At 34.3% G+C, this 112832-nt stretch overlaps 2 protein-coding genes and 1 long non-coding RNA gene across 4 annotated transcripts; 2 read left to right on the forward strand and 1 right to left on the reverse strand.

Moving 5' to 3' along the window:
- The first annotated feature begins 16935 nt into the window (after positions 1-16935).
- Positions 16936-41605, forward strand: LOC126975089 (general odorant-binding protein 68-like). Of its 2 annotated transcripts, XM_050822899.1 has the most exons (8): positions 16936-17039; positions 20450-20500; positions 22277-22363; positions 23896-24129; positions 36171-36221; positions 39199-39306; positions 40648-40875; positions 41457-41605. In XM_050822899.1, exons 1-8 carry the CDS (start codon positions 17004-17006, stop codon positions 41541-41543), a joined length of 882 nt encoding a protein of 293 aa, XP_050678856.1. In that variant the 5' UTR covers positions 16936-17003; the 3' UTR covers positions 41544-41605. The 2 variants fall into 2 exon arrangements, with proteins under 2 accessions (XP_050678856.1, XP_050678857.1); XM_050822900.1 differs by lacking the exons at positions 16936-17039; positions 20450-20500; positions 22277-22363; positions 23896-24129 and adding an exon at positions 32534-32719.
- Positions 41606-41615: 10 nt separating this feature from the next.
- LOC126975126 (uncharacterized) lies at positions 41616-45228 on the forward strand. Its single transcript, XR_007731636.1, has 5 exons — positions 41616-41788; positions 41862-41927; positions 42535-42666; positions 43300-43530; positions 45080-45228. It is a non-coding gene; the product is annotated as an uncharacterized LOC126975126 (long non-coding RNA).
- On the reverse strand, positions 44914-108936 carry LOC126975039 (probable serine/threonine-protein kinase DDB_G0282963). Its single transcript, XM_050822823.1, has 4 exons — positions 108788-108936; positions 54459-54551; positions 50093-53054; positions 44914-47021 (listed from the first exon to the last, which is right to left on the reverse strand). Exons 2-4 carry the CDS (start codon positions 54521-54523, stop codon positions 46191-46193), a joined length of 3858 nt encoding a protein of 1285 aa, XP_050678780.1. The 5' UTR covers positions 54524-54551; positions 108788-108936; the 3' UTR covers positions 44914-46190.
- Positions 108937-112832: the final 3896 nt, after the last annotated feature.

A 112832-nucleotide genomic window follows, 5' to 3' on the forward strand; every position in this document is an offset into this window, starting at 1 on the left:
TAATTAGGAAACGTCCACTTTGAAAAGGGAATGGTTTTGTTTTTGAAGTTTTTTTTCAGCCAATTCTTAAAAGAAGGTTACCGAATATAAAGTTTTTATGTACAAAATTAAATTCTCTTTGGAGTCCTTTTTATTTCGAAAGTATATCTTGTGAACTTAAACGTTATCCCAATTTTAAAAGTGTGATACTTACTATTGAAGGCCAGTGTAGCTTGGGACATTCCATATCTGGGTCGTTCAGGGTGGTAGGAATGTTTAATTAATAAATTCCGGCGGGGTCAACGAACGACGATTGACGAGAAGTCTGTTGATTTTATGACAATAAAATATCTTTGACCTTGAAGCCACAACCTGAGGTACCGCAAAGGCGCCTATTTCTGTCTTGAAGCAGTAATGTGTAAGCTTTACTGAGTTTCGGTCTGAAGGGCGCCGTAGCTAGTGAAATGGGCAAATTTAACTTAACATCTTATGTCTCAAGGTGACGAGCGCAGCTGTTGTACGCTGGAAGAGCGCTCGCACGGGACGCGATAGGTCGTGGTTTCGAGTCCCGCATCCTGCATTGTTCATAATTTTGTTTTTTTTTTTTAATTCGTGTAAAATTAATAAAAAGGTATTAGCGAGTAAGTAGACAGTAAGTGGTAAGTGATATATTATATTTACAAAATATCAGAAACAAGAAAACAAACCTAACAATATTTCTGTTATATGCTTTTCTAATAGCGCATTAAAAAAATGATTTGATCAAGTGACCGATGTTAGGTGAGCACTTCACCTACAGCATTATAATGATAATGCGTTATAAGCCTCAATCATCATCAGCCGGAAGACGTCCACGGCTGGGCAAAAGCCACCCCCAAAGATTTCCACGACGATCGGTCCTGCGCTGCCCTCATCCAACATATTCCGACGATCTTAACCAAATCGTCAGTCCGTCTTGTGGGGGGTCTACCAACACTTCGTCTTCCGGTACTTGGTCGTCATTCGAGGATTTTACTGCCCCAACGGCCATCTGTCCGTCGAACTAAGTGCCCTGCCCACTGCCATTTCAGTTTCGCAATCATTTGGACTATGTCGGTAACTTTGGTTCTCCTACGGATCTCCTCATTTCTGATTCGATCTCGCAGGGAAACTTTAGCCCTCTCCATTGCCCTTTGAGCGACGATGAGCTATCTCATCAGGCCCATACGACGAACACGTTTGCGTACCGTTTGTTATCACTGGCAACACACACTGGTTGAAAGTCTTAATACCTATTAGTAATTCCTAAATACTCCCAACGTACCAAACGAGAAGTATATTCAAATTCAAATATCTTTATTCAAAATAGGATTTCAAATCAATTTTTGAACGTCAAAAACTACCGTCATTTAAAAATGTGCGCCTTAGACCTGAGAAGAACGGGTGCAAAAAATTTAGCGGGCTTCTTATTTTTTTAGTAAAATTTAGTTTCAATATAATTTCGAAGTTTTAGTATGTTATAGCGTGAGGGTGGTCGCTCCATGTGTCATTTACGTTCCTTTATCACATAAACGTGTTTGAACAATTCTTTTGTATTTCGTAACACATTTATTTTGTACATTTTGTGAGATCAAGTTGTAAAACCATATACATCGCCTAACAAAAGACTTACTAACTCGACTTAGCTGAATAGTAGGCATAACAAATTTGTTTGTTCGTGGTGTTAACATTATTATTATCACAGTTTCTAGCAAATTTGTTAATTTACTTATGAACATATATATATTCTCTAACATAATATGGTAATTATTATTCGAAATATTAAAAAAGGGTTAAAAAAACTCGACTTAATTTCACGTAGTTAGTTTAAAGTCATAAAATCGCTCGTTGAGCAGTGCTTGGCGCCAGAAAGTTAAGTTTAAGAATTATTTTCAATTCAAAAAGACAGCCGTCCTATCCTTTTCTCGAATTATTCAGAGCACGTTCGAACCCTATGTAACTTCGTTGTGGATTAAGAAAGAAGTCTGAATTTTTGTAAGAACCTAAAGCACATCCTAACTAGCTATATTAAACCAAGTTACCTAATGAAGTACGAATTATTAACAGTCACAGTTCTTTTCATCACAATTCTAAGGTATTGTTACAAACACAGACGTCAATAATAAGGAAGAAGATTTTATAATCAATTATCACAGAAAAATAAAAATGTAGACATACATATTTAGTCTAATTTTGGCAAACTTTAATTGCAATTATCGGTTAGTTGGAATTAGTTTAAGTTATAATGCTTATTGTAATTAGTTTTTTTTATGATCTTAATTTTTTATGTTTAATCCTTATGAGGTTTTGGTGTTAAAATTTTGTTAGATACCTATGTAAAAACATCCTTTGCCCGCTAAATTAGACAAAAATACATTACAGATATGTATAAATATTGCAAAACTATGAGGAGCGCAGCGGAGACCAATCTTTAATATGTGAGTATTACTTTAAAACATAATTTATTGTTATTTGTTTGTATGCCTAAATAAATATTTTTTTTAGGATTTTTGGGTGCGTACATAAGTACAAACACTTTTTACTAAAAAATAAATTAAACTAGACATGAAGGGAAAGAGCAAAACAAAAATTCAAGTGAATCGTTCATATGTCCCATGTATATATTTAAAAATAGACAACTAATATATTTAAAAAAACTGGTTGCACTCCGGGAGTGCCGGCAGAAGTGAAAACTTGAATATTAACGTTGTGCATTTTTTAATATTTTGGAATGGTTTGGGAGCTAACATTTATGTGGTTAAATACAATATTCATTTATGGCGCTATCGCACACAAAAATAACAATTAATATTAAATAAAAAACTTAACACTTCAGAACTATTACAATTATTTTACATTAAAAAGTTTATCTCTCAGAAAAATAAACTTTCATCCGTAATAAACTGTAAAAAAAATTCACGGCTGATCGGCACAATGATTCAACCACTGGTCCAATGACCGTATAATGATTAAGTTGAAATAGTAAGAAGTATAAATGTTTCATCCATAATTCCAACAACTGTCTTACGAATTTCCGATCAGGCCACTTGTCTGACGCGAGTTCATACCCATCCCGAAAAAAGTGCTCAACGCCGATAAAGAAGTTTTTTTAAGACCTATTAGTTTCGTTTTTAGAAGGCCTATTTAGACAAATTAATAGATAAGAGAGACTTAAAGACGTATGACATTACTTTCAAGAAGTACGGTTTTTTTTATCTATTTATGAAATTTACCAACAGGTTTAAAGCTTAGTAATGCTCAGAAATCACATTGATATTAAAATTGGAATGCAGACCTAATTACAGGCAAACAATAAACAGCTTGTGCTTAAAACAATAACGTTCAGTGCGGATACGGATTAATAAAAATATGGAAGCCTAATTATTTGGAAAATTTTGAATACAAATTACTTTTGAATTTAGTTAAATAATCTCAAAAATATCTCTACTAGTAGCTAGTACAAGAAGCAAGCCGTTTTAACCCAAATTGATCCTGGTATTCATTACATAAAAGGGCTTATAATTACATAATCTATGATTTTGTCTGGGTATACATCTGTGCAAGCAAGAAAGGGCAATCCATTTAATTCTATTTTATTATAAATTCAGTTTTACCAGTGGAAGGCTCCTTTTGCACAGGTTGCCGGAGTATATGTGTACCACAACAGCGCCTATATCTGCTGTGAAGCAGTAATGTGTAAACATTATTGTGTTTCAGTAAGAAGGGCGCCGTAGCTAGTGAAATTACTGGGCAAATGAGACAACATCTTACGTCTGAAGGTGCAATTGAAGTGCCGCTCAGAATGAGTGCCCTTTTTCAAGAATCCTGAGCGGTACTGCATTGTATTGGGCAAGGCGTATCAATTACCATCAGCTAAATGTACTGCTCGTCTCGTTCCTTATCCCTCGGCCAAAATGAAAGAAGATTATTTTCTTAATTAAATGAATGCTGCGTATTCAAACATCTCAACCGTGATATGCCCCGGAGATCGTGACTGAGAAGTAAACGGCGATACTGCTAACAATCCACTCTTTGTATTGTTTGCAAAGCTCCAGACTTTTAAACACGAGCCACGGTTATGGCTCCTTAGAAATAAATGCCAATAGAATCGTTGGCTTAGGATCCAAATACGGTGGAACATGATAAGAAGCACGTACATTTTAATCCAATATACATTTTTAAATTTCTTGGTTTATAAAATGTAAATGGTAACAAAAATTGTAAAAATAATATGAATTGTCGGGGACCCAGTACTCTGATAACGGCTGGATTACTTGGCGTTGCGTAGAGATGTCGCTTCGTTATGTGTCTTCTACCGCATATATGATGGGGGGTGTTCCGTAGAACTGTTTCATCTGATTCCTGTCGCCGAATTCCACCTTCGCATGACACGCCACAAATTAGGATATCATCCCCACCATCTGGATGTGTGGTCGTCCTCCACAGTGCGCTTTTCAAGGAGCTTTCTTTCAGATATTAAAAATCGCACAAGGACACTCATTCCACAGGGAATGAGTGTCCTTGTGCGATTTTTCCGAGACGATACGACGTAGACCTTCAAAATAGCGAGTACACCTTGATTAAAGGCCGGCAACGCACCTGTGATTCCTCTGGTGTTGCAAGAGAATGTGGGCGGCGGTGATCACGTTACACCAGGTGAACCGACGTAACACCTGCTGCCCGGACAGACTTCGCTCTGTTAAAAGTAATTAATAAAAATTTAATAAACTTAATTTAGGTATTTCCGAGGGATCCTGTTATTTATGTCTCCAATTCAAGATTATTTATACCAAACAAGATTCTTTTGCCATTAAGTTTATTAATGAAAATTGTCAAAGGCCATGAGGAGTTCTTTCTGCAAACAATAGTTGGCGACTCTGCGGAGACATCGTTCAAACAATGGGAAATATGATTGGATCTGTATGGGCCATATATGCCCACATCTTATGATATCATATTTGGTTCATTGGTATTTTCTCTTGTAAAATCTTTGTATCTTCCCTCAGAACCTTTATAAAGTTCAACGAATAGTTTATTGAATTTGCGTATGATATTTAAAATCCAATTTATCCAACATGGAAATGCTGCCAGCATTCTTGGTACGCTCCCACGTAATGATAGTTTTAATTTTATGTAGTCATAGTATTGTTAATATAGTTATATGATTTGTTTTGCCTGAAATTAATTTATTCTGACAAGAGTTGTAAAACATTTTTGTAGTTGAAAGAAATATGTACTCGGGAAATTAACCTGAAGTAATTGTATTTATTGATGAAAGAGTAAAGTGTGTCTAGGACTCTAAAAAGTCTTATTTAATAATTAATTAATAAGGTCCATTATTACATTAAATAAAATAAATTTCAATAATTATTTTCTAATTTGTAATGTTCAAAAAAATGTACAATATAAGCTTGTTATCTTTGATTAAAGATTGGTCTCCGCTGCGCTCCAACTAGATTCCGCACTACCTAAGCAATAGATTTTTTATTACGGCAACTATTACTTGTGGGCGAGGAATCTTGACACTCAATGCCGTCTTTCAAATTTTGTTTTCGCTTCGTGTTATTTTACATTGAAATTAATAAAATACAAAATACTTACTAATGATATGTGATCCCAGTGTCTTTTATATTTGTAGTATTATTTTTACAAAGTTTAACCCAGCATTTTAGTTTCAATTATTAGCAAAGTTTAACCGAGTACGCCCACTTGGGCGTAGTATTAGTTACTACAAGAGTGGTATCTAGTTGTAGCGCAGCGGAGACCAATCCTTAATATAAGCTTGTTATTGAATGTACTCTATGTATCTCATATACTGACAAAAGTCTATGGTTATTATCTGTTTTTTGAGCAAATTACGTCAACAGTAAAAAGAGGATTTAAGACATTTTTTCACAGTCAAAATCCTGCTACATTTTCGTTAGCAAATAAATAGGTTAACGACGTTCGAAAGTGTCCTTTCACTTCGATGTTAGCTTAATTAAAAGCCCAGATTATGTTGATTAAAAGGATTATCACGTTGCCGATAATTTGCAGAAATTAAGACCTTCGTAAAATCAGCTGTGTCCTGTTATCAGACAGTAAATTGACTAATTCTTTTAATTGGAACTCAACATAAATTATCGAATTATCTGTTATAGTATGAATACTAGGCTTTGCATAGTGAAGAAGCTTCTTGTGTGCCTTCAACTGTATCTATCAAAAGAACTACATCGTAGCAACAAACGTCACAACCGCAATACAATCTTTACCCACTAGATGTGTGACAATCAACTACAGAGTGGTGCACAGAATACTTTATTTGGCGTTGCATAGTGATGTCGCTTCTTCTGCGCCTCCTACCGTATCTATCAAGGGAAGAGCTATTTATCCTGGCACTGAACTGCAGCATATCACCACATATCACAACCGCAACACTATCTTTACAAACTGGATGTGTGACGATCAATCACACAGTGGTTCATGGGAAACTTTATTTGGCATTTCACAGTAACGTCGCTTCTTGTGCGCCTCCTACCGTATCTATTAAAGGGAATAAGCATGCTACTGAACTACAGCAACGTACCACAGGCCACAACCTCATAGACCTTCTTCATTAACTGGATGTTCGGCGCTAAGCCACAGTATCGTCAGTACTCGTATATACTTTTCCACGTAAAAACCAATAAAAATAATCATTTAACTTGTCTAGCCATAAAATACAACTCATCTGCTTCTTGAATACGTTTATTAAATTCGCCATTCAAATGGCACTTTGTTTATTTATAGACATTACGTATTATTGTATTAACAATAATAATGCATTTTTCACCTTTCCTGTTTTTCACTACTCACATAAACATTGACTATTCTTAGAGCTCTTTTCTTCTCCTGTATTTCTTAGAACCAAATTTGTCGAATCACCGCTCTTCGAAAACACTTCTCTTAAAGCCTGGCATAGTATTGGAATACTTGAGCGATTACCTGGAGGGTAAAGTCAAATTACAAATGGAGTATTGCTGTCATCTCTGGTCTGGCGCACCCCATTATCAGCTCGACCCATTTGACCGCGTGTAACTCAGAGCAGCTTGAATTGTCAGGGACTCATTGATCCATGAACGGCTGGACCACTTGGCATTGCGTAGAGACGTCACTTCATTGTGTGTATTCTCCCGCATTTATCAAGGGAAGTGTTCCGAAAAGCTGTTTCACCTGATTCCTGCCGGCGAATTCCACCGTCACATGACACGCCACAAATTAGGATATTATCCCCACCATAGGATGTGTGGCCGTCCTCCACAGTGCGGTTTTCAAGGAGCCTTCTTCCACGTACTACAAAGCTATGAAATGAGCTTCCTTGTGTGGTGGATACGACCTTCAAAAACGCGTATACATTACTTAAAGACCGGCAACGCTCTTGTGATTCCTATGGTGTTGCAAGAGAATATGGGTGGCGGTGATCATTCATTGATATTTTCTATTTGTAATATATTAATATTGTTAGAAATTAATATTAAGTTTTATTTTATATTTTTTTTATATTCAAATTCAAATTAAAATAGCGTACAATATATTCAAATTAATATAAATAGCATTATTAATTATTAAGTCATATGTAAATAATTTGAAATAAAATGTAAATAAAAAAAAATATAATAAGTTTCAAATTATTGTTGAAACTTCATATGTAAGTAATGTATAGTTACTTACCCTACTGTGTGGAAACCAAATTAAGGAAATGCTATTAAAAATATTAAATGGGAGTTTAATTGCCAAGCCGCAACTTACTAAGATGAAATTTATTGGTTATCTGTAAATGGATTGGCTGACAAACTGTCGTTATGTTTACAATGTACTTGGCTTGCTTTAACTTTGTCTACAACCCACAAGTCTGTTGATATTGGTAGTTCAATTGAGAATTTGAAAACACTTCAATTATAGTTCACAAAGCTCAAGTGTATAAATTAAACATTGTTTAGAGGATAAAGCTTTGTACTTATAGCTTGCTGTTTTTCCAATGTGTCATCTAAAAAAATTATAAAAAACATACTTTAATCTCTTCGTTATTTATGAGTTCAAGGGAAAATCGCAAATTAAACTAGGTACGTTATGTATGTACGTTCTGAACGGTATGTTTTTAAATAAAGAACATATTTTAATAATACTAATAACAATTAATAGAGAGCCTTTAGTTTATATTTGTTTGTGGTTACTTGTGCGGATCCTATTTTTTATTAACTTAGAAATACCTATATATTCGCAATACAAATGATTCAGTCTATGACAGATATTTCGTTACCTATACATTTTCCAGTGGGAGGCATATTTGCACAGGATGCCAGCTAGATTATGGGTACCACAACGGTGCCTATTACTGCCGTGACGCAGAAATGTATTACTGTGTTTCGGTTTGTAGGGCTGGGCAAATGAGACTTAACATCATATGTCTCAAGGTGACGAGCGCAGTCGTAATTTTGAGGATTTTCAAGAATCATGAGCGGCACTGCATTGAAATGGGCAGGGCGTATCAATTACTATCAGCTGAACGTCCTGCTCGACTTGTCTCTTATTTTCATTAAAGAAAAAATATTTGTTTGTTGTTGGTTACTTATTCGGATGCCATATTTTTTCTCCTACAAATACCTATATGATCGCAATACAAATGATTCAGTCATTGACATTTCATTACACATGACAATTCATACTGCTGCTGGCGCGGGGTACTTAAATTATTTGGCTAAACAACGCTTGCCGGGTCAGCACTTGTGTTTTAATAAGAGGGGCGAATAGACATTCGCAATACCACAGATTAAGAGAATCTATGTCTCATTTTAAGCTGTTTGAAGCAGTTGAAGGTCCCTAAGCCGTGACGGTTCAGGAAAATTGAAGCTGGTATATGAACTCCACACGAAAAAACGAATGAAAAAACGTGCGGTTGTGAAAAGCCAGACATCAATAGGACACTATTGGAATTTCGTATTTTGACGACCGGTGGTGGCATATGGCTGCTGGTATTAACCCAAACAATTCGTTTGAGAACTCCCCGTGATAACTGAGATAGAACATGAAGAGAGAACACACATCTCTACGCAATGCTAAACAGTCAAGCCGATCGGAGATGACTTGTCTGTCGATGGTTCGAGCTGCTAGTTATGGTGTGTGGTCAAATGAAATGAGCTGGTACTTGGGAGTGCCCCGAGGTGAGATTAAGTGCACTTTATCGGTCTTACAAATAAACTTGGTATAAAGTTATACCTGAGATTAATGAACCCAAGAATATGCAACATATTTACCAATAGACATTTTGCTTATGATTGGTTTATTCGGAAGAAGGCTGCCTGACATTCGGAAAACTTCAGAATTATCATTGTATTGACAGTGTTGTCAGCCATTCAACATTTTGCATTTGATGGCTTGAAGTTAAGTACTGTCTCACCTTACTGATTACACGAAGCGGTCTAGAGTCCTTCTCTTAGCTAGACTCATCATCCTTTATTATTATATTTTTATGGAAATGGAGGGCAAATGAACATTTGAGTCAAACCTGGTGTTAAGTGATCACCGCCGCCCACATTATCTTACAACACCAGAGGAGAAACATCAAAGGAGCGTTGCCGGCCTTTAATGAAGGTGTGCGCGCTTTTTTGAAGGTACCCATGTCGTAACGTCCCGGAAACAACGCTAGGAAGTTCATTCCACAGCTTTGTAGTACGTGGAAGAAAGTTCCTTGAAAACCACACTGTGGAGAACCGCCACACATTATAAAGGACAAATTATAAATGTTTTATTTGTTATTATTTCCAGCGTTTTCGGATCCTGGGGCAAAATATACAAATTATATTAGTATAACAAAATTTGAAAGTTGTATATCTATAAATTTATACTTATATAAGTTAATTCAGAAAATATTTGTTTAGTCAATATTTTAATTTGTTTTATGTTTGGTAAATAATGCTAGTATAACTAGTTATGCCTACTACTCGGTTGGGTCGAGTTAGTAAGTCTTTTGTTGGGCGATGTATATGCTTCTACAATATGATCCCAGAAAATGTACAAAATGAATGTGTTATGAAATTTAAAAGAATTGTTAAAAAAACGTTTGTGTGGGAAAGGTTATTATAGCATAAACGATTTTCTTAATGACACCACGGACTGGGAATAAAGCGAACACCCTCAGGCTCTTTAATTATAAATGTTTATTGTACGATATTACATTGTAATCCATATTTTATATTAAAAAAAGGCCTGCTGAGTTTCTTGCGCGCATTCTTCTCAGGTCTGAGGCAGTCTCTTTTGAATGGGTGGTAGATTTTGACGTTCAATAAGTGATTTTAAATCCTATTTTGAATAAAAATATTTGAATTTGAATGTTTATATCATACGATTAGTCGTAAAATAAGGCATTATTCTGCATGTATAAAAAATTATATCATTATTTATGCTACAATTTAGTTGGTTATACTGCCAACAGATTGTACTGTACTGTATTTTTTTTTGTAATATACATGATTTCAATACTTTTGCCTATTTGCGGGCAAACAAAAGTTCTAAAATGGTGTTTGATTTATTAAATTTAGTTAAGAATTATGGAAGCTATACCGTTCCCGCAAAATCAACTTTGAGAAATATTTTATAGAGATAAATATACATAAGTTTAGTTTACATAAGTTCATAAAAATTAGTACAAAGTAAAGTTTTCAAGACAGCCAAAGTCGAGGCTCACGACTAGTTTAATAATAAATGTAGTAAAAAATTTCGCCTTAGATATTAACACGATAAATTAGGTAAATATGTCATAAAATAATAATTGTATTCACGGAATGATGTGACGTCACCTACGTCGCGTCATTAGTCTCTGTGGAATCCAATTGCGGGGATCCATTCGGTTTACGGCACATAAAGCCTATCTCCCAATATAAGTGATCACTTTAATCCTAAGTACGCATAAAACTTGTGTAAATGTCGCTGGGGTCATGTTCACATGTATATTTTACTAGATGTCACATTTCTGAAATTGTTTTTGTTATATTGTTAAAAATTAATTAGCACTAGCTTTTACCCGCAACTTTGTCCGCGTTAAATAGTTACTTTGGGCATTTTTTTGGATATTTTTCAAATAATACACATACTAACTGTTTTTTCCGCTGCTGGCACCGCTCTTCTATGATACAGCAGATATCCCTTGTCATTGTGGATAGTCTCTTTAATAGTATTTCCCTGTGAAATTTAATCTACAATTTCATCCCCATGTAGGTCAAAGTCTGAAAATGCTAGAACAAATGTTTATAAATTATTTCTTATCAAGTCCCTACATACAAAGGATTCATGGTTTCATTTTCGATGATTACGAATTTCCATACAAACTGCCATTCCCTATTTCACCCCTTCCATTTTTTTTTTTACAATTAAAGCTATGTCCTTTTTCAAGCTCTAGTCTATCTCTATAACAAATTTTATCAAAATCGGTTAGGCGAGAAAGCGTAACAAACAAACTTACATTCAGATTTATAATATAAGTAGGGATTACAATATATTGCTGACTCCGATTTCAATCAGGTTGTCGGTTTTAGCAGTGGGAGGTTTTATATGGAATGCCGGCTAGATAAAAAGCTACTAAATGCAGAAGGGTCCCGTTTTCATCCGTGAAGCAGTAACGTCCAAGAATTGTTGGGTTATGGTTTGAAGGGCGCAATAGTTAGTGATAGTAATTTTAAAGTTAAGTTTTACAGGAAGCTTCAGCGCCACTCCAGTGGTCAGAAAAAGTTAGGGTGTATCACTTTCCCTTACCTGAAGGTCCTGCTCTTTTCGTAGCTTTCCCTCATAAAAAAAAGACGTGCGGCACTCGGGGACTGCCACGGTAAAGCTATTATATTATTTACATAGCATTTTTTATCAACTTATGCAATTATAATTATTTATTTATGCAGTATTTTTTTTGATAAAATTAATTTTAAAAAAGGCAAACGGGAAGTGAGTAAAATTCAACTTGCAAGATTTGATTACAGACAGACAACGGGATAGGTGAAACTTAATAGAAATGCTTGTTATAATAATAAAAATTAAAAAAAAAACGGGATAAAAAAAATTAAAAAAATCAAGATGTACCCCAGGCTCGAACCTGGTACCTTCTGCACAAAAAGCATACGTGATAACCGCTGTTCCACGGCAACTGTAATGACCGTGCCGATATATCTATATACATCTAGTAAGTAAGTGTTAGGTTATTTTCGTTACGGAATTTCTAGATTCGGTCTCCACGCTCAAGGCCCGCGATAGAAGCTATGCAATAGCTTAAAAACTATCGTATCAAAAGTTAAACAGTAACCCTTAGCTCTTTTTAACAGCAAAGTGTTGCCAACCAAGTAACTGCACTACTAAATCTACCTGTGTTACTAAATCTACTATATGTTCGGAAAAAGTAGAGCTCGTGAGAAGAACATACAAAAAACTCAACGGCCACTCTTTTCAATCAAATAGAGTATTTTACAATGGCTGTAATATACAGGTGCTGCATCAAATATATGAAAAAGTCTTTTAATAATATCAAATATTTAATAAAAAGTAATTATAAATAAGCTGTATAAGTATAAATTTTCGTATATTGGATGCGTCAACTTTTATAGCTTGAATTCATTATTCGTGAACATGATGGTCGTGATTACTGTCATAATTAGTAATCTTATCCAACAAATTCAATGATTAATTAACTATAACAGGTAGACCTGGCACCACAAGCAGCACCCGTTCACGAGTTGACGCATGAACCAGCCATCGTTCCCTTCGCATATGAGTGAAGAAGACGACCCGTCACACGACACCGCAAGCATGATTCGACAGAATACTCTGACCTAGACTACTTTTATTTTAGGGTTTCAAAAAAATACTAATAAGTCTTAACAAAATACAATTGCCACCAAAATCCAAGTGAAGTCGCGTTATCCTCTAGTATTATAATAATACAATAGAGCTCCTAGGATGAAAAGTAAACATCTTGTGTCAGTGTTTGTCTTGCGTTAACTTTAAAAATTTTATCTTAAAGGATACTCTCAGCTTTGCCGTGAGCTTTCAAGAGATAAACTTGAATAAAATTATTATATTTAAGTTTATTGAAGCGAGAGTTGTTAATGGCACCAATTGATCGCATGTACACTGCCTGTTATTTGTATATTTAGGTGTGAGAGCATTGGTTGAATCTTAAACAATTTTGCCTTAGAAACGTCCAGTTCTAGCGTATACATTTTTACTAAAATGTATGCAGTTGCGTTAGTAACAGCTAAATCTACTGAGGTATATATCTGCATTAAAAGCAGGTGAACAAAATACGTCAGTAGATTTATTGAAGTTCTTTTGGTGCGGTGGAGAAAAATGATGAGAGTGAATTTTTAAGATGCGCGCGCACACCGACACCTGAATTCTACTTCGTAAAGTTAGTTCTAGGTGGCATGAAAGAAAAAAGTAACAGAGTGAAGTTGGTTCCTAAAATTTTCTGACGTTTGCGTCATTCGTTATTTTTTTTTCTTCGTCCATTATTAGGACAGGCAAAGGGTTCAAGACCATACAGCCGTATCCATTATTTAATAATTAATTGTCAAAGCCATCTTTGCAAGATTTTTACAAAATTCTCTTTCTAAAAACGTAGAATAGCCTGAGGAAGATATCATTTTAATGATTTTTGATTCGATAGGCCAAAGAAGTATAACTTCTTGCGTGCATACATAAGTACACACACACTTTTTATTTTCAAATATTCTTTATTACAGAAATGGTTTATATCAGACTTAATAGTGTAACCTAATTAATAAATCTATATATATCAGAGATTTTCTATACATTGGACTCATCAAGATATCTCTGGAACCATAAGGCGAGGAGATTTGAAACTTAGTAGGAATATTCCTCTCGCCGAGTAGAGATCAGCTAAGAAATTTTAACGGATTTTACGAAATTCCACCCGCAAGAGTTTTTTATTATTATTATTATAAACAGAATAACATCTGTCGGCTTAGCTAGTATAAAAATATTTCTATAAATACATATTTTTTCATGTGTCAAGATTTTTTTCAAAACTATAAAAGGAAATTATTACCAGTTATTACCAGTGGGCTCCTTTGCGTAGTGATACCGGCTCGATTATGAGTATAACAACGGCGTAAAGCAGTAATGTGTTAGTATTACTGGAAATGAGACTTAGCATCTTATGCCTTAAGGTAACGAGTAGTGTCTGTAAAAATTGTTATAATAAAATATGTCAGTAGAGAAGCTCAAATATTGCACAATTTTGCTTTTCACTAAAATTCCCATTACACGGTAAAATACGAGTAGATGTAGATATCTAAACATGTTTGATTTAAAAGAATGGCACAGAGTTTAGTACCACTTCTTCTAATTAGCTCAACCCTTTACGAAGTGGCGGTAAACTAAAAAAAAAAATGTTTTTTTGACATTCATTAGTCTGAATGTAGTAATTTGGTTTAATTTGTATCTCACTAGTCGCAAATACGATTGTGGGTGGGATGTAGGCTGCGGTTAGACAGCATTTGATGAATGACTTACACCTGCTTATTTCCCAAATAGCAATGAAAGTGTGAAAATTATTACTCTATCTGTACAGGTACGATGTGATAAACACAACCTCTAAGGGCTATATTTAACCGGGACACCATTGTAGCGCAACCACTCACCGCTACCAACAAAATGTATACAGCTCTATAGATAGTTACTCACCTGGTGTCTGTTTGCGCAATCAATTTGGTGGCGCGTCCAGCTCGAACGCCCGTCATGACTGTGTTGTCTGTATGGTGTCTAGTTTGATAGCTTACGGACACTACGGTGGCGACACCAGTCTCCGCTACCCGCAAAATATATACAGCTCTATAGTGCGTTACTCACCAGGTGTCCGTTTGGTTGCTCAACCAATTTGGTGGCGCAGCCAGCTCGGACGTGACATTACACTGGTGTCTAGTTTAGTAGCTTACGAACCAACCATACGCACCACCGTGATGTCCCGGTGAAATATAGCCCTAACACCAGCCAGCTTGCCCGTATAATGAATGAAATAAATATTCGGGCGACCGAGCCTTGCTCGGATTTTTAGAATGTAAAAAACTTGAACAAAAAAAAAACTAATAGGACATCTGGATTCAAACCAGCGTCTTCTGCGCTCCGGATCACCCAATGTCCCATCTGAGCTATTATAGTCTTGTATATTATAGTGTCGAAATTTTCCTTTGTATTCTAATGTTATTGTAGCTGTTTCTCATTAAAACACGAATAAAACATTTTTTTTTTAATTTAAACCTAGCTAGATCGATTTATCACCCTTGTATGAAATTTAATAACTTTATGAAAATCGTGAAACAAGAATTGCTCATTTAAAGATATAAGATATATCTTTGAACTGACCTACCTGAAATTCTCTTGAAAATAATGCCAGCTCTTAGACAACTAGTAATAACCATAACACAATTGGATTTGATACGGCCAAACCAAAATGGTATCTCACATTGTCCATCGCTCAAAATTATTATTATTACCGTCCGGACCAAATGCGACGATGTGTTTAGACTATAACGAGTAGTATTACGTATCTACATGATGATACAAAGTTAAAAAGTTTTTCAGCTTTGACATTATAAAGTGCAGTTTTTGACCTACAAAAATAAAAACCTTGTTAATTGAATCCGTTACCGGGGTGATTGCAGACAGTAAGGAAAAAGTTGTAAATAATATTTTTGACTAATAAAATATCTTCTGCACAACATTCGTCTCATGATGAATGAAACCAATGAGTCCAAGCACGGCTAAGGAGACATACTAAGACGTATATATATATGGACTTATTGAGGAGTTCCGATGCCTGCGTTTCACATTTTTTCTTCTTGAAGATGTCCCATATTTTATCATCTACCGCGCAAAGAAGCTCATCCCATAGATTAGTTGTACGTGGTAGAAAGTTCCTTCTAAACCGCACTGTAGTGGAACGTCACACATTTAGATGATGAGGATGATATCCAAGTTTGTGGCGTATCTTGCGAAGGGGGAATTCGGCGGCAGGAATCAGGTCAAACAGCTCTTCGAAACACTCACTGTGATATATTCAGAAGCAGACACACAATGAATGAAGCGAAGTCTCTACGCAACGCCAAGTGATCAAAGCCGTTCACAGAGCAGTGGATTCCCGACAAGTCTAGCAGCTCTGCGTTACACGTAACTCGAAGCGTACTCGAGCTAAATACTGGGGTGCACCAGATCAGATATGAGAGCAATAATTTGTAGAGCACTAGAATGTCGGCCAAAATGAATTATCGCCTTACTCTATTTATGACTCACAATCTTCGAGACCAAGTTGGCTTTGCCTTCCAAATGAACCCGGAATTAACCACTCGAAATTTCAAGACTACGATGATAATTGCAGTACAGATTTTTATGGAAAAGGGGGACAAAAAAGCGTACGGGTCATCTGGTGTATAGTGATCACCGTCGCCCACATTCTCTTGCCAGAGGAATCACATGGTGCCGGCCTTTAAAACACAGCACAAGGAAGCTCTTTCCACAGCTTTGTAGTATGTGGAAGAAAATTCCTTGAAAACCATATTGAGATGGATACATAATATCCTAATTTGTGGCGTGTCGTGCAAAGGTAGAATTGAGCGGCAGGAATCAGGTGAAACAACTCTTCGAATAAATCTTCTTCCCCGTGATAAATGTGATAGTAGACACAATGAAGTGACGTATCCACGCAACACTAAGTGATCGAGCCTTTCACAGAGCTAAAATGGGCCATCTTGAAGTATTGTATAGTTTATAATATATGTTTACAACTTACAACCAGGTCATCCATAATTATCCTACTTCTTACCACGTGATTGTAAAAGAAAGTACAACTCTCCGCAATAAATCTCTGAGTAATTTAACCTACGACCCAAAGATAACTTTATTTGTTCCAATAGCGATACAATTTATATATCATTGCAGATAAGTTTTTCTGTTTATTCGCAAGGGACTATTGATACAGGACACATTGTACAATGTTTCACGTAATCACGGTGTTTTTGTTTGTTCTGGTAAGTGGATTTATGTTTTCTTATTGTATTACTTGGTTAGCGGGACGACATTTGATAAGACTAGTTTTTCAAAATAATTAAATATTATTTTATCTTTTTTGTGGCAGATGTTATTTTAAGCATATAAGCAATAAATACAATTGTAAATTGCTGGTAGAATATCCCTACCATTTGGATATGTGGCACTACAATTGCTTTCTTTACCTTGAGACAACAGATGTTAAGTCTCATTTGCCCAGTAATTTCACTAGCTACGGCGCCCTTCCTATCGAATCTCAATAATGCTTACACATTACTGCTTCACTACAAAAATAGGCACCTTTGTGGTACCCATAATCTAGCCGGCATCCTGTGAAAAGGAGCCTCCCACTGGTGATTAAGAAATTAGGCTCCTTAACATACGAGTGTCTTGTGTTTGAGTGACAGAAGATTTCCTGAAACCTAGTGGTTAGTGATGATCGTCCAGCTCTCTTGCGATACCAGAGTAATTATTGATGCGATGATTTTTATTTACCTTGCCTTAAAATATTTGTGTTAACTTTGCAGCCCTCAGGTTAAGTCGCCTGAGTGTAAAATTTAAATGAGTATGGTGCAATAAAATAAATCGTTTTTGAAGCATGTAAAACACGCACCAGAACACCAGTCAATAGATCACTCATATAACACCCAGACGTGAAAAAATGTGCAATGTTGCTAGTAATTTCTAGGAACTATTACATTTTCTATTTTCTAGGAACATCTTTTTCTCTCTCGTCGTTCCCTCATGACTGAGGAACCTGGTCATCAACAAGTGGTCCACATTTGGAGTGAACTATTTGTTTCCATCGGCTTCTGTCCGTCGCGGCCCTGACGACGGAGCTAAACCTCGGGGACCTGAAGTCTTTTATTTTGTCGGTCCATCGATCGGCCTCGGGCTAGCTTGCCATTTGTGTTCCCAACTACGATCAATTTCTCCAGGCTCCGATTACCCCTTCGCATTATGTGGCCAAAATACGAAAGAATTTGTTGAAGGCATATCGTGGACAGACAGGTTTTTATCTTGAGCTGTGAGAGGATCGACACATTTGTTCGCTTGGCCGTCCAAGGTATCCTTAACATACGCCTCCAGCACCACATCTCCAAGGCATCAATCCTCTGCCTCTCTCGAGCCCGTATCGTCCACAACTCCCACCATACAGAATAATGGGGAATATCAAGGCACGTACTAACTGGATCTTGGTGTTAATAGTGATTCCCTTCTTTTTCCATGTTTTATTCAGGTCATAGCATCCTTGGTCTTACCAATACGTCTTTTCATTTCCGGCACACAGCTGCCGTTACTGTTAGCCTGTGTGTCCAAGTAGATGTAATGCTCTACTATGTCCACTCCTGGAACGATGTCTACCGTGTCAGCCAAGTGACCAGCATGATCCACCACCATAATCTTGGTCTTGCTGCTGTTCACTGCGGAAGGAAGGAAGCGGAACATATTCGATGCTATTTCGCAATGTCCATTTCACAAAATACCGTCCGGACCGTCCGACCGAGCACGACGCCGGACCCATTGGTGCGAGACGCCGACCGCACCAAGACCGGACCAAGTCCGATCATGTGTTTAGGCTATTATACATTATAGTGGCAGAAGTAAAACACACTCATCAACACACTCATTAGTTGTTCAGTATTAATTAAAATTTTATCTGTCTTACGACTGTTCCCAATATTCAGTCTATCTCTTAATTGAAATAAAAATCGTTACTATCGTTGACTTTTCTGTCCCAATAAACTTATCGACGACGGTAACTTACCTTATCCGTACAAGCTGTCTGTTAATGGGACGACGTATAGTTACCAGTGATAGAAGTTTGTATGGAAATTTCAATTCACGCGTCTTATCGGGTATATTGGGACAGCTACAGATTATTGACAGCTGATTACTGACAGTAGAAGGTAGTAATTTATCTCTATCTGTAGATAGTATATTGGGAACGGCCGTTACTAAAACGAGATATCTATCGACTTAAACGGGAGACATACCGCTGACAATTAGACAGACAGACGGTCAGAAATCGGGGTCTTACTAATAGGGTTCCGGTTCGTTACCCTTCGGGTACGGAACCCATGTATCGTACAAGATCCCGTTAAAGTGTATGTCAATAAAAAATAATTAATGCATCTTTGTAATCAATTAATAATAATAATTCAAAATACATAAATCCATAAATGAATACAAAATGTGTTATCGTAACCGTTTTATCGAAATTAATTAAATCCCAAACATTCTCATGCGCGACCTATCACAATAAAGTGCTATTTTAAGCATCTAAGCGATAATTGCGAAGTAAACGTACTGATAATATAATATTATTCATAAATTATTTATTCAAAACAAAACAATGCTTTTTAACTATATTAACAATACTTTCATTTTATTACAAGACAAGCTTAAACTATCACTACGGGGAAGTGTACCGATAACAGCATTTCCGCGTAATAATCTTAATACCTATATATAAATTACGTGACACGTTGTTTGTCCGCGATGGACTCCTAAGCTAATGAACGGATTTTAATGGACATTACTTCATGGAATGCAGTTGGGTCCAAGTTGAGAGATAGGATAGTTTTTATTTCGATTTGGGACACATAAGTATTTTTATTTTCAATATTAGTTTTGTATGGACATAATATCTATGGGATAATTTAGTGACGCACGATTTGACAGTTCCGCTGTGAAACAATTTCATTATAACAACAGGGAGTATTTTTTACGAAATAATTCTTGATGTTTTGAAATATTATTGACAAATTCCTATAAAACAGTATTTTTTTAGTATCTATAGAACAACGTCTGTCGGGTCAGCTAGTAATTCATAAAATACTATTATTTTTTTACCATACGACTTATATTAGGGAACGAAGCCGGCAACACATCTCTTGATACCTGAGTGCCAAATGTGAGATAAATAGGAGGGACTGCCTATCTAAAAAAATTAATCATAGTATAGTACGAAACATGCAGTAATTTGACATAAGCTTGAAATAGTAATATTACACTATTTCGTTTGGCGACGAAGTATAATCCGGCTTAGTTTGAAAGCGAATAACGCAGTGGATTTCGGCTATCTCCGTTTTTCACAAGATTATAGCCGTCATCTGTCAATCTATCAATAACTACACGTTTTATACAATCGGCTGAATCGGTTTTTCTCGCTATCAACGCGAAATGCTGCCATTATTTCTGGTACACTTCCCCGTAATGTTTGTTTGTGTTTCATATAATAATATTAAGTATTATTAGTCATACGCATACATAAATATTTATAATCTTCCATGACTCGGAAATAAACTTTAATATTCATCATACAATTGTACGCACCTACTAAGTTGTTACTTATGATCGAACTACATTTTCTGATTTATTGTCATAGGTGGTCAAAGCTGATATTACATCAGAAGTACGCAGCCGTGGACCAACACTAGTAAGTATAGCGTAATATTTTATCTTTACAACATAAATTCTATTGGATTGAGATGAACAGATAAAACCCGTGCCAATAAAGAAACAAATCTAAAATGACAGCCACTAATGAATAGCACATGTAATATCACGTATCTGCCATCCCTACCAGTGGGAGGCTCCTTTGCACAGGATGCCGGCTAGATTATGGGTACCACAACGCTGCCTATTTCTGCCGTGAAGCAGTAATCCGTAAGTATTACTGTGTTTCGGTCTGAAGGGCGCCGTAGCTAGTGAAATTAATGGGCAAATGAGACTTAACATCTTATGTTTCAAGATGACGAGCGCAGCTGTAATGCCGCTCAGAATTTTTAGCGATTTTCAAGAATCCTGAGCGGCACTGCATTGTAATGGGCAGGGCGTATCAATTACCATCAGCTGAACGTCCTGCTCGTCTCGTCCCTTATTTTCATAAAAAAAAACCTATTTCGCTGTAAGATAGACCAGTATCACCGCTATTTTAGATTCATTTCATTATTGGCACGAGGTATACAAGATTTTCTTGTCAATAACCAATGTGAAGATTTCAAAGTTTCTGTTAGTATAAACGAATTTAGTATCAAATAAAAGTTTAAAGCTGGTTTAAGTTAAATCTACTAATTTTGGAATTGCCATAAACTTAACAAAACGGAAAAAAGCATAAAAGTCTTATTTTCTCAAAATTGAATCCTTTAGAATTATTTTTGATCTCACATCAAATACTACGACCGCTTCGGAAACAAATGGCGTTCTGAGAGAGAAGAAACGGTGCAAGAAACTCTCCCTGCATTCTTTTTTGCGCTCTTTTTATTAAATATTATAATATCATTGTTATTGCTATAAAATAATCATAATCTAGTCCCAGGTCGTCCGATATCTTAGATATTCAGCTGTGAAGTAGGATTTACAACAAAGCCATTTTTAAATAACAAATTAAAATTTATTTATACATAATGCCTTAACAGCGACTAGGACTCTATTATTAAAGTGTATACATTTACCTAGCTACATGCTATCTTATTTAAAATGATCCAATACTTCTTGTGTCCATTTTGTTTATCGGTTCCTAAAGAAAACAGAAATGCACGAACACAAAAAGGCAAACTAAGATCGCACTCTCTTTTGAAATAGAATTAATGATGAACGTAAAATGCTTTATGAAGGATCAATCAATAATCTTATCAATAGATTTATATTTTCTCGATATAATTATGGATATTTTATTTAATATTAATATCTAACATATAAAATTCTCCTGTCACGGTGTTGTTATCAAACTCCTCCGAAATGGCTAAACCGGATCGGATAGGTCTGAGAATCGGCCAACATGTATTTTTCATATCCCTAAATGATAAGGGTGACCCCACCCCTATATCATTTTTACTTTTTTACAATTTTTATTTATTTTTATTTTGATTCAGCATTGAAAATACACATAACTTAAAATTTTCACCCGTCTATGATCAATACCTATTTTTGTATCGCGATTTTTATATTATTATTCTGTTCCATCCACAAATCCGCAATAGGGTTGCAAGATGGCAATCGATTATAATGATTTTTGTAGTAGTACGATAAATTTTATGCACGATATATTTAGATAGTCTGAGAATCTGTGATCATCTTTCATAACTTTAATTTTTGGCAATAAACCTTTTGCTGGGTCAACTAGCTTAATATAATATTTAGAAAACTATGCGAAATAAGCCGTAAGTTTCTGTTAAATGCGATGTTGTAACAGTAATGATATATTTTTCAGAAACCAATATCAACTTGCTGCGACATACCCGAGCTCGGCGATCCCAAACCCTTGTCAGAATGTTCCACGCCGAAATTAACTGGACCTGTAAGTTGTTAACATGTTACAATATACGTCTCCATTTTGTAAAACAATCCTGTTATTTCATTTTTAATTAACGTTTTATCATAGATATCATCCCGACCACCTGGATGTGTGTCTCCAAATGTTAATTTCATACCACAGCCTACAACAATATAAGACACAAATTTAGCCTCATATTCAGTACTGCCAGCCTATCATGAACTGTAATTGGGATTCAGTTGACGACCTAAAATGAACTGCTTTGCTATTTCATATCACGACGTTATTAGAGCTATCCAATTTAGGTTGAGGTCAAATCAAGTGTTTTAACTGTTTTAATTCGTTCATTCATTTGTACCATGAGGTCATACTTCACTCTAAACTGGATTGACACATATGTCAAAGTTCAAAAACAGTTACGAGTACTAGTTAGCGGAAAGTGAATCGGGTTGTCAATAACTTTAAAAAATAGTGAAAATATACACAAAAGGAAAATAAAAGATGCGATAAGAATACTTTATTGGACTAATTTGTAAAACAAATTACTGAAAATAAATACCGAAATTAATGGTTTATAATTTGACACTATAAAGCGCAATCTTAAATGTATTTGTAGTAATTTCTACTCAAAAAACCGCTAAAATCATATCATTATATATATCGGAACGAAACGGATATCGTTCGAGTAAGAGAGACAGACTTATGCAACGTGAACGACTGTACAGCGTCATCTCTTTCTCACACCGCGGACCACAGAAAAATTTCTTTACTTCATTCATCCATAAGCGATCTAAACGCCATTCAGTTATAGGCACTTCATGATACGAATCTTAGCGACACAGGTTAGGTACCTAAACTGAACTGCATCGGAATTGAATCGCTAATTAAACGTTGATGGTAGGCCTTCTGTTCCCACTTCGGAAAAAATGGAGATAGCCGAAATCCACTACGTTTTAAGCAACCGTTAACTTTCAAACTTAACCGGATTATACTTCGTCGTCAATCGGAATACTGTAATTACTACTATTTCAAACTTATGTCAAATCACTGCACGTTTCATACTAAACTTAATAACAATTTTTACTTAGGCAGTCCCGCCTCTTATTACGTAGTATTTACATCCTCTTCTATCGGCGACAGTTTTCCCGAACCGATATGACACAAATACCTTTAAGCATAGAGTATGAGTATGTATGAATATCAAACCATTAACATTGAAAAAAATGGTCGACGCATTAGACCTGCCAAAATTTTGTTAAAACACATTTAGTTTTTTAAACAAAACAAATCTTGTAACTATATTTACAATACTATGACTACATAAAAGTAAAACTATAATTAAATGTAAGCGTACCAAGAATACTGGCATTTCCGCGTTGAAAAGCTAGGCTGATCCGTTGACCGAAGTAGCTGACAGCGCTTGGGTTTCCAGTAGCCTTATTGAGGCGCGAAGATAGTATTTTGAACATTCTACGTTTTTAAAACTATAACAATAACATTTAGTTGTTAAAATAGATTACAAAGATTGTAAAAAATAATCGAAGTTTTTTTTCTAGTGCAATGACGTCCAATGCGTATTCGAAAAGTCAGGCTTTCTAATAGATAAAAACAGACTAAATAAAGACATATACCGGGGCCATCTGTTGAAGTGGCTTGAATCTCACGAGGAGTGGCGTGATGCTGTCCACAAGGCTATCAGAGACTGTGTGGACAGGGATCTGAGGCAGTATTTGGACTACCCGTGCAAATCCTATGACGTTTTCACTTGCACAGGAATCGCCATGCTGAAGGTACGGTTCTTAAAGTTATTATAATTATTGGTTAAGCACTTCTGCGCTTTGTAATCCAACGTGTCTGTTTAATACATTTTGACTGCCCACTAGTCCTATTCTCGTAACAAAACGAGAATAGGATCGAAGCGACCTTATGTGAAAAAGGTACCAGTGGGAGGCTCCTTTGCACAGGATGCCGGCTAGATTATGAGTACCATAACGGCGCCTATTTCTGCCGTGAAGCAGTTATGGGTAAGCATTAATGTGTTTCGGTCTGAAGGGCGCCGAAACTAGTGAAATTACTAGGCAAACGAGACTTAACATCTTATGTCTCTAGGAGACAATTGCGGTGCCGATCAGAATTTTTGGGATTCTCAAGAATCCTGAGCGGTACTACATTGCAATGGACAGGGCGTATTAATTACCATCAGATGAACGTCCCTTCTGCTTGTCTCGTCCCTTATTATCATAATAAAAAGTAAATTTTCGTATTCTTGTAACACAAATTGACGGTTCAGTTCCGATCGTACTTAAGGTACGTTCCGATTTAGGGAAATCGTATGATGCGCATACTCGTAACCATATCGAACGTCAATTGTAGGGAGTGTGTCTTGTGCACAATTTTGACGTTTGACTGGCTGACAACGTAAAACATTACATAAGTAATCGAGTTTAGTTAACCTATTATAAATAATTTAATAGTTGTAGAAATGACAGAGATGCTTATTTGGAAGGCCGTAAGAATATTTTATTGATATTATTTCTTGTCGCATTGTGTAGCAAAAATAATTTTGCTTCATACTATACATAATAATATACATATTTCGGCTTAATGATATTCAAATCGAAGAGAAATTCCAAATTGCATTTCAACTATAAGTGTATAGCCGGTCTTGATCAGACTTTATCAAGTTAAAGTTTCAAAGGAACATTCTCGAATGCACGTGGAACTATAAATTTCAAAGACATTTTTATTAACTTTTGTGAACTAGAATGAGTTTTATTCTTATGCATGGTCTGCTCGTGAAAAAATTATTGCCCACTTTTGTCGCCAACTACGGGCTTGTTATTTATTAGCATATTTCACGTTTTTTTTAGCTCAGTATAAAAAAAAACAATAAAGCGCAATTTATGTTTCGTATATTTGTGCAAGCTAATAAATACTCTTTAGATTTAAATACATTTGGAAACATATTTCGAAGTGAAAGCTTCTTCAGGCGTACCACATACTTTATATTGTAAGCCGTCACGTTGAAGTGCGTAACGCTTGCTAAAGTCGGCTCAAGACCACTACAGGATCGTCTAACTTTATCGAATTATTTCATTATTTGTATTAATAAAGGTTTCAAATCTGACAATATAAAAATCGCTTACATATTACTTTTTATTTCATAATTTTTTTACTATTTTTAAATAACAGCTAAATTATGTTTTTTTAACTTATAAGTTGTACGTTACCACAACAATTAATAATACTTAAGTAGTCTTTTAAATATATTTTTGTTTGGTTCCCGTCGGATGTCCTCTGCCAAACTGTTAAGCAGATATGATATTCTTTTATTTAAAGTTCTACCGCCAAAGTAATTGTTTACTCTAGGTACTTCAAGTATACCTGATGTCATCGAACGGGTGCCATGATTATGACTAATTAAGGATGGCCTATGATCTTGAGAGCCATAGTTATTTAAGGCATTAAGATATTTGTGCTTTTAGCTTCATCATCATAATCATCATCAGCCGGAAGGCGTCCACTGCTGTACAAGGACCTCCCCCAAAGATTGCCACGACGATAGGTCCTGCGCTGCCCTCATCCAAAGTAATCCGGCGATCTTGACCAGATCGTACTTATGTAACTTATTGGGAGTATATTAAAAAACTTAAATAACTTTAAGTAATTACCTTTAGAATTAGCTTTTATTTTGTTAACAATTTTAAATACCTTAGTTTGTCTATAAATATACGTTTTAAGGATTCGAAGGCGTTCTCAAAACAGAGAGGTATCGAATCGCACCACTACACTGACATCGCTCAAACACATACACGTACTTAAAGTTAGTTGCGGGAATCAAGAAATGAATTTGATACTTTAGCAAGTTTGAATTTTGTTTTTTTAAATACCTATGCATTATTGATAATTGTTTGATGTATTCGTTTAGTAGTTAAATATTAGAACTTTAGATGGCAATTCTGTCGCATAACGTCGTGTGTAGTAAACGCAGTTTTTTTTAAATCCAAGATGGCCGCCGCACAAAATTATGATTTCAACAATATGGGTATCGTATCTGAGGTGCTCGAAGGTGCAGAGAATGATTTTGGGATCATTTTTGAAATCCAAGAGGGCCGCCGCGCAAAAATATGATTTCCACAATATGGGTATCGTATCCGAGGTTCTCGAGGGTGCAGAGAACGATTTTTCGATCATTTTTAAAATATAAGATGGCTGCCGCGCAAAAAATAAATAAATGACACACATGAAGAAAATTTTGTAGATTTCATAGGCGCCATCATGGATTTCGATTTTGACCCGATATTCGTTATTGTTGACCCCAAAAACCATGAAAATGTCACCCATGAAGAGAAGTTGGTAAAAATCATAGGCGCCATCTTGGATTTCGATTTTGACCCGATATTCGTTATTGTTGACCCCGAAAACCATGAAAATGACACCCATGAAGAGAAGTTGGTAAATTTCATAGAAGCCATCTTGGATTTTGATTTAATATAGACCTTATATTTAGAGATGAAAATAAATCACTAATTCTTCAAAAAAATACAGAAACATAATTTTTGGAAAATCTGACTGCGTTCAAAATATGTAAAGTATCAAACACAGTATTGTAGAGCTTATAAAAAATATTCATGTTCGTACAGCGATCTTTCCGAGTACGAGCTGCTGCTTACAACCGGCACAGTATTAGTAGTCTACCCACGACGGCGGCCGAGCGCGGACTGACGTTGTTTCGATAGATCTCTCTGTGCAATGCGTACGGAGGGACAAAATAAAATAACCCTTAATACCGCACTTTAAAGCTCATGCTTATCAGAAAAATATATGAATTTTAGACGATTCATTTTTATTTTTTCCTGAGATTATTTATAACATATTCATTAATTTATTTCCGGTGTTTTTGAAATTATTATATCTGTTACCATTACGTAATTTTTAAGAGAAAAAATTATGTAAGTAGTAGCAGAAAACTGATCCTGAATGAAGCCCCATTTAGTCAATTTTGTGTGAAGAGGTAACGGATAATCGTTTTTACGACATAAAATATCAAAATTTTAAAGCAAATAATTCCCGCTAATTGGAGATAAAGAAGTAATCTATGTGTGGCTATTTTTAGTTGTGTTAGATTTAGTTTCATTTCATCACAAACTCTACCGAAAAATATCTTATTTTTGTCGGATTCGTAAACGCGTCCTTAAATGTAGGACTATAACTATCAAGAGCGTAGCTAATAATTTATTTTATTTTTACATTTACAGAAATGCCCAAAAGAGTTTTGGAAATGCTGATATGCACCAACAGACGAATGGCGATACATAGTTGTAGCTGATAACTAATCAATTATAGTAAATATTTTTTTATGTTATTCAATAAGTAAATACTTTTTATATCGTCTTGCTCTTTTATTTATTTATTTGATTTTATGTCTACCAATTGTTTTGACAATAACAATTATCAAAAAGGAACATAAGTACAACTATTACACAAATAAAATTTAAAAACATAATTTTTATGAATGATGCGGGACTTGAACTCGCGACCTCTCGCGTTCCGTGCGAGGGCCCTTACAAACCTTATTTGTGTGATTCATCCCAGAAGTGAGGGTTATCACTTTAAAAAAATAACAAATTGTTTAGATTAATCAAGATATCATATTATTTCGTAAACATTATTTCCATGTGTAGTTGTGTTTTTTATTCGATTTTGTTCTAAGTATTAGGAAAGTTTAATTAAAAAGTTGCAACAGGGCAAAGTAATTCCATACTTAATATGTAAAGTGGGTTGTGCCTTAGCAAAAATGTAATACTTACCGCTCTTAACATGTTTGTCGTCGTTTATGAACTCTTTAAAAAAATATCAAAGTTTTTTAATAAAATACTATGACTATATATATAAATACTATATACAAATCATAATAACATATCTTAACACTATCAAACCCTATTACACCCACACACATTCTTAGAAGTTTTACTATTATTTTATTTTAATTTTATACTCACTTTTGTATTTAGACAGTATTTTTATTTTATTTTATCTGATTTCACTAAGTAGGTTAAGTCTGGTACCGAGAAGTTCACTGACAGCTGAACCACAGTTCATACTAGTTTACCTGTCTTTGTCCCCTGTATGTAAATAATTAATATTATAAATTAGAAACATATTTTTTACTTGGAAAATAAAGTTATTATTATTATTATGACTAAACAAATCTTCTCTCTTGATATTATGAGTGTTGAATGCAGATAATGATATGAATAACACCAATTCAAATAGGCATTATGTAGGTAATCAAATCATTAATTATTATGACAAAGCGAGGATGTCATCATCGAGATAATAGTGAGTGAACACACTACGGATTGTTGTAATACAATGGTCACTTGGAGGATGTCAGCCAACCTTGAGTACAGCATGACGACTTGAGGAAACCCCGACATAGTTATCATGACGGTCATCTAGGCGACAAATAAGCATAATTGTTACTTGTCATTTTGGAAATTACAGAATCAACAGGTACAATCAAATTCGATCGGCTTCTTGTTTTTATGACAATAGGGGACGAGACGAACAGGACATTCAGCTGATGGTTATTGATACGCCCTTTCCATTACAATGCAGTTCAGTGATTCTTACAAAAACCAAAAAATCTGACCGGCACTACAACTACGCTCGTCACCTTGAGACATAAGATGTTAAGTCTCATTTGCCCATTAATTTCACTAGCTACAGCGCCCTTCAGACCGAAACACAGTAATACTTACACATACTGCTTACCCATAATCTAGCCGATATCCTGTGCAAAGGAGCCTCCCACTGGCAAGGGGTCCGGTACGGCGATCGTCAAAGCCAAAATGTTCGAAAGCACGACTATTGACGACAATAATTACAAATAACAACGAAAATTTGCGTGCAGAAATTCTATTAACCTTCTTCCAGTAAAAACGTATTTTTGAGTAATCCTTACAAATTTGTAAAATAAATGTGTATCATATCGAACCTCCATTACATGCGTTTTGTATCGCAATGTTTTCTTTATTTTTAGAATTTATGAGAACATTATGAACGGCCAAAGTTCAGGTAAAATTTGTACAAAAAAGTGCAGATATTTACAAGGTTATACTGAATTTGTTGCGTCTTGAAAATTGTATTTTCTGCTTCAATATAAACCTAGATAAATTATCTTATTTATGAAAATTTATTGAAGTAGGCGTTACTTTGCGGAAATCCATAATTGTACAAATGATTTGAGTCTTCTTTAGTATTAATTCCGCCAATATTTGTCTTTAAACAATTCGACACGTGTTTCGCCTCTACACGAGGCATCCTCAGGACGTGTTGTCTCGCCAAAATCTGGCACGAGACTCAAGTCTCATCAATCATTTGTATCTTATTTATATCATTTTGGAAATTACAGAATCAACAGATTTTCTTCAAATTCAGACAGACGTATGGACACACTGCCAATTAAATAAGCCAGTAAATGTTTCTTTTCCCTTTTCGACGTACATACTGCACCGTTACGAGAATTACTAAACAAATAATAAAACAGTAGTGTAACTCAGCGCCTCCTCCAAATTTATACCAACGTCTTTGCGGAGCGCTAGGGTTGGTACATATAAAAAGATTGACGACGGACGGCTCGGCGCAGCTAATTAAACTTGGACAACAACCAGTCTCGGTGGCGTACGACGTGATTTTTTTATGAAAATAATGGACGAGACGAACAGGAGGTTCAGTAACTTGGCGTTGCGTAGAGATGTCGCTTCATTGAAACTTCATTGTATGTCTTCTACCGCATTTGTCACGGGGAGTGTTACGAAGAGCTATTTAACCTGATTCCTGCCGCCGAATTCAACCTTCGCACGACACGCCACAAGTTATGATGTCATCCCCACCATCTGGATGTGTGGCGGTCCTCCACAGTGCGGTTTTCAAGGAGCTTTCTTCCACGTCCTAAAAAGCTATGGAATGAACTTCCTTGTGCGGTGTTTCCGGGACGATACGACGACACCTTCCTTAAAGGCCGGCAACGCTCCTGTGATTCCTCTGGTGTTGCAAGAGAATGTGGGCGGCGGTGATCACATAACAACAGGTGACCCGTACGCTCGTTTGTCCTCCTATTCCAGTTTATTCTTTAATACTTTTAATGAAATATTTAATACGCTTTTACTTTGAACGCGATGCATATATTGGATGCAGCACCTTACAAACTAATTTGCTATGTATATTACAACCAATGTAAAATACTCTATTTGATTGAAAAAAGAGTGGCCGCTGAATTTTTTGTTATATTCTTCTCACGAGCTCTACTTTTTCCGAATAATATTTTAATGCCGATTCAAAAGCGCTTAGCTTAAGCTAAAATGAATAAAGTATACTCGACTTTGACATTGAAACTTCACCAGAACTGAATTACTGGCGTGAATAACCAGTTAAGGTTAATTCTTAGAGAAATTTTAATAAATATAGTATATACTTAACGCACCACATACGTAAGTATTATGCGGGACGCGTTCCAGAGTTCCAGATCTTCAAAGCTGGGCGGCTGGAAAACGAGATAATTCTATAATAGGGTTTGTTTAGAGCTACTATACCCCAGAGAATATGATTCATTACGCCTCTTGGGATTCTGGTGTGGCTGCAGAGACATCAAATATCACTTATTATATTTGAAGGGATAACAAATAAATAACACGTATATAAATCCTATCAACAGTATTTAATTGGAAATATAATTCCTTCCATTTTAATCTTATGGCGATAAATTTGTAGCCTAAACGCTATAAAACGTAAACACCATTCAATGTATGGCAATTTACACTTGTTGGACTTAAAACATATAATTTTGCACACGTACTAGACCGTATGAATTTATTGTAGCTCACGCGATGACAAAAAATCGAGTCACCTTGAAATGATTTTTGAATAGTCAATTGAGCTGTTAAAATGCAAAATTTAGATGAAAATAATTTTGTAAATATGTATATTATTGATATAAGCGCTCATCATTATCCCGTTGTTAATATAACATCCTTATAATTACCAATGTACGTGTAGTAATTGTGAACTTGACAAAAAATTTATTGTTTTCTATCGTTCATGACGCAAAGAGTAAACCAAAATATAAGAGCCGCACTAATTATTTATTTATTCGACCAACCTGGCTCGTAACAGATTACATGATTGAAATTTATAAATAAAGCAATAAACAGATAATAATAATAGCAAAACCTAAGATTGTATAAATATTTCTTTGGGTCAGTAATGTGAATTATATAATATTACAATGGTTCAAATACTGACACTTAAATCGGTTTGCGAATGAGTTCTGTTGCCTAGCTGACCCTATTATATAGATAAGACTCTTTAATTAAGAGGAGGACGTCCTTTTCCTTCCAGTAATATGGAATAATACGAGTGTTAAATTCACTCCGGGAGTGATGTAGACGGATGCGTAAAACTTATAGTGCATAGTATAGGCCTTTTCTACTTTTAATCTCATATCATTGTGAAAAAGTAGTTATATGGTAGACCTGATTCGTGTATGAAACTTAATATTATTAATATTTATCTAATCTAAAGGTTTCTGTTTATTTCCGATTTACGTCCAAAGTTAATAGTTACATTTGTGATTTTGTTTCACATAATAATCTTTGATCGTTTATACGTCTAGATAGACTATGACAGCTGTGACAACGTCGAAAAAAAATTGAAAACGAAAGGAGATTGAGAATAACGAGTTTAGAACAACATCTATTTTCAGCAATGCACGCATACTAAACTAATATTCCTGTCCTGTTTTCATCGGTTGTCTTACAGCAAGACAGCATGTCTAGCAGCAATCGAGATCGTTTAAGCTCTGCATATATTGTCAAGAAAATGTATTTTATTTATTATCATCGGATTAATGTTTCTAGCTATTTAACTCAGATGCTTTTGTTCCAAATTTGAATTTTAAGTCACTTAATGTAATTTATAATCTGTTCTAGATTTGAAAAAATATCCATTTTAATATTATAAGTACGAAATGAATTATATGAGCAGGCCACTTTGAAAAACTATTTTATATACTGCTTTATAATTATTTAGAAAAATTACATACTAAACCGCGGTAGTATATGACTACCGTAAAGGAGGGATGACATATATAATTACAATTGATCAAATAACACATTCTCATTGATCGTGTTCACATCTGTTTTAATATAATCTATGGTTACTTCCTGTGCAGTAGTAACCACAATAGTCACGGCCACAGTCGTTTAGTATAAATACTAAAACCTTAAAAATAACGTCATATTATCAACAATACACCCTTAGATTGCCGACACCATGAGGAAAATTTTAGTCAGTTTGACCGTTCTTTTAGGACTGAAGGTAAGTCATAGATTATGTAAAGTATTTTTTGGATTTAAAGTTTATTTATGTTTAAATACGCTCATTCAAAATGTTTTATCAGTGGTTTTTCTACCAGTGATTCCTTAGAATCTACATTTTTAATACTGTATTTTTAATATTTATAATTTACGACAAATATATTAAAACATCAGCTTTGCATTCGTGATAGTCGATATAGTAGGAATTATCTATTAACGAAACTTTCCACTATTAATAGTTTTTATTTTTATATTTTTTTTTATGTCAAACACCTTTAGTATTCCTTAAAATGAAAGGAACTGTTTTTATCTCTTTATTAGATATTTTTTTAATAATTTACCAACCTACCTTATATAAACGTTAGTGTCTCGAATCACTTAGTAATTCAAATTTAAATTCAAATATTCTTACTCAAAATAGGATATGATATCATTCACTGAAAGTCAAAAACTGCCACCCCTTCGAAAAAGTATGTCTCAGAGCTATGAAGGACGGGCGCAAGAAAATCAGCAAGGTTCTTTTTCCATAAAAAATATGGTTACCGCGCAATAAAATTTATTATTATAGCCTGGGGGCGGTCGCTACATTCCCAATCTGTGGTGTCATTAAGAAAGTCATTTTTGTTATAGTAACCATTACCACAAACGTTTAATAACAATTCCTTTAAATTTCGTAATACATTTTTCTTGAAAATTTTCTGGGATCTTGTTGTAAAAGCATATACATCGCCCCATAAAAGGCTTACTAACTCGACTTAGTCGAGTAGTAGGCATTATAAGTTAATGTCTGTTTCTAGAGTTAACATTATGGTTATGAAAGTTTTAGCAAATTAACTTATGTGCCTACATACATGCAAAATATTATCAAGAATATATTGAGGCCCTAGGTTATAAATAGCGCGAACAGCCCTTTTTTGTAGCACAGAAGTATACATAATTAATGGTCGAGTGCTCTAGCATGAAGTTAAAGTACTGTTCTGTTACAGTATTGTGACAATAGTTACGAAATGACCGCGTTCAACGCAGAGCAGCTCGACATGTCGGGGACCCAGTGCTCTGTAAACGGCTGGATCGCTTGGCGTTGCGTAGAGACGTCACTTCATTGTGTATCTTGTATCGCATTTATCATGGAGAGTGTTCCGAAGAGCTGTTTAACCTAATTCCTGCCGTCGAATTCCACCTTCGCACGACACCCCACAAGTTAGGTTAGGTTAGGAGTAGGTTTTTGGTGATGATATCATCACCACTATCTGGATGTGTGGCGGTCCTCCACAGTGCCGTTTTCAAGGTGCTTTATTCCTCGTACTACAAAGCTGTGGATGAGCTTCCTTGTGCGGTGTTTCAAGGACGATACGGCTGGCAACGCTCCTGTGATTCCTCTGTTGTTGCAAGAGAATGTGGGCGGCGGTGAACACTTAACACCAGGTGACTCGTACGCTCGTTTGTCCTCCTGTTCCATAAAAAAAATTGTTTATTCAACAATATAACAAGGTTTCGGATAAAATCACGGTTCATACAATGACAGAACTGATAATTTCTACCATGTTAGACGCGCTCTATTCGTCACAGTTCCGAGATAAATGGTCATTCAACAATAAATAACAATACATCAACCCACGGACTAGTAAACAAATAAGGACTCCGTGTCACCTTACATAACAGTGTAGCACCAAAACAAGCCGATTAATGTGTAAATACATAGCCCCACGGACACACTTACACTACTACGGTAGGCGGCCATTATGAGAATTGGCATCGTCTGTGACAGATCAGTTTGCGTCTCAATAAAATATTTTAAAAATGCCATCGTGCGTTGAAATGAAAGTGTGTCAAAACTAAACAATAAAAGTATTTGTGGCCATATATGATTATTTAAGGAAGAAAAAATTGTGTAACTAGTATCCCCCCCGTAACCGCACACACACACTACCATAACAGTGCTTCACTAACGCTTCACGCTAATATCACGGCTTGGAGTCCTTCTTTTTTTACCCGTTCGTAACATCAACCGGCTATTTTATTGTTAAAATTTTCAGATCTAAGCTATAATTAAAGCTATCACGCAAAATATTCTTGTAATAAAACACTCCTTTGCGTGACGACGTCTGAGTTTTATAGTTACTAATAAACATTTTAACGACGTTGATAATATTTAGAAAATAACTAGGTAGGTACTTAGTAGGCACAAGAGAAATATTTTCATCCATGACCAGTGGCAGGCACAGGATGCCGGTTAGATTATGGGTACCACAACGGCGCCGATTGCCGCCAATTTCAGCCGTTAAGCAGTAATGTATAAGCATAACTGTGTTTCGGTCTGAAGGGCGCCGCAGACACTGAAATTACTGGGCAAAGGTGAAGAGCGCAATTGTAGCGCCGCTCAGACTTTCGGGTTTTTCAAGAATCCTGAGCGGCACTGAATTTCTATGGGCAGGGCGTATCAATTACCATCAGTATAACGTCCTGCTCGTCTCGTCCCTTACTGTCATAAAAAATAAAATGATGTCTTTATGTGTTTCATGTTTCACAATCGGAACTGAACCATCAATTTGTGTTACAAGAATACGAAATTTAAATTTTTTACATTAGGTTGCTTCGATCCTAGTCTCGTTTTGTTACGACAATAGGGCTACTACTAATTACAATGCAGCACTGGATTCTTGAAATACCTATAATTCCGAGCCACATCCCAACCTAAATATTATGTTAAGTGTGGAAAGAGCTCAAAGAGCTATTCTAATTGATAATGCTTTATAATCCTCTCCGATAATCTAGCAACATACTTCACACAAAATGCCAAGTTTTAACAGTCCGGCAACTATATATTCTTCGGAGTATATTAAGAAAAAATGCTACCAAGTCAATATTCAGTAAAGATTCACGAGAAGAAAATCTACAGACTAAGCAATTTTGAGGTAAAAAAGCAAAACCACCGCGTATCCTAAACAATTATCATATTCAGAATCGGAAATTCCACTGTAACCTACTAACTAAGAATTAAGAGACAAGACGAGCAGGACGTTCAGCTGATGGTAATTGATACACCCTGCCCATTACAATGCAGTGCCGCTCAGGATTCTTGAAAAGCCCCAAAAGTTCTGAATGTAACTACAACTGCGCTGTCATCTTGAGATCAACGATAAAAATATGTAAATAATACGTATTATATTATAAATATTGTACATTTAGTAATTAAAATTATTTGGAGTGAGTGTAAAAAAAATAAATAACGTAATATTATTATAAATACGATCTATATCTTGAGAATATAAGATGTTTAGTCTATTAAGTCTTTATCACCCAGCCTCTTAGGCGATACACAATTTAATGCTTGTACATATTAACCCCTTTATGGCAGAAAAAGGCGCTTCTGAGGCCTAGGCACCTAGTCGGCATTCTCTGTAAAGGACTCTACCAATTGTGAAAATGTTGATAAATATAAATAATTGCAGGATGTTGCTTCTCAAATGCCCTCAGGACCCCCATGTGGACCTCCGCCAGTGGTAAGTTTGCTACTCTTAAAAACTACGATTTATTCTTTGACGCAGTGACATCTGTTGGCGTGACGTATAAACCCGAGGTAGTTAAAATTTTTGCTGGGACTGACATAGTATGAACTGTTTAGTATTTGACTGGGTCATGTTGGTGCGATTTTTTGCTATAATATTTTGTAACACATACCTACAGCTTTTAAGGGAATAGATTAAGAATAGATTGAAAAATTATAGAAGTCGTTTGGTAATCTGGGTGCCCTGTACTTTTCCCGGGGTGTAAAAAGAATAGGGGAGTCCCAGGCCCATGGGTGTCGTAAGAGGCGACTAAGGGCTTTTTAGAAGTGGGAGAGTCACGCTGCCGTCTTTTGACGTCAGCACAATCGGGCCAGACTCGTCCGGGTTAATTACCACACTCGCACAGAATACCGGCGTGAAGTAGCGGCCTAGTGCCGCTATGTTTCGCATAGGTTAGTGTCGAGGACCGATTTTTTAAGCGACAAATCGCCCGTGCAAAGTAAAACACGTCGTCAAAATCGGCAAGCAGCTTTCCAGTTACCCGATCGGAACACGCATGTTCTGGTCGTTGTTGAAAGCTGCTCTTGGTAACTTCAACCAGCCGTCCATGCCGCCGTTGCACATGAGGAATGACACCCTGGCCCATACGCCAAAAGAGAAAGCCGATCTCTTGTGTACTCTTTTCGCCTCCAACTCGACTCTTGACGGCAACGGAAAAACACCGCCGACCATCCCGCGGTGTCAGAGCTCTATGCCTGAAGTACAGTTCAGACAGAAAACTGTTAGGCGAGCTCTGTTTTCGTTGGACGTAAGGAAGTCGAGTGGTCCGGATGGCATTTCTCCAATCGTGCTTAGAACGTGTGCCCCTGAGTTGACGCCGGTGCAAATGCGTTTATTCCGGCACTCTTATTCTAAAGGCGTAGTCCCTGACTCATGGAAGTCAGCCCTTGTCTATCCGATCCAAAAAAAGGAGACAGTTTGGATCCGGCAAACTACAGGCCTAATGCTATTATCTCCCTGCTCTCCAAAATCATGGAGAGCATAATTAGCCGTCAGCTCTTGGTATACCTAGAGGGTCACCAGTTGATCAACGACCGACAATACGGGTTTCGCCATGGTCGGTCGGCAGGTGATCTTCTGGTATACCTAACACATAGATGGGCTGCGGCTATTGAAAGCAAGGGCGAAGGCCTGGCAGTTAGCCTGGATATAGCGAAGGCCTTTGATCGTGTATGGCACAAGGCTCTCCTCTCCAAAATTCCATCATTTGGGCTTCCCGAGAGCTTGTGCAAGTGGACCTCCAGCTTCTTCACTGGGTGCAGCATACAGGTCGTTGTCGACGGATATTGCTCGAACCCGAAGCCCGTGAATGCTGGAGTGCCCCAAGGCTGTGTGCTGTCTCCCACGCTGTTTCTTCTGCATACCAATGATATGTTGGACACCTCCAACATTCATTGCTATGCAGACGACAGCACTGGTGATGCCGTATACACGGGCCATGCAGGTCTCTCTCGGGAAATCGTCAACCAGTGCCGGGATAAACTTGTGTCTTCTATCGAGTCCTCTCTTGAGAAGGTCGCGGAATGGGGAAAATTGAACCTTGTCTAATTTAACCCCCAGAAGACTCAAATTTGCGGGTTTACCACTAAAAAAACCCCATTTGTCGTATCACCGCTCTTCGACAACACTTCCCTCAAAGCCTCGCCTAGTATCGGAATACTGGGTCTCGAAATGTCGAGCGAATGCAAATTCCGTGGCCATCTGGAGGGCAAAGCCAAATTGGCTTCGAAGAAGCTGGGCGTCATTAATAGTGGACGGCAATACTTCAAGCATAAGCCCACATACTAGCGCTCTACAAAGCGCAGGTCTGGCCACACATGGAGTATTGCTGTCATCTCTGGTCTGGCGCACCCCAGTATCAGCTCGATCCATTTGACCGCGTGCAACGCAGAGCAGCTCGAATTGTCGGGGACCCAGTGCTTTGTGAACGGCTGGATCACTTGGCGTTGCGTAGAGACGTCGCTTCATTGTGTGTCTTCTAGCGCATTTATCACGGGGAGTGTTCCGAAGAGCTGTTTCACTTGATTCCTGCCGCCGAATTCCACCTTCGCACGACACGCCACAAGCTAGGATATCATCCTCACCATCTGGATGTGTGGCGGTCCTCCACAGTGCGGTTTTCAAGGAGCTTTCTTCCACGTACTACAAAGCTGTGGAATGAGCTTCCTTGTGCGGTGTTTCCGGGACGATACGACATGGGTACCTTCAAAAAAAGCGCGTACACCTTCCTTAAAGGCCGGAAACGCTCCTGTGATTCCTCTGGTGTTGCAAGAGATTGTGGGCGGCGGTGATCACTTAACAACAGGTGACCCGTACGCTCGTTTGTCCTCCTATTCCATAAAAAAAATCTGGTTTATGTGTTTTACTAGTTAAGCAAGTAGTTAAGCAAGCTTTCAAAATCGGCTTAAAATATTTACGTTTTACGCTCTAGAACAATCTTTCAATTTATGATAATATAAGTTAAATGTATATTTTTCATGTTAAAGTTTTAGTAAAATATAGAATAAAAGGGCGCTTTCGCACTACGTCCGATCAGAGTCCGATCCGTAACCGTGAAAACTCGGTCCGACGTAGTCGTAGGACGTTGTTTTTGTAGTCGTAGGACGATTTCTATGGCAGTGGAAGAGCGCTCGCACGGAACACGAGAGGTCGCGGGTTCAAGTCCCGCATCGTTCATAATTATTATGTTTTCAAATTTAATTTGTGTAGTTGTTGAAGTGGGGTACACCGTACATACATGCGTATGTGGTATATGTTTAGACAGTCGTGTGTTATTTATTTCAACCAACTCCCCGCACCTCATTGTGTCTAACATACATTCTCTCTCAAAGTCCCAAGTCTTATCCCTCCCTCTTCAATTAACCTTATTGGCTTGGGTCATATCTCTTTAATACCTAATGTTTTTTTATAGGACAAGCCATTCGAATGTTGCAAAATACCGCCGCTGTTTACTAACGAGGAGTTGGCTGACTGCGGCATAGAAAAGATGTCTGATGGACCCTCAAGAGGACCACCAGATGTAAGTATATTTTTGTGGATTTTTTGCGACAATATTTTAATTTTAATAAATTTAGTCATGATAGTAAAATAAAAATACTCGGATATGATCTTCCTCAGAAACACGATAGGAGCCTCTATTAACTTACAGTTATAATGAATATAACGTTAACTACCTAATAGCTAACATAAAATATTTTCAATGTTGGTATGGTCACTATAAGATGTTGTTAGTTTTGCTCACTATGTAACATTTAACTCAAGACAGAAGGACCCTTAAAAACTAACAAAATAAGTTGACAGACTTAAATATCAAGAATCCGTGTAATAAACACGGATCTCACAACTTTTTACGGTAGAAGAACTGAGTTGCGAGACTTGGTTTTTTTACAAGTTATGGTTTTGATGGTACTAATTACACGATAATATTATCAAGTTTGCAAAAAAATTAAAAAAGATATGTCTAATATCAATGATTGCTCTGATTTGCAAATGCCCTTTTTTGAACGATGAGTTCGGTTTTACACTATCAGCGCCATCTAGTACAGAAGTAATGAATCTGTAAAATCTTTAACCGTTCGAGTGACATATCGTCATAAAATACTGCATACTTTGTTCAACTCTCAGGTTGAGGCTTCATCTACAGAATCTACTTTACGATTGATAACCTGCTCAACCCCAATATTTGCATCTTAGGAAATTGCCTTGAGATGTCGCTCTTGTAAATACAAACAATTTGTTATGTTTTTAAAGTGATAACCCTCACTTCTAGGATTAGCAGTTTATCAACTGTAAAGTAGATTAACCTGTAGTTGAAGCTACAACCTGAGGGTTGAACAAAGCATACAGGATTTTATGACGATTTGTCACTCGAACGGTTAAAGAAAAAGTGGTTTCAATCCTCGTTTTAACCACAGAGTAGCGATGGATACTTACTTATACACACTCGGTAAATAAATTTTATAAAATATAATAAAGTAATAATTTACTAATAATTTCTTGGTTTATGTTCAGTTAATGTCTAACGGAACTATAAACAAATTTAAAATTTACATAATTGCGCTGTGAATCTTTCTACTTAGAACTTACAGTGATGGGTAGGCATTAGTTTAGTGATTTAAATAATAATTTTTAGAATTAATTAAAACACGATGTTTTTGTGAAATATAGCAAATTAAAAACTATTGATAATCATTTATAACGTTTACCTTTTTAATTTACCTCCGCAAAATAGCCGCTTCATACTATTAATTTTCTGGCATTAGCTTAGACTGTATAAGATATTTATTATTACAGTTATAATTAGTTAGGAGTTTATTTTCTTTTGTTTAATAGAATAATAAGTTATTTGTTTAAATTGCAGTGTTCGAAACAGGTCTGTATGCTCAAGAAATATGATCTTATGAATGGCGATTCTGTGAACAAAGAAGCAGTTGCAGCATTCTTGAAAAAATATTCTGAAGCAAACGGAGAATTTAAAGGAGCTGTCGATAAAGCGATTGAAGTCTGTTTAAAGGATGATTTACCAGGACCTTCTCAGTTATGTGAAGCTGAAAAAATTGTTGCTTGTACATTTTTCGAAACATTTGCGGTATGTTATGTTTTACTATACATTTTTATTTACTTTATATATTTTTTAAATAGATCCAACAACAATAGAACAAAGTATCGGTATAAATGGTACGCGGAAACAGGATAACAGCTGGCCCATATATTATAAATCTTTATATCTATAATTCTTCTGTACGTGTGTTGACTGTGAATTCCTCCTAAATGGAGCGATTTGAATGAAATTTTGAGTCCTCAGGTGGATTCGAGAATGGCTTAGATTCTCAATTCAGTCCAAATGTAATTCTCCTGCCCATGTGTATGTTAGTGAACTCCTCCTATACGGCTGGACCGATTTTTGTACAGGACAACGTCTGTAGTTCGCTTGTATTACTATATAATCATAATCTAGTCTTAGGCTTAAATCTTTAAACCTATTCCATCCGAATAAATAAATGAATTCCATCGTTCGTTCTCATTCATCCATTTGTTTCCATCCAGTCATTATCAGCCACTGTGATGACATTCTGCCCATTTTTTCGGCCTTCTTATAATCTATTAGTCGTTGAATTATTAGTCTAAACGGATAGTTATTAAAAAGTGATAAACTGCTTAAAATTTCAGAACTGTCCAACGTGGGTAAAAAGCGACAAATGTGACAAACTAAAGGACCACATGGATGAGTGCTTGGCAAAATATAACCAAAACTGAAATATTATTTTATTGTGTTTTTTGCTTCCGTTATACTGTGTGCAATAAAAGTATACTATAAACTGTTTTATTATTTACATTCACTCCATACGCTACTATTTCAACAGTATTAATGTTATGAAATTACCGGAAACATGATCCACCTTTGGTGATATTATTTTACAAGGAAACGTTAACCGAATCACATGTGAGATATGTTTTTGAAAGTTGTTAATGCTGTCATTGTTTTTACGTTCATACAAACGGTATGGTCTTTATTAATATTTATAATACATTGAATATTTGCTAACAGTCAGATCTTATCTATTGGTTAAATAGGTGCAGTGTCAATATGAAAAATTGCCCTTAAAGCCTGACAAATGTATGGGCAATAGCGATGTTATGGTAAGTATCTTTTATTTTTCTTAAATTAATTTACCTAATTTTAGTATAATCAGACTTGTACACTTTTCTGAATTGACAATTAAATTTTATATCAAGTAATATTATGTGTGGACCAAAATTTTTTTGAAACAGCCTTTACAGCACACATCGTCATAATTTTCAATATAATATAAATCGATTAAACATCTTGCTCTAGTATGGTGCAATGTGATGCTTTGTTTAAATTTTTTTTATTGATTGAGTATTTGTCATTACATAACAGGTAACATTGGCAATCATGACATTAGAGCTGTGCAATGTCTAGTTGTTAGGACAGTTTTTACTTCTGCGGCCATATTTTCGCGATATATTGCTAAGAGATGTTGACATATAATAAGTAATTCATTATATCATTTTTCCAAACAAGTATAGTGTAAATTTGGTTTTACCATGCCGAAGAATAGTTTATTCCTACGCGTTTATACGTGAATTCAAAGTCAGGTTTAGTAAATGGGTCTCCAAGAATATTTTATGATGAAAAAGCAGATTATAAAATGATTTTCTTTTTAGTTGTTTTCACCTTAATATTTATTATGTAGTAACAACCTATATTATTAAAATATTTCAGGATCGCCACTGCTGTATTTTCCCGCCTTTTTTTTCTCGCGATGTATCGCGTGAATGCGGCGCCAGGTTTTCCATTCGGGAAATGAACAGAGCAGCAAATATAACCATCTTGAGACGAGAATCGATCAAAGAGGTTTTAATGTTATGTCCTTTATGAATTTAATTGGCCTTTACTTCCGGATCTGCATGCCATGTAGATGGGTCACAAGTACAGAAAATTTACAATTGTCGAAAAGATGTAGAACTACGGATTCCCAGTAATTTTAATATGATATTGTATTTTCGAGGAGAAATATTAGGATATCATCCGCACCATCTGGATGTGCAGCGGTCCTCCAAACACAACAACAACACAAAGCTGTGGAATAAGCTTCCTTGTGCGGTGTTTCCGGAGCGATACGAAAAAAGTGCGTACACCTTCCTTAAATGGCGCTCCTGTGATTCCTTTGATGTTGCAAGAGAATATGGGTGTCGGTGATCACTTAATACCGGATACTTAATACACGACCGTACGGGTACGCTCGTTTGTCCTCCTTTTCCATAAAAAAGAGATTTACAAACTGAAGTATTCTTAATGACATCATTACCTTGTATTACTTACTATTAACGTTATTGAACCCGCATTACTCGAGCGTATCTCACTAGTGACCCGTTTTGTTTCAGTCTCTACTAAATCATTTGCACTTTGTCTAGAACTTTCGATATACTTGCTGCCAGATTCTTATTTGCGAAGGTATCATAAAATTTATTTAAAATATGTTTCTAGTGTGATTACTGGAAATGTGTACTCAATAGATATGCAATGCTAAACCCTGTTGGAACTGTCAATGAAGAAAGGTTTTATTCACACCTGGAGAAATGGACGACGCTAAATTCGGAGTTCAACACGATCATGATCAGTGCTAAAACTCATTGCAAGCAAACCTTTAGAATGCATACGATAAATTATTGTGATTTTTTTAACCTGCTGGGCTGTGTTAGAAATTACATTAACGTGGTAAGTGTGGAAGTATTAAAGTGGCAACGCATTTCTTGACTCCTGGTGTTGCCAAAGTCTACGAGCCGTTGTATTATCTCTTTTACCCATCTACTATCATTTTCCCCCTCCAATATTAAAAAAGTAGACAGTCTTAACAAGTTTACTATGCACTTTTTTTAATGTAAAAGGAGGACAAACGATCGTCCTGGTCACCTGATGTTGGGTGATGACATTCTCTCGCAACACCAGACGAATCGCAGGAGCTTTGCAAGCATTTTAGAAAGATGCACTCGCTTTATTCGAAGGTGCCCATATCGCATCGTCCGGGAAACACCGCAGGAGGAAGCGCATAGTATGGTCGAAATAATAGTACCTACCGTGGAGGAACGCCATACATGGTGGGGATGTTATTGTAATTTGTGGCATGTCTTGCGAAGGTATAATTTGGCGGCAGGAATCTAGTAAAACAGCTCTTCGGAACACTCCCCGTGATAAATGCGGTAGAAAACACACAAATAAGCAATTATGCAAAGTGTGAAGTAAAATTATAATATTTTATGATACATGTCAGAGATGCATAGTATACGAAAGAACTTTGTTGCATTTAGGTTATTTTATTCAGTATGTACGGCATTAGTGGTGCACGGAAGTGCACCACTTATGCCCAAAAAGAAGTGTCTATCTAAATAATCTCGAATTTCTATGTAACTCTAAGTCTTAGTAGTCGAATATAAAATAGAATACGCATAGAAGGCCTCACTAATTATATTCAACGCTATGGTATTCAATCATCTCTGTTCTATCAACAATGCTAACAATTGATAGAGAAAATGTTACTGTGAGCAGGGAGGACATTCACAACCTGAGACAGAATCAACGTGAAATATATTTTTCACGCCATACCATACCATTAGTGTACGGTAGTCCTATTATTAACCTTGCTGGGAGGAGGATAGGTTATAGATATATTTTTACATGCTATTTTTTATAATTTATATTAGTAACATCAGAAGCATTTTTCCGGATACCAACCAAGTAATGCTTATTTAAGAAATGCTTCATTTTATTTGTGATGGAGTCTTTCAATAAAATTTATATACGCATGAATTAAATCCTCTATAAAAGATTCTGAAACAGTTTATCTACTGCTAACATTAAAAAAGCCAGTCCTAGTAACCTTTGCATCATCCAAACGAATGTTGTAATGTTGTACTGAATTACATGATTCATATTCTGGGTGTAGATAAAGTTTTGTATGCAACTGTTGAAAATTAGGTATTAAAACACTCATGTGATACCTACTATTTTGCTACCCACCCAACCCACATTCGTGTTTTAATACCCCTTCTTACACAGCAGTTGCATAATAAATAATATACCATATGGAATAAAAGTATTGGACCAGTCTTGAAGAAAATCTATATTCAAAGAACACAAAATTATAGAATTATCAAAAGAGACACACTAGAATTTACTATAATAGGTATTAATGTGATAAATAATGATATCTTGACGTCTTTTGCTGTAAATATATTAAAGTAAGAGGTTGAAGTAATTTTTCTTTCAGGACTGTCCCAAAATAATAAATTCAAAGGAATGCTTTGAATGGAAGGAATTTTACGATGAATGCCGTGAATTTTTTATATGAAATCATCAAGTTTATTCATTAAATTACTTATGATAATTACAATGCAATGAACAAACTATTATGGTGCCTTAAGTTATATAACTACAACTATAACTATGCAATACAATGTATCAATAAAAATCTTGAACCACATTGTAATGACCCTCTTATAAGTTATTTTATTTTACTAGTAGATTGCTTGAATTAAAGGGATTTTTGTTCTTAATTTTACTAAAGATGCACAATGTAATACAAAATATAGTATGTGTAATTGAAAATTAATAATGTTGATTTATTTCATTTCATACATCAAAAATGGAACGATTGTTGTGTAAAATATAATACATCTTTAAAACTTTACTATATAATTGGTTAATGTACGTATTTAAAGGTAAGTAAATTATTTGTTGAATGTATGAGTAGGTAATAATACTACGGTCTATTAGTGTTATTATCATCAAAAAAGAGTGAAATATTTCAAACATACAAAATGGCTTGGATCTTAAATCTAAACATAAACTTTTTGTTTTAACCAAACCACGTATTGGAAGCTGAATTCTATACAAATAGCATTACTAATAAAAAAAATATATGTATTTAGCATTTCAAGTAAATTTAGGTGCATAAATCTTAAATTTAACAACACATTAATAGTGCATACTAACTTCATTGCTGATTCCAACTTACACCAGAGATAAGGAGTAATACAAAGAAAATCTTTTAACTGTATCATAATACATAATTTAAAACTCTTCAAAGTGCTAAACTTATAAAAAAGCCACAGTATAGTACACGACAGATCTACATAATTATGTGCATTAACCCAAACTTATACATATAAAGAACCACAGCTTTCTGATTAGATTAGTATGAAGGTAAAAAGAGATATTGTGATATTGAAACAATAATTTGTCAAAATACCTGCATACCAAGAATAAGTAATACTGTCACGTAAATGTTCTTAACTAGTCTTATATCTACGCGCCAGTATATCTTATCACTCTCCTCTTAGGAATCAAACAAAGTTAAACTAACAGTCTTATTGACATCTTCAAGGTAGAAGCCTAGGATTGTATCGACCAACATATAGAATCATTCCCGAAGGGTTGTGCCTTACGAAGAATAAAAATGGTCTATCATATTTTAGGCGAGCTGGTTGAGAACTCCTTGCTGGCAAACGTGCTTGTCGTGGTCGTAAATGCAGCGGCAAGTTCATAGCTTCACCAAGATCATGTGGATCATGAAACGATCTTTGATAATCTCTAGGCTCATTCCATGCACCCAGCCATCTTGAATTTCTACGCTTTTGTACATCCGACAGCGTCTCAGGGTATTCTTCAATGTGATGCTGTTCTCCTATAACACCTTCTCCACAAGTTACAAATGAAGTTAGCTGCACCATATCGGTCAAGTACAAATTCTTCGAAGGTCCATTGAGACCACCAAGATCAGCATGGTTAGAATTGAACAAGTCTTTTAATCCCATTTTTTGCAGTGACGCAGATATATTAAAAACTGACTTATGTGAAAATCTTGGTATTTGCAACTCGAGCCCTACTCGGGGCAAAAGTGTTCTCAAGAGACGGTTCCAGACGGAAGCAGTGGGTTTCGAACCTAATAGACGCTTTTCTAACACTTCCAAATCATCTGCATGAACAATATTTCCTTGTTGGCCTGGCATTAAGAACAATGTACTGATAACAGAGTTTGTATTTCCAAGTGCTGCTGCAGTGGCATCTAATATTGGATCGTATCCAGCTAAGAAGTTGCTTCGATAAACAACGGCTGGCACTGGTACCAATCTTCTCTGACGTACAGTCGGTGAAACTACGAAATACATTTCACCATCTCTTCCATCTACAGATGTTCCCGTACAGTCAGTCTGTAAATTTAAATATAGAGGATTTAGATAAAATAATAAATCATCACTTAAAAGCAACATCTGCAAACACTGGGAAACTACTATTGGATGTTGAACTGCTACTCTCAAAACATATATAGTCTAATTTGTGGTTACATAAACCTACATTGAATTTGTTCACAACCAGCGATTCGCATTCTTTGTCTGGTACCGTTTGTATCCATTCAGATTTTTTAACAAATTTGCGAGTTTCATCTGCGCACATCGGAACTGTCGCTGTTTATTATTATTTACGTGGAATACAGCTATCCTTTACATTGCATACATTTTTATACAGTGAATTTATAAGTACTTTATATATACGACAACCCATACAGCCCAGTGGTTACTGACCCTGCCTAATGAGCTAGTGGTCACACGGTTGAACCCATAGGTGCAAACATTTACATGAAGAATGTTTGTTTCCGAGTTATTAAGTATTTCGGTATGTTTAAGTAAGTGTATTGTATTAAATAATATATCATTGGTTTTACCCATAGCTATGGCTATGCCCAGTTTGGGGCAAGATTATTTGTGTAAAGGTGTGTAAATATTATATTATAACTAGCAAACGTTGTCATTGTATTGTCATATAAAGTAATAAAAAAAAATTATATTTAAAATTTTTGGGGTATAAAAAATAAATGGCGACCAATTCTGAGACCTGCCAAATAGATCGTACATAAAATTTATCGTAGCACAATAATTATTATATTCAATCGCCATCTTGCAACTCTCGTGCGTATCTGTGGATGGAATAAAATATTATTAAAATCGCGATACAAAAATAGGTGTTGATTGTAGACGGGTGAAAATTTGAAGGTGCGTCTAAATACACGCACGTTATAAAATTATAACGCTGAATCATAATAAAATAAATAAAAAACAAATGTCAAAAAAATAAAATTAAATATTTAGGGGTGGGTGGGTTACCCTTATCATAAGAGGTATGAAAAATAAATGTTGGCCGATTCTCACTACATACCCATGCGATATACGCACAAATTTTCAAACAAATTGGTTTAGCCGTTTCGCAGGAATTAGGTAACAAACACCGGGACACGTGAATTTTATATATAAGATTTATTTGTTTCTATTTATTTTCTATTCCCTATTGCCGCTGCAGTTGCATCTAAAATTGGATCGTATCCGACTAAGAAGTTTCTTCGGTAAACAACGGCTGGCACTGGTACCAATCTTCTCGTACAAATAGTCGGTGAAACATTGGGTGAAACTAAGAAATACATATCACCGTCCGTACACCGTTTCCGTGCAGTGAGTCTGTTTAGTTACTGCATAATATGTAGACGAACTTGAATTGTTTTGTTATTCGGTAGATTTCTCGTGACAGGTATCATCATGCTCGCTTAAATGCCTCTGCTTGTGGCGGCGACGTAGGGCGGGTCGTTCCCTTCCCTAAAGTATGGTCGAGGGAGGCGATGGCTGGTCCATGCGTCATGCTCGTGAACGGGTAATACTCGTGGTGGCTGGATGATCTTGTTACCGGGAGGTCTGCTTGATGTGTTTTTTATTATTATTATTTCCTAAGTTAAAGTTAGTAAATATTTTTTTTATGAAATGCTCACATAATGTCTCTATGTATTTACGGTATGTGTGGATTGATGCACCTACTATACTCAAAAAGCCTTTCAGTTTTTGACATTTGAGTATTTTTGTTGAATCACTTTGCATATATTGTAATTGAAATGATTTGTAAAACAATTAAAATGTAAATCTTGACTTAAAAGAGTGGCAATGAGTTTCTTGCTACTTAGTCTTCTTATTAGCTCAACCCTTTACGAAGTAGCGGTGAATTCAATAAGAAACAATTTTTTTTTGTCATTCATAAGTGTCATTTCCGTGACCTACATGAATAAAGTGTTTTTGAATTTGAATTTAGTTAGGGCCGTAGTTTTGTTCATCTTCTCTCTACGGTAAGGGCAAATCAGTCATTTGGCTACTACCACATTATAATAATTGAACTAATACGTCATACTTATTCAAAGATTTGTGTAGTTTAGCAATTACTGTTCATACTGGTAGTATCTTTTTTTTATGGAATAGAAGGACAAATGAGCGTACGGGCCACCTGGTGTTAAGTGATCACCGCCGCCCACATTCTCTTGCCACACCAGAGGAACTACAATAGCGTTGCCGACCTTTAAGGAAGGTGTACGCGCTTTTTTTCAAGGTACCCATATAGTATCGTACCGGAAACACCGCACAAGGAAGCTCATTCCACAGCTTAGTAGTACGAGGAAGAAAGCTCCTTGAAAACCGCACTGTGGAGGACCGCCACACATCCAGATGGTGGGGATGATATTCGAATTTGTGGCGTGTCGTGCGAAGGTAGAATTCGGCGGCAGGAATCAGGTTAAACTGCTCTTCGGAACACTCCCCGTGATAAATGTGGTAGAAGACACACAATGAAGCAACGTCTCTACGCAACGTCAAGTGATCCAGCCGTTCCCAGAGCACTGGGTCCCCGACAATTGAAGCTGCTCTGCGTTGCACGCGGTCAAATGGATCGAGCAGATATGGGTGCGCCAGACAAGAGATGACAGTAATACTCCATGTGTGGCCGGACCTGCGCTTTGTAGAGCGCTAGAATGTGGGCCGGCTTGAAGTATTGCCGTGCTCTATTAATGACGCCCAGCTTCTTCAAAGCCAATTTGGCTTTGCCCTCCAGATGGCCACGGAATTGGCATTCGCTCGAGATTTCGAGACCCAGTATTCCGATACTAGGCGAGGCTTTAAGGGAAGTGTTGTCGAAGAGCGGTGATACGGCAGAAGAGGTTTTTTTAGTGGTAAAAGCGCAAACTTGAGTCTTCTGGGGGTTAATTAGACAAGGTTCAATTTACACCATTCCGCGACCTTCTCTTTTTGAACAATAAAGATTATTATCATTATTATGGGTGACAGGTAACCATATATTTAACGCAATATACATATGACATAAATAGATATAAAAATACCTACTATACAAATGTTCACAATGTAAAAGTTATGTTTCCTTAAAATTAAGTGAAAAAAACAACACATCTTTCACTCACCTGGAAAATATTTGCGGAAAATGCTGCTAATGGAGGATTCATCATTATATTGTTACTCTTAAGAAATTCTGTAATTTTACCCCAAGTGTATCTTTTAACTAATAAATTTGTTCTTCTTCTTATTATGTCACTGATCAATTTGAAATTAACTTCTTCCACATGCCCATTATAAAAATGTTGGGCTCTCTCTTTATAAAAAGTCAAAATTTTTCCTTTGCTCCTGTCACTATATAGCTCTCTAATAAAAGCAGATGCAGCAATTCCAGAAGTTGGGGATATATCGATTGAATCTGATATATTTTTCAATGTAAAGTGTGGATTAAATGTAAACATATCATCTAATTTCAATACTTCATTCATTTCACCTGAAGTTGCACCTCTTGCTCCCATAAACATCATAGCCAACATTGATGTGATAGAATAAGGTGACAAAACAAAGCTACGCTTTTTGTCGGTGTTTTCCGTGAGGTCATTCCAGTATTGAAATGCTAATTCGTTACACAGTTCAATAAATTGGGTAATATCTTCACCCACATCTTTTGTGGTAACTTCTAGGCCTTGGTTTTCTTTAGAAAAGTCTAAATTAATATTCTTATCTGCACTGTTTTCTGAAGTGTAGAAACCTTCTGGTCTTTCATTATTTGGTTCATGATATTTAGGGGGAGGTACACTAGGAATGAGTTTCCATGAATTATTACGTTCATTAGCCAGTTCTTTATCATCAATATTTATTTTTTGTATTTTCTTTTTAAATTCATCTACTTTTGGAAAATCCCCAGAAATTTTAGTTTTATTTGATTTGTTTTTTACCTCAGAAAATTCATGTATTTCAACCTTATTATGTAAACTTGAATTTGAAATAATGTTGTTAACATTGTTAGAATAAGGAATTGTAGATTGGGTTAATTGCACTGATGCTAGAGTTACACTTTCCTCTGATTTTTCTGGTTGATTTGGAATGGAATTGTTTCTTGTAAACCAAACATTATTATTTTTTATGGATTGTTTTTCTATAAATTGACTTATAGTGGTAGAAGTTGTTTGAGTGGTAATATCTTGCACGGGTTTCTTTTTAGTTTTTTGAGTTTTATCATTTTCTAAAGACACCTTAATAAAATTTGGACCAATCATCTCATTTAAAGGACTTTCAGTTGTTGTAGCCTCGGTATTTTCATTGGAACTCCAATTATCTTCTTTAGTTTGTTCAGTAACATAATATGTTGTTGTTTCAAAATTCATTTCTGTAGTAGATGATACCTTGTTATCATTATTACTTGACTCACTTATTTTGTTCTCATTTATATTTTCTCTTTCATATATTTCTTTTACGCTATTATTTTCTTGTGAGAGCCTTTCATCTGCACCTTGATATACAACTTGAGATAGCAGGTCACTCATTGATTCAGATAGTATATTATCTACTGTCGTGGTTTCTAAAGATTCTGTTGTTGATATTATTGCATCTGTGGTTGTCACAATAGTAACAAAACTATTATTTTCTTTTTCTGTATTTATTGTTTGTAACTCTTCTTGAGATATTTTCACAATATTATCTGTATTTGAATGGTTTTCTATTTTGAGATCATGTGTTTTATCCAAACCTGAAGGAATGTCTATTTCAATATTTTCTTTACTTTCCATATCCATATTCAATTTTATTGCATCTGCATTTTCATTATTTGTAGTCTGTACAGGTACAAAATTATTTCCAAGATCCGAAGCAATTTGACTTATGCTTTGCGCTACATCAAATAGTGGAACAATAGGCTGTTGTTCCAGTTTGCTTACATTTACATTATTACTACTCTGTGTTGATATAATTTCAGTTGAAGAAATTGTAGTTGAAGGTGAAACTGATTGAGTTGTGAGTGTTGTGGAATTATCTTTAATATATTCTTCTGAGTTTGTTGATAAATGTAAATTATCGGGTGATTTTGTCATGACATTGATAATGCTTTCACCAGAGGGTGTAGAGCTTTGTTTTATGGGAGTAATATTAACCGATTTAACAGTTGTATGCGATATCATAGAAACAGGAATAAATTCTTGATTCAAAGTTTGTGGTTCTTGATTTGAAATTATGTCATTTTTTTTTGTTGTGTAAACAGTTGTTATTCTAGGTGTTGTATGTTTAACGGAAGATGTTATCCCAGTACCAAATTGAGCAATTTCCTCTGTTTTCACAGATGTTGGCTTGGTCTTCGTTATTGATAATGTAGATATATGAGGCTTAACCGTAGATGGCAAGAAATTATTGGTGATTGTTTCATTATTTAAATGAACAGGTATCGGCTTCTGAGTACTTTGTTCTTTAGTATAATTTTTCGGTGGTGCTGTTATATTTTCTTGAATATCTTTGACCTTAGAATTATTTATATATTGTGTTGATTCTGGCGTAGATGTAGATGACTGAGTATTAATTACTTCTTTGGTTAAAACATTCGACAAATCGTTGTTTGGGGTGTCAAAATCAAGAGTGTCTGTTTCTGGTGTTATAAAAGATCCAGAAGATTTATCTGGTACTATATCCACTCCTGTATTCCCGAATATTGAAGGCAAAATCAAACTCCAAGAATCAGAAACATCAGGTGTATCTAAGGTGGGTCGAATCTTAGGATTATTTTTGTGTGCTTCCATTTGAGCTTTGAGAACATTTTGAACATTCGTTACAACGTTGTGAACTTTGTTGTAAGAAGGCTGGCTAAAATTAAACGCAACAGTTGGATGATCATCATTAGCAAATGTAACTAAGCCGTCTGTGTCTTCCCCTGCTGCAACAATGGCTTGGATTTCTTCAAGGGTCATCAATCTCTTAACAAGCTCTCCGGATTCATCAAATGTATAGAATTCATATCTGTCTGGTGTCAAAAGGTTTACCGGACTTCCCACAGTTGCTGGAAGATTGGACGGTCGAGGCAGGCTATTGCCTATAGCATCCGCAATGTAGGGTAACTTTGTACGTCTGGAAATGAAACATATCGAATTAGCCGTGTGGTAAATTACAGATTATAATAATATTTTATTAATAAATATACTCAATATATTTAATACAAATCAATATGACTAAGCAAAAGACGAGAGTTAGGATATGACCTACAAATAATCGAGTCCAATAATATTGTTTATTGCAAAAAACATAATATTATTTGAGTTACTATTACAAGGATTTATCTCGTGACAATATTATCATGATGATGAACGTAATGAGCTCATGGGCTAGTGAGTAGGGAACTGTTGAGACCTCCTTATATAAGTATAACATTGTACCTAACATAAAATAGTATCTGCTTCAATCTGCTAACAAGAGATAAAGGGTAAATGAGTTGTTGTCCCACTGATCAAACACATTTTTTTTACATATATTATAGAAATATGTCATTTATTTATTTTATTATTTATTTCACTAACCCGTACATAAATATTATTGTCATACGCTCACAGATCATCTATAAAATTTGTTCCATTTTTACATTAATCATATAATACTACTATTATGTTCATTTCACTGGGCATGCGCAGACTGAAGAAAATGCTTCAAACTAAAACCCTTATGAGTTTTACTGTGCACGCACTAAAAACTTATCTGCTCTTTTTTTTTAATTAACAAAACTTAAGACAGCAAGCATGCATCAATACCATTTTCTATTATTTATAAAGATGCCTTTGTGGATCACAGCCACCAATACTTTGCAAAAATAATTTCAAAAATGTTACCGGCAACAAACGTTTGAACGGTTTGGCCAAACTAAGCGCAAATTTGCCCGGACATGTATTTGTGCCAGTGGGACGTATTTTATTTGCCGGTTAAAGGCCGTAAAACATTAATTTACGTCATTCTGTAATAATCTAGATTTTAGAAAGGATCTTTATATAAACAGAAACAGAATCCCAAAATATTTAATTTTAATATCTCATTTTCTTAGAATCAGTAAGGGTGCAAGTCAAACTTCAAAAGTCAAAGTACTATCGTAAAAAACAACACTATATTCTTTTTAATACTTTCGTAAAAGAAACAGGAGACAGTGCTGTAACAAAAAAATATGCTAATTTGGAATTCGGAATCATGGTTAATATTATCTTTAGATATATTATAATCAATAGTAAATACACACTGTGTGAATATTTCACCTATTTATGAGATACACGGACAGCAAATTAGCAGCTTACCAGTGGGAGGCTCCTTTGCACAGGAAGCTGGCTAGAATATGGGTACCACAACGGTGCCTATTTCTGCCGTGAGGCTGTAGTGTGTAAACATTGCTGTATTTCGGTCTGAAGACTACCGTAGCTATCTTATTTTCATAAAAAAGCAAATTTAAGCACATAGTACTGTTGGAAATCTAAATATAAAATTATTACAACTCACCTATCTTGGGCATCGTCTGCATACACGCATAAAACATATGAAATAAGGACCCCAAACACGTACATTGTAGACTTCCATGCACTGTACTCAAATCTGAAATTGAATATTTATTATTATTATATTGCACTAAATGCACTCTTTACTAATAAATAGACATGGATTAGTGAACTCTATTTTGTGTGACTACCACTTGTTATCAATAAAGGTTTGAAAGTATAGGTAGAAAAGTAGTGGTAAATGGTAAAATCTTAGATTAAGGATTGGTCTCCGCTGCGCTCCAACTAGTCGCAAAGTGCGGCAACTAATACTAGCCCTAGTGGGCGTACTCGAGCCAGTCACGAACAATATAATACGTTGACGTGCCACATGTTCTATTAAACTTTGTATCTCAAATCATTTAATTAATTTCAATGTAAAATAACACGAAGCATATGTTACAAAATTTGAAAGATGCCATTGAGACCTTCAATGGCATCAAATGGCAAGATGCCACTACACAAGCATCTAATAATTAACGTAATAAAAAAGCTATTGTTCTTATGTAGTGCGTTATCTAGTTGGAGCGCAGCGGAGACCAATCCGTAATCTAAGGGTGAAATATTAAATATTTGACATTCTTATGTGTCATTTGTTTGACATAAATGAATAGAAATATTATTCGAATAATTTAAAAGTAATTACTCAGTGACGTTACACTCATCCTGTCCCGTAAAGTAAACAACCTTTTCCATTTGATAGAAAAAGATGTATATACTTAATTAGCATCATTACAAGTAGCCAGTGAAGCCAGTTTTACTATTGTCATTGTACATGCGCTCATAAACAAGTATTACAAGTTCCTTATTCACCTGTATTGTTACTCTCGCTTACATCAATTATTTTACAACATTACTATCTAATCCATAGTTTCTCAACCTTATTTTGCTCACCGCCCACTTTGAGACTATATTTTTTTCTAGAGTATTTTCGTGTATTTTTTTTGCCTTTCTAGACTATTTTTTTTAATCTACCCACGCCCCATCTGCGCGATCTCAATGCCCCCTAGTTTTCTCTGGGTCTTCTACTGCCCCCCCGAAAGTCTCAAACGCCCACAAGGGGGCCCAGATTGAGAACCTATGATGATGAAACTTCATTGTGTGTCTTCTACCGAATTTATCACGGGGAATGTTCAGAAGAGCAATTTCAAATGATTCCTGTCGCCGAATTCTACCTTCGCACGACACGCCACAAGTTAGGATATCGTCCCCACCATCTGGATGTGTGGCGGTCCTCCACAGTGCGGTTTTCAAGGATCTTTCTTCGACGAACTACTAAGTTTCCGGGACGATACGATATGGGTACCTTCAAAAAAAGCGCGTACACATTCCTTAAAGGCTGGCAGCTCTCCTGTGATTCCTCTTGTGTTGCAAGAGAATGTGGGCGGCGGTGAGCACTTAACACCAGGTGAGTGACTCGTTTGTCCTCCTTTTCCATAAAAAAAAATAGCGGGTTGCACTACAGGAGTGCCGGCAGAAGTGATTACTTGAACGTTGTGCATTTTTGAATATTTTGGAATGGGCAGAGAATAATTTCACACGATTTTGATTTATTTATCAGTATAAAAGTACAAGCATTTATATTGTGGTTTAATACAAAATTCATTTATTGCGCTATCGTACACAAAAATAACAATTTATATAACATCAAAAATGTTACACTTCAGGACTATTACAATAAATATTATTTTACATTAAAAAAATTATCTCTCAGAAAAATCAACTTTTAATTTCAACGACCGTATTACGAATTTTCGATCAGGTCACGTAATCTGACGCGAGTTTATCAATATATATACCCTTCCTGAGAAATGCGTTTAACGTCGCTTAAGATGTTTTCACTTCAAAAATAAAGGTAAAAAATAAATCTGTGCAATAAGCCATGAGTTTTAAAAGTTACTCGAAGGCCATAAAATGAACAGTTAACACAAGACGACACCTCACGGTACGACGCGCACCAATCTCCGTTACTCGCAGTTGAAGTAGCAGCGCTTCCTACAGTCCACAGAGTTAATATTATACAGATGAACCAATTATTTTAGTTCACAAGACATAAAATGACGAGACGAACGGGACGTTCGCTGATGGTAATTGAAACGCCCTGCCCATTACAATATAGTGCCGCTCAGGATTCTTGAAAAATTTTAAAATCTGAGCGGCACTACAACTGCGCTCGACATCTTGAGACATAAGATGTTAAGTCTCATTTGCCCAGTAATTTCACTAGATTGCCGTATAGTAACACAGTAATGTTTACACGCAGAAACAGGCACCGTTGTGGTACCTATAATCTAGCAGGCATCCTGTGCAAAGGAGCCTCCCACTGGTAGTTTTACAGGAAACTGGTATAGCTACATTGATTAGTGCATATTCAAATAAAATGCATCCGAATATACGTATATAATTAAAGCAACACCAAATTTAAATAATTACAAATTAATCGAGAACGTAGTTATTATTTATTTCGGTGAAAATTAAATAGGAGATACCGGGAGGAGATACCATTAATATAAATAGGGAATGCAAATCTCGCGAGATTGGGGCTCAAGCGGGATCCCGCGAGTTTATGAATAACAATACTGCGAGATCTCGCCAATTTCGAGATATCGCGAGATTAGCAGTTTGGTGCGTTTTTTTTTTGCAAATAATCATCATTAGGAAAAAAATAATGCATATTTTAAGTATATAATACTTAATATTATAATAGATAAACTTTATACATATACACATATTTATATTTATCAAAATCAAACTATAATGTTAGTATATTGTCTAGTTTTGTGGTCTGTCGTTACTCTGCATGTATTTACTCTGCACCGCGGCTAATTGCCGACGACACGGGGTTATGTAACGGATACAACCTCGTAATTGCCTTAATAACACTTTCATACAGTTAGGGTATATAAATTTAAGGTATATATTTATGACCTTTAAAAGGATTAATTAGTATTGATGTGTTAATAATGAATACATTTAGTGTCACTTTACTGTTAAGGAACAGTATCTAATGTTGTTGTTTAGGAGTTCATTGTAACCTGATGTTTGCTTCCAGTGAACTCCTAAATTAATGAACTGATTTTAATAGGGTTTACTTCATCGAGTGCAGTTTAGTCTAACTTGAGAGATAGGATAATTTACATTTCGATTGGGGACCCAAAATTACTTTAATTTCCAAAAGTATTGTATGTATATATTTTCTACGAGAGTACTTATTGACGGTTCTATTGTAAAACAATTTCATTATAACAACAGGAGGCATATCTTATCAAATAGTTCTTGATGCTATGAAACATTATTGACGAAATCATAAAAACAGTATTTTTTTTGTTATGTACAGTGCAACGTCTGTCGGGTCAGCTAGATTTTAATAAATGTAATTAATTAAAATAATGGTGATAATATTTTGTTCATAAATTTAGGCTAAACTGCATTTTACACAGTGTACCTTTGACAATATACACAGATAATATATAGGTATATATCGCTAAACAATTTCCGTATCACTGCATTCTGCAGAATCGCTTTAAGCTCCGAAACCGCTCAATGGGATTAACTCAAGCTAAATATGTTTCATCCAACTTCATAAGCGATAGGATATTCATATTACTGAAGATGAATTATTTTTATGTGATTATTAATTTTTGAAAAGTTTAATATTCAGTTTGACAGTTCTGCTTAATTAGAACAACAAGGAACAATTTATTATTAATTATTACGCCATAATTGAAAATTAATTGGGTATTAAACTCATTTATTACTTTATTTCATTTTCGGAATAAGATACAAATTAAATAATGAAAAAAGTAATGCAATAAATTTTGAAATATCAAAGACATTAATAAGATTAGACAGAGAAAGCCATAATAAAATATAACGGTCTCTTCTCTGACGTTTCGATTTTAAAAATATATATATCAGATTTTGAGGTTATAATTGAGCAGTCAATAATACAACACAGTGGACATATACACGTAGTCATATAATCAATTTGAGATTACTATGAAACAACATGTAAAAAGGTACATAAGTATGTATGCCATAGGAAAAATATCGATTATAATGATTGTATATAAGTCTATGGACCAATATATCGGCCATTATTACAATTCTTCAAGTACAATTCTTTTTAAATACACGTTTTGATTCATAAGTGTCCGTTTGATACAAATATTTGATAATAATAGAAAAAAATATTTAAATAATTATATATTAAGCCTGATTTATTTTATGTTTTCAGAATACGAATGATGTAGTGGAACGCAATTTTTTTCCGCAAAGTGGTTCCTTAAGAACAGTTTATAATGAAAATTAAGGCACCTGATTCGGAAACAAATGGCACGTTGAAGGAGAAGAAATGGTGCAAGAATTTCTCCCAGTATTCTTTATGGGCTCTAGTCATTGTTATTGCTTTGAATAATCATAATCATAATTCAGATGACTAGTTTAGTTAACTGCTTTTCCGATCGCTTAGCACGTAATAGCAATAATGAGCATTTTAAACAAAATCAAAATCAAAAATCACTATTCATGTAGGGCACGGAACACTTATTAATGTTAAAACAAAATATTATTGCATCTATTGCTACTTCCTAAAGGGTTGAGCTAATGAGAAGAAGTAGCAAGAAACTCATTGCCACTCTTTTAAATCACGATTTAAATTTTCATCGTTTTACAAATCATTTCAATTGTAATAATTCTAATAAATAAAGTGATGCAACAAACATACTCAAACGTCAAATAGTCAATGCCTTACAAAAGTACGTCAAAAAAACATACTTTGAGGGTTCAGAAAACATTCAGATATCTCTATCTATCTATAAATAATTTGATAGTCACTAAGACCTTGACATAACTATTCTTGTTCAGGCCTCTTCGAACTAAGTTAAGTTCCGTTTTTCGTTCCGGTCTCGTTGTAAGCAAACTCAAACACTTAACGGTTCTCTGCTTCGTGACAACAAAGGTTATTGAACCATCACAGTCTCCATATTTGCGGAATTTTTATTACTTCTGTCTGTTTTAATATCATAATAACAGATCTTTACTTAATGCTGATAATAATAAATAAATTATTAGGATATAAATGTCAGTCCGATTTTTTACGGAAATCGGTTTTTATCAGTTTGTGTTTACGGAAATGGTTCTATCGGTTTTTACCAGACTTTGACTCTGTAACTTATTTTATAATCTACTACTATTTAGAAACTAAAGCTACTTTAATTTTGGAAAATAAAAAAGGGTTTAACTGCGCCTTTTTCTGTTGTGAAGCAGTAGTGTGTAAGCATTATTGTGTTTGGTTCTGAAGAGCGCCGTAGCTAGTGAAATAAGATACTATGAGTTTTTTGAGAACCGTGAACGGCACTGCATTGTAATGGGCATGGCATATTAATTACCATCAGCTGAACGTCCTGCTCGTCTCATCCCGTATTGTCATAAAAGAGGGTTCCGCAAAAATTGCGTAAAACCCCTAAAAGTGTACAAAACTGGTAAAGAAGTACATATTGACATGTTATCAAAATCAAAAGTTGAAACTAAAATGTATATCTAATTCTAAATATACTTTTAAATCGAATAGAAGAACATTAAAGCACGCGGGTCATCTGGTGGTAAGTGATAACCATCAAATACCTTATCTTGAAATAGTAGGGGAATTAAAGGAACGCATCCCTTTGAGGCACGCATATGTAGCAATGAAATTCTCCAATGTTTGGTAGTGTGTGGTAGAGAATTCCTTGAAAAGAATCGCGCTGTGAGGAAACCCCATCCAGATGGTGGGGATGATAGCCTAACTTAGGGCGTGTCGTGCGAAGGTGGATTACGGCGTCAGGAATCAGGTTAAACAGCTCTTCGGAACACTCAACGTGATAACTATGAGACAATGATGTCTGTATGCAGCGCCAAGTAATCAAGCCGTTCACAATATCAAAGATAATTTTACCAGAGGGAAGCTTCTTAGCACAGGATAGCTGGATGATGGCACCAGCTAGATGGATACCACAGTGGTAGCAACTGACCATTGAAACTTTCTAGAAACAAAGAATTTGTAACGTTCTTGAAGAATCATGTCTAAATTGTGAAGGTTGAATGGCTGCCACAACAGATAAATCTTTCACCGAAGTGGCACGTGAAAGGATTAAAATTTTACCAGTGAAGGGTTTCTTAGCACTGGTTCCCGGCTATATGGAGCCTTTTTCTACAGCCGAGCAGTAATGTTCAAGCGCTAAGTGACTGCGTTTGAACAACGCTGTAGCTTCTAAAATTACGACATTTTCGATACGCCAATTCTATATCAAGAAAACGAGAGCAATCGCGATGCCCCTCAAAATTTTGGGTACAGCAGTCAAAAGGCAGGTTTCTTGGAAATTCTAATGCTTTATGAAGCTGTAACATATCCAAGCAAACAATAAAATATCATCAATGTAAATCTTGAATATCATCGGTTGAGAGCTTTAATAACATTTCAATAACTAGAAATAACAACAATAAAAAAGTCTTCACGGTGTCTGATCATAAATCCACAAACAGCGACTTACACAAAAGTATTAATTAACTTATAACTTTAGCGGCAAACCACAGAACGAAAGATAACTTTGAACTTAAGTGCAAGTAAAGTCCAGACGCCAAGCTAAGCCAAGATGAAGTTAGACCATTAAGCTTAGTACCGCTTTTCAAATGAAAACTTATTTTTCGACTGAGCGTTCTTTACATATTTAAAATTATATTAGACAAGTGCTGGCAAACGTTATTTTGCCATTTATACTGTGCATATAAATGAGTAATTCATACGTTCATTGTATGAATTGTCGTATGTAATGAAATATTATTCACTTAATTACTTGTACTGCGCATATATAGGCATTTCTAAGTCAAAAAAATATAGATTCCATATAGTAAATCACCATCAAATATATACTAAAACCTTCTCCGAAACATAATCCTCCTAACATAATCTCCGGTATAATAATTCTGATCGGTTCAGTAGTTTTCGCAGTATAACCGAACGGAAAAAATAGCTCTCTATTTAGTAGTATAGATATATATATATATATATATATATATATATATATTACTATATAAATAAAATTAAAAATTTATTTTACTGCCTGTCTATTACAGGGAAGAAAATCTATTGGTGTGAATTTTCATAAATGTTGTTAAACACTATAACGCATTATAGGTAAGTGAATTTACGGAAAATATATTTGTATTATTTGCTTTCAGTAATATTATATACTTGTCTTCAGTTGGAATAGTTGTAATATACAACCCCTATCTCATCGTATTTAGGAGAAATAAGTATAAATTTTATTATTTATTTATTACACTTTTCTGACACCACATTAACAATACATAACTTAACTACTAACTCACATAATAACATCATATGGTGCAAATGGCAGCCTTATCACTATATAGTAATCTCTTCCAGGCAACCATTTGAAATACAATAAAAAAAGATAGTACATTAAAAGGGGTAAGAAATTTCAACTTTTAATATGCGAAAGAGCGAAATAAGAACAATAAACATAAGCCTCGTCCACCCGTCTTGAATTATTTGGGAAAGTAACATTTCCTCACAATAGTACGACAGCTAGATGCATACAAAACAGTGACAATGCTAATTAAACAGTATTCTAAAACATCTTTATTTGTTGCCCTACATTCCATTCTACGGTGAGATGTGCTCGTTTTTGTAACAATAGCTTCCTTTACTGAATAAGGCTTTCATCAACAATGCATATTGAAATATGTGCTCCAGAAAATATTGTTTGCATTTCTATATTTTGAACTTTACTCTTTGCTTTAAAGCTAAGCTCTACGGACACATACTTGTTATAAGTGTCAAAGAATTTTTTTATGGCAATTAGGGACGAGACGTGCAGTATGTTCAGCTGATGGTATTTGATACGCCCTGACCATTATAATGCAGTTTTAATTCTTGCAAAACCCAAAAATTTCTGAGCGGCACTGCAATTGCGCTCGTCACCTTGAGAGATAAGATGTTAAGTCTCATTTGTCATTTGTTTTACTAGCTTCGGCGCCCTTCAGACCGAAACACAGTAATGCTTACACATTACTGTTTCACGGCAGAAAAAGGCGCTGTTGTGGTACCCATAATCTATCCGGCATCCAGTGCTAAGAAGCCTCCCACTAAATGATGACACAGCTAAATTTTTGATGATATTTTAAATAAAAACATTTAAGGATATCATTGTATGGCTAATATGGCAAACAATAACGTGAGTACATGACGAAAGTAAAATAGGTATAGACACTTGCGGAGAAGCGAAAGCGCCATTTTGTCGAATAGTGTTCTAAAATTTCACGTCAAACTAACATCAGGAAATTATAACTGCTGTATTTTAAGTAACAAAATTCAGATAAGCCAAAAGATATTGACTCACTATTCATTATTTATACAACGGGTCGAGTTTCACGGGGATTCTTTACGACACGAATACATTTTTATCTGGGCAGTGTACCGCTGGGGAAGCTTGAAATTTATACGAAACTATAACGAATGCTTTTATTCTTATTCGTCCTGTTTTGTCCCTTATCAAAATTATTTTCAGTTGAATGTTTCTGGAGTAAATTGTGGAATAATGTTTGTATAATTATGTAGGGACTAGTATTTTAATGTAGTGTAATACTAGCTTTAATCAGAGGGAGACTCCTACACACAGGATGCCGGCTAGATTATGGGTACCACAACGGCGCCTATGCCATGAAGCAGTAATCTGTTATCCCTGTGATTCGTTCTGAAAGGCGCCGTAGCTAGTGAAATCACTGGGCAAATGAGACTTATCATCTTATAACTCAAGGTGACAAGAGCATTGTAGTGCCGCTCAGAGTTTTTGGGTTTTCAATAATCTGAGCGGTACTGCATTGTAACGGGGAGGGTGTATCAATTAAAATCAGTTGAACGTCCTGCTCGTCTCGGCCCGTATTGAAATAAAAAAAATAGCTGACACCCCGCGACTTCGTCTGCATACACAGGACTGATCAAGTAGTACATTTCAATTAACTTTTTAAAATAAAAGAACACTTATGTCATTTGCTATTGCGACACTTTTTGTATAAAAGGTGTGTTCTGCAAAGTCGTAGCACATCATTATATTCTATCATCCACCGTTTTCGTAGCGCATGCGATGTAAAGAATATTTTAGATATTTTTTACTTGGGTTACATTAATGAAGTTTTAGTAAGAATCCCTAATTATTTGAATGTATAATATAGGATATATCACGCGGGGATAATGTAGCTTTCCAACAGTGAAATAATTTTTCAAATCGATTCAGTAGTTTCGGAGAAGCTGCTATCGCTATAATCAATAATTAAATTTTTGTGAACTCTTATTCTACTTCTTTAATAAAAGTAGCATAACCTCCTATTTGCCATATGGCAACGGCATGAGACCACCGTTTAGTACTCACACATTTAATAAGTCCCTATGACAATGAACTATCTGCTTGTGAAAGTCCCGTCAATATCAGTCGAGTGGGTTTGGTGATTTATTGATTACAATATAGACCCCATCAAGATTATTGATTGATACCAAAATTCGGCGGCATCGTTAGTGCGCTCGCCACTCTGACACATGAGATAATAAGTCTTATCTCCAGCTACGGCGCCCTTCAAACCGAGAAATATGCTCCGCAGTTGTACCCACATTTGTACAACAAACATAATACATATGCTTATAAAATAACAATATTTTTAGCAGCATTTGTACATAAGATGACTTATCATAACCGATGTTTAACCGGGGTTTTATAAGAGTCGTTATTTAGTTTATGATTGCTCATGAGGGATGTGTGGACGAAATGGTCGAAAGCGTAAAATTTCACTCAATCGAAAGAGGAAGGGGAGCCACAATTCCTTCCATAATCATTCAATATCTAAACTATCGAAAATGCCGAGATACTAAGAATAGAAATTGATATATCACTAATATTATTAATGACAGGGTGTTTTAATATCAGTGGTGTGACGACGAAATTAAAAAATTATACTCGTTGTCACATTGTTTTTACAACCTGGTATGACCAGGAGTCAGGAATGCAATTTTTAATTGAAAATATTGTCCTGCCCTCATTTCATGCTTTTAAATTTTAATAAATTCATCAACGGACATGAAAAGCCCATTAAGTATTTAATAATGCATCGTTGAGAGCTAGAACCTAAAATAAGCTAGTTATTTTAAGTTGCAGCATTTTATTCGTAGTAATATTGGTTTGTTATTCTCTCTACGGTGTACTGTCACTTCTTACAATAATTTACGTGGGAACGACAGTGACAGGAAGAGCCAACTGGTCGTAATGATATGATTTTTGAATTTCGAATCACTCGAATTTAAGGACGAATAGTTGAAAATAATTGTCAAATATTAAAAATCATCATGATTAATTGTTATATTTATAATTGTACATTAAATAATACCCTAGAGAGCGCGATATAAATTTGAGGTCGGGTCTTAATATAATAGATCCGAATAAGCTATGTAATAAAGGAGGAAGATATAGAAATTCATATCTCTATCTTCTCCTTGTATTATGTGGACAAGGCTTTGTGCAAACGAAGTTGAAACTATTCGTTTTATAAATTTAAAAACTAATCATACGATCCAACAAAGCCTCATTCATAATCATATCTGATACAGGCTAATCAACAAAGACAATCTGTGATACAAGCAATAACAGCAAACGAATGGTAAAACGATAGATAAACTTAGATAATAGATTAACTGAATCGTGCCGATAAAGCTCATAATTCATAGCTAAATGGACATTGTTTCAATCTTAAGGTTATAGATAATTACCTCCTTTTTTGTTACTTTAGTGGATTCCGTGCTCAAAATTTTACCGACCGTCCGAGTTTTAGCGGACTTTACGTATTTTTTTATAAAACGATCAACTAGCTTTGATATATATGCATGATAGCATATGATGATATGTGGTCTCGGTCCATACTCTCTTGTTACACCAGAGGAAACGCAACGACGCTTTCCAGAGGCTGTATGGTTGTTCATGTATTGTAAAGTGGCTTTAGTACAGTTCAGTGCAGCTCTGTGTCACTGCGACCAATATTATCTATTGTTATAGCCACTGTTAATTTTGGCCCACTGCTAATATTGATTATTTTAATGAATCTTATTATATCTTACTGAAGTATTTTAAGTGGCTGAAGAATTGGACTTCCCAAAAAGATGCTACGTTTACGGATTAAAGGACCAGAGAATTGTTTGTTTTACCTGCAGGGCCCCGTTAGTGTCCTGGTTAGAAAGAGTAAGTTTTCCCTACTAAGGATTAGGGTTTTGAAATGGGTTAAGCCCGAAGTGTTTGCTCGAGAGTTTAATTCACTCTTGTGAACATTATGTATCAAGGGTTGAATAAAGAAAATTCCTTGGGACACCACAGAAGGGTTCAGAGCCAATTCTTGCAAGTTCGTTAGCGCATTCATTGCCTTCGATCGCTGCATGTTCTGGGACCCATCGAAATGTAACTCTGTTTATTTCTCTCAGAGTATGCAGTTTAGTCCGGCAGTTGTCTACAAGTTTTGAGACTGTTCTGTATGAGACTATAGCGGACAGATCCGCCTCTTGCTGCTAGACAACCAATGAAAACAGGCCAAGTTCATTGCATATGTGACAAGCTACGTCTTACACTCGCAATTTGTATGTTACTTTGTATTAGTGTGCGTGCATTGCTCAGAATAGAGGTTAACGGTCACCCTCAATTTTTTTCGACGTTTTCACAGCTGTCACAGTCTGTAACTTGTTTTAATCGTGCGATAATTGTAAAATTTGGTTTCTAATCATTTTTGTTTATTTCTATATTGTTTATCAAATATTATGTATCCGCTAAGAAAGTTGCAAGATATTCTCAATACAATTGTTCTAAGAAAAATTACTGGGAAGTCTCAACCACTAAAATGAACCTATATGTAATCTTTGAAATACAATTTAATTTAATTTTGTATGTACCAACCCTAGCGCCCCACCCCGACGTAAAATATATTTTTAGTGAATTTCTAATCATTGTAAATACTTCCAGCTACACTCTTCCATCATTAAAGTCTTCTCTTTTTAATATTTCGAATTCAGAGCACTAGATATTTTTTCAAGGAGGATATTAGGTATTTTATAGCACCTTTTCATTTTTATTACCCATAGAGTAGAATGCTGAAACATTATATTATCATAAACTTACTCTCACTCATCTAACACTGAAACAATGTCTAACTTTTTATCAGTAAGAGATAGCCTAACGAAATATTAACATAAAATCGCTCACTCGTCGTTAATTATTTAGAAATGTAATATTTCCCAACAATAGAAGTTCAATACATAGTTCATGTGAACTGTGGACAATTCTGATTCTACAGTATTCTAAGACCCATATCAAAAAATATCTTAAGCTGCTGATCAAGTCAATTTTTTCAAAGAAGTTATAACGTTTATTAAATGAGAAATACATAAATTGTATTAAACTCTGACACAGGAACGTATAGGCCGCGGCCTAAACATGCAAACAGCGTTCAACATGCGTTTTTGCGAAACGTTAGAAACGAAAGTTACGCGACTGCCAATGTCGATCATCGTTAAAATATTTATACCGGGACCTATTTGGAAGCTATGTTACAAACAAACCCACATAAAGCTGAGAAGATAAGTTATTACATATGAATTCATTTCTAACCTAATAACATGGCCATAAACACAATTTTAACTAGGTCGCTGTGCTTCTAACCGATTTCACTTCCTTTAAAACATAATTTACGCGTAATATAACCCTACGCATCTCGTGAGCTTTCCCTTAAATAATTTGGGAAGCAATAAAAGAAAATTACTGGGCTCTTTATGATTTCTCGTTAACATTTGATGTTAACATTAAATTAAATGAAACACAGGCTTAGGCTTAAAAATATGACCCATTTGGATCGTTAATTTTTTTTTATGAAAATAAGGGACGAGATGAGCAGGACGTTCAGCTGATAGTAATTGATACGCCCTGCCCTAATGGGCAGTGTAATCACTGCAGTCCCACTCAGGATTCTTGATAAACCCCATAAATTCTGAGCGACATAAAAACTGCGCTCGTCACCTTTACATATGTCTCATTAGCCCAGTAATTTCACTAGCTACAGCGCCCTCCTGACCGACACACAGTAATTCTTACACTTGACTGCTTCACGGCATAAATAGGCGCCGTTGTGGTACCTGTAATCTAGCCGGCATCCTGTGTAAAGGAGCCTCCCACTGGTGAAAAAAATGACGGGACGATACGTATACCTGTGAAGAACGCTGAACATTTCGACTCAGTTGCAAACGCGATATATGCGGGTTGACTAGTGAATGTACCCTTTAATATTTTGCAACCCTGTCGGCTTACACGTCGGTGTACTTTTAATGTGTTGATTTTTAAAGTGTTCGGCTGCACCTAACACCCCTATTGCATCAACAAAATGGCCGCCAGTTCCTATCTATCCGATCCCTATATTAAAGAGGAGAAAAAGTCAAAAGCAAGACCAAACGGAGTCTTAAAAGCTTTTGTCGCCTAAACGTTTTGCGTTTATTTCAATAAGATAGCTTTTTGAAGTGAAAGTAGTGATTTGAAACTCGATGAAACGAAAAAGCGAGACGATACAGACACAAATAGTTCAAAATTCATCAAGAAGTTAACATTAATAATATGTAATTACGGTTAATTATAAATAATATTATTTAGGTTTAAATTAATTATAATGAAAGAATACTTTAATACTTAGGGATGAAAGTATTATCTGGTTATCACTTGCCTAATTGCACTAGGTTAAGTTAAAAACATGTCAATTTCAGGTGTTACTCGTATTACTTCACTAACAACGGTATCGAAAACAAGATTGTTCACACCACAATATCGAAAACTACATTGTTATAAAATTTGAACACATAGTCATAAACAAGGCGTTTTATCTTAAACTAGATTCAGAAGTGTTTTACTTCTCCAAAAACGTTACTAACATTAATTTTGATAACGACAAAGCACAGTTAACCCATTAAAAGTTGCAATAAAACAATTTCGAGAAGCCTTTATTCGTACTTTCACGTAAATCGCAATTTTCACGGCGGTATCTCTACTATCAATAAATATCGTTTTATCTATCGGTACCACCACAGTTATAAGTTCGAGTAAAATGTAAGAAAATTGCTCTCGGCCGTGAGTCAGTTATAAATTGGATGCGATGTTTTATTTTAGTAGACATAAATGCCTCCCGCGGCGTTTTGTCTTTATTATGGTTTAGTGCACGTACTGTCTTCTACTTCGGTTTGTTCGTAGATATTTTAAGTTATATATCATATTTACCACATAATAAAATCTTAATAAAGACTGTGCGTTGAATAAAGTATAATAAAAAGTATTCTTGTGTATAAAGGTATAAACAATACCCAAGCCAAAAAAATAGTTTGTAAATTTTTATCTGCTTTTGCTATGAATATGTTTGTAAAAACTACTGAATAATAATAATTTTGCATGAGTTTTGTGAGTATGTACATATATATACGCTAAAAATTCAGGCGAGACGATAGAAAGAAGACAGAAAAAAAGAAAGAGCGCAAAAATTTGCCTTCTCTTGGGTTCCAGAGAAATATTCACTGTTTTACTTATTACTTTAGTACGATTACGGATACAAGAACCACCACGGATACAAGAAAAACCTAGATATAGTCGTCGAAAAAAAATTAAATTTTAAGACTGTTCGTTGTTTTAGCTTTCTTGGTCAATGAGTAAGTAAATGTACATCAATTATCAAACCGCCTTAACGATCTAGTATAGCCTCATGTTCATCACCATCATCACTCTCTATGGTAAATTAATATATTTTTTTCCACCTCTATGAAAAGCTGGCACAAGGAACAAAAGTGGCCGATTCTCTCACGGCAAGACGACTTTTGTCCTTCGTACCAGGGACTAAAAAGCGAGCTTTTCATTCAGGTGGGGAAAAAAAACGTATACACACCACGTGAGATAAATAGGACATAGCCATTGACAATTTAATATCATCTGACAGTTAAAATTACTACTTATCCTTGAAGAAATTGTTAGCCTTTGAGCTTGACATTGTCAATAAGAAAGTATATGTCAAATAAATAGGTGTGTAAGTATCTAATTTTCTTTAATAATATTATATTCTTAAATAGATTTCCCAAGCCATCATCGCTCTTATTTCTTCCCACCTACAAAAGATGTGGCATAGCACTGTATTTCTTTATTAACTGTTAAAATATCAGCGTCAGTATGAGCCTGCAGCGTTTTATCTTAATAATGGTTTGCTGCAGGAGTTCTGAGATGTTCTGGCCCGTTACAGATTGTTGGTAGATATTAACTGTACTTTATTTTACTCAAAAGTTCTACTTCCTCGGAGGGTATGAAATAACTTAATAAACAAGGGCGGATATCAAAGATAATTTAACTAAGAGAATTGTTGCCATTTATTTAGAACTGTACTTTATATTTGAAGTGAAAACTTCTATAGCCGAGTAGGGCACTTTTTGGTAAGGAAAAATCTAACAGGTTCGTGTCACCGACATTCTCATGACTGGCGCACGCGATAAGTAAATAATTAAATAAATGACTATAAATATATTGTATAGTTATACACTTCTTGTATGGGTAAAATCTCGTGAGTTCGCGTCACTGTAATGCTTATAGCAGGATATCTGTAGTTATACAGCTGACGTATTGTGCAACATTAGTGCTGTGTTTATCTTATAAGTAAAATTGAATGGATTTTGTGATAAGTTCAATTTGTATATATACTGCGCAATGTTGAAATAGTGTTTTGTTTGATTAATATATTATTGAAAATAAGGTTTAAAATAAATTGAAGTCAAGTAAGTTTTTAACCATTATGTACACAAACTTAATAATTAAAAAACACTTTTTTCGGTTTTCTTCGTCAACGATAAGTCACGAACAAATGAACCGATTTTGACTGGTGGCGATCGACGTGGTTTTTTGATGTTAAGAGCTGATATGTTTTTGGAGTCGATCAGTATTTACATTTACAGTAAGTTATTCTAAACAAAACCACATATGAAAAAAAAAAATTGTAGATTTGAGATATCTTAAAATGTACCGGTCCGAATTGTATTGAAAATCTAAGTTTGGTCAAGCCCTTTCGAATGGCAACAGCCGCGATCAAATCGGTTGAGCTTGTGTAAACAGCTTTTATATTATCGCTTTATAATTGCAATTTTTTAAAGGAATCACAGGAGCGTTGCTGACCTTTTGAGGTAGGTGAACGCGAACCATCACGTCCTTCTCGCACAAGGAAGCTCATTCCACATTTAAAAAAAAAGTTGTATATTTTTCTCCTAGTTCTTCAGGTAGCTGCAGTTTGCTCTTTAGGTAGCAAGCTTAATTAAAATATTTTAAAAGCAATAGAATTACTATAACATTATTAAACAAAGTTCATTCCGTATAAAAGCAGAAAAACTCAATTACTTTAAATGGGAAAACAGTGTTAACGTGACAGAAGACATTTTACTGTGTCATTTCGTAGTAAAGTAGGCCCGAGATAATTCTAACCTTAATTTTATCTTTAATTATGAATTTTATTAAAATGACCGCGAGAAAGAGGCTCGAAATGGAAAAGAAATATAATTGTAGGTTATCGCCGCTAAGAAACTTTTTAATTTCTATGTTAATTAGCAACTTCGTTGGTCCTTATAGTAATGTATGCTTTATTTCATTTACAGGCTTAGTTCAGACGTTCATAACAGCGTACGCACGATGCCGAAAGTTGTACCTAAGTATAAGCCTCCTAAGTAACTGATTGGGGGTTCGAGTCTCATTGTATAATATATTCTAATATATAATATATTCTCTGTATATTATCTGTCTCATTGTATAGTATATAGTGTCTCGGTGTATGTTACGCAATTTAAAAATTACATAATAATTAATTTAATTAAAAAGATAATTACAAAGATGCTTCTTTTTTCATTACACAGAGGCTTAATAAGATACATTTTAGCATTAATAGTAAATGTATACATTTGTATAATGAAGTCCCAGATTCTGTTCAGGCATTTATAAATAAATTTAAATGTTTTATTAAAAAATATCTATGTCGGAAATCCTACTATTTCATAGCTGAATATCTAAGCGATCGGATAGCCTGAGACTAGATTATGATTATTTTATGGGAACAATTTTGTTCCTGTATATTTTATTAAAAAGAGAGCACAGATACACTAAATAGTGATTTTCATTATTATAACACTAGAAATAAGGGATTGCTTGTAACTAATTTTAGTAGGCTTCAAAGGATACATAATAGCTTTAAAGGTAATCGTATACACATTTAGAATAAAATCAATTTAAAAATCAAATCAATTATAAATAATTTAGATATTTTATAAAAAAGATGGGTCTCTAACTAATCATACTAATCCACAGCTGAATATCTAAGTGATCGGACAGGGTGCGATTATGATTATTTTATAGTAAAAACAATGACAGTTCAATATTGTATATTATATTAAAAAGAGAGCAAAAAAGAAAGCTGAAAGAGTGTATTTCTTTCTCTCAGAGCACCATTTATTTCCGAAGAAGTGGTAGTTTTTGAACTAACATAAAAAGAATAAATTTTGAGAAAATACATGCCTTTTACTTATATGTCCCTTTTAAGCCTGATGTCATAATATGTAATTCCGATCGATATCAAATTGAGGATGCACAATCCCCCAAATAATGTTGTAACATCAACATGCTTTCAGCAAATGGCTTTTAGGGTTAGAGCACATCCAGTGTAGACAAAGAGCTCATTGCTTTTTCATAAATATTTTTAATGTACGATATCGTTTGAAAAATAATATTTGTCAAATATTTTCTAGTTTATTTTTAAATCTGTCTTCTAATCTAGATGTTGTAATAAAAAAAACATTCATAAGTCAATATTATAGAAACAATAAAAATATGGAATAGACTGTAGATACTGAGGAAAGTTGGCGCATATCTTCACTTCATTGAGTTGTAACTTCAAATTTAACAAAGGATTAATTAACCCTAAAAATAGATAAAGAAATTATTATTTGCCGTTTTTGTAAGCAACATATTTTTGATTTACTTTATTTGACAAACCAACAATATTTATGCACAAATGTAAAAATAACAACAAGGCGACTTAAAACTAAAAGACACGTAGCAAAAATATCAATAACTGGCATGTACAAAAGATTTAGAGATATACAGATTATTTTAAGTAGTGTAACAAAAATTATAGTAATTTCTACAAATATTTAGCTCCCTTACGCAGAGAGTCAATGACATTACGATTATTATTATTATAACATATTATTCAAAACATATGTATTGAATTATTTTAAGAGTCAGCTCTTAGTCTAAATCCTGTTATCGACGTACCGCAAAAACTAGAGGTTACGAATTTCGTTTTTCCAATTCTAAACGATTGGATGACCGCATCAATCTCATATAAACTCGGTTACGAAGATAAATTTTTTAGATTGATTTTTACAAAAAATCAATTTATTACTCGCTACGATTGTGTTTTGAGATAAAGATTTTTAAATCTGATTTAATTTTGAGAAAATATTGATAAGAGCTGTTTGAATTGCCGGGGATCCAACCATCCATATAGACATCGCTTTACTGTGTGTCTTTAATGCAGTAATCACGAAGAGAATTCCGGAGAGCTGTTTGTTTTTGAATTAAACACTATTAGCGGCGTTGAGCAGTTTTCTTGGGATGGGTCTAAAATGTTAAAGTCGCGTCTGGATACGTGACCTGATTGAAAATTCCGGAGTCCTACCTGTCATTTTTAATGACAATAAGAGAGGAGCCGAGCAGCACTACAAGTCTCATTTGCCCAGTTATTGCACTAGCTGCGGCGCCCTTCTGACCGAAAGACTGTAATGGTTACACACTGTGAAGCAGTATCACAGCCACCGAGAGTATTCCGGAGAGCTGTTTGAGTCATGCCAACGGTATACATTTGCAATGTGAATCTGATTTTAAATAATCATGAAATAGTAGTACTTTACTTCAAGCGACGGCCTGCAACTATATTATGCGCAAATTCGTCGAAACGTTTAGTACTATCCTCACAGAGTTGAGAGCTCCTCAGTACCAGCTTCTTCCATTAAATACATCGGAGAGCGGCAAGTCATAGACGTGAGTTCTCTCTACAACTTCTACCGCGTTTATCACGCGGAATGCTCAGAGAAGTTGCCGGGGTTGAAACATGCAACCGAATTGCACCAACACACAAATCAAATCAAAATCTTTTTATTCATGTAGGTCACGGAAATGATACTTATGAATGTAAATGTCTTATTGAATCTACCGCTACTTCCTAAAGGGTTGAGCTAATGAGAAGAAGTAGTAAGAAACTAATTGAAACTCTTTTAAATCAAGATTTACATTTTCATTGTTTTACAAATCATTTCAATTACAATATAATATGTAAAGTGATACAACAAACATACTCAAACGTCAAATAGTCAATGCCTTACACGAGTAAGTCAAAAAAGCAAATGAAAACTAATAAAAAACAAAAGTTATTGAGTACAGTACTGCATCATCCACACACACCGTAAATAAATAAAGGTATATGAACATAATAACTTTTAACAATCTGAAGCCGAGCCTCCGGCAACAGGATCATCCTTCAACATTACGTCAAAATGCGTAAATCCATTCATGTTAGCGTCTGGCATTATTCAACGTCTTGCCTCCCACGGCCCCAATGTGGAATCAATTATGTTGGTGTGAAAACTCGAAAAAGAATCATTAGTATTTTACCAATATATAGTAAGAATTAATCAATATTTATACCTAACAACTTTAGATCAAGATCTCAGAATGAAACAAGCAAACATTGATCGCTTGGCAATATATAATTTTCTAATATAAATAAAAAAAATCAAAATAATTATCTGTAGTGAGTAATTGATTTATGAGTGTCTCAATAATAAACTAACACTTGTCTAATACTATTGGCATTTACAGTCCTATAAACGCGAGTGTTACAAATATATTTACATAAAATACTTTTTAAAGGATTAAAACGCGTGTTATTGTTACTCCCCCTGAAATTCAATCGTTTGACAACAGGGTAAGGATGAATACTTACGTATTTCCAATCTTTAAAAAGTATTATATTAAAATTGATCATATGCAAATTTTTTTACATAATATCACACAGTTATTCCTCGAAGTCAAAGTTCTTAAGCAGCACCAAACTAAATAATTTGAAATCATTACGTGTGTCAAAATACTATCTGATTGTGACATAATTGATATCATTAGTTCAATAAAAAATAAATTGCATTGAAGACAATCACACATTAGGCCTACAAGGTCGGTTGATGCCTCTCTAATAATTATTGCCATTAGAGAATATGTAACCCCATTGGTGTTGAGCAATACTAGTGTCATGATCCATATTTTTTTGATGTGGATAACACATGGAAATGTTCCCCACTCATTCTGAAAAATATGCACCATACTCTTCCCGACAAAAAATAACAGGCTGCACTCCGAAAGTGCCTGCAGAAGTAAAAAAATTTACATTGATTTCGTGCATTTATTAATATTTTGGAATGGGTAGGGAATAGTTTCGCACGAATTGCTTTATTTAAATAAATGTTGCAGCGGTAGCCACTGATCACCAGGAAAATCCACCTCCTCTTTCATAAGAAAAAGACATGAGGCTCAGCACGTTTTCTTTCTTTTCTAGAGTATCCCAAGGACACCACTGTTGCTCCTACCGCCTATCTGTGCGCGAGCAATGGTTGTATTAAAGGACTGAAATTGAATAGAGTATAACTACTGAATAATCTCTTAATTAAAACCCAAAACTACACGTTCCAAAAAAGAAGAGAATACTGTCTGTAAATTTTCCCAAAAAAACCATCTGTCTACAGCAAGTACCACCTCTGAGGCAATAAATGGCGCTAAACTTCATAATGACAACTAACTAACTATGATAAATACTATTTTGACTCCTGTCAACCTCAGTCCCTTGAAAACGTGCTTTGGAAATGTCACGAAACATCGGGTTAGCTAAAATAATTATAAAAATGTAACTTTACCGCAAAATTTAATGTTACAATTACACGCGTTTTAATCCTTTAAAAAGTATTTTATTTAAATTAGACTAGAGCTTAAGTTGCAGTGAAGCGGTCACAAAGTCATGTGTTCATCTGTTACAAATATAGAACGATAAATCAGTTAAGCTGTTAAAAGTTGGCAAAGATACCTCCAGAATTGACTTCACACAATTCTAATAAATATGTAAAATTATGCTTTTCTATGCAAATTTTCCATCGCTTTGGCTTCGGCGGTTTCCTAAAAATCCGATTATATTTTATTTTAAAGTGGACATGTAGTGGAAAATTTCTATTATTTTGTTTGTTGTCGTCCCATTTTCCAACCTTTTTTCCTAACCCAAAAAAGACCCCAAGAGAATCGTTTTTAAGAATTTCAAAGAAATTTCGAATTTCCAATTCCTCTGCATTGATGAAACAGTCAGTCAAAATAATTTACCGTAAATTTTAAAGTGATAATTGTGAAGATCTGTTATTTTATCAGTGCAGCACCATTAAGCATTTTGTATAATTCTATATATTCGACATTTTTATATTATTAATAATTTTTGAATTGGAAACTTGAAGGCGGGAGGAGACTCCAAAAATAACAATAATCGTAAATATAATTAAAAAATAAAATTACTTAGATTGTATAAAAATACGCATTTTTTTTTCTTTTTAGTGCATATTATAGCTTGTTTTGAAATAGTGTTTTTGAAGACGGTTGTGTTTTTAATAATAAAATTTTAATAATAATAATAATAATAATAATAATAATAATATATTTATTTGCAAAAAACATAGTATACAATGGTGTTTAAATTTAAATAAATAATAAGAGCTTACATGTTTTGCCAGCACTATTCCTAGCATGCAAATATTTAAACACAATGAATATAATCAGAATTTCATTTCCATAAAGTCCTTAATACTATAAAAATTATAATCATTTAGCCAACTATATAGCTTATTCTTGAATAATCTAGAATTTAAATTTTTTATGCTACTCGGTAACTTATTATAAATACGAACACAATTACATACACAACTTTTATTATATTTGGTAATTTTTGGAACATCATGAAGAACGAGTCTTTGTGGATCACGTCGTTTCCGCGGATTTAGATCATTAGCTGATTTAAACAATTCTTAATTTTTTTTTACAAACATACATATCTCGAAGATGTAAAGCGACGGCAAAGGTAACAATCCTAGTTTTTTAAATATGGGTTGACACGATTGCTCAGGATGCATCCCGTACATTGCCCTAATACACTTTTTTTGAGCAATAAATGCTCTCTTGATATCTGTGCTGTGTCCCCATAATATAAGCCCGTAGCGCAGTACCGATTCTACATGTGCGTGATAAGTCATTATAGCAGTTTTTAAGCTTGTTACTCTTTTGACTTGCTTAAGCGCATATACGAACTTATTTATTCTCTTACATATATTATCTACTTGCTCTTTCCAATTGAAGTTCTCATCTATTATTACTCCTAGAAACTTTGTATGTGCTTCTTCTTTAATTGTCGTTATTTTTAGTTGTATATTGTATTTAGGATTATAACATTTATTGAAATTGATATATACGGATTTATTAAGATTTATTTTCAAATTATTTATATCAAGCCATTGTATTAATTTATTTATAGTGTTATTAATTTCAATCTCATGATTATTGATACAGTTATTATTTTTTTCAGACGCTACAACGATTGTGATATCATCAGCAAATAACACACATTGATGTTTGGTTATGTTAATAATATCATTTATATATAATAAGAATAGGATAGGGCCCAGCACACTTCCTTGTGGAACGCCACATTTATTGTGCTTGTATTCGGACAAGAAAGGGACCATATCTCCATTGTCATCTATCTTATCAATAACGACACATTGTTGCCTGTTGCTAAGATATGATGCTATCCACTGAAGTGTAGGACCCCTGATACCGATTAATTCAAGCTTATCTAGTAGCAGATTGTGGGAGACTAAGTCGAAGGCTTTCGAGATATCAAAAAATAGTGCAGTAGTTAGATTGCTATTGTTGATACTTGTAACTATAGACTTTACAAGAGTGAATACCGCTAATGAAGTGGACTTATTTTTTTGAAAGCCAAACTGTTCGTTGCTAATTATATGAAATTTTTCGCAATATTCGCTTAATCTTCTGTACATGCACTTTTCATATATCTTAGACAATATGGGTATCAAAGTTATTGGACGATAGTTATTAATATTACATTTTTCACCTTTTTTAAATAATGGCTTAACCAATGAATATTTCAGGGCGTCAGGAAAAGTGCCCGTCTCAAACGATGTATTTATTAAATGTGTTAAAATGGCAGTTAATTGATTAGCACACTCTTTAATAATTTTGGTGTTGATTTCATCATATCCTACAGAATTGGAGTTAGTTAAAGACATTATTTCTCGTCTAACCTCATTTTCTGTCATGGGTTTTAGGAACATTGAGTTTACATGGGCACTAATATTATATGATTTTTTAATACTTTTTTGTGTTGTTTTATGTGTTAAGTTAATATAGTGATTGTTGAAGGCAGTAGCAATATCAACGGGTTTTGTTATTGTCGTGTTGTTAACTATAATTTTTTCTATGTTTCCTTTGCAGTTTGTGTCTCGTATTTCATTTTTAATTACTGCCCATGTGGCTCTACATTTATTATCATGTTTGTTTATATACTTAATGTTTTCATTTTTTTTTGAATTCACAATACATTTTTTTAGAATATTAGAATATGTCTTATATCTATTTTTATTACTAGTATTTTTATTTTTATAGTATTTACATCTTAGTTTACGTTTATTCAAACAACTTTTTTTTAAGCCTTGACTTATCCAGTTTTGTTTATTTTTATTTTTGTTATTTATTTTTACTTTCACTTTTGGGAAGCAAAGATTGTAAAATAGACATAATAGTTCATGAAATAATAATAATTAAATTTTAATAATTTGTGTAAATATGTGTAGATCTACAAAATTTTGCAATGCACTAATGAACGTAAGCGCATTGCAATTTGATTACAGACAGTCATAAATTCTGCCACAGATCGCATCTTTACTGTTGTTCGTTAAGGAGTTCCATTGATCATCATCATATTCGATTACAACAATTAGTTGACCATAACGACGTTACAGTAGGTGACTCAAATATCCGGAAAGCATAAAAAGATTCGGCCGAGTATCGTTACTTTGCCCCTAGTAATTGAAGAGTCCCGTAACTTTGTCATGGATCCCATAATCAGAACCTAACCAAACTCTCACCAAACTACCTTTGAAGCATAAATCCTTTCCAATAACAAAAAATATTTGTAAATTAATCGCATACATACTTATAGCAAATTTAAGATTTTTATGGTTTTTTCATAGAAAACATTGTCAGATCTGGACCAATTGCAATGGAACACGGGAAGCACCAGCTTGCAAATAAAATAAGAATTATGAAAATTGGTTCACCCAGTCGAAAGTTTCGAGCTAACAAACATTAAAAATAAAACATACCGACGAATTGAGAACCTCCTCCTTTTTTGAAGTCGGTTAAAAATAGTTTACTGGTCTTTTAACTGCTACGTCGCAAATTGCTGCTACTAATATAATATAACTAGAAGTCACTTAAGTATGAAAACAATTTAATATTCACTCAGCGGATTAAAGCGGTTGTGGTCACAACATAGAAACTCCTAGAATAATTTTCACGAAATCATATTCTCAATTGAAACACGCCCGAGTACGGAGCGTAAATAATTCATGTAGCAACTGGCAACCCCATGGCGTGAACACTGACTTTCCAACACAATTCAAAGTACTATCTCTACAGACTACACAATTATGTTTCTTTGATTTGGTCCGTGGATTTAATTCAGACAATTCAATCTGCAGACTCATTTAACTTACTAAGGTTCAATGTTATTATGTTAGTTACATTTTTTTTATGCGATATTGATTCTTGTTTTTATAATAGAATCCAGATATGCTTACGATGATGACTTTGAAAAAAGATTATATTGATTTTACATAATTATCTTTCAAGTTAGTAAGTTCGCCTATTTCTGTCGTGAAGCAGTAATGTGTAAGCATTACTGTGTTTCGGTATGAAGGGCGCCGTAACAACTGAAATTACATGTCAAATTCAAATTCAAATATTTTTATTCAAAGTAGGATTTAAAATCACTCATTGAACGTAAAAAACTACTACCCATTCAAAAGAGACTGCCGCAGACCTGAGAAGAATGGGCGTAAGAAACTCAGCGGGCTTATTTTTTTCACTTCTATCTCAAGGTTACGAGCGCAGTTGTAGTGCCGCTCAGAGTTTTTGGATTTTTCAAGAATCTTGAGCGGCACTACATTGTAATCGGCAGGACGTACGTATCAGCTGAACGTCGTGGTCACTCGTTCCTTATTGTCACAAAAAAAGTAGATATTATCCCAGTGAGAGACATCACTTAAAAATAACAAACTGTTTAGATATTATCTATTATTATATAATAAAATGTAATAAGAAATATGGTACTTAAACCATAATATGTTTATCGAGCTCAATATTATCATTACAATCTAAGGGGTATTAAATGCGCATTAGATATTATCAACCGAGGGCAAAGAAGAATGTTTGTCTGTTTGTTTGTCTCACACCGAACCCACGACCTCTGGCGTTCCGGGTCGTGGGTTCAAACAGTGTGGATCCGCATCGTTCATAAAATTTAATTTTTCAAATTTTATTTGTGCAATATTTAGAGTCTTGAAATAATTCGGTTTAGTGTTAAATTTAGCTTAAATTATTGTGATGAAATAAAAAAGTTGTTGAAGCAGAATTTCAACTTTCTCAGGAAAGAAGAATTTTATTTTCACGATTTCAATTAAAACTCAAGTTGTGTCGTAAGGTGACCGAGTTTAACTGTCTTTTGTCATGTGGATAAAATCTTGGCATGCTCGCAGGTTTTACGAAATAAGATCAACATCAACTTCTCCGTTCTTTTTCACGTGTTCGTTGACAAATGATTTTAAATAATCTTAATGGGTCAGTGGGTTAATAGTCTCTATTGATAAAAATCCTCAAATATGGTTTATTGTATTGCTATATCAAACATTAAGAAGCTGTCTTAAGTACTATTATCAGAGGGAGGCCCCTTTACACATGATGCCGGATAGGTTATGGGTACTAAAACGGCGCTTATTTCGGTCTGAAGGGCGCTGTAGCTAGTGAAATTACTGGGCAAAGGAGACTTAACATCTTATGTCTCAAGGTAACGAGCGCAATTGTAGTGCTGCTCAGAATTACTGGGTTTTTCAACAATCCTGAGCGTATTAATTACTATCAGCTCAGAACGCGTTGCTCTTGTCGTCCCTTATTTTCATAATAAAAAAACTATAATATAAAAAACCGTTAAAGTTTGAGTCGAAGTTGGAGACAAAGGTATCCATGCTGCACAAGATATAATATTACACACATGTTTTAAACAAGAGAAGGCGCTCTAAGAATATGTTAATTTTGAATTCGCAACTAAGTGTATTTAGGTGCTGTAGCACCAATGGCACCATATTATTTATTTATTTATTCATGTATAGGAAACAAACAGTATTATGATACTTAAATATTAACAAATCTTAAAACTTATACTTTCACCAGTGAAGTTTCCAACATTTTATACGACACTTTTAGTTAAAAGGTAAGCAACAGTAAGATAAAAACCACAAAACAAAAGTAATACAAATTAACAACTAATTACAAGCTATATAAGTTACACAATATTATACACGCCTATTATACAATACTATAATGAATTAGTTACAAATGAGATAAGTATTCAGAAAAAAAATGTAAGAATGGGGTTAATTATATATAAATATTTATTAATTATGTATAGTAATATCTTCCAAATTTGTAACTGTCTAAGTATAATATGTACTGATTAGATCGGCGACTTCAAATTGTTCTAAGGAGCAAAAATCCATGCAATTGGCATTTAAAAATAATCATTACACGAAGCGTATCTGAAATTTGACCGGATAATGTTATTTTTACATGTTTTATACATATATTTTCTTCAACCAGAAGAAACTTAAACTATCTAGTTTATACATAACATTATATTATTTACTATTAGTTGTCCGTTGCATTCGCAACTAAAGGTTTTCCCTCAATAAAATGTTTCAGTAGCGATAATAGTCTGGTCAATCTAGACACAAATGAGAGTGAAGGTACATAAAATCCCAACAAGCTGAAAATCAGTAAAATTGTACAAAACATAATTATAAATAATATTTAAAAGTTCCCCATCATTCCCGTGTATGGAAAAAAAAATATGCAAGGTCAAAAAAAATGAGTTTATCGCGATTTTCAGCAAAACGGTAAGTCTTATCATAAAAGTACCTTAGACAAAAATTGTATATCATAAAATTATCTATGAAAATGTTAAAATGTACTGATTTTCAGCTTGTTGGGATTTTATGCACCTTCGAATGTCTAAATTACTATAACAGAGTTGTCATACTGAAACATCCAGGGCAAGCCTATCAGCCATCATGTTGGCAAAGCGACCACCCATTCTGCACGGACGCATGCCAAGAAAGGTAAGATATTGGTAGGAAGGTTAACACCAATAATTTTTATCATCGTATTACTGAGACTAGTCTAAGACACAGGATATTTTAAATATTTCTTATAATATCTTAAAAGAAGGAAATCTTTCCAAATTCAATTATAAATTTAGTTTTTGTTATGGTCACTAAACTAAGTGACAGGCTCCAAAAATAAGCTTGTAAAGTATCACAATGTAAGCTAAAGAGATTTATTCTTCTTATCTTGTTACGGCCGCGTTCTGACTGGAGTATTTACATAAATGTCCGCTGAGCCCCGTAATCAGTGTAAATTATATTTTTAGATCACGTCGACATATAATTCAATCATCATTTACCTTCATAAGCAATAAACCCGACAAAATTGTAATGTTGCCCTGAACGATGTCAGTATCCGGTAGGAAAAATTATTAGAAGGTAAGGTTGGAAGGATAATGACAAATTAAATTAGGTTCTGGCGCTTTTGATTTATTTTGTTTATCTACTTTATCATTGACTAGCTGAGCGCTACGGTTGTGTTCGCAAATAGTATTTTTTTCTTTTAATACATTGTGTCTTATGTATAAGAAATAGGATATCGGATATTTTTAGATGTACTAAGGATGTATTTGTTGTTAAACATTGCATTTGCGTATTAAATTTAATATTTAAGGCTAGCTCAGAAGTGTAAGTCTATAGCTTATACTATCCCTTATAAATCAGGCTTATTAATTATACAAAATAGTTGTTTCAATCTGACTAGTATATTCCGAGATTAGCGTGTTCAAACATACCAAACATAAAAATAAAAATAAATACAAATAAATAATAAAACAAAAATACAAAACATAAACACTAACAAAAAAAAACAAAAAATCTCTTCAGCATTATAATATAAATATAATATTATACATTATAATGTTAAGAAATATATTGTAAATAAATAATAAATGTGTATTCTTGATTTGCTTAGTACCTATATCTTGACTTGTTTGGTAGATTTTGTTAATTTCCTAATTTCATTACAACATAGAATGGTTGTTCTGTAACTATTTCACACTTATTTGAGCATGTGGTATTCACCTTTAAAGGTAATTTATTTAGTAATAATACCTTTGTAACTTAGCATAATTATAAATGTAATATTGTTATTACCACTGGTGAATCTACTAAGTAAATAAATAAATAGATTGTTTTTTTTGGGGTGTACTAAAAGAAAAAAATATAATTTCCTATTTTTGTAGCTTAATTTATTTAAATCAGAGTTAAAAAAAATTTAAATCACAATAGTATTTTCGCTACTTTACCTATGATATGACAAGCAGGCCAAAACTATTTGTCAAAAATTTACGGGCAGAAAAGTTGTATTAAGAGTCCAGGTGCAGCGGGCAGAATAATTTATAAGTATTTAGAAAGTAAGATCTACACTGTACGAGAGTGGTTTTTCAAAAGCTATGATAAAACAGAGAAAATCATTATATCAAAATTATATTAAGTTTCTATATTTATAAATTTTTGCTTTAACTGTAACTCATATAATTTTATAAAGATTCAAATTATAAGATGTCCAAAGATATTTTAAAGACTTTTGTTCTATTTCTTTATAATTTAATTATATTACAACGCAGACGGAAATTCAAATTCAAATATTTGTATTCAAAATAGTTTATAAAATCACTTATTGAAAATCAAAAGCTACCCATTCGAAAAAGTATGCCTCAGACTTGAGAAAAAGAATTGAGAAGAAGGGCGCAAGAAACTCAGCGCGCTTCTTTTTATTTTCATAAAAATATCGGACACTAAAATTTATCATTTGATAGTCTGGGCGGTTGCTCCATTCCCATTATTGTATTCATTAAGAAAGTCATTTATGTTATAACAATTCTTTTGAATTTCGTATTAAATTTGTTCTGAACATTTTGCAATTGATTTATTGAATATATATTTATGCAGCATATACATTGTCCCACAATATACTTACTACTACTTAATAATTAATAAATGAAATGAATGAAATTGTTTTTTTTTTTGTTTGGCCATTGAATATTATGATGGAAAACAGTACGGCCCTTAAAATATTTTAAGCACTTTCAAACAGCCCACTTTAAAATACAGTACGTATCACTCAGGAGAAAGTGTGATTTCCTTTCCCAGGTATATCGAGGTCCTTAGTTTCACATCGTGCCTCTTAGAACACCCTCGTAGGAATTACTATAAATAATTATACTATTTAGAATCTTAGGAGTGCAAGACATAGTATTAAACAACTATATACGAGTACATTGTACTATTTTAAGATGGTTTGTATTTTGCTTTTTTGAATCTATGTTCTAGCATCTTCCAACATTTTCTTTTGAACTCTTGTAAAATGTGGAAATCTATAATTGGCCTTAAAAATTTATTTAACAAGTTCAAGTGCAAGTTTTTATTCATTAGCAATACAATTAACTTATAATCGTCATCAGCCGGAAGACGTCCACTGTTGGAAAAAGGCCTCCCCCAAAGATCACCATGACGATCGGTTGTGCGCTGCCCTCATCCAACGTATTCGGGTGAACTTGACCTGATCGTCGATCGATCTTGTGGGGCACCTACCAACACTGCGTCTACCGATACGTGGTTGCTTTTCGAGGAACTTACTGCCCCAACGGCCATCTGTCCGTCGAACTGAAGCGGAAACTGAAGTGACAGTGAACACTGCAGTGCCCACTGTCACTGCAGTTTCGCGATCTTTTGGGCTATGTTGGTGACTTTGGTTTTCCTGCGGATCTCCTCATTTCTAATTCAATCTCGCAGGAAAACTCCGAGAATATCCTCTCCATTGCCTTCTGAGCGACCATGAGCTTTCTCATCAGGCCCATAGTTAGCGTACCGTAAGTCATCACTGGCAACACACACTGGTTGAAAACCTTCGTCTTCAGACACTGTGGTATTTTAATAAATTAATTAACTTATAAAGTCATTATATCACTGAAAGAATAATAGTAGTAGTATAGAATTAAATTACTTCTCATTCATAAATATAATTATAAGATGATAAGGACATTCCTTGTTGCACTTGATTTTTAGAAGCGCAAAATTATGAAGACAGATTTTGTTGACGTAAGACTTTAATTTGAAGGCTGGAAACGATCTCGTAATTCCTATGTCTGAACCTCAATTTGTACTTTTATTCCAGAAATGAAAATCTTATTATGCTACGCTATTGTTGTTTAATGTAGAAATACATAATGAAATATTGTATAACATATATTCTAAATGGTCAAATCATGTTAATAGAACACTTATAAAGATAAATTGACCATCAAAATATATATATATAGCAGTCGAAGCTTATTATTGTGTAATTTGCACTGAAAATTTCGGGAATCAAGGAAGTGATACAACATACAACATACCATGGAACCAATCATTGAAGCAACCATTCCATTCGGAAGTTGGGGTCTCCAAAGTGGCCATTTTCTAGGCGTCCACAGCTTCATCAGGTGATGAAAATCTCTGACCACGCAATTTATCATTTATTTTAGGGAAAGTATAGAAATCATTAGGGCTTAGGTCGGGGCTGTACGGCGGATGGTCTAATAATTCTATGTTTTATTGCTCTAAAAACTCTTTTGTTCTGTGCGCGGTGTGAGAACTCGCATTGTCGTGATGGAGGATGATGCGGCGGTTGCAGTTCTCTTTACGGAGTTCACAAACAACCTGTGGCAAACAATTAAAGCTAGCATACCATTCTGAATTAACCGTTCTTTGTCCCTCAAAAGGTCACCATTTTTTTTGCAACACTCCGTGAACGAACTATTTTTGTTGGCTTTAACTCATTTTCGAACACCCAAACTCGTGACTGGCTGATACGATGTTGTATACAGCATTTGAGGATCCTGCGTGGAATCTTTCGAGAGTTCTGACGCACCAAGTAACGCGAGCCGCTTTTTGCTCTTCACAGAGCAAATGCGGTATCTATCGGGAAAACAACTTTTTGTACACCTAATTGTTCATGCAAGATTATTTGTATTTGACTCATGCCAATGTCTAAAGTTGCCTGAATTTCGCGGTATCACACATGTCGATCTTCCTCAATCAGCTTACGCACAGCATCAACGTTTTCTTTGGTGACTGCAGTTTTTGGACGACCTTGACGGGGATCATCACTGAGCTTGACACGTCCACTTTGAAACTCAGCAAACCAGCGATTAATTGTGTTTTGGATGGGGCTTTATCACCAAATTCAGAAACCATCCGGTCAACACACTGTTTTTGTGTTAAACTACTTCGAATAAATCATCGCTCTAGAATTTTCTCGAGTCAATTCCATTTTCTCAACGACTAAACAAGTTTAAAGACCTTGTGACAAGACCGAGAACCTTTTTTTAAATAAATAAATGGTATTCGATTTTTAAATCGAAGGAACAGTGGAAATATTCCATTCCCGATACTTTTAGTGCAGCCCTCGTATAAATAAAATTGTAGTGTCTGTTTGTAATATTAAAATAACCATTTTTTACTACATGTATATGAATATATATACATACACCAAAATAATATTTTTTTACAATTTTATTCTGTTTGTCTGTTTGTTCCGGCTAAATGACTGGATCGATTTGACGGGACTTTTATTGGCAGGTAGCTGATGTAATAAGGAGTAACTTAGGCTACGTTTATTTTAGAAAAATAAAGTAATGTTGCAATGTCCATGTAACGGTCTAACTCTAAAAATAATTTTGCCGGGTCAGTTAGTGTAATTATAGGAATAGCAAAACGAAATAATTATTGAACTTGTACTGAAATTTTGTATATCTGCATTTGTTTAGTTGAAGCGAAGCACACAGTATATATAATTATAGGAGAACGTTTGTCGTAGGGACACTACGGGCTTAAACCCTCAACTTATATAGTTATTATATGCTTGAAGCTTACGTACGTCTAGATAGAGTCTCTTGCTGTAAGACAACAATTAAAAACTCTAAAGGGTTTAGTTCTGATCACAATTTTATTCAAAGTTTTCACAGCTGTCATAGTCTATCTAGATGTATAAATGATCTAAGCTTAGTTGTAACTAAAACATTCCATATAAGCTTAAACACATATAATCCTCAATACAAATCACCGTAAAATATTAAAAGCTGGAGCGAGAAAGACGTTAAAGAACCCAAGCTGCAAGTGTACTCTATCAAGGAAACTGTAACAATACCTCCGAAGTATAATTCCTCAAGCAACTTTGTTGAGGATGCTATCAACTTCCACAGTTAAGTGAGAACGTAGCTTGAATAATAAACCGGCACTTGTAAGAAACTTATTAGAACGTTCACAGAGATGAGACATGGCTCGCTGTTATTTATTATATATTATGGATCTACCGAATCATAATTTTGGTTTGCCGTTTGATAATAATGTTGTATTGTTTTAGTCTTTTGACTGGTACAATTTATACATACAACTTTAGATAATTTATACCTCTAGATAGTGTCTCTTGCTGCTAGACAACCGATAAAAACAGGCCAGGAATATTAGTGTGACAAGCTACGTCTTACACTCGCGATATGTATGACACTGTGTTAGTGTGCGTATTGTTCTAAATAGAGATTAGTTCTAAACATGGTTATTAATAGTTAGTATTTCGACGTTTTCACAGGTTTCAAAGTCTATCTAGATGTAGAAATGATCTACGCTATACAACTCACTAAACAGATAAAGAAAAAACCAATATACAGACAACATGTATTTTCAGACCACTAAACTTTTAAGCTCCACTGTTACATAGAGATAGATATAAATTATGCGAGCATTTTATTAGCGATTGTAAAAAATATAATAACTTTAATTTTAAGAACATGAAGCAAAGTTTTTGGTAATAGGATCATTCTGCCACCACAAGTAGCGCCCGTTCACAGGCATGACGCATGGACCAGCCATAGCCTCCCTCTACCATATTTTAGGGAAGAGAACTACCCGTCCCACGTCGCAGCCTCTATGGGATCTCTACCTATTGGTATATATTTTCATCATTATATCACTCCGTCTTTGTGCCTTATATGTAATATAGACAAGGTATTTCCCAATTAAATTGGTAAACTTAAAATAACATACTTACCTTCAAAATTATGATCATAAATGTAAGAAATTATAGCCGACTCTGAATTTTATTTTTTTTGAGGTGAAAACTTCTCTAGCATCGTGGTGAATTGAAAATCAATGAAACGAAAAGGTGCGACGGTAAAAAGAGACCGATACATAAATTCATAAGATTTAACGTGGGTGAAAATGATATAGGAAGTTTTATACAGTCTTTTAGAGACTTTTAGACTTGAAGACTTTCCACAATATGCCTTCGTAGGATGCTGGAATTCTTTGGACATATAGCTCGCAAAGAGGGTCATAATCTGGAACAGCTGATGGTGACAGGCAAGGTCTGGCTGGCAGGATGGCAGGCGTCTCAGAGGACGCAGTCCCACGAGATGGTCGGACCAAATACGATCTGTGTGTCATATGTATGACGCGAGTATACTTTAATATATTCTGACGTCATTCGCACGACGTATTACTACACAGTACATAGACACCAGGAGAACATAAATATGGTAGCGTTGATAGTAACTTTCATAGCGGTTGAAATCATGTGTCATCCTAGCAAAATGTACCAGGACTTCATTTGCAGTTTAGAGGTTCATGCACAATGCAGGTTTCACGTCTTCTGACATGTCTTCTGACACAATTTGTTTATAAAGATTTCTAGAATGACGAAGGGAGCCGAAATAAAGTAATTGTTTAACTTTATCCATGTTACAATCTAGAGTATTGCATTCAATTTTTAAGTTATGAATGAAGACCTAAACTAAAAAACAATTTTATTGCTTGCTGAGGTCAATAATTATTCTAGTTATAAGTTAATGCTTCATAATAATATAAGGTTTTTTATAATAATATTGTACATTATCAAAGTCAGTTTTATTAATGGAATGCATACAATTCGTCACTATGATTTAAATAAAAGTCAATGAACATATAATTCTAGACAAAGTAAAACTGCTTTTAAATACTGCAATAATTATGAATCCCGCTTACATTACTTTATGTTTCCATGGAACGGTTTATTTAAAGTGTTTAAATTTTTGGCAGTGATAAATAAAGCTCATTAAGCAAATTACGCTCGTAATAAAATAAAAACCGTGAATAATTAACAGTTACGATACTAATTTAATCGCGCAACAGTTTTATCTATAGCAACGGTTTTTTCAACTTAAATGATATAATGTAAGGTATAGAATTAAGTAAATGTATTTATCGAAAAATTATTTCCATTACTAGTAATAAGAACTAGTTCTGTTTTCATATGTAAGAATTAGTTAGGTGAGCTTTTATTAATAAAAATGTCTATATAATGTAACAAAATTGTCTTTTAAAGGCTGTCAAAATGACCTCGCTCTAAATTTATGTGGTAAAATTATAATATGAAAGAGGAGGACTAACGAGCGAACGGGTCACCTGGTGTTAAGTGATCACCGCCGATGGGCGGCGGTGATCCTCTTGCAACCACATGAGAATCTCAGGAGCGTTGCCGGCCTTTATGGAAGGTGTACACGATTATTTTGAAGTAACTCATGTCGTATCGTCCCGGAAACACCGCACAAGGTAGCTCTTCCACAGCTTTGTAATACGTGGAAGTAAGCTCCTTGAAAACCGCACTGTGGAGGACCGCCACACATCCAGATGGTGGTGATGATATAAGGATATACAAATAAGGATTTAAGGCGTATCGTGTGAAGGTTGAATTTGCCGGCAAGAATCAGCTGAAATAGCTCTTCGGAACACTTCCCGAAATAAATGCGGTAGAAGACACACAAGGAAGCGACGTCACTTCGCAACGCCAAGTTATATAGAGGATCCCACAGCACTGGGTCCCCGATAATTCGATCAGCTCTGCACGCGGTCAAATGGTTCAAGCTGATACTGAGGTACGCCAGAACAGAGATTTGGTTTTTGGCTTTCGGCGAAGATATATATAGGCATATAACACTCGGGTGAATATACGCTCACACGGGTGTATTGAGGGCCTCGACTTCGTTGTCACTAATGTTGCAAAATACGTCAGCTGTATAGCTACAGATGCACTGCTATAAGCAGGTGACGCGAACTCGCGAGATTTTAGCCATCCAAAAAGTGTCGAACTACATATATTTATATTCATTTTTTTAATTAAATATTTATGAGCACGTCGGTGACCAAAAAGTGCCCAACGCGGCTAAAGAAGATTTAAATTCAACAAATCTCAAAGGAAAATATATCAAAAAGAAAATTTTCGTAATCAAACTTGAAACACGCTAAGGCTCCGTCTCATAAATATTTGCGAAGAAACTTTTTAGACGCGACATTTTGTGTACAAAGGAAAGATCGCCTATCGTATTTGCGAATGTCAGAAAATCTCAATAGTATTGGAAATGTTTATTGGAGCGAACCTGAAATTCCATCACATTTATGTACACGTTGTTGCTTTTATAGATACTTGAATGAGAAGTTAAAATAAATTTGATCAGCGGCATTCTATTTTAACTGGAGATGTATGTATGCGAAATGATCATCAAATGAGCCTCAAATGTGGATGAAGATGTTTTTGTGACAATATGGGTCGAGATGAACAGGTTGTTCAGCTGATGACAATTGAAGCGCCCTGTCCATAACAATGCAGTGCAGCTCAGAATTCTTGAAAAACCCAGATGGTAGGTAAGGAAGGGTTTGGTAAGGCATGTATAGACAACTAGCCGTTCCCGCCCGCTTCGCTGGGCAAATTTTAAAAGGAAATAAATTAAATTTTATTCATCTTATTACAAATACAATAAAACAGAAATTTTTAGAATTTTCTAGATCGTTTTGCATCAATGTCACCAATTGTACACAGTTTGGAACTTTCTACATCATTCCAGAAAGCCTTAGAACTTTCTAGATTAATTACATCAGATGCACACATTTTGGAACTGTCTAGATCATTCCCGAGAATTTCAGAATTTTACAGAAGCTTACATTAGTTAGAGAAGGACAGATGTATATAATTTCACATTTTTGGCATGCACAACCACGCACCTCCACCCATCCCGACCAAACTCGCTTATGCACACCAGTGGACCGAGGGGTATTTGCCATCCCAACGGTAATTTGATTGAAGTTGCGGATGATAGAGAAAACCGTGGACATACGTAGGAACATTAGCATTTTATTTAATACATTAAGATAATATATCTTTGGATTCATCATTTATTATTCCCCATTCCTTGTATTTCAGTATCCAGTACTTATATCAGTTATCATCTGCCAAACATTTATTAAAATATGACCTTATAGGTAAAAGTTAATGTAAATATTTTTATAAATCTAGATAGTCTCGATAGAGCCTCTTTCTGTTAGGCAGCGCATGACAACAGGCCAGGTTTATTAACAAATAACAAACAAATATTTATTTATTACAACAAAATACAAAATATACAATATCAGTGTTGGGGTCTCCTTTAAAGCAAAGAGTTGCCTGTAGTAGGAGGCCCCGCTCTTCCATAGCAAAAACATTATAATATGATGTAATAATAAAAAAGTTGACATAAATAATATAATAAAGAAAACTTCTAACAATAATAACATAATAAAAATTGATTTATTTGTAATCTAAACTCAAGTGTTAGTTTGAAAGAACACTTAAAGATTTAGTACCTAACTATAAGTTGGTTTTTCTGTGTCTTCATAATAATAAGACTTAATCCACTCAATTATTATTTTCTTGCATTTATAGTATGATTTTTCGTATATATTCTTGAGTTTATTTATTTTATTAAACAGTAAGTCGCCGTTTTTCATGCTGCATACTTGCAAACGTTGTTTTGATGTGAGGTACATGAGCAACAGTGTGTTTCATTCTCGTATTTGGTAAAGTACTATAACTACTTATTTCTTGTGCATGACAGCCAGGTCATAGACTCTCCATACGTCAGTCACTTTGTTTAAGTGTGCGTGCGTTTGCGGCGAACAATAGCGGCGATTAAACTTGAAAATAGAAGTTAGCAGTTCACCGCTATTACTTTTAACTGTATCAGCCTAACTCTGTCAGCCTAAGGTGGGTCGCGACACAATTCAATTTTGTCAGTTCATCCCAGAATAACAAACTCAATATCATCTGCTAATATATATATATATATATATATATATATATATATATATATATCTATTGCAATCCCGTTGGACAGAGAGTGTGAAACATTAATTAATGAAACATGTTCCCAGCGAATTAGTGTAATTACTTTGTAATCGGTGGTTCTCACAGCCGCTGAGCAATTTAGATAGCGCTCCTAAATGAGAATACTAGCTGGCTTCTGCTGTAAATTGTGAGCTTACATTTCAATATTCATTAGTTCTAGCAATATGGAAATATACAAATGAATATACTCGTATTTAGTATTTTGATGACACAGCTAATTCAAATCTAAATACCTTTTATGTGATTGTACCTGCATAAGTTAAAAAAAACAGTGACAACTTTATCAACCTATGAAAGCAATAATTGGTTAGAGTGAGATAGGAGGATCCTGCCTACCGCTGCCGTACGAGAGAGAAAGGGAAGCCAGACTTAGTTACGTTACGAAGCGGCTTACCCTCCCATAAGAACAAGAAGTTTTCACTTCAAAAAGATTTTATAACTCTAGTGCAGATAAAGTTAGGCCGTATCATAATCTTTATTTAAATGGGCTTAAACTAAGCACTCTTAAATCCTCATTATATATATTTAAATACCAGAATCTACCATATGTTCGGAAAAAGAACAAAACTCAACGGCCACGCATTAAATGAATAAGATTTTATAATTGTATATGATACGTACTTTTTTTTTTCAAATCACATTATGTAACAAAAAATCATAAGACGACCTCAGAATTTTCAGCTTAACCTAAACGATCGGTAAATATTACTCAAAATAACATAATTTTAGTCTCCAAATATGCAAAAAAAATAACATAGGGTGGTTGTCTTAATTTTTTTAGTACACTAGTAAACTACTACCCCCTTATTCATAATAGTCTGCTAACTTAAAGGATTGCTAATTCTCACTCTGTCTTCTTCTATTGACCTAAGTCAGAATGAGAAAAAACACACCTAAGCGCAATGAAGCGATAGACTAAAAAAAATAAACATTTTGACTGTTGCTTCTCAATATATTCTTGATAATATTCTATATGTTAATAAGCACATTGAGGAATTTGCTAGAAACTGTGACAAACATCATCGTAACACGAGGAACAAACATAAACTTGTTATCCCTACTACTCGTTTATGTCAAGTTAGTAAGTCTTTTATTGGGCGATGAATATGCTTATACAATATGATCCCAGAAAATGTACAAAACAAATGTGTTAAGAAATTTAAAAGAATTAAAAAAAAACGTTTGCGTAGGAAAGATTACTAAAGCATAAATGATTTTCTTAATGACACCACAGATTGGGAATGAAGCGAACACCCTCTCTGTTATTATGAATGCTCTTTAATTATAAATGTTTATAGTATTGTACCTTACCATATTTTTATGAAATAAAAAGCCCGCTGAGTTTCTGCGCCCGTTCTTCTCAGGCCTGACAGTCTATTTTGAATGGGTGGTAGTTTTTGACGTTCAATAAGTGACTTTGAATCCTATTTTGAATAAAAATATTTGAATTGTATTTTGAACTACTTTCTAAGAGCCGAATGTGCATGAACGTTAATATAAATTTCGCTACATAGTGATATTATACGAGTATTGAATCTTGTTCGTTCCAATAGATTTTCATTAGGGTTCTATTTACACAATCTCGGCCACGTAATTGGTTTGTCGACCTCCCGCCGTGTGAGAACAGTAACTAAGCAGAGCTGCTACCAAAGTAAAACTTGGGAACAGGATTAAAATGTAGTCCGGTATAATTAACAGTGTATGGAACTTTAAGCCTTCGAAACTACAGAATAGTATTGAAGACTATGTTGAGATATATATAATACTAGTTGGTGATCCACGTGCTTCAATACGCAGCTAAACAAATTAATGTATACAAAATTTCACATCAATATTTCAAATCATTTTTGTTAATTATAAAAGTGTTAGAAGTTCAATTAATAAGCAAACACAAACAAAGGATGTTTCTGTTATAATAAGGAAACTAAAATAGAAGTGGACGTGGCATACTATAGGACGAGAGAAATGGTGTAAAACTATAATGGACTGGTATCCGAGAGACAGAAAAAGAAACCGAGGTAGACCATTTAGGAGATGGGTGGACGAGATTAAAGCAGTTGCCGGTAGTACATGGACTAGAACAGCTGAAAACAGGAGTCTGTGGAGGCAGTTGGAGGAGGTCTATGTCTATAATAGACAAACAAACAAAACTCATAATAATTCAACTATTTAAAAAGTGTGTATTGATATATATGTAATTTATGAAGGAAAATACTGTCAAATTTAAATAATAATAATGCATGTAAAATTGTTGAATTGTTACAATAATTATTTAGATTTTCCCTGTTCTTGTAATGAAACAATGTCAAAGCATAACTGGCAAACTGTGCGTCAATAACAAAGAACTGTTCAAACAGAAAAAGAAATTGTAATTAAAAAATAGTATATTGTGCAACTACTGTGTAATTTTATTTACTGTCAGACCTCAATTCAGTTTTAATATTTAAATTTTTTGTTATTATTTTATTTATTTTAGCAATTTTATCTATATTTGCGTGTGCCAAGTATAATTTGCGTGCGACGTGTAAACTTTTCGCACTCAAGCAATAGTTTCATTTACGAAAAAACTCACGTGTAATTTTAAAATGGGCAAGCGGCTCTTTTCCCGCATGAGTAATACAATAAAATCTACCCTATCTCTAATGTTCTGTTAAACTGCATATAGTGTGCAAAATTTGATTAAAGTCGGTTCAGTAGATTAGGATTTATCGAGGACAAGCAACGTGACACGTGAAACGAAAAAATAAGAGCTTGTAAAACCTAATCTGTTTTGATAAAACAACCTTAGAGTTTCTTGCTCGTTCTTCTCTAAGGAATCTGCCTTCCGAATGACCTGTATGAAAAAAAATGACATATTTCAAGTGTAATATGATTTACCTTTTTTTTTTTGAGACATTTATAAGTGATACTTGAAATTTTATAATAAATGGTATTTGTCCATTAGGTTTATTATATGAAAACATAGAACACACCTCCATATCTCTCTCAGAATAATTTCAAACTAACACTTAGTCTTTTTCGGTAAAATTGCCTTTTTGCCTTTATAATGTTTTTATTTGGTTAGAAATTGTTACTGTCTTATTGCAGATAAATATTCGGAGCCTTGCTCGGATTTTTTAAGAATGTACAAAACTTGACCAAAAAAATACTAATAGTTACATCTGGATTCGATCCGGGGTCTTCTGCTTTCCGGATCACCCAATGTCGCATCTGAGCTATTACTCGTATAGTCTTGTATATAGTGGCAAAATTTTTCTTTGTATTCTAATGATATTGTAGCTGTTTCTCATTAAAACAAGGATAAAACTACATTTTTTTTAATTGATACCTACCTAGATCGATTTATCACCCAAAAAATCCCCTGTATACTAAATTTTATGAAAATCGTTGGAGCAGTTTCCGAGATTAAGATTATATATATACAAGAATTGCTCGTTTAAAGTTATAAGTTAATGATACATCCATGAAGTAATCGCGGATAAAATTTTGTAAAAATAATGAAAGCAGTTACTGTAGATAACCATAATGATCAAAAATAATGTGATTTTAAATTGTTTGTGGCTGTTAGAGCTATTGTAGCGACCGCAAGTTGTATGCAGGCCATTCCCATCGAAAACACGCTCGTGTTTTTGCTTCACAAAACTCATTACCAGAACCCTACGTGATTCCATTAAACTCGTGTAAAACGACTCATCGTAATCTCCATTTTTATGTAACTGTCAAAACTTCCAACTCATTTCACATACAACACACGCGGTCTCATGATAAGATTTTTTTTAAAGGCTCAACCAGAAATAATATTATTGTACACAGTCTTTTACAATAGCATTTATTTTGTTTTTTCGCTTATTGGATAGATATTATGATACATTACAGAGTTATTTTATGACAATAAAAAACGAGACGAGCAGGACAATCAGCTGATTGTAATTGATACGCTCTGCCCATTATAATGCAGTGCCGCACAGGATTCTTGATAAACCCAAAAATTCTGAGCGGCACTACAACTGCGCTCGTCAGCTTGAGACATAAGATGTTATGTCTCGTTTTCCCAGTAATTTCTCTTTCTACGGCGGCCTTCAAACTGAAACAGAATAATGCTTATACATTACTGTTTCACCGCAGATATTACGCCATTGTGGTACCCATTATCTAGCCGGCATCCTGTGCAAAAGTGTCTCCCACTGGTAATAGTACCTTATGGTAATGGTTGGTAAAGCGGCTTTAGTACAATTCAGGTTTCCAAGCGTGACAGGTCAGTCTTATAATTGAATAATTGATTGAATATTGAATGGGCCAATGTTTAGATCATTAAAGTACGCTGCACACTTAAAAATAGTATGCTCTTCAATTAAAACCTATTTTATAAATGGTACTAGCTGACCCTACAGACGCTGTTGCCAATAGAAAATGATAAGGATTAATATCGTATTTGTGCAAAAGGCTTTTACATTACCGCTTTATAATTGCCAATTTTGAAAATATTAAAATGGATTTAGTATGCTGCCTTTAAGACACAGACATATGCTATCACTGTAGGACATGGACTTTTCTGTATATCTATTTACAATACACTATTCCAATTTGTTCAAAGACAGGCGGCTTAGTTTTTTCGACATCTCCAACAAATTTCTTTAATATATCCAAAAATGTATACAAAAACTTAACAAATTATATGCTTAAACCTTCCTCGAGAACCACGCTATACATTGGTGAAATCAGCGTGAAGATAAGTGGAGTAGTTTTGAGTTTATCGGGAACAGACAGACAGACGCAGCGGTGGACTTTGTTTATAATATGTGGTAATAGGGGTGAAATATCATAGTCGTTTGTACGTAGCAATATTGTTTACTACATTTTTTAATTCAATAACCATATTGCTAAGATTTCCGTTGAATAATCAATCATTGAGGCATCCCTTTCATAAAGTTCTATTGACTATTTCTATAGCCTCAGCAATGTAAAGCTTTTTAATATATAAAAGGATAAGGGGCGCCATACCGAAGTTGAGAATTCATGGTTTCTTTATATTGATCTTTTGTGCATATGTTCGTTATTGAATTGATAGATATGAAAAACCAGTGGGGGGCTCCTTTGCACAGGATGCCGGCTAGATTATGGGCGCCTAGTTCTGCCATGAAGCAGTCATGTGTAAGCATTACTGTGTTTCGGTCTGAAGGGCGCCGTAGCTAGGGAAATTACTGGGCAAATGAGGACTCCGAATTATATGGGGATTTTCAAGAATCCTGAGCGGCACTACATTGTAATGGGCAGGGCGTATGAATTACCATCAGCTAAACGTCCTGCTCGTCTTGTCCCTTAGTTTCATTAAAGAAAAAAGATTTTAACCAAATTTCGCGTGTGTGTGAATTTTATAGTTGTTGCATAAATGGTTAATGGTGAATTTGCACGAGAACCCGGCGAAGCTGCAATTTAGTTATTTAAATTATTTATTTAGACTCCAAATTTCTTTCTCCTATCATCTCCAGTTGCTTTTGCTTTCTTTGTGTCAAACTTTGGACAGGCAAATGTATCTTCTTATTAATATAATGTATATTGACACAATTTTCGAAACTTATCTTGCCCCAATACTATAGGTACAACGATATATTTAATACTATATACTTACTTAAACATACATAAATACATATAAACATCCATGACTCGAAAACAAACATCCATATTCATTATATAAATATGATTGTAACCACCGGGATTCGAACCTAGGACCTCTTGCTTAGTAGTCAGGGTCACTAACCATTCGGCTATATGGTTCGTCGTATATGCCGTCAAAATTAATATGATATAGAGACTCTTAAAATATTGTGAACAAGAAATAGTTTTCTTAGATATATTATGTCTAGTTAAGTCACACAATCGCAAGTCAAGATGTATAAAAACCAACCACACAACGTCTGAGATACAAGCTTATTAGTAATACGACAACGCTAATAATAGCAACATTGCAAATACTCATCTTATAAATGATTTCAACGATCGATCCATGTCCACAGACTCTCTCAGAGTTGAGACCACAGCTAAATTGATATTTAGTGCCTTTTTGGGTACTAAATGTAATGTACATTATATTTTGTGGTTTTTACACCAATGTAGTACATTACATCCAAATCGCAGCCGATTCCGAGGTACGCAAAATTTTGATACAAAAATAATAGAATGCTGCTTGATTTTGTTTCTAGCAGTGAAATGGTGTAGATTGTCGATGTTGGGCAGAACACTGATTATTTTATGGAAAAACAGTCATTTTCCAGCAGAAATAGAGTGATGGCATTAGCATAGTGATGGTAAGTAATCACCTCTGGCCATCATCTCTTACAATGCCACAGAAATCACAAGATTGCAGGGTTTTCAAGGGGGAATACGCTATGTTTAATATACTCATATCACTTTGACAATATAGTGTCTGCGAATTCAAATTAAAATATTTTTCTTCAAAATAGGATATGATTATATCACTTACATATTGAAAGTAAAAAACTACCACCCATTCGAAAAAGTATGCCTCAGACCTGAGAAGAATGGGCGCAAGAAACTCAGCGGACTTCTTTTTATTTATAAATAATATGGTTAAAATGTAATATCGTACAAAAGAAGTTATAATTTCATAGTCTGAGGGCGGTCGCTCCATTCCCAATCTGTGATATCATTAAGAAAACCCTTATTCTTGACTTCTACACATACACTGTAAGATCCCAGAAAAAGTTCGAAACAAAAGTATTACGATATTCCAAAGAATTGTTAAGAAGCGTTTGTGTGGTAAAGGTGACTATAACATAAATGACTTTCTTAATGATACCACAGATTGGGAATGGAGTCACCGCCCTCAGGCTATTAAATAATAAGTTTAATTGTACAATATAACTTTGTAAACATATCCATTCGATGAGAAAAAAAAAGCCCGCTGAGTTTGTTGCGCCCATTCTTCTCACATCTGAGGCATTCGTTTTGGAATGGGTCACATCCTATTTGGAATAAAAATATTTGAATTTGAATTCAATTATACTGACCATATACGGGGGCAAATACAATAGTAATGCTTAGTATGATATCACGTTATCATTATTAAAGTGGTGGAATTTTTCAGAGAAGTTTTGATTCCGCCCTTGTACGACTTTTTTCATAGACTATCTTATTGATGCTAAAAAGAAGAATATATAACGCTGAAAGAAAGCTGTAATTTAGTGCGCATTTTAATGTCATTCACGGCGTCGTTAAGCAACAATATTAGATGACCTGTGGGCCTACTATGAACTCTTTATTGCGATTCAATTGACAACCTAAAATGAACTGCTTTGCTATTTCGTACCGCGACGTGATTAGAGCTATCATATTTAGGTTGACGTCAAATCAACTGATTAAATCGCAATGATGTCAATTGAATGACAAAAATTCTATCAACTGAATCGCAAATTGATTTAGTTCGTTCATTCATTCGTACCCTGAGGTAATATTTCAAGCTAAACTGGATAGCTTTTGTGTCAAAGTGAGCGATTCGAAAAAAGTTCCTACATCCTTAGTTGAAAGTGAATCGTGTTGTTAATAATTTTTAAAAATAGTGACATACAGAAAAGGAAAATTTTATTGATGAAAGATGAGGTGAGAATATTTTATCGGACTTTTTTGTAAAACAAAATACTGAAAATTAATACCAAAAATGGAAATACTAAAGACGAGGCAGTAAGGGCCCGGACTATAGCCTGTTCGCAAGAACGAATTTAAAAAAATGTACTCTGTGGTCCTGTCAAATCAAACATCAATGGAGGTGCGTTCATAACTCGTTATTTTTACGAAAACACCTAAGTAAACATTTAATTTGTAATTCAAAGAACTATATTTATTTATATTAACATTATTTAATAAGTACAAAAAAAGGCTTAATGGTTTATAATTTGACGCTATTTATAGCGCAATTTTAATATGTTTTTTTAGTATTTTCTACGCAAAAATGCCGCAAAAATCATATTTTTAGGTTTCGAAACGCAACGCATATGGTTCGAGTTAGAGAGACAAACTTATGCAACGACTGTAGAGCGTAATCTCTTTCTCACCACAGACAAATTTATTTCGTTCATTCTTCTTATGGGATCCAAGCGCCATTCAGTAAAAGGCACTTTATGGTACGAATTTTAGAGATTCAGTTTAGGTACCTAAATCGAACTGCATCAGAATCGCATCGCTTATTAAAAGTTGATGGTAGGCCCTCTGAAGGCAATATTTAACGCGTAATGAATAAAAACAAAAATGAATCTTAATTAATGCAATTACTTATTGCGACAGTAATCACGACCATCATATTCACGAAGCATCTTTACACAAACAATGAATTTAAGCTCTAAAGGTTGATGCATCCAATTTTTATTTTATGGAATAGGAGGACAAACGAGCGTACGGGTCACCTGTTGTTAAGTGATCACCGCCGCTCACAATCTCTTGCAACACCAGAGGAATCACAGGAGCGTTGCCGGCCGTACCCATGGCGGTCCTCCACAGTGCGGTTTTCAAGAAGCTTTCTTCCACGTACTACAAAGCTGTAGAATGAGGGTCCGTGTGCGGTGTTTCCGGGACGATACCACATGGGTACCTCCTATAATAGCGCGTACACCTTCCATAAAGGCCGGCAACGCTCCTGTGATTCGTCTGGTGTTGCAAGAGAATGTGGGCGGCGGTGACCACTTAAGAACAGGTGACCCGTACACTGGTTTGTCCTCCTTTTTTATAAAAAAAACGTGAAAAATACAAGCTTAACCCATTTTTAATAGCCGGAAATTCTCTTTAATATTCACTGGCGTTACAAGAGTGTTTGTTGGGAACGACTATTGAACATTACGGCCCAAATAGTGTCATAATAAAACCAATGAATGAGTTTTCACCAATGGATAGCGTGATTCTCGAGGAAGGTTTTAATTGGGATGATTTGTTAAGTTAGTTAAGTTAAGTTTTATATGCATAAACGATATTTGTTGAAGGTGTCGGAAAATAATCACCCGTCTGGGAGTCCAAACACCGCATTCTAAACCCTTTGAGATATTATAAAATAATGTATGGTGATATTCCATATACTGTAGTAGTATTTCATATAAAGGTCTACAGAAGAGTTTGCTATGGCAACATACTTTATCCCTTTTTATACTTAAAAAAATTGGCAATTATTAAACGGTGATATAAAAGATGTTAACGATATTAATCCTTATTATTTTTTTACTAGGTCTTATAAAATAGTTACATATTTTTATATTAATTTATTATATTTCGCTTACGTATTTCTATAATATTTTCATTGAGTAACGCGAATGATACATTTTAAAACACTTTTTAAAAGATTAAAACGCGTGTGCAATTACCTTGAAGGTGGTATTTGCTGCAGACAGATGGTTGATACAAAAACGTAACTTTTACGCAAAATCTATCCTTGCGTACACTGCGTTCTATCCTTAAGAAGTGTTTTCTTTATATTTCTGTAAGATTTTATCGTTCTTAACCAATTTCAAAAAAGGAACTCAGCTCAACACCAACTGCAAATAATTATTTAATTTCATTTTTTGCATGCATTAAATGTTTTATTTATTTATTTATTAGGTTTATTTACAATCACTTAACTTACTTAATAATACACATAAACATAAAAAGTAGAACTAAAAACTAGAAACTAAATGTATTGATTACTTACATATAGCATGCACAGAAATAATTAATTTTAGGTATTATATAGAATAAGTTAAGAATTAAACAGTTTTCTTTAATTGATAAATGAGTAGGTTACATAGTAGTACACAGTTACATTAATTTTCCAATGATAACATTATTAAAGATTACCAATGTTGGTGCAAATGGTCTTGCGGAATTTGACTAATGAAACAGCGCATATGTCAATATCAGCTACGCTCTAAGAATTTTAAATTTTACATAACCGTGGGACTGCGGAGTTGGAACCTAGGATAGTTCGATAAGTATAGCATAATATAAATATTTGTTTTTTTTTTTTTCAATTATTATCCTGGTATAAATAGTTGTTATTTTGCGAAAAAAAGTTTCACTTGCAGCGTGGTTTCGTAAATCCACACAATTACTTTTTTCTTTTTAGGCTATGATCCCTGGAAAGTAGAATGGTTCGAGTCCAACGTATATTACCTGATATGTACGTCGGGTGTTCGCGATAAGACTGCCAGCCGGAGGCAATTCCCTGGATGTAATTATCATTACCTCGGTCACAGAACTGTAGATTACAAAGTGGCTACCATTATTAGTGTACTGGTACACGTACTATAGATATATATATACTATATAGATAGTCTTATTTAGTTGGTACGTTTAATGTACCAGTGGGAGGCTCCTTTGACTAGATTACTTGATTGGATACCACAACGGCGCCAATTTCTGCCGTGCAGCAGTAATGTGTAAGCATTACTGTGTTTTGGTCTGAAATTACTTAACATCTTATGTCTCAAGGTATCACGAAGACTGAAACGCAGATGCTTAATTATGGAAATTGGGTTTGGCTTAGGCCATTCTCGAAGCAAGCCAATATATATACCAGTAGGACACACATATTATTGAAATTCCCAGCGAAGGAGACAGATTATAATAAAATGAATACAAAAAAAAAAGAATTAGTGAAGGTATATTTAATAAAATCACTTTTATAAACCTCTTTTTTTATTAACATAGAAAATATTTAGAGTACTATCACATATTTTATTATTTTAAATGATGCCTACGTGTACTTTTATAAAGTTAAAGAGTTATAAAGTTCCTAGTCTAAACACATAGCTAACGATGTGGCTCTGTTTACTCGCAATACTTTCATGAAAGGAAACTAATGAGTTCTACTATTTTTAGAATGAAATATAGTTATGATGACTTGAATGAAGTTTCCTGCTGCATAAGATTATTATAATTACACATAGTATACAACCTGCCATGTTAAGTTAAACATAACATGAGATTGTGGAGATATTATATATGGGGGGCAACGCTGCCGATATTAATACAAAATTTGTGCCGCCGAAGAGAGCTATTCGCGCTATATATAACCTAGGTCCTAAAGAATCATTGAGAGCAAAATTCAAAGAAATTAACATCTTGACATTTATAGGCACATAAGTGAATTTGCCAGAAACTGTCATAACCATAATGTTAACACCAGGAACAGACATAAACTTATGATGCCTACTACTCGGCTAAGTCGAATTAGTAAGTCTTTTGTGGGGCGATGTATATGCTTTTACAACAAGATCCCAGAAAATGTTCAAAACAAAAGTATAACGTTATTCAAAAGAATTGTTAAAAAACGTTTGTGTGGTAAAGGTTACTATAACATAAATGACTTTCTTAATGATACCACAGATTGGGAATGGAGTGACCGCCCTCAGGCTATTAAATAATAAGTTTAATTGTACAATATTACTTTGTAAACATATTTATTCGATGAAAAAAAAAAGCCCGCTGAGTTTGTTGCGCCCATTCTTCTCAGGTCTGAGGCATTCATTTTGGAATGGGTGGTAGTTTTTGACTTTCAATAAGTGATGTCACATCCTATTTTGAATAAAAATATTTGAATTTGAATTATTATGCTTTACTGTGTAATGTGTAATATATATTTATTCAGCTGTAAACAATGCAACAATCCATTTAAAGAAACATTTCACTGATTCTTCAAAACTACTTTCGTGATGTTTAATTTCGTAGAAAATAATATGCGCTAAAATACTAAATATTACATTATATATACACAGTAAACACTCTATTTCTGATGATTATATTTATTAAAAAAAATGTGTTAGATAATAAAATATTGCATAAGAGATAATAAAAAATATAGCGTAAGTTTACTAACGGCTGTTTTCAATAACCTATCTATCCTTAGTTTAACTTACTAGAGGTAGACAAATATATCCTTTTACGCTTAGGTAGGTACTTGCATTGCAATAACCTATCGACAGATAGCATTGGACTATAACTATATTAGACATAACTGTGGATAGATAAGATCTTGTCATTAAACGGTGACAGCAATGTATCCGTAAATTTAACTAAGGATAGGTAGTTGATAGATTGATAAAAAAAACTACGTTTTAATAAACCAACTTCAAAAACTGAAAAGTATCAAATAACTAAAAATTTAATTTAATACACCTCTTATGCAAACCTTTACCTTAAATATTAATTATATTATTATTTATATGTGCTACCCATTGATAGGTTTAAAGTCAGTGCCAAGCCCTAAACAAAATAAAACTTAATATTATAAACAGCTTACTTACTGTAATTATTTATATATTGTCTGGCCACGCGTGTCTGTCCGCGTGGGTTGTTTTGTTCTAGACAAAGCTATCCCGATCAAAGTCACGCGTGGCGATGGTACCTTTATATTACATACAAATAATAGTATTTTAATAATATTAAAGGTTTTTAATTATTAAAATTTTTAGTTATTCGATACTTTTCAGTTTTTGAAGTCGGTTTGTTTAAACGTAGTTTGTTTTTTAATTTTTACATTTTAGTGCCAGTTAATAATAATATAATCAAACTGAATGAAAACTCCAAAGGCCGTACACAGAAAACAATTATTATGATATCCAGGTAGACAAAAATTTTCATATAAATGTTCATAAAATGAAAACTACTGGACCAAACTATGTAAAAATTTTTTGAAACCAAATGGCATCTATTTCGCATCAAACAAAAGGAGAATTACGTAAATCGGATCATAAATCTTAAAGTAATCGGTGTACATACATAAAAAAAATACCGATGGAATTGATAACCTCCTCCTTTTTGAAGTCGGTTAAAAACGGCAGTTTATCATAGATATAATTTCATCTGGTTTTAGGTTCATAGGTTTTGCTGTCTATGAAATACCCACCTGTTGGCTAGTTACTTTTTAGGTAAAAAATCCTAAAAATAACAATGCTTACCTCAATTAATATTAATTAATTAATTCTAGTCCGTTAATCTCGAACGATATTTGTTTTTCAAAAATTTCATCTTTGAGAAAGATGTGTCTAAATTGATTGCTAGTCGTATGCAGTTTTAATATTTTTCTTAATCATAATTAGCTTTAATTATTATTTAATTAAATAAAGGTATATTTCACCTTATACACACATAATTTTTTAACTGGTATACAACAACATTACAATATTTGGCGGTCCCAGGTTCACCGCAAACGGACCGCGGTCCGCCTGTTGCCGACGAATATATTCGTTACATAGTAAATACTAAAATGAAATAGTATCCATTGATACTTCGATCATATTAATTAGTACCACGATGTTTTATAAAAAGTCGCGTCAAATAGATTGGAAATCTTGACAAATACAGCGCTCTCGGAGTGACCTAATTTTTATAACCTGCAATGCAGTAAGCCTACTCTATGAAATACTGTCGAAGATTTATATCTATTTTATTTGATTTTAAAAGTATTTTAAGAAAGATGAAATCAATATTGATGTAAGACTACATCCCTAATCTTCTTACACACATATAAATAAAATTGCAGTATCTGTTGGTAATATTGAAATAACCGTTTATTACTGCATTTATATGAATATACATACATCAAAATAACATTTTTTTTATAATTTTTGTCTGTCTGTTTGTTCCGGCTAATCTCTGAAATGGCTAGACCGATTTTGACGGGACTTTTATTGGTAGGTAGCTGATGAAATAAGGAGTAATTTAGGGTTAGTAGCGTTTATTTTAGAAAACTTATTTTATTATAGAAAAATAAAGTAATGTTGCAATGTCCAAGAAACGGTCTAACTCTTAAAATAGTTTACATGGCAAAACAACGTTTGCCGGGTCAGCTAATAATAAAATTATAAATGTGAATGTAAGTTTGTTTGTAACGCTTTTACGCTCAAGCAACTGAACGGATTTTGATAAAATTTCGTACAGCGATAGACTAGAGCTTGGGAAAGGACATAGGCTACCTTTTATCCCGGAAAAATCCATGGTTCCCGCGGGATTTATGAAAAACTGAAATTTGCGTCGCAGAGCTATAACTATACCAATAGTAGGTTAAGTTTGCCATAGCAATCTTCCTCAAAATAAGATTCATGTAATATGTTGGGAACGGGACCGAAAATCGGGAACCGGAACTGGAATAGGACATGAGATAATCTTCGATGCCAAACTGGCTTATTATTTTAAAAAACCCTTTATCTACGCGGACGAATTCGCGGACATTAGCTACATTTGTCTCCACTACAACTACGCCGTTTTATTAAAAGCATACTGTATAGGTAATAATTGGCGTGAGGCTTTTTAGCATGAAACAGTACATTACTGTTAAACATTAATGCGTTTCGAGCGTGTTGAAGAAGTGAAATTATTTGGCAACTAAGACATAATGTTTGGTCTCATAGTGCAAAGCGCAGTTGCGTTACTGTTCAGAATTTTAGGTTCAATCAAGGCACCGCGTGGGCGTATCGCTTACCATGAGGGTCTTGCTTATCACGTCACTTTTCCTTACATAGGTTTAGATGGGTCCTCACTTTAGATGGGTAAATAGAAAGAAGACGATGGAGAAATGTCTACAAGTTTGTACCGGTTGGAATCTTGGCTAGCTGAAAACACCAGCGGCACTTTTCCTGCCTCAATTGGGTTAAAAAAAGATTTATTAAATAAGAAAAGGTGAGCTGCTGTTATTTAACTCTTGGTGTCTTAAAGTGACAAATGAATTTGCAGTAGTGCTAAGAATATTCTTCAAGAATCCAGAGCCTATTATTTATATCATCACTAGCATATTAAGGCAAATTAAACAAATGGAATCTAAAACATATTATGATTTAGGACACCGAAAATTCGATAAATTTGTACTTAACTATAAAAAAAGCTTATTAAAATTTGCAAGATTCTAGAGAATCATTCATAGATGAATGGACAAGTTTTTTAACAAAAGAATAACTTAAAAACGCTTGTCATAACGTGTTTTTAACAGTTTTAAAATAATGTTTATTGTAACGTTGTTAAGGGGATGAACGCTTGCATGCCAAAAACGAGTATTCTGCGTGTGCCAAATTTAAGTAAAAATCTTCAGTAAAATTTTATTTTTATGTAAAATTAATGTTCATCCCGGTAATGGATTGTAACATTAAATTTAACCCAAACCTCACGAACTCAATATAATCATGAAACATTAAATAACAAAATGACGAATAACGCTATATTTGAAAAAAAAAATAGTAAAACAAAAGGGGCGAGTCCGAATTGCACTTGACCGCTTTTTATAATTACATTTAAGATGAAGCAGCAAATTTGTTTCACTGCAACTTGGAGAAAATTTGCAATTGAAGATTGAAGTAAAGTGGCTACTTAAATGGTGAAATTATTCTCATGACACGGAAACTGACCTTACCACTACCACATGTCATTGACTCACAGTTAGGCCGCGAACACATGTTAATTTAGCAATATTTCGTTAACTTAAGATTTGCATACAATATAATATATATTTTTATTGTGTTATTAAGTGTAAAACATATTTTAAGGAAATAAGTGGGTGATCAAAAAGGTGATCTTTGTAAAATCTTTTTAGTCTAATTTGTTTATTTTTTTTTTCTGAGAATTTCCAACACAATAGAGTAAAATTATAGGAACATATTATTTACTATTTTATAAGTGTATTTGTAGTTATAGGTTATGAGAACTCCTTTTTTTGCATTATAATATATTTATTACTTAAATATAAATAATAAGATGTCTGGAAATAGTAATTTTGCCACCCGAATCAACATACTGGAACATGAGATGAATTAAGTAAATTAAAAGCGATTCGAAATTCTAAAATCGAAATTAAACATTATACGAAGATTAATATGTTTTTCTTAAATTGGAAAAGAACAAATGATATTTTAATTTTGTAACAGTAATTCTCATATCAAAGTAATCAATTTGTAATTGCCTTAATACTTGTTATAATAAGCAACCCTAAAATGTTCTGTATTAAATTAGTTAATATTATAATAAAACTACAGATTATTCCAGAAACTGTGTATTAATACATCATATAACATTGTCATCATATAATATAATGACATCAAATATAATTCTAAATTGATGAATACATTTTGAGAAAATAAATGCCTTTTATTCCTTTTAAGAATATGATCCAACGGCGTTTTCTCAGTGGTTAATTTTTAGCACATTGCTCAAGGTAAATAACAAAACAAAAATATATTATGTAAAAAGAAAAATTATTCCTTCAATTACATTTGGCTACACAATATCGTGAAATAAAGCTAGTTTTCCGGAAAAACAGATCTGGTAATGTGTTTGCTTAATTTAGTAATAAGTAACATAGTTGTCTTAAAAATAAAAAAGAATCTCTTTTTCTCTAAGTATAAGAAAAAACAGTTTTACTTACCAGTTAAAAATGAAATTCACGGAAACGATGCAAAAAGGTCATAGTCATTAGCGGTACAATCTCGCGAGATTTTTTAATCTATGGTTGTTCGTGATAGGAAAGCTAAGGTATTCGCGCGCGAGCTTTGTCGACTGAAGGCTGGCGTACACTGACTGGTAACGACGGACTCTATGCCCCTCCGAGCTACTCCACTTTCTGTGATTCTCTCAGGTATACACGAAGGTTTCTCAACCCAGGAACATCTCCATTTATACTTCAAGATTGGCAGAATCATAAGCATTATCATTTATAGCACGGTATCTTTAGGAAAATCATATTATTACTCAAGATAACGCTCAACTTAAAGTTAAGATACTTTATAATACATTGTGTCCTTATAAAAATCAAATAAATAAGTGCTATGAGAATTGATGTTTTAATAAAGATGGTTTTTATTAGAATTTTTAATAATCTTAAGTAATCTATGACGATTTTATAAAGATGCGAAGAAGATATAAAAGGCAAAAGGCATAAAAGGCATTTATTTTCACAAAATTGATTCCTTTAGAATTATTTTTGATGTCATTTATAATATACTAGATACTACTACCGCCTCGGAAACAAATGGCGCCCTGGGAGAGAAGAAGAGCCGCAAGAAAATCTCCCAGCATTCATTTATTGCGCTCTTTTTAATAAAAATATACACTATTGAACTCCTTATCTAGTCCCAGGCTGTTCGATCACTTAGATATTCAGCTGTGGAGTAATTTGAATGGATAAATGGAATGGATTTACAACAGAGCAATTTTTTAATAAAACATAAATGCCTGAACAGTGGCTGGGACTTTATTATAAAAGTGTATACATTTACCCTTAAACTATAATGTATCTTATGAAGCCTACTAGAATTCGTTACAAGCAATAAATATACTATATAAAAGATTAAAATATATAAGAAAAAAGGTAAGAATTTAACCTATTTAGAGCAACGACCGCTGATTGGCGCGAATAAAAAAAAGCGGAGCAAATTCGATGCAATCGTAAATTTCATTTGTTATCACAGTTGGAGGCTTTCTGGGGGTCAGTGAACCTGCTGATGTGTGAATTATATTTTGTAAACACACAGAAGGCAACGTGTTTGACCACTCTAAAAGCATTTACTCAATGGATGTACGTCTTACAATATTAAATGTGATTTAATAGCATATTCCGTTACGTGCGGAACGAAAATATAATTTATTACTTAAGAGTTTCTTCTTATTACTAGCAGTAGGTGAATGCAATTATGTCAGAACTTAAATACATGTAATTCATGTTTTGAAAATATTCAACATGAATATTATTATGAACTCAAAAATATTTAACACAACCAACTACAAGTAAGGGACAGACAGCTGGAAGTGACTTTGTTTTGTACTATGTACTATGTAGTGCTAATAACAAGGATTTAGTTTATAAATTATAGCCTATGTGTTGTTCTGATGTATTCGCTATATTATTACTCTAAAGGTACGTTAACATCCATTCCACAGGAACAGAAAGGGTAACAACCATCCATCTATTAATCGTGAAAAAATTTCGCATTTATATTATTAATTACCAAGTTAGATGTTCCATCATATTTTTTGTTCTTTCATTCTATCATCATCAGAAGAGGGCTTTTCGCGCTATTTATAATCTAGGTCCTAAAGAATCTTTGAGAGCAAATTTCAAAGAAATTAACATGTATAACAAATAATTAATGTATGTTCATAGGCACATAATTTCATTTGCTAGAAACTGTCATAACCATAATGTTAACACCAGGAACAGACATAAACTTATAATGCCTACTACTCGGCTAAGTCGAGTTAGTCTTTTGTGGGGCGATGTATATGCTTTTACAACAAGATTCCAGAAAATGTTCTAAACAAAAGTATTACGTTATTCAAAAGAATTGTCAAAAAACGTTTGTGTGGTAAAGGTTACTATAACATAAATGACTTTCTTAATGATACCACAGATTTGGAATGGAGTGACTGCCCTCGTGCTATTGAATATAATTCCAATAATTAAGTAAATTATATATAGTTATCATATTAAGTTAATAAATAACTTTAATTGTACAATATTACATTGTAAACATATTTTTTCGATGAAAAAAAAAAGCCCGCTGAGTTCCTCTCAGGTCTGAGGCATTCATTTTGGAGTGGGTAGTAGTTTTTGACTTTCAATAAGTTATGCCACATCCTATTTTGAATAAAAATATTTGAATTTGAATCATCATCATCAGACGGAAGACGTCCACTGCTGGACAAAGGCCTCCCTCAAAGATTTCCTCGAGAATCGCTCCTGCGCTGCTATCATCTATATTCATTCAATATTTGAGTGTAATTGTTTTAGGTAAGTACGTCTCTCCTTATTTAGTAACACAGGCTTAGAAACTGGTTTTTGGTCAACCTTACTCTTGGTTTCCTTTATTTTGAGAGCCTTTACAGAGAACCATAAAAAATACTTTTTAATTAACTTTTTCTCACAATCAGCTTTCAAAGCCATTCCTGTCCTTCGTTTGAAACATGACCGTAACTAATCGACTCCAGGACGCAGGCTTTGACGGCCGTAAAAAACGTTATTCATTGCTCGTCCTTTTATATGTCCGAAACTTTTAGCTAAATAAGCTCAACGGTGTGTGTGATATTATGAAATATTGTTGCGTATTTGTATTAATTAAAGTATATGGTGGCTGGATCCGATGTTTTAATTGTATCAAAACATTTATATACTAGTTAGTAAGTCTTTTCGTTATAAAGTAGTTTAAAGATAAATAGAATTTATGATTGCCTTGCACAAATTGGTTATCGAGCTGTCAGTCTTTTTTAAGATATCTCAAAAACTATCGTAGTATCGATAGAAATACCACATACTCTGTTGAAGACCATAAAAGATTGGGATGGCCGTGTGCTGTTAGGACTGCAAAAAAAAACTACCAACATACTTTTAAAGCCAGAGTTTGTTGAAAGCCTATGAGCGAAGAAAAAAATTTAAATCAAAAAATAAGATTCCTAAGAAAAGAGAAAAATTATAAGCCCGCTGAGTTTCTTGCACCCGTTCTTTTCAGGTGTGGGGCGAGACTCATAGTCTCGTGCCAGATTTTGGCGAGACAACACGTCCTGAGGATGCCTCGTGTAGAGGCGAAACACGTGTCGAAATGTTTTAAAAACAAGTATTGGCAGAATTAACACTAAAGAATACTTAAATCATTTGTATAATTATGGAATTCCGCAAAGTAACGCCTAATTCAATAAATTTTCTCTTCTATCTTTAAATTTAATTTTTTATAGAAATTTGGCAGCTCTAGTCATGTACGCCGAAGCGATACTACGCGACACAGTAAAAATAGTAAAAAAATAACTAAAAAACGGCGCTTTGGTTGAAAAGATATTGATTTCAATTTAAAATGAACATCAATTCCCGCCTTATCGACGAAATTTTAAAAAAATATATAAACTAAGAAAAATCTTATTTTACAATTTGAAAAATGAAATAATTTTATCAAATTAATTTATCGTCATCCGTCCTCGATAAGTCTACGAAGTTTGAACGAAATCTGGTCGTTTAAAGTGAGTCGGTTACAAACAAACATACATACAGGTGAAGCTAATAAGAAGCTTGTAATATTTGAATTCAGGCTAAATAAAGCTTGTACTAATCAAATCCAACAATCGTTTTGTTGAATTTTACTTTAGAAATGTATTACCATTCCCTCAAATAGGGTTATTACTCAGTAAACATTCATTTATATATTCGAACAAAACAGTCTCCCCAGATTGAATGGTTGTATTTTGAATAGTATTGCTCAAAGCAATTCGACGAAGCAATTCATTGTCTAAATTAGATACTGTATTCGTTGTGCCATTGCCTGATTGGCGTCGGATTAATCATAATTGTAGCGTTTCGATTATAATTTGATTACCTATTAGGGTGTGAGGTAAATATGATTATTACTAATTATTCGGCTAGTTGATTAAACATAGTTATTTTTATGGAAAACGAGGATAAACGAGCCTCACCTGGTGTTAAGTGATCA

The sequence above is a fragment of the Leptidea sinapis genome, chromosome 34 (genome assembly GCF_905404315.1).
Source record: "Leptidea sinapis chromosome 34, ilLepSina1.1, whole genome shotgun sequence".
Taxonomy (NCBI): domain Eukaryota; kingdom Metazoa; phylum Arthropoda; class Insecta; order Lepidoptera; family Pieridae; genus Leptidea; species Leptidea sinapis.

Coding starts and splice junctions, on each gene's coding strand:
- LOC126975089 (XM_050822899.1), top strand. CDS start 17,004: ATGTTTCACGTAATCACGGTGTTTTTGTTTGTTCTG. Junction 22,364..23,895: donor CGCCGAAATTAACTGGACCT/GTAAGTTGTTAA, acceptor TTTTTTTTCTAG/TGCAATGACGTCCAATGCGT. Junction 24,130..36,170: donor CAGGAATCGCCATGCTGAAG/GTACGGTTCTTA, acceptor AAATAATTGCAG/GATGTTGCTTCTCAAATGCC.
- LOC126975039 (XM_050822823.1), bottom strand. CDS start 54,523: ATGTACGTGTTTGGGGTCCTTATTTCATATGTTTTATGCGTGTATGCA. Junction 53,055..54,458: donor GCAGACGATGCCCAAGATAG/GTGAGTTGTAAT, acceptor TTTCATTTCCAG/ACGTACAAAGTTACCCTACA. Junction 47,022..50,092: donor TTTCCGCAAATATTTTCCAG/GTGAGTGAAAGA, acceptor TTAAATTTACAG/ACTGACTGTACGGGAACATC.